The sequence below is a fragment of the Gracilinanus agilis genome, chromosome 2 (genome assembly GCF_016433145.1).
Source record: "Gracilinanus agilis isolate LMUSP501 chromosome 2, AgileGrace, whole genome shotgun sequence".
Lineage (NCBI taxonomy): Eukaryota > Metazoa > Chordata > Mammalia > Didelphimorphia > Didelphidae > Gracilinanus > Gracilinanus agilis.
In genome coordinates, this window is record NC_058131.1 from 431254894 (window position 1) to 431393984 (window position 139091).

At 35.4% G+C, this 139091-nt stretch overlaps 2 protein-coding genes and 1 pseudogene across 3 annotated transcripts; all 3 read left to right on the forward strand.

The window, feature by feature from the left end:
* The first annotated feature begins 38440 nt into the window (after positions 1-38440).
* Positions 38441-93449, forward strand: SEC24A (SEC24 homolog A, COPII coat complex component). The gene is made up of 23 exons (XM_044664691.1): positions 38441-38737; positions 44482-44985; positions 53776-53955; positions 56323-56397; positions 59395-59546; positions 59860-60032; positions 62284-62386; positions 63172-63298; positions 66444-66553; positions 67236-67348; positions 69065-69183; positions 70754-70809; positions 73178-73384; positions 76904-77024; positions 77337-77495; positions 77797-77970; positions 81760-81870; positions 82444-82619; positions 84290-84427; positions 86799-86903; positions 87044-87136; positions 89792-89895; positions 90554-93449. Exons 1-23 carry the CDS (start codon positions 38656-38658, stop codon positions 90666-90668), a joined length of 3297 nt encoding a protein of 1098 aa, XP_044520626.1. The 5' UTR covers positions 38441-38655; the 3' UTR covers positions 90669-93449.
* A 10858-nt stretch (positions 93450-104307) lies between these two features.
* On the forward strand, positions 104308-118992 carry CAMLG (calcium modulating ligand). Of its 2 annotated transcripts, none has more exons than XM_044661919.1 (4): positions 104308-104695; positions 106933-107393; positions 109426-109491; positions 117816-118992. In XM_044661919.1, exons 1-4 carry the CDS (start codon positions 104497-104499, stop codon positions 118005-118007), a joined length of 918 nt encoding a protein of 305 aa, XP_044517854.1. In that variant the 5' UTR covers positions 104308-104496; the 3' UTR covers positions 118008-118992. The 2 variants fall into 2 exon arrangements, with proteins under 2 accessions (XP_044517854.1, XP_044517855.1); XM_044661920.1 differs by having other exon boundaries at positions 104308-104674.
* A 1426-nt stretch (positions 118993-120418) lies between these two features.
* LOC123238410 lies at positions 120419-120519 on the forward strand (annotated as a pseudogene).
* Positions 120520-139091: the final 18572 nt, after the last annotated feature.

Genomic DNA, 139091 nt, shown 5'->3' on the forward strand with positions numbered 1-139091 from the left:
GCTTAAGATTGACGAAAATAAGGCAGTTACTTGGAATCAAGAGCTTGGAGTCCTGAGTCTTGGGCCTCAGTTTCTATAATTCATAAATGGGAGAATATTTGGAATAACCTTGGAACAGGAAAAAACTTTGTAAACTATAATGAACTGTCTATATAAAGTTGAGTTATTCCTCTCAAACATTACAAAATGTTATATTACTTTTGTATATTTCTGCCAGTACCTAGCACATGCCTTGAAGTTATTAACATTTTATGTTTGATGAGATGGCAAGGAAATTTTTTGTGTCATGGACCCTTTTGACTATCTGGGGAATATATAGATCTCCTTGTTAGAATGTTTTTAAATGCACAAAATAAAATTGTATTATAAATCAATTAAATTACATTGCAGTATAGTTATCGAAAATTTTTTATTTAAAATTAATGGGGGGCATCTGGGTGGCTCAGTGGATTGAGAGCCAGACCTAGAGATGGAAGTCCTAGGTTCAAATCTGACCGCATATACTTCCTAGCTGCATGACCCTGGGCAAGTCACTTAACCCTCATTGCCTAGCCCTTACCACTCTTCTGTCTTAGAACCAATACATAATATTGATTCTAAGGTGGAAGGTAAGAGTTTTAAATATTTATATATACATATATATTAATTAATGGATCTTAGGTTAGGAACCTTTGATCTCATCAGTTACCTATCAACCTCTGCAATTATTTTCCACATGCTACCATAAATTCACCATCATGGAATCTACCCAAAAGGTCTTCCTCCATGTCTTTTGCTATCTGAAGGATACTAATCATACATGCTGTCTGTTGGTTATCAGTCACTCCCAGGAAATGGTTATTCTCTGTCCTACCATCTTGGATTATGTTTCCATTCAAGTGTTTGTTAGCTAATATATAATATTTCACTTTCCTTCCAAATTCGTGTTTGTAATTTGTGGCAATCTGCTAATGTTTAAATGATATTCAATTTCATATCTTCTATGACTCAAAGTCAACGCTAATATAATATCGACATTAAAAATATGGGCAATTAGTTTCACAGAATAGTTAATGGTCCTTAAAACAATTTTGTAACTTTTCAAATTTAGTGCAGCTCACCTGCCTCTTCCCTCTTAAATCTTAGGTCCAACTCCTATATAGTTGCAGTGTCTAAACCATAATCTATTATGCTAACGGATGAACTACATCTGTTTAGGGCACATAAAACACTAAGAAAAAGAAGTAGAAGGAAAAGCCAGTCTAAAGGAAACAGTGAGAAACCCAACTCAGCAAAATCATTCCAAGGGCATTTAAGAATAAAACTAGAAGGAAAATAAACAAAAGATGGGAAAGATCTGCAAAGAGAGGCAAAAAAGTCTCTACTTTCAAGAGGCTTATAATCTAATGACAGAGATAATATGCAAACAGACATATACAAATAAAACATACTCAGGATAAATTGGAAATAATCAACAGAGAGAAGAAACTATAGTTAAAGGTTAATGGAAAAGACTTCTTATAAAAAGTAGGATTTTAGTTGAGACTTCAAAGAAGCCAAGAGGCACACACAGAAATAAGAAAATTTCAGGAATGGGGCATATTCAGTAAAAATGAAGTTGGAAATTAGAGTGTCTTGTTGGAGGAACAGGATTTTAGATTACATAAGGGAAAGTAAGTAAAAAGCCTGGAAAGGTAGGAAGAGACCAGATTATGAAGGACTTTAAAAGCCAAATAGGTTTTCATACTTGATACTGGAGTTAAGAGAGAGTCCATGAATTTGACTGAACAAGGATTGACATAGTCCAACCTGTGCTTTAAGAAGATCATTTTGACTCATGAATGGAGGACAGACTGGAGCAGAAAGAAACTTCAGATAGGAAGCTCAGTCATCAAGCTATTGCAGTACTCCAAATGTGAGATGATGAGGGCCTGCACTAGGGTGATGGCAGTGTTGGAAGAGAGAAGAGGGCTTACATGAAAGATGTTGCAAAGGTAGGAAAAAATGTACTTGACAACAGATTGGATATGAAGAGTGAAAGAGAGTAAGTAGTCAAGGAAATTACCTATATTGGGGGTTGGGGGCTGGGTATTGGAAGGATGATGATGCCCTCAAAAGGAAGAGAGAAGTTCAGAAGAGGAGCAAATTAGAGGGGAAAGTTAGTTTAGTTTTTGATATGTTGAGTTTGTAAGAAGTAAAATTAATATAAAAAGATAGCTTTAGAAATGTTATGGTTTTTGTAGATTTATTAGTAGCCAGTAGAAAATGAAGCCACGTGCCATTCTGGCTTAGTCAGTTTAAAAGGCCCGCCATTACCTGCCACCACCATGGTGGATCAGGAGCCAAGAGAAGAAGTGAAAAATGAGCCACTCAATTTTATCCTCCTGTCTACATCATCATATAATGACAGGGAGCCAATGGGCTCATGGGAAATGTAGTTTAAGGACCCCAAAATTTCCAATAACACAAGTTTAAGACTTCTTTGGGTTATCTAATTTGAGATGTCTAATAGGCAACTGGAGATATGAGTCTAGAAATGAGGAAAGAGGTTAGGGCTGAATAAATCCAAAGTGCATAGAGATATTAATAAAATCCATGGGAGCTGACAAGATCACCAAAAAAATTGTATAAATGGAGAAGAGAAGAAGATCCAGGACAAAACCCAGGAGCACCCCCATTATGAATGAAATGAACAAAGGCCAAGCAAAGGAGACTGAGAAGAAGTAGTCGGATTGATAAATAGGAGAACCAGAAAGAAGTAGTTTTATGAGAATGTGGAGAGAAGCAGTGAGATGGCTTTGCCAAGAAAGTAGTAATACAAAAGAACCCAGATTGAAACCCAGGTTCTCTAACCCTAACACACAATTCTTTATAAAATAACATGACTAGGTTTGTGTATTAGGAAACTTAACCAGACACCCATGTAAGATATGAAAAGGGAAGAATCTGGGGAAAAGGAGGTCATTTAGGAGATTTGCATTAATCCAGGTATAAGTGATAAGGGACTGTACTGGGTAGTAGATATGAAAAATGTTATGTCTTAACTTATGATTTCAGGGAGCCCTTGCCAGGTGGTGAGCTGGACTTCTTTGGACAGCAATTATAGGATATCTAACTAGGCAGTATTTTCTACTTCTTTCCTACACTTCTCTTCTTTTACTATATTTACATTATATTAAATTGTTAAAGGCTACTGAGAGTTATTTTGACTTAAGGGCTAATTATTTCATAAATTGTGACCATAATCTCATTTTTTAACTCATATTTGTCAAACCCATTTTTACCCTTACATCTATTGGCAAAACCAATTTTAATTTTTACAATACACACACACACACACACACACACACACACACACACACACATACATACACACATACAAAACCCTCTCCCTGCTTCTATTTGGCATCACTGCTCCAAATCACCAGTAAATGAGAAATAAAAATTGAAACAACTCTGAAGATCTAACTCATTCCTATCAAATTGGCAATGGTGACAAAAAGGAAAATAACAGTCAGTGGAAGGGCTACATGAAAACAATACTTACTGCACTCATCTTGGAACTGTGAATTAACACAGGCATTCAGGAAAGCAAATTGGAAATCGTGGCTAACTTTTGACCTAGCAATACCTCTACTAGACATATACCGCAAAAGAATAAATAAAAGAGTGGGAAAGACCTATAAGTACAAAAATATTCATCATAGAACTAAAATCTAAGAGGTTGCCTATCAATTAAGGAATGGCTAAAGATAAATTACAGTATATGACTATATAATATATGTGTGTAATAATAAAATATAATTGTACCATAATAAATAACAAAAAACACAAGATTCAGAGAAATCTGGGAACATTTGAATGAACTGATGCAGAATGAGGTGAATAGAATCAGAACAATATATATAATAATAACAACTTTAAAAGAATTCTGAGGGGCAGCTAAGTGACTCAAGTAGATAGATAGCAAGGTGTATAGTCAGGAGGTCCTGGGTTCAAATCTGGCCTCATACAATTACTAAATGTATGGCTCTTGGCAAGTCACTTAACCCCCAGGGGCTGATGATGGTGATACCAATAAAAGGAAGAAAGAAAAGTGCCAATGAAGCATTTTTTTAAATATATAGAAGAGAGGAGAAGGCATTTCACTAAAAAAGCAAGAAAATCTTGGAGCTCCCATGTTGAATTGAGTATATACTTTAAAAAAAACAAGTATCTTTTGATATAAGATTCATGATTTCATATACAATCCTCTTTTTCTGTTGTTTTTAACATAAAAATGTTTATGTTTGTTGCTGGTTGTCAAATTCAGAATAACAAAAAGCTAAACATTTAAAAAATAATATGTGGAAGTCTGATTAAGTCACCTCTGAAGTCCTTTGAAGTTTTAATGTTCTTTGAGCATAAATCCCCTTGGTTCTCAACAAAATATTATTTTCATTGCCTACAATAGCTAACCTTATCACTCTGTACTAGACGTAGAATAGTTTCTCCCTTATCTCCCTTCCCTTTTCCCTCACTTAATGTTTTTTCCCCTTCCCTGCCCCTTTTCTGAGAATGGATGCCCCTGATTCAATCACAATAAGGACAAATAAATCAGCTAGTAAACCGTAACAAAAGCATGGAGAGTCTGTAAGCTACATCCAAATTAACTAACCATACCAGCTTTATACCTAGCAATACTTTGGTGAAATAGTAAATTAAAATGAATAATGTAGAAAGAATGTGAGGATTTTCTATGGACACAAAGTTAAAAGGGAGCAGAGACTCTAACACAATGATGGCAAACCTTTTAGAAATTAAGTGCCAGGCCCTGCCCCCAATCCACATCCCCAGACCGAGCACCATGCCTGCCCCCACCAGAGACCAAGTGCTGTGCCCCTCCCCCTTACTAGTGCCAGGCATGCCCCCACCCCTTACCCCACACAGGGGAGGGAAAAAGTACCCCCAATGGGCTCCTAGGTGGAGGGGCAGGTGAAGTGAGGAATGTCCTCAGCAAATATAGAAAGGGAGAGAGGACTGGCCCAAGCATTTCACTCCCCTCCTGCTCTGCCACCTGTGAGCTGCCCACCTTAGCCCCCTGTGTGCTGCCATTGAGTTGCTGGGCAGAGGGATGAGTGATGTGAAAAAATGTCCTCAGGCCCAGTGGAGAGGGGGAAGGAAGCAGCTCTGCCCGAGTCTCTCTGCCTTCTTAGTAACAAACTTGTGAGGGGAGGGAAGGGAAATTGCCCACAGAGAGTGCTCTGCATGCTATCTGTGCCATAGGTTCGCCATCACTGCTCTAGCTCTGATACAGAAGAAACAATGAAAAACAATAGTACTGTTTTTCTATGAATGGAATAACTTTGAGGCTACTAGTAAGCAAGCTGTCAGGGAAGTGGTGAAGGGTCTGGTCAGAGGAGGAGCTCATCTGAGGTAGTGGCTATAGAAATAGAGGATGAAAAATGCCTTTTATGTTTTTTGAAATTTTATTTTTTAGAAAATTTTTCCATGGTTACATGATTCATGTTCTTACTCTCCCCTCCACCAACCCCCAACCCCACCATAGTTGACACACATTTCGACTGGACCTATTTCCATATTATTGATAGTTGCACTGAGGTAGTCTACATCCCAAATCATGTCCACATCAACCCATGTGTTCAAGCAGTTGTTTTCTTCTGTGTTTCTACTCCTGTAGTTCTTCCTCTGAATGTGGGTAGTGTTCTTTTCCATAAATCCCTCAGAATTCTCTGGGGTCATTGCATTGCTGCTAGTAGAGAAGTCTATTACATTCAATTTTACTACAGTGTATCATCTCTGTGTACAATGTTCTTCTGTTTCTGTTCCTTTTACTCTGCAACAATTCCTGGAGATCTTTCCAGTTCACATGGAATTCCTCCAGTTCATTATTCCTTTGAGCACAATAGTATTCTATCACCAGCATATACCATAATTTGTTCAGCCATTCCCCAATTGAAGGGCATACCCTCATTTTCCAGTATTTTGCCACCACAAATAACGTGGCTATAAATATTTTTGTACAAGACTTTTTCCCTATGATCTCTTTGGAGTACAAACCCAGCAATGGTATGGCTGGATCAAAGGGCAGGCAATCTTTTAGAGCTCTTTGGGCACAACTCCAAATTGCCATCCAAAATGGTTGGATCAGTTTGCAACTTCACCAGTAATGCATTAATGTACCAGTTTTGCCACATCCCCTCGAACATTCATTACCCTCCCCTGCTGTCATTTTAGCCCATCTCCTAGGTGTGAGGTGGTACCTCAGAGTTGTTTTGATTTGCATTTCTCTAATTATTAAAGATTTAGAACACTTTCTCATGTGCTTATTGATACTTTTGATCTCTTTATCTGAGAATTGCCTATTCATGTCCTTTGCCCACTTGTCAATTGGGGAATGGCTTGATTTTTTGCACAATTGATTTAGTTCCTTGTATATTTGAGTAATTAGACCTTTGTCAGAGTTTTTTGTTATAAAGACTTTTTCCCAGTTTGCTATTTCTCTTCTGATTTTGGTTGCATTGGTTTTGTTTGTACAAAACCTTTTTAATTTAATGTAATCAAAATTATTTACTTTACATTTTGTAATTTTTTTATAACTCTTGCTTGGTTTTAAAATCTTTCCTTTCCCAGAGATCTGACAAGTATACTATTCTGTGTTTGCCTAATTTACTTATGGTTTCCTTCTTTATATTCAAGTCATTTACCCATTCTGAATTTATCTTGGTGTAGGGTGAGAGATCTAAACCTAATCTCTCCCATATTGTTTTCCAACTTGGAAAGTGTCTTTTTGGCAAATTCCTGTTTTAACTATCCTTAGTAACTAGATGCTATGCAGATTTTCAGCTATTTCTGCCTGCAGAAGGAGTACAAGTGCTATCTATAACCTCTAAATTTCAATCTCTTGGGGCAATATCCCAAATTCCCATGATAATTGTAGCTCTGCATATTTTCTCTTATTCTCTCCTTTTCTCCTCTTCTCATCTCTTCCTTCACCATTTCAAAGAAAAACTCAGTCCTGAAATCCTTCTTTAAAAAAACAACAACAACCTTACCTTCTATTTTAGAAGCAATGCCAAGTTCCAAGGCAGAAGAGTAGTAAGGGCTAAGCAACTGGGGTTAAGTGACTTGCCCAGGTCACACAGTGAGGAAGTGTCTGAGGCCAAGTGAAATTCTTATTCTGGAAGGCAATATATAAGTAGAATGTCTCATTAGCCAGCCATTAGCCAATGAAGTAACCAAATGTTAATCTTCTAAAGTATGTGTGTGTACACAAGTGGGGAGGGGAGATTTCTATACATTCATTTCAAATATTCCAGCTTATCATTACTGAAAAACTATAAATTTCCCTCTATTTGGGAAAGGAAATCAAAATTTGTCCTATCATGAAGGTCTTATTAAATGTCATATCAATTCAACTCTTACAGTCATCGTTCAGCTAACCTGAAAAAGAAATAGGCAAAAAGAGCCCAAATGTCACTCTTGTTTTCTCTTGTCCATCATCAAATTTTGCTAGAAATTGTGATCTTCATTACAGTGTATATATTTTTTTATTATAAAGAAATTTTATTTTACCAATTACATGTAATAACACATTTCTACCTAAGTTTTCCAAAGTTGTATGATCCAAATTATCTCTCTCTGTCCCTTCCCTCCCCTCTCTCAGACCTGGCAAGCAATTCAACCTGGGTTATACATGTATTATGCAAAACATATTTCCATATTGTTTGTTTTTTTAGGAGAATAATCATATAAAATCAAAACCACAAATAAACAAGTAAAAAAATTACATGCTTTGATCTGCATTCCTACTGAACAGTTCTTTCTCTGGAGGTGGATAGCATCTTTTGTCATATGTCCTTCAGAATTGTCCTGGATCATAGTATTGCTGAGAGTAGCTAAATCTTTTACAATTGGTCATTCCACAATATTGTTACTATGTTCGATGTTCTCCTGGTTCTGCTCTGTATCAGTTTATATGGGTCTTTCCAGCTCTTTTCAAAATAATTATGTTCATCATTTGTTATAACACAATAGTATTCCATCACCATCATATACCACAATTTTCTTAGCCATTCCCCAATTGATGGACATTCCTTCAATTCCCAATTCTTTGCCACCATAAAAATAACAGCTATAATTATTTTAGAATAAGTAGGTCCTTTTGCCTTTCTTTCCCTTTAGGACACAGACCTAGTAGTATTCATTGTTTTATAGCCCTTTGGACTTAATTCCAACTTGCCCACCAGAATGGTTGGATCAATTCACAATTCCACGAGCAATGCATTAGTGTCCCAATGTTGTCACATTCCTTCCAATATTTATCATTTTCCTTTACTGTCATATTGGCCAATCTGATAGGTGTGAGGTGATACCTCAGAGTTTTTTTAATTTGCATTTCTTTAATTTTTTTCAAATAATTAACAATAGCTTTGATTTCTTTATCTGAAAACTGCCTATTCATATCCTTTGACTACCAACTGGGGAAAGATTTATATTCTTATAAGTTTTATTTAGTTCTCTTTATGTTTAAGAAATGAGACCTTATCAGAGAAATTTGTTATAAAAAAAATCCCCCAGTTTGTTGTTTCCCTTCTATTCTTGGTTACATTGGTTTTGTTTATACAAAACCTTTTTTAATTTAACAGTCAAAATTATTTATTTGACCTCTTATAATGTTCTTTATCTCATTTGGTCATAAATTCTTCTATTCTCCATAGATCTGACAGGTAAACTATTCTGTTACCCTAATTTACTTAATAATATCGCCCTTTATATCTAAATCATCTACCCATTTTGACCTTCTCTTGGTATAGGGCAGTGATGGCAAACCTTTTAAAGACCAAATGCCCAAACTGTAACCCTCACACCTCATGTGATCTGCCCCTTTACCCTAGAGAGGGGAGGGAGGAAGCAAGCTCATTGGACTGCTGGGCAGAGGGGCAGGTGAAAAATGTCTTCAGACACTGTGAAGATGGGATTAATCCTACCCTGCCTATTTCTAGATTTAATCACCAAAAGTATAAACACCACTATTTAATCTTCAAGTGGAAGAGGTCTGTGACACAGATGTGAGTAGGTGAAATCAGAATTTACTGACTGCTCCCTGGGCATCCTAAACAAAGCCTTTGTTGTAACTTGTACACGTGAAATGGGAGGAAGGCACAGGAAGTAATGAAAGAAATGGTCTTGATAAATTGCAAGGACTTCCAGAGAGCTGGGGCTCTTTGGCCTTGAAGCAGACCTGGAGGAGCTCTGGCTGAGACCTTGGACTTGGTGAGACTGTTCTTAAATCTCTCCCTTTGAACTACCACATGGTGAGTGAAAAAGACTGGCTCTTTCCTGGATTGTTTTGAAGGGGCTCTCCTTTTAAAAGAGGCTTCAGGTCTGAAGCCTTTGCTTTATTCATCCAGGGGCCTCAGCTCAAGGCTGAGGGGCCTCTCTGATTGAGAACTAATTAGCCCTGCCTGGTTTCAACCAGGGGCCAGAGCAAAATACTTAGCATGTTAGATTCGATATCTTGCCCTATCCTCTCTCTGATTTTCTTACTTTCACTCTCTCTTCCTATTTGTAAATAAACTACCATAAAAGTCATTCTGACTTGAGTCTTTCATTAGGAATTGAATCAATTCCTTGGTGACCATCCCTTTTAATATTCAGTCCAACCATAATTTTTCCCCTTTACAAGTGGAGAAGGGAAGGAGAGCAGCCTCATCTGGCACACATGCCATAGGTTCACCAACACAGGTATAGGGTGTGAGATATTGGTCTATTCTTAATTTTTGCCATACTATTTTCAAATTTTCTCAGAAATTTTTATCAAATAATGATTTCTTATTCCAAAAGCTGGGATCTTTGGTTTTGATAAACACTAGATTGCTAAGGTCATTTACCTCTAATCTATTCCATTGATCTACCATTCAATTTCTTAGCCAATACCAGATTGTTTTGATAATTACAATTTGAGTTCTGGTACTGCTAGGCCACTTTCCTTCACATTTTTTTCATTAATTCCCTTAATATTCTTGCTCTTTTGTTCTTCCAGATTAATTTTGTTATTATTTTTTCTAGTTCCACAAAATATTTTTTGGTGGTTTGATTGGTATGGCATTGAAGCAAATTAATTTAGGTAGGATTGTCTTTTTTTTTTATATTAGCTCAGCCTACCCAAGAACAATTAATGTTTTTCCATTTGTTTAGATCTAACTTTATTTGTGTAAAAAGCATTTTGCAATTGGGTTCATAAAATTCCTATGTTAGTCTTGACAAATAAATTCCCAAGTATTTTATATTGTCTAGAGCAGAAGTCGGCAACCTTTTTGGCCGTGAGAGCCATAAACTCCACATTTTTTAAAATGTAATTTCATGAGAGCCGTACAGTGCTCACAGTGCGTGCTCCTGTAACAGTGCCTGAAAAAAAATTGACTTTATGGCTCCTGCAGAAAGAGCCATATCTGACCCTCAAAAGAGCCAGATATGGCTCGAGAGCCATACATTGCCGACCTCTGGTCTAGAGTGATTTTAAATGAAATTTCTCTTTCTAACTCTTGCTGCTGGATTTTGGTGGAAATATATAGAAATGCTGATGATCATGTGAGTTTATTTTGTATCCGGCAAATCTGTGAAAGTTTCAATTGTAGATTTACAAAGAACACACCACTTCATTTAGCTGTGCATATAGTGCCGGTTATCTCACTGAACAAGTTTTTTCTGTTTATCTGTCCACTGAAAAAAATGCAGCAAATTAAAAGAGTCAGCTGTTTACATTGGAAAGTCCTGTTTGTTCAGAAGGATTTATGACAGAAAGGATGTGTACAAGAAAAATAAATGTTAATTGAAATTAATTTAATATTAGAGTAGATAACATTGATAAAATTGGGAAATTGGGGTACACTATTATTATGATAACACATAGTATATCTTTCGTGGTAACACTTCTGTAAGGTAGAAGTAATATTAATGCTTTCATTTTATGTATAAGAGAAAGATATAAATAAAAAAACTAAAGTAGAGGCTAAAACTTAATATATGCTAAATAATTTTCACAAACTGCCAGCTTAAGAAATTATAATACTTCTCAGACATTCCTACTTGTCTTAAAATTTGGTCCAAAACAAATTTTTTTCTCACCTATATTTCATGACAAATTCTTGAGAATATTCAAAAGACTGAACTTTAACTTTTGGAGAACAAAAGAGAAAAGCCTAGGGATTATATATAATAATGACACAACATACTATGTTCTATATATGTTATACAATACATGTTACATTAGTAATTATATTGGTTCAACTAGTGTTTACTGTTCAGGTTATTTATTTTTAAATATCTAGTCTTCCTCCATCAGTGACCTTTAAACACCCAGAGAAAATGATTAAACCAAAACAAAGTCGAAAGAGAACTTAAATGAATGAATCCCAGTTTCTAGAAAAAAAAAAAGACTGAGAATTATACTTTTTTCTATATCAAAGTCAATGTGCAAAACATAATTGGAATTCTGTTATATAAGGGAGAAAATTCTACCAAGAATAGACATCTGAGAACAAGACTAGAAATTGGACTGTTTGCAGTTGTTGACTGATTTGCTGATTGGCCTTTGATGACTCATATAACATGGTACAGTGGAAAAAGAGTGTTAGATTTGGAGTCAGATAAAATGTTAGATCTCTTATCTATTCCTTGCATGACTTTGGCCAAGTCAGTTAGACTTAGTTCTCTAATCCATAAAATGAAGAGATTGGATTAGATGAATTCTAAATCAACTTCTAGCTCTAAATGTATGATCCTATATAAGTCACAGTTTCTCTCATTTATATTTCCTATTTAACAAATTGAATTTCAATCAAAAACCATTTTGAAAAAACCCTTACTTTCTTGGTAACAATTCTAAGAAAGGCAAAGGTCACATAACCAGGAAGTGTCTAAGGCCACATTTGAATCCAGGTCCTCCCCAGCTCAAAGACTGGAGCTCCATGGAGCCACATAGCTGCCTCTCTCAAAAACCATTTATTAAATGCCTACTACATACAAGACACTGAGCTAGACCCTGGGCATACAAAAATGAAAAATGACACAATCTCTACCATCAAATTTATGGTATACTAGTAAGATTGTTCTTGAGATGGTTTCAGGAAAACCTCAGAAGACTTTTAAACTGATGCAAAGTGAAGTGAACAGAACCAGGAGTAACAGCAATATTGTACTATGATCAACTGTGAAAATCTAAGCTACTCTGATCAATATAATGATCCAAGAAAATTCCAAAGAGTTCATAATGAAAAATGCTATCCACCATAGAGAACTGATGAACACTCAGTACAAATTAAAGTACAATTTTTACCACTTTATTTTTCTCCTTTTTTCTTTTTTTTTGCAAAATGATTAATATTGAAATATGTACTACATGATTTCATAAGCATAATTGATATATTGCTTGCATTCTCAATGAATCAAGGAAAGGTTAGAAGAAGGGCAAGAATTAGGAAATTAAAATTTTTTAAATTAATATTTAAAATAAATAAATAATGTGTATGTGTGTGTTTAAAACATTGTCCTTGAAATCTATTCTTTGGAAGAACATTTGTAATGGAGGAATGATACCCACTTAAAATTATTCTGATACTTCAACAAAATAAATTCCCACATTGGCCACATCCAGAAATGTGTCTTATTTTGTAACCTGAGTGTATCACCTTTCTTTCAAGAGGTAAGTAGCATGATTCAATATCAGTCCTCTGCAATCATAGTTTATTAGGATTAATAACATAGTGAGTAGAGTTTGTAAGTCTTTTAAAACTGTTTTTTTGTTTTGTTTGTTTGTTTTCCTAATATTAAACCAGCCTTGCATTCCTGGTATAAATTCCACCTGGTCATAGAGAATAATTCTTGTGATATATTGCTGTAGTCTCTATGCTAGTATTTTATTTAAGATTTTTGCACCTATGTTCATTAAGGATGTAATATTCTTTCTCTGTTTTTTGTCTTCCTAGCTTAGGTATCAACACCATATTTGTATCATAAAAAGAATTTGGTAGGACTCTTTCTTTGCTTATTTTGCCAAATAGTTTGTATAGTATTGGGATTAATTGTTCTTTAAATATTTGATATAATTCACTTGTGAATCCATCTGGTCCTGGAGATTTTTTATTGGGGAGTTCATTGATGGCTTGTTCAATTTCTTTTTCTGAAATGCGATTATATAAGTATTCTATTTCCTCATTTGTTAATCTAGACGACTTATATTTTTTTAAATATTCATCCATCTCACCTAGATTATTAGATTTATTGTCATATAGTTGAGGGAAATAGCTCCTAATAATTGCTTTAATTTCCTCTTCATTGGAGGTGAAATCAACTTTTTATTTTTGATACTAGTAATTTTATCCTCTTCTCTCTTTTTTAATCAAATTAACAAATATTCTATTTTATTTGTCTTTTCATAGAACCAGATCCTAGTCTTATTTATTAGTTCAATCATTCTTTTATTTTCAACTTTATTAATTTCTCCTTTGATTTTTAAAATTTCCAATTTAGTCTTTAACTGAGGATTTTCAATTTATTCTTTTTCTGGTTTTTTTTAGTTGCATGACCAATTAAGCACTCAGGAATGTAAATTTTCCTGAGTATTGCTTTTAACTATATCCATAAATTTTGATATGTTGTCCCTTCATTGTCAATCTCTTCAATAAAATCAATAATTATTTCTATGATTTGTTCTTTAATCCACCAGTTTTGAAGAATTAGATTATTTAGTTTCTAGTTATTTTTTATTTTGCCTCTTCATGAACCCTTATTGATTATAATTTTTTATTGCATTATGATCTGAAAAAGTTGCATTTATTTTTTCTGCTTTCTACTTTTACATTACATGTGAAGTTTTCATGCCCTAGTATCTGGTCAGTCTCTGTACATGTACCATGTACTGCTGAAAAGAAGGTATATTCCTTTTTTATCCCTATTAAATTTTCTCCAAATCTAACTTTTATAAAATGTCATTCACTTCCCTTATTTCTTATTTATTTTTGGTGAAATTTATCTAGTTCTGATAGGGGAAGGCTGAGGTCCCCATTAGTATAGTTCTACTATCTGTGTCCTCCTTAAGCTCATTTAGTTTCCCATTTAAAGATCTGAATGCTATACAATTTGGTGCAAATATGTTAGATACTGATATTTCTATTTGTCTATACTGACTTTTATCAAGATGAAATTAAGTTCCTTATCTCTTTTAATCACATCTATTTTTGCTTTAGCTTGGTCTGAGATCATGATCACTACTCCTGCTTTTTTTTGTCTCAGTTGAAGCCCAATAGATTCTGCTCTAGCCTATTACCTTTATTCTGTATGTCTACCTGCCTCAAATGTGTTTCTTGTAAACAACATATGGTAGGATTCTAGTTTTTAATCCACTCTGTTATCCACTTCGGTTTTCTGGGTGAATTCAGCCCATTTATGTTCACAGTTATGATTACCATTTGTGTAGTATTTTGCTTTAAATCATTCCCCACCTTCCCCCTCCCTTATATTACTCCCTTCCATCCCCTTCCTTATTCCCCTTCCAGGTCTCTATAGGGTAAGATAGGATTCTATACCCCAATGAATCTGGCTGTTCTCCCCTTTCTGAACCAATTCCATTGAGAGTAAGGTTTAAGTATTACCAATCACATCCTTATCTTCCCTCCATTGGAGTAGTATTTCTCCTTCACTGCACCTCTTTATGTGGTGTAATTTACCCTATTTTACTTCTCTCTTCCCATTTCTCTTAATATAGTTCTCTTTTTCACCCCTAGTTTGTTTGGTTTTTTTACATTTCCTAAACACCTCACTACCATACCCACTTACTACATATACTTTTTCTAATTACTATGATAATGGTAACAATTTTCAAGAATTACAGATATCATCTTTTTAATATAAGAACCTAAAGAATCTGGCCTTATTGAAGTCCTTGAATTTTTTCTCTTTCTTATTTACCTTGTTATGTTTCTCTTGAATTTTGTATTTGGACATCAAATTTTCTGTGTGTCTGGTCTTTTCTTCAAGAATGATTGGAAATCTTCTGTTTCATTAAATGACCATACTTTTCCCTTAAGGAATTTAGTCAGTTTTGATGGGTAGGTGAAGCTTGGTTGTAAACTCAGTTCCTCTTCCAAAATATCATATTCCAAATCTTCCAGTCCTTCAATGTGGAAGTTGTCAGATTCTGTGAAATCCTGACTAGGACTTCATGATATTTGCATTGTTTCTTTCTGGCTGCTTGAAGTATTTTCTCCTTGGCCTTGGCTCTCTTGAACTTGGCTATAACATTCCTGGGAGTTGTCATTTGAGGATTTATTGCAAGAGGTGATCTGTGGATTCTTTCAATTTCCATTTTACCCTCTTGTTCAAGAATATCAGGGCAGTTTTCCTGGATAGTTTCTTGTAATATAAGGTCTAGGCTTCTTTTTTTATCATAATTTTCAAGTAGTCTAATAACTCATAAGTTGTCCCTCCTGGATTTAGTTTTTAAGTCAGTTACTTTTTCAATAATATATTTCATATTCTCATCTATATTTTTTCATTTTTAATTTTAAGTTATTATTTCTTTATGTCTCATGAAGTCATTAGCCTCTATTTACCTACTTCTAATTTTTAAAGAATGAATTGTTTCCATGGCCTTTCCATCCTCCTTTTTTATTTGATCCATTCTACTTTTCATGGAACTCTTTTCTTCATTGGATGATTTTTTGTCTCTTTTTCCAGTACATCAATTTTATTTTTTTAGGAAACATTTCTTTTCATTGAATTTTTGTGCCTCTTTTTCCAATTGACCAGTTTTGCTTTTTAAGCTGTTATTTTCTTTTTGTATTACTTTTATTTATTTTCCCCATTTTTCTTCAGCCTGTCTTATTTAATTTTTTCATTCCTTTTTGAGTTCTTCCAGAGTTTGAGACCAATTCCTATTTTTTTTGTCTTTTGCTTTTTGAAGTTTGCATGTGATTGTTTGGATCTCACCATCTCCTGCTGGTTCTGTTCTTTGCTCTTTGTCCCCATAGAAACTTTTGATGGTTAAATGTTTCTTTTGCTGTTTGTTCATTTTCCCAGTCCTTTTTTCCTATGGCCTGGGAATTATGAAAGCTGCTACCTGATTCTGTTTCCTCTGTTGTTGGCTTGCAGGGCTCAGCACCATGAGCTATTTTGCCCTGGGGCTAGGTTTTTACCATAGCAGGGCAGGCTTAAAAGGGCCCAGCCTATGGACTTCCAGGCCTCACTGTGGGCTGGTACTAGAGCCTGGGACTTTAAGGTGTTGGTCTCAGGTACTCTTGTTGGTGTACCCCGCATTGCAGAATCCCAAAGTTAGCCTTTTCCCAGTTGCACTACCTGATACAATAGGTGGAGGTGTGGGGGTGGCCAGCCAGTATTCCTCTGTGTGCAGTTTTTTTCCCACTTCCCCCCTTATCCTGTGAAAATCAACTTTCTCTATTTTTCAAGTTGTGTTCTGAGGGAGAGCCCCCTCACTCCGTCCTGCTATTGGTTCTTGACTCTTGTCATTTTGAGGTGCTTTTTTTTTTTTTAACCCTTGTACTTCGGTGTATTGTCTCATAAGTGGAAGAGTGGTAAGGGTAGGCAATGGGGGTCAAATGACTTGCCCAGGGTCACACAGCTGGGAAGTGGCTGAGGCCGGGTTTGAACCTAGGACCTCCTGTCTCTAGGCCTGACTCTCATTCCACTGAGCTACCCAGCTGCCTCATTTTGAGGTGCTTTTAAAAAATTGGTTTGGAAGGATAGTCAGAGTGGTTTTAGCTTTTGCTTCTTCCAAGTTGCCATATTGGCTCTTCTCCTCCCTCCACCCCCCATTTTTAAAAACATCTTTCCCCTATTACATGTAAAAACAAATTTTTAACATTCATTTTTTAAAAAGTTTTCATTTCTAAACTCTTTCCCTTTTCTGACTATCCCTCCTTTCCTTTCCCCCTCCCTGAGACAGTAAGCAATCTGATATAGATTTTATTTGTACAATCATCTAAAATAGTCATGGGAAAACTTTTTAAAGAGGGGGGCCAAAGGAAAAGAAATACTCATCTGTCAGTCTGTTTCTAAGTCAACTCTTTTGAAGTTTCATTGTATTGTATCCTACTCATTGTATTTATCAGATTGGGAATAATGTTACATATGGCCAGATAGAATGGGCAGTAGTTTGCCCATCACTGATCTAAAACATTTTTCCATATTAGTCATTTTGTGGAAAAGAATTGAAATTTTTAAAAAAGAAAAGAAAGAAAGTGAAATATAATATGTTTCAGGCCATATTCAAACTCTATCAGTTCTTTCTCAGAAGCCACATGACATTTTTTCATCATGTCTCTGAGATTGTCTTGATTCACTGCATTGTTGAGAATAACTAGATCATTCACAGTTGTTCATCAAGAGAAATTGCTGTCCTTGGTAGTTATAGGTTATAAAACTAGAGACCATTATTTCTAACAAACCAGGCAACTTTGGTATGTAAATACAACTTCAACAAACAGAACACTTTGTAGATGCTATTTTTAAATCTACCTGGCAGTCTTTATTTCAATGTTAATTCTAGGAATAGAGGGAAACTAGGGTAGCATTGTAAATGGCTTAATTTCGACATAATTATTGTACTGAATTTTTTTAAGGTGCTTAAGCTGAGCTAATTTCAGATCACAGCAGCCAATTATGCTTCAGGGTGCTTGAATTTAGCAAGCTTATAGCATTATTTATGAAGGACAGATATTTAAATAAGAAGTACCTCATGTTGAATGTTTATTGTACTATATCTTTAATGTAACAGTGCAGATCTTGCTAGACACATGAATGTGTATAATCATGTTAAATGCAAATAAACATAAAACTGGTTCATAAAAAAATTGCTGTCACAGTGTACAGTATTATTCTGGTTCTGTTTATATAAGTTCATGTAAGTCTTTACAAATTTTTCTGAAACCATTCTACTTGTTATTTCTTATAGCACAGTGATTCCCAAAGTGGGTGCCACTACCCCTTGGTGGGTGCTGCAGTGATCCAGGAGGGCAGTGATGGCCACAAGTGCATTTCCTATTAATTGCTATTAAAATTTTTTAAAAATTAATTTCCAGGGGGCTAAGTAATATTTTTTTGTGGAAAGGGGGAGGTAGGCCAAAAAAGTTTGGGAACCACTGTTATAGCACAATACTATTCCATCACTATCAAATACCATAGTTTGTGCAGTCATATTCCAATTCTTTGCTATCACAAAAAAGAGTTGGGACACTAAGATAGTGTTGGTACAGTTGCAATTCAACTATTCTGGAGAGCAATTTGGAACTATGCTTAAGAGTGTTTATTTTTACAATGTTATTGATATGGCACAAATTGTTCTGCTGGTTCTGCTCACTTCACTATGTGTCAGGTCATACAAGTACTCTCAGATTTCTCTGAAACTTTCTGTTTCAAAATTTCTTATAGCACAATAGTATTCCACTACATTTACATAGTATAATTTGTTCCATCATTACTCATTGATTGACGTACACTTTGTTTCTAGTTCTTTGCTACTACAAAAAACCACTGCTCTATTTTTCTATCTATGAGTCCAATTTTTTAAAAATCTCTTTGGGGTATAGTTTGAATAATAATATCATGGAGTCAAAGGCTATGCTAAATCTAGGGGTAAATTTATTTTTTTCCAAACTGTTTTTCATAGTGATTAAACCAATTCCCAGTTCCACAAGAGGACATTAATGTTCTTGATTTTTCTTATATTTTTAAGAGAAAGCAAAAATATAACACAATTTCCCAAAGCAATCAAGTTTGCTTTTCTCCATCTATGCAATTCTGGACTGCACTCGTTGTTCATCTATAATGTCTTTTTTTTTAATCAAATTTTATTTTACATTCAAACAGAGATCCTTTACACCTCCCTCCCTCCCCTATTAAGAAATCAAGAAAAGAAAGACCCTTGTTAAAAACATGTGTAGTGTAAGAATTAAATTTTAATGGTTGACTAAAATATATGAAAATTATAAATAATATTGTAGTTGCCAATTAAAAGTATTATTGCTCAAAGTCAAAATGACCTTTAATAGCTTTTATTTACAAAAGAGGTGAAATGAAAGTAGAGAAATACAAAAGAGTAGAGAAGACATTAGTCCATCTAACTAAATAAAAAGGCCTGGCTCCTCTGTCTTAGAAGTGATACTAAGAATTAAAAAAAAAAAAAAAGTAAAGGTTTTTTTAAGGAAAGAACAAAGGAAGAAGGAAAATTGACCTAGAAATAAAATGTAAATAAAAGGATTTGAACATGGTGATAAGGAAAAAGAATGAAGTTAGCCTCAGAGGAAGAAATATTGTTGAGTGGTATTAATAGGTATAGTTCAGGAAGTAGTCACCAGAAGCAAAGAAAATGTCGATTCATTCTCCTACCCCAATGGGTCAGGGAACATAAGAGAAAGTAATCAGTAATGAAGAGTGTGGTCAAAGATGTCATTTTCTGAAGAAAGCCAGGTTTCTGTGAACCTCCAAAAATGAAAAGAATGTGTAGCAATAATGGAAAGAAAAATAACATTCAAAGACTTTAGATTTCTTATCAGTTCATTCAGAGGACTTGAAGGTGAAGCATGTTTCCTGCCCCGTGGCAGAAACACAATGGGAAACAAGTGCAGAAAAGGGCATATAGTTTTAGAAATGTTGATTTGTTTAGCTTAACTGTACTTGTTTCAAGTACAAGAACAAGTCTGAAACCTCTAGAATGCTAGTGAGGTGGTCTTTGAGAAGTAACAGTAATATAAAAAATAGCAAAAGAAGTCCTCAAAATGGGGATAAAAAGAAAGAATGTGGGGGAAAAAAATCAAGAATGAAGGAATTTTGTTATTGATTGAGCAAGAGTTCCAGAGAACACAAAAGAAAGAAAAAAAGGACTTAGGACTGATAGTCATAAGCTGGATTGAAGAAACATGGGAAGAATTCACAATAAAATTAGGCTTCTTAGTCTGGGGAAATTTACTCTGAATTACTGAAATTTGAAGAATAAATGTAAAAATTTGATACCTATAGATATAAGTTGCTTGAGGTATCTACCTTACACGATCTTGCGGTATTATAGGGCAAAATTGATTCTGTGTTCCTTCTATAAACAAAGGATAGAACTGGAGATGGTATCTAGTGAAACATGGCAAGGAGTACAAAAAAGAACTAGAACAAATTTATACATGGCGCTACATCCAGTATGACAGGATATAAAATACACATAGGAGATATTTCATAATGGAGCACATAGCTCTGCATTAATGTCCAAAAATTTGGTCCTTTTAGTGTTCAGTCCAGTGAAAGAGATGTCAATAAAGAAAGCACTAGGTGTTTCCCTGATTTTCTAGTTTTTCTGCCTCCAAGAATAGTGTCAAAAACAGTAATATTGATTTGGTAAAGCAAAGCTAAAACCAACATAAAATATTTAATATAGGAAGAATAGCTTTGTTAAAAAGATAATCCTATAATTCTGGTTAAGATGATGGAGAGAACAGGAGAATCACCCAATTCTCACACTGGGCTCCAGAAATGATAAAAAGAGTTTCCAACTGAATGATTAAAAAAAAAATACAGTAAATACTTTCAACCAACTTAGGTTAGCAAGAGGAGACACTCAAAAACATTAAGGTACTAAAGAAGGGGCCCAAGAAGAGACAAATGAAGAGCTGCATTAATGTTCCAATTTTGCCACATCCCCTCCAACATTTATTAATTTCTTTTGCTGTCATATTAGCCAATCTGCTAGGTGTGAGGTGGTACCTCAGAGTTGTTTTGATTTGCATTTCTCTAATTATAAGAGATTTTAGAACACTTTTTCATGTGCTTTTTTTTTTTTAAACCCTTGTACTTCAGTGTATTGTCTCATAGGTGGAAGATTGGTAAGGGTGGGCAATGGAGGTCAAGTGACTTGCCCAAGGTCACACAGCTGGGAAGTGGCTGAGGCCGGGTTTGAACCTAGGACCTCCTGTCTCTAGGCCTGACTCTCACTCCACTGAGCTACCCAGCTGCCCCTCATGTGCTTATTGATAATTTTGATTTCTTTATCTGAAAATTGCCTATTCATGTCCTTTGCCCATTTATCTATTGGGGAATGGCTTGATTTTTTTTTTGTACAAATGATTTAGCTCCTTCTAAATTTGAGTAATTAAACTTTTGTCAGAGGTTTTTGTTAAAAAGGTTTTTTTCCTAATTTGTTGCTTCCCTTCTAATTCTGGTTGCATGGGGTTTGTTTGTACAAAAGCTTTTTAATTTGATGTAATCTAAATTATTCATTTTACATTTTGTAATATTCCCTATCTCTTGCTTGGTCTTAAAATCTTCCTTTCCTATAGATCTGACAGGTATACTATTGCATGTTCACCTAATTTATTTTAGTTTCCTTCTTTATATTTAAGCCATTCACCCATTCTGAATTTATCTTGGTGTCTAGATGATTTTAAAGCACAATAGCTACCACAGTCATAGCCAATGAGGTCAATTCTCTTTCCACCAATAAGGAATTGGTCAAATGAAGTTTTCTGTCAGCTCATTGCTATGAACAGCCCTAGCAGCTTTTGAGTATCCCTTCTGGGTCCTCAAATATCCTTCGGGTTCCTAAACCCAGTTCCTCAGTGTTTCAGTGGCTTAGATAAAAGGCTCCTGATTCACAGTGCCTCACTTTTCACTGAAAAAGTCACATTTTTGGGAGGGAAGAAGGGAAGGAGACAATATGGATGATATGGCTTTGGCAAACTTATGTGGAAATTTGTTATTAATTTTTAAAATTTTTTTAAAAAGTCACAATTCCCCCAAATTTCCCGTCAAATCAATAATCCTCCTTTAATTATATCAGCTTCTAAATGCTTGTATTATTTCCTCTTTTTTAACATTTTGCCCTCTTTAGTCCTAACAAAGGCAAAGTTACCTATGATGCTCATACCTTTGAACCTTTCAACGAGGTTCAACATTTCTGAGTTCTTGAAACTGCTTCTTTATATTCCTATATGTGAAGCATCATGCCATATTATTCAGAAAAAATGAATCTTTGTATTTCATAACAGTTCATTTTATATCCAAAATTGTCCAGATTTCATCTGAAAGCTATTTATTTCTACATATATTAGCTGCTTTTATTAAAACAAAGTTCCTTTTTTATTCCTTTTAGGCAATATCTCACATCATTTAACAATTGATATAAATCTTTTCCTTTATGTAAAATATTTCTTATGCCTTTTTCATCATTAAACTGCTCCTTATGAAAAGGGCCTTTAGAGGGTCAGTATGTCTTATATCAAGATCTCCAAATTGCATATAGGATTGCAAATCTCATTGAGAGTATATCTTCTACTGTCAGGTGCAATAGATTTCTTAGTGCAAAACTATTTCTAAGCCTTTCAGGCTAACTGTCACTATTAACATCCAGCACAAAGAGCTTGTTTGGCCAAATCCTAAAAACTTGTTTTTACTTCTTTTCTGAATGACTTACAAAGACATCTGATCTTTTTGCCTTTTTTACCCTTCTAGTTTCAGAGCTTCCCAACTATATATCTATAAGGGAGGGAGAGGGACTTTGTAATATAGCATAATTCTTCACAAGTTTCCAAGAATGGAAACCAAATCCTTAAAATATCTTTATTTCTCAAAGATTCCTGGGATGGTGCCAACTGTCAAGAATTTTTTTGTTTTTTTGGGTCAATTCTCCGTCTCTATTTCTGCCTACTATGTGACCAATCTCCTCAACAAATGCTCTCAAAGGCACTGGTTATTTGACAGCTTTAACTGTTGGGCTCTTCCAGTCAACCTAATACTTTCATCAGAGAATCATAAAATCACAGAATTTAAAGACTAAGTAAGGGAGCTCAGTGGCCACCTAGTCCAATCCATACATAAAAGGAATCTGCTTTAAGACTGCCAGGGAGGAGAACCTATCACCAAGGAGGCAGTCAAGTCTAGTATTTAACTTGGGACTGCTGTTATTGTTGAGAAGTTTTTCCTGACCTCAAGCCTGTTTGCTTCTTTGTAACTTCCACCCATTTTTCCTGTTTCTGCCATCTGGAGCCCAACAGAACAATTCTAATCCCTCCTCCTCATGACAGCCTTGAAGACAACTATTAAGTCCACCCCTTTCCCAAAGACTTCTTTTCTCCAAACTAGGTGTCTCCAGTTACTTCAACAGAGACAGTTACGTGGCTTAGTGGGTAGAGGGCTGGATGAGGCATCAGAAAGAATTAAATTCAAATCCTTCTTCAGACACTTACCAGCTATAGAACACTAAGTAAATCATTTAACCTCATTTAAACCTCAGTTTCCTCATCAATAGAAGGATAAAAATAGCATCTTCCTCAAGATTATTATTAGTATAAAATGAAATGATCTTTGTAAAGTGTTCTGCAAATCATATAGCAGTGTGTATATATATATATATATTTCTTTTAATTAACTGGTATATGGTTATTTTATTAATGTTAATGTTTAGTTAACTTTGATTTAATTAATGATTTAATTAGCATGATAAGTCATGGACTCAAGGTTCTTTGTCAGGTTAGTGACATTCTCTGCACACTCTCTATCTTGTCTCTATCACTGTCCTTAAACTCTACCTCCTAAAACACAACAATCTAGAGAAGGTATGACCAGGGCAAAGTATGGAGGAATTATCACTTCCCTCTTCCTTGAAGCTATTTCTCTCTTAATGTTGCCAAGATGTAAACTTTTCCTGTTGCTATATCACACTGCTGATTCACACTGACTTGCAAAATACTAAAACCTAGAAATCTTTTTTTTTTCAAACTACTCTCTAACCATACTTTATCCATACTTTACTTATGAAGTTGATTTTTTATCTGAGTATAAAACCTTATATTTATACCTACTGAATTTCATTCTCTTAAGAGTAGTTCTAATTTCTGATCTTTTGGAATTTTGCAGCATGTTAGCTATCCTTCTAAACTTTGTTTTTATCTGAAAATATAATGACCATGCCATCTATGTCTTTATCAAGGTCATTTATAAAAATACTGGCTATTTGTAATTACGGCTTCTGTTTCTAAATATTTACCAACCATCTCTTTAGTTTTATTCTTGAGCATTTTCCTTTCTCCTGGGTTCATTTTCCTTGTAGGAATGTAGTCATGGGGTCTTTCCTATCTTTCCACAGAAACATTTGAAAAATCTGTATTCCCCAAATCTAAGGTACATATCACATACTTTCAGAGGAAGAGGTCACTCCTAGTTCTTTCCTGATAATAAGAATCAGATCCAAAATAGGATTTTATTGGTTCCTCCATCTTTTTATGAGAGAGGAAATTATAGTTAAAATGAATCAAAAAGTTAGTTCTACTGGAATGACCTCCAGGAATTGATGCAGAGTGAAAAGAACAGAACCAGGAGAACATTGTACACAGAGGCTGATACACTGTGGTAAAATCAAAAGTAATGGACTTCTGTACTAGAAGCAATGCAATGATCTGGGACAATTCTTAGGGACTTATGGAAAAGAACACTATCCACATTCAGAGGAAGAAATACAGGAGTAGAAACACAGAAGAAAAACAACTGCTTGAACACATGGGTTGATGTGGACATGATTTGGGATGTAGACTCTAATGACCACCCCATTGCAACTATCAATAATATGGAAATAGTTCTTGATCGATGACACATGTAAAAACCAATGGAAATGTGTGTCAGCTATAGGGGAAGAAGTGAGGGGAGAGTAAGAACATGAATCATGGAACCATGGAAAATTTTTCTAAAAAATACAAATTTTAAAAAAAAAGTTAATTGTACTTTTGACAGAAAAAGCTCTTATAGGTGTCTAGATAATTGAAGCCCAGTATCACCTTTATATTAATACCTCTATAACAGTTTTTAAAAATGTTATCCAGGGGCAGCTGGGTAGCTCAGTGGAGTGAGAGTCAGGCCTAGAGACAGGAGGTCCTAGGTTCAAACCCGGCCTCAGCCACTTCCCAGCTGTGTGACCCTGGGCAAGTCACTTGAGCCCCATTGCCTACCCTTACCACTCTTCCACCTATGAGACAATACACCGAAGTTAAGGGTCTAAAAAAAAAATGTTATCCAACTTCTCTGTCAATTTTCTTTTTCTGTCCAGGTAATCTGTAGTATAATCAAGAAACAAAATTTGTTTTTCCATCCATTGACTTTCATCCAAATAATTCTCTACTATACTTCCCCTTTCTGGTTCCTAGATTTTTGTACATTAATAATATAGTTCAGGAGAGTTCAGGAGAAAAGTAGCAGCCTACAGAGAGATAACTTTAACAAATTTTATAGCTACTCACAAGGGGAGAAGAAATAGCTTCTAGAAGGGACAATCTTTCTGTGCAGAATCCTTGTCCCTATAGTTGGGGGACAGAGGAAGAATCCACAATCCAGTTTGAAAGTTCCAAGCCCTTCTTAACTCAAATTTACATATCATTTGAGACAAAGAGTCAAAATAATAGCAATGAAAGACTATCCTGTTATCTCTAGGATCAGTAGAGTGAAGATATATATATATATATATATATTTTTTTTTTTTTTTAAACCCTTAACTCTCGGTTGTCTCATAGGTGGAAGAGTGGTAAGGGTGGGCAATGGGGCTCAAGTGACTTGCCCAGGGTCACACAGCTGGGAAGTGGCTGAGGCCGGGTTTGAACCTAGGACCTCCTGTCTCTAGGCCTGACTCTCACTCCACTGAGCTACCCAGCTGCCCCGAGTGAAGATATTTTTTAAATTTCCTAATGAGGAGTGAAGAATGAGGAGCAGGAAAGTAGGAAACTCAACCTTAATTGTGCCAATCCAACAAGGAGCTGAAAAGGGATGAGAGATTAATGCTCAGGCTTTTGGTTTATTAATCTTGACATACTATCATTCTGGGTGTTGGAGCCATACCAGTCAAACTGGTTTTCACAGGCTGACAATTATGCCTTTTTAAGTAGGGTATGTGTTTCTTATGTAAGTTATGCGTGTATCCATATTGTTGTTGTTGTTCTTCAATCATATCTGACTCTTTATGACCTTGTGTACCATATTATCCATAGGGTTTTCTTAGCAAAGATACTAGAGTGGTTTGCCATTTCCTTCTCCAATGAATTAAGGCAAACATAGGTTAAATAACTTGCCCAGGATGGCACAGCAAGTAAGGGTGGATTTGAACTCAAGGTTTCCTGATTCCAGGCCTAATTCTCTATCCAATGAGTCACCTGGCTTTGTCTAAATCCACATGACTTTGTCTAAATGCCTCTGGCAGTGAAGTATGGACAGATATCTCTGGAAATATTGCCATTCCTTCCCAATGGAGGCTTTAATTCTTGAATTGAATGAAACAGGAAGGCTGACCTTTCCTGCTTTTTTCACAGAGGGAATATCAGATTAGAATATATCATACAAGTGCTGAGTAATCATTCTCTCCACCAGTAAAAAGAGTCTTACACAAATGCACTCAGCTTAAACCCTGAATTATATACATATACAATGCTCTACCATCTATCCCCCTTTTACTTACACTGTTTCTTTTGTTTAAGATATACCCATCCAGAGCCATAGACCATTCAAAGTTTTACTCCTTTCAAGTCTCAATGATTCATATGAGGTCAAATTTGCCTCTTTGCATTAGAACTTCTTGTTCCTTTTGCTTGTTGCCTAAACTTTGGGCATCTATATATAGACCTTTGAAGCTAAGAGTTTTACTGTTGTCTCCTTTTTGGAATTTTATTGCTTGTGAACTTTTTCCTCCCCCATCCCTTTTAGTTTAAAGCCTTTTTTTTTTAATTAGATGGATAAGTCACAAATACATGAATCCTAGTCTTTGCTTCAAAAACTTAAAAATTCAGCATCATGTATTTGAGGCACAAATCTTCCAGAGACAAATTTATTGATTAAGTAATTTCAAGAATCTCTGTTTAGAAAAAAAATCCAAAGGGATAGAAATTCATATTGTCTTTGAAAATCTCTCTAAACTAGCCATGTTTGACTTTGAATTTATAGGTTTCAAGTATAAAGACAACTGCCATAATAAAGATCACTGAGGAAGACAAAGTCTACTAAACTCTTTGACTTATCAGGCAGCAAAATCAGGAATTAACTATTTTTTTTTTAATCCTGAGGGATCCTTTTCCCAAAACTGCTCACTCCTTCTTTAACCATTCCCTCTAGGGATTCAGTTTTCCTGGGTAAAGTACAACTTAAGAGATACTTCTATTAACTGAAATTTTTAAATTAACTTTTTTTTAAAACTCTTGTTTTAGCCTGATTGATTACAGGGAGTAGTCCTTCCTGGGCTGCTCAGGCCTCTCCTTTTAGAAATTGTTCAAGGCCTTTGATAAAAAATAATTTTAAAAGATTTCAGTGTAGGTCATTATGTCTCAATTGATAATTAAAGACAGATAAGCTTTTTCACTTAGATTAGACTAAGGACTTTAGACTAAAGTACTGTCCTAATATTATTTTGCAATATGTAGCTTACAGAGGCCAAGGGTCATGATGGGTATGAGGAGTGAATAGAGTACTTCTACAGTTAAGTATAAATTAGGTATACTCCATTAGGTATGCTCTTGTGTCAAAAAAAATTTCTCCATTTAAATTAACGGGAATGCAATTAATCCATTCCAGCCCTCAAAAAACACATGAATGTTTTGTTTTATATGCTTTTAAATATGAAAATGTACTTTATAAATAACAAATAAATAAACTTGCTTATGAATTGTTATTTACCCTCAAGGTCAGGCGAAGATGCTGGTAGAGAAGATTTTCAATTCGTGTACTATCACTTAACATAACTTACTCCCTACACATGTAATGCTATATTTAAATGCAAAACTGACCTTACACATTTATGATATATAACTTTATTGTTAAACTTAATTGCTATTTTTTACTTTACTTAATTATCATCATTTTCTTCATTGAATTTTGCTTGTTTTGCCACACTTTCCTCGATTTCACTTAGAGGCCTTTTCAACAAAAACCTTTCCATGGAAGTTTGCTTCTTCTTCCTTTTCAGAATGTTTCAATAATGTGTTTAAAAAAGTGTCATTACACAGTTCCAATGCATGACCTATTGCAACTTTTCCTGGGTGTATCTTTTCTTTTCTTTTTTCTTTCTTTTTCCTTTTTAATTTAGAATATTTTTCCATGGTTACATGATTCATGATCCACCACCACCCCCATCCCCTGCTCTTTCCTCCCCACTCCCGAAGCCAACAAGCAGTTCCACTGGGTTATACATGTATCATTGTTCAAAGCCTATTTCCATGTTATTCATATTTGTAGCAGAGTGATCCTTTAATATCAAAACCCCAATCATATCCCTATCACACTATATGATCGATCACATATTTTTCTAATGCATTTCCATTTCCACAGTTCTTTCTCTGGATGTGGATAGCGTTCTTTCTCCTAAGCTCCTCTGGATTGTCTTGGATCATTATAATGCTGCTAGTAGAAAAATCCATTACATCCAATTTTGTCATAATGTATCAGTCTCTGTGTACAATGTTCTCCTGGTTCTGCTCCTTTTGCTCTGCATCAATTCCTGGAGGTCATTCCAGTTCATATGGAATTCCTCCAGTTCTTTATTCCTTTCAGCTGGGTGTGTCTTTTCAATAAACTGTTTGATTTTCCCCCAAATCCTCAACATTTCCTTAATCTCACTTGTACTGATTACCTCATCCACCTCAGTTTTCTCCCCACTAATTTCCTGCAAAACCTCCACATGCTCCTATTACTGTTAACTCCTTCAATTTCTCTATCTCCAGGACCCATGGCTAAAATTTAAGAAATTTACCCCAAAAACTGATAATAAAGACAAAATAAAGAAGAAAGCAAAAACAATTCAATGTATAACTTGTGAAACCAAATGTTCAGCAGGCTATCTAATGTTGAGGGTGGCGGTGGTGATTCAAATATCTGCTTGTGACTTAAAACAAAAAATCCTAGTCGTGACTGCTTGTATCTCAAATTGCTCATGACTTAAGGTACTTGTATATCAAGGTACCACTGTGTTGGACTTGAATAACATTGTGGCTTTGGTGACTGAATGAGGGACAGCTTAATAGTTGCCTCAAAATGGCAGGAGTCAAAAACTAAAAGCAAGAAGGAGTGAGGGGGCTCTCTTACTGAATACAACTTGAAAGGTAGACAGAGAGAGAGTCAATTTTCACAGGATAATGGGGAGCCAGAAGCAAAACTGCTGACCGACCACTACCCTCACCAACTGCACCAGGTTGCAAGCCTGGGCATAGGCCAACTTTGGGATCCCTGGACTGAAGATACACCAACAGAGCACCCCAGACTCACCCCTTGGAATCCCAGGCCCTGGCATCAGCCCACAGTGAGACCCAGAAGTCCAAGCCTGCACTACAGTGAAGAGCTAGCCCCAGGGCAAAATAGCTCATAGTGCTGAGCCCTGCAAGCCAACAGAGGAGGTGATGGAATTATCAGTTTTCAGAATTCCCAGTCCACAGGCAAAAAAAAGCTGGGAAAACAAGCAAACAGCAAAAGAAACACCTAACTCTAGAGAATTCTTTGATGACAAAGAACGAAACACAGAATCAAAAGGGGACTATGAGATCTAAGCAACCACATGCAAAACTTCAAAGAAAAATGGAAATTGGTTTCAAGAGCAGGAAGAACTCAAAAAGGAATTAAAAAATCAAATAAGACCAGTTGAAGAAAAATAAGAAGAAAAATGGGAAAAGGAAATGAAAGCAATGCAAAAAGGAAATAACATCTTAAAAAGCAAAATTAGTCAACTGGAAAAAGAGGCAAAAAAATCCAATGAAGAGTTCCATGAAAAATAGAATGGACCAAATGGAAAAGAAGGATCAAGGGGACAGCTGAGTGGCTCAGTGGATTGAGAGCCAGGCTCAGAGATGGGAGGTCCTGGTTTCAAATCTGGTCTCAGACACTTCCTAACTATTCAAGTCACTTGACCCCGTAATGCCTAGCCCTTACCACTCTTCTGCCTTAGAACCAATATACAGTATTGATTCTAAGATGGAAGGAAAGGGTTAAAAAAAGAAAGGAAGAAAAGGAGGATCAAAGGGTCATGGATGAAATTCATTCTTTAAGAATTAGAATTGGGCAAATAGAAGCTAATGACTTTGTGAGACATCAAGAAACAATAACAAAATCAAAAGAATGAAATGATAGAAGAAAGTATGAAATAATCTCATTGGAAAAAACTGATCTAGAAAAATAGATCCAGGAGAAAAATTTTGAGAATTATTGGACTACCTGAAAGTCATGACAAAAAAAAAAGCCTAGACATCATAGTATAAGAAATTATCAAAGAAAACTGCCCTGATATTCTTGAACAAGAGGGTAAAATGAAAATTCAAAGAATCTACAGATCATCTCCTGCAATAAACCCCCAAATGATGGATGAGAGAAAGAAGGACAATGTGAAAGACTAGGTGACTGGTTATGCAAATATAGCAGTATGGTAAGCTATGATCAGGGTCCTTCAGCCAGTAGATGATAGGTACTCTCACTGGGACAGAGAGAGGATCCCCATTGATCTGATGAGATTAGTTTGGTGTGTGCTAAAGGAGGTTGAAATTGAGGGTAAATAGAGCATCCTCTGGATATTCTTAATGTTATTGCACTGATTTACAACCCACTTTTGTGAACTTGCATTTATAGTTAACAGGTTCCCAGCTACAACCCTTCTAACCTTCTACAATCTTCTATCTACTTTGGGCTAGCTATTTATGCAGTTTTAGACAGGTTAGAGAAGATTACTTCTGTTTTTATTTGGTTTTCTTAATCATTAGGGTTCTTTTCTGATATTTTTGAGAATTTGTGTAGAAAGAACCATTGAAACATTCCCAGATTCTCTAATGTAGAAGCACCACATGAAAGGATTTGCCTCTGCATGCCCAGACCTTCTAGCGCTGAGATTAGTGGTGTCCTCTACCATGTAGGTAAGGGCCACTGCAAGAGGTGTTACTCTCTTTTCTGGCTCACTCTATTTCCTGAGAGCTCTTTCCTACTGCTTCAGGAGGGTGAAGATCTCTGTTTGCTCACAACAATACTGTGAACTGAACAGGAGAAAGGAGGAAGGACTTTCTTCCCCTATTCTCAGGAGAAATTGACCTGGAGGTATTGGTTTCCATTATGTTTCATTTGTCCATCTCAGTTTCAGGTGTAATGTTTCTCACTGTATATAGGAGTTAGAGCTATGAAGATCTTGGATCCAGTATTGCAAGTAAATTGTCACAGCCATCCAGCCTGGCAGGGAAGCCCAGAGAAGCCTTGGACTTGGAAGTTGGGACTGCGCTCCATAGAAACTGAGCTAAATTATGAGCCTAATGCTCTCACTAGAGGCTGAGGTAATAAAAAGAAGGAGGGGTAGCCCTCTCATTTGTTGGAGGACTAAGTTTGTGTATTTGTGTGTATTTATACCTTCGAAGTTAACATTTCTTTGTAAAAGCTGATACAATTGTTAATGGTTAAATCGAACTGGAGTGCAAGAGACCCATCTCCCCAAATGAGGGAACACCATCAGAACCATTTGCAGAGTCTAGACACTTCCCACCCCTGCCAAGGATACCAGAGAACCCTGGGGAAGAAATGAAACCTGCCCTTTAGGCAGTAGGAAAACATGTTTTGAGTTCCAAACACAATCTGTTTTTAAATAGGACACTGTGTAATAGGACACTTTTAGCTCTTATGGTCTCCCCACTGGTGCCTTTGGGTCACATGGTCTAGGTGTTAAATTCCTTAAGGCTGCAGAAAGGCAGAGGAAGACTATTAATTCTCCAACAAGTGAGTACAAATGCCTATCCATAAGATAATCTATTTGAGCCACCAGCCACAAGGTCCTATCAGTCTCTTTGGCATATATGTGGGCTACCCTTTCTAAAAGGCTGTAGTATCCCCATTCACCACCAGGAAAGTTTAGCCTGCAACCTAATCTGCTCCATCTACTGCTGAGCTCATGGCTTCAAGTGGCAGTGCTAGATAGACCTATAATTAATCTAGGGGATAACATGGAATATTACACAAAAATATTAAAATCTGAAATCTTCAATTTATACCAAGTTCATGAGCTCCCATTCTATTTGGGTTCTCCTTCTCTGGTCATGACTTTCTATACATCCATAGGATTCATACTCTGACTATGTATTTTACTAATTATTAGCAAAAATGAAAAGAAATCAGTCATGCTCACATATAGAACTATTTGCCTAAAGTCATAAATTTCCTCTATGCAGTTAGGTGGTACAGTGGGAGACTAGGTCCAAGTTCGAATCTAGCCTCAGATATCTACTAGCTGTGTGATTCTGGACAAGTTACTTAACCTCTGTTAGCTTTAGTTTCTTTATCTGTAAAATGAGAATGATAGTATCTATCTGGTTGAGCTGCTGTGAGGATCAATAAGATAATATTTCTAAAGCACTTAGTAGGCACTATATAAAATGTTTATTCCCTTCCTGATCATTGACAGGTAGCAGGGATTATTATGGAACCACTCAAACCTGTGGCTCAAGGAAAGGAATAAGGAAAATGTGGTATGTTTATTCAGGACCTCATGTCTGGGTTGTGAAGAGTTTATAAGTAGAAAGCATGAGAAAGTGCAATGATACAAACTGGGCTTTCTCCAGCTCACCAACTGAAGGATAGCAACAAGAGTTAATATCATCAGAATTAGGAATCCTCCCTCTATGTGGCCCCAGTCTCTTTCTGTTCCAGGACCTGGACCACTGCTGGTCCTCAGCAGTCTCAGCCTCTCTCCATTTTAGTGTCAGGTTGCATCTGCAATAGCACTGATAGCTACCACACTAATAGTGCTATCAATTCCTATTTGCCTCATGGAAACCAAGGAAACCCAAACCTGTTTATCCACCTATATGCAGCTGGGGAAAAACATTACTTCCTTATCTTTCTGTGTCCTAGAGAAGATGGAGGATCCTAATTTTGAAGTTCTTGTAGACTCTATTTTGTCTGTCATCCCCTATGGAAATCTGGTCCTCACATTGATAAACTAGACAGGATTCTGAAGTATCAGAATGTGGAGAATTTTTAATTCAATCCTACAAACTTAGTGCCTCATCTAGTGTTTATTAAGTACATACATAATGATAGTTACTTGGAGAACATCAGCTGTACCTTAAATATAATCCCCACTTCTCCACAAGCCTGGGGCAGTTTTTCTGATCTGACATGCAGAAGAATATGAAACTCCTGATGAGAGACTACAAAACTAACAATGCTTATGTTCCTGTGCAAGGGACAGATAATGAGGGAAGGCTTTAAAGAAAGGCAAGAGAGAACTTTTGAATGGAAGATGAGATATCCCAGAGGCCATAGAAGTGTGAGGAAGTCAGCCCATGCCATTGCTTGAGATCTCTAAGAGAACTCCCTCACCCTTTCTCAGATGTTTGAGCTGGAATTTTATTTCTCATTTACTTTTGTTCATTCTTTGGTCTATTCTAATCTAATCTATAGAAATTCCCCTATTTTGTTTACTACTTACTTTGATAAAAAGGTTTACTAGATATTCAAGATGAGTCTTTTGTGTAACTAGTCTTTTGATGGTGATTACAACCAAAGTATTAATCCCTTCCCTCAAGAGTGATCAGGAAAGTGCCTTTTATTTTTATATGATGATTCTTAGAGTAAAAATATTTGGTGTGTGATAGAAATAATTCTAACTGGAAACCAGAGATAAGTGGGTGAAGGGAACACTTCCCAGGCACAAGAGTAGTAGGTCCTGTCCGGCCTTCCCTTGCTTGGTAGCTGCAAAGATGGAAATTTCACCTTGGAGATCTCAGATCATATATCTATTTTACCACATACAAAGTATATCTTTATACTATACATCCACCATACATATATTACAAAAATAAAGTATTGCATTGCTTTATTTTCAAATTTATTTTTGTTTGAGGTTTTTAATAATGTCTCACAACAAAGCAAAATTAAAACCTAGGGGAAATCCACAACACAGGTTAAAAATCATGTTCTTGATCAGATGGAAGAATAGAATTAAGAAATAATAAGCAATATTTTCTAACTTTCAAAACAATTCCATGAGTCACACATCATCCTATGTAGCACCTCAGTAACAGAATAGTCTTTCATAATAAATATCAGTTTTGATTTCTTGTATAAGAACTTATTAAGGTAAGTTTGCAGAAGTTTTGAACTTCCTTTCTAAGTTGGCAAATCTTTTAGCAGGTCAAAGTGAAGCAGGTAAACTGATTTTAAAGTACTAGTTCTCTCATGTAAATAGAAATTTAGTTACTTAACATTGTTTTTTGGGATTCCTATATACAATTTCATCTAAGATTTTTTTCACCTTTGGCCTTAAACTATTATGTAAAAAATCTGATGTTTCACCCTCTGGATGGCTACAAAGAGTACAGGTATCCCTTCCTCATCACAGGGGTTAGGGCATGGCACCCCTGTGTTCAACAAAATCCTTGTAAAATTTTTTAGCCCTCCCTTCATATCAGACAAGAAATCTACTTTTTATTTTGTGGGGTGTTTACAGTACCTTATAAAATTTGGTTTAAGTATTTGGTTGTAGACTATGTAGTTTTTATTTTTTCCCCTCTATTATTTGCTGACTTCATGTATCACCTATGGCTTTCATAAAACTGCCCAAAAATTCCCACTTAATTTCTTATGCTGACCCAGGATATATTGAAATAATAATGGGGAAAATCACAATGTGGAAAGTATACTTGTACTTACAATTAAAGTTTAGAAATTATTATGTCAGTAGTATCAGGAATGAGCAAGATTAGAAGAAATATAGCAAAGCAAAAAGATACCAGGAATTAATAAATCAAGATAATAAATTCCTCCTATCCCTCACAAAAAGCAAACAAATCCCAAAACAACCTCCAAACAGATCTAGGAAATATATCAGACTGATTCCAGATTCAGAAATCCAAGAAAAAGTTACAGTAGGTCATTTTTCCACAACTGAGAATAAGAGGTCCATGGACCCTGGGAATGGGATAGTACCTTCTTTTTTTCTTTCTTTTTTTTTTTTTTAAACCCTTGCCTTCTGTCTTAATATCAGCTCTAAGACAGAACTGCAAGGGCTATGCAACTAAGGTTAAGTGACTTGCCCAGAGGCACACAGCTATGACTTATCTGAGGGAAGGCTTGAACCCAGGAACTTCTGATTCCAGACCTGGTGATCTATCCACTGTGCCACTTACCTGCCTCAGATTAATATTTTCTTTATCTTATTTTGTACCTATTACATTTTGAGGGGGTGCATTTTTACCACCAATTTTTTTCCTCCCAGGGTTGCAATTCAATTGTGGATTCTTTGAAGTCTGCTTCTAGTCATATGGTTAAGCTGTTTAAAATCCTAAAAGATGATGCTATTAAAGTACTGTGCTCAGTATGCCAGCAAATATGAAAAAGAACAGTAGCCATTGGATTTGAAAAGATCAGTTTATGTCCTAGTCCCAAAGAAGGGCAATACCAAAGATTATTCAAATTATTGAACATTTGTGCTCATTTCAAATGCCAGCAAGGTTAGACTTTAACAATATGTGAACTAAGAATTAAAAGAACAGCTGGTTTTAAAAAAGCAAAGGAACTAGAGACCAAACTGCTAACCGTCATTGGATTCTGGAAAGAGCAAAGGAATTCCAGAAAAACATTTGCTTCATTGACTACACTAAAGCTTTGTACTAGATCATCTTACTTGTCTCCTGAGGAACCTGTATTCTGGACAAGAAACAATAATTAGAAAGGAACATGGAACAACTGATTGGTTTAAGATTGGGAAAGGAGTATATGAGGCTATATATTGCCACCTTATTAATTTAGTTAACCAACATGCAAAGTATATCATGCAAAAGGCTGGATAAACCAAAAGCCAGAATGAAGGCTACTGGGAGAACTATCAACAATCTCAGATATTCAGATAATACCACTCTGATGGCAGAAAATAGAATAATTAAGAAGCCTCTTGAGAGTGAAAGGAGAGAATATAAATGCTGACTTGATGCTCAACATAAAAACAAACAAACAAACAAAAAAAAGCCCTAATATCTTGGTAACAGGTCTCATCATTTCCAGGAAAATAGAGGGAGAAGAAGTGGAAACTGTCGGATTTTATATTCTTGGACTTAAAGATCACAGCAAACAGCAAATTGACTGCAGCAATGAAAATAAAAGATACTTATTCCTTAAAAGGAAAGCTTTGGTAAATTTGGACAGCACACCAAAAAGCAGAGACATCATCTTGCCAACAAAGGTCCATATCCAGTAGCAATGTATGGCTGTGGAAGTTAGACTTTCAGGAGAGCCGAGCACTACAGAATCAATGCTTTTGAATTATGGTGTTGGAGAAGACTTTTGAGAGTCTTTTGGACAGCAAGGAGATCAAATCAGTCAATACTTAAAGGAATTAATTCAGACTATTTACTGGAATGTCAAATATGGAAATAAAGTTGAAATATTTTGGCCACAAAATGAGAAGACAGGATTCATTGGAAATTCCCCTGACACTGGGAAAGATTGAAGGCAAAAGGAAAAAGGGAAAGCAGAGAATGAGATGGATAGTGTCAAGTGTGAGTTTCAAAATTAACATCCAATATTCTGAGTATTATATTTAATAAGATTTATTAATAATAACTACCAAAAAGCTAGAGCAAAAAGCCACCTTCCTCAGCCCCCTATGGGGGGGGAGAGAAGAAGAGGAAGTGCTTACAGCAAACTATATACAAAATGTGACCATGTAATGTAGTGGAGAGATCAAAAGGAATTCTGGGAAATACTAAGGAATTCTGGGGTACGTAGATCAAAGGTACAAAATCCCCACTTATACACAAGGAAGCAATGAACATAAGTTTGGACAAACTCCAGGAGATAGAGGAAGACAGAAGAGTCTGGCCTGCAGTAGTCCATGGGGTGAGAACAAAACATCTGACCATGTAGTGGCCCAAACCTGAAAAGATATTTTAGTTTAGTGTGGGGTTGGGGCTGAGTTCAAAAGTCAAAAAGCTTTCTGCTTGGCATCTTGGTTACATGGCTTCCATATAGCAAGTACTGTGCTCTTTCCTACTCATTGGTGGGGTTTCCCCAATCCTACTGCAACCATTTAGGAAGAGCATGGACTTAGATATTAACTGGGGTTCCTGTTGGCTTTATCCTCCATTTCCTTTCCTAAGTGGATGACCAAATATTATTCTTCAGGTAAATGTTTTCAGACTTTGAGGCAATATTTTAATATTGTGAGTTCTAGAGGTTCCAGTGCCTTGAGTCCAATAAGAACTTGTGGTTGTGGCAGTAGGCTGGCATTAGGGAAATAGATAAGACAACCACTAGCAAGAGGATTGGCTCAAACCTAACCCTTTTACCCCCATAGTACTTCATACTGTTTTATGTTCTCATGGAGAAGTTTAAGTATTAGTTTCACAAAAGATTTTTAACAGTGGTTGTTTTTAAATCCTCTCTTAAATTTATTTTTGTCAAATCTGCCCTCCTGAGTATCCTGTGTTTAGAGTCACTTTTATGTGTAGAAATAAAGTAACTGTTCTATCTCTTATTCATAATGCATATTAGGTACTTTTTTTTTTGTCTCCTTTTAAGGGTTCTCCGGACGTATCAATAAGAAATTGTCTGGGGAAGTTAGGTTGGAGTTAAGAAGGCAATGAGTAAAAGAATAGAGTGATCTAGCCCTTTTATTAAAAGCAGGTTCCCTCAAGTCAAGCTATATGTTTGGCTCTGTAGCAGAGACAACCCAAACCCTGGGAATAAAAGGGAGTGGTCTTAGTTACACATAAGCTGTGTGGTAACCCAGCAGCAGTTCCTTGAAGATTAGACATTGTTATTACTGGCCTTGGAAAACAAAATATAAGCTCTATTTCTAGAATGCTCTTCATACAAAGATTTCAAAGTACTTTACAAACCCTTCTGTCTTACATGTTTGAAGACTCAAGGCGCACATTCAAAGTGAAAAGAACTCTGAAGTGGCGGGGAAGTGGTCAGACAATGCCTGTCCCTCGGAATGTCCAGAGCTGTTATGCATATTAAAGCTAGACTGTCTCCAGTCGCCGACTCTCCAAAGTGTCAGAAATGCAAGGAAGCCGGCATGGGTCCTCAGTTTCCCTCACTGTAAAATGGGGTTGGGCTGGATGCTTTGGGATGCTTCTTCCAACTCCAAATCTAAGAAGTTAAAACTGGGAGAAGTGACCCGCACAGAGAGCGGGTACCAGATAAATCCCCTCCCCAGAACTACTGGATGAGCTGGCAAAAGGCTCAGCTCCGTGACGTGAGGGGCAGAGTCCTTTCTCACTCCGCCTCTTGATTCACGCGTGACGTACAACGTATGGGGAGAAGCAGGCGAGGTAGGTAAAGGAAGACCCAGTGCAAAACCTTCGGGTTCCTGTACACTAAGAGGAAGTGCCACGTGTACGTCGTGCGCCTGCGCGGCCGAGCGGCTGACAGGCACTTCCGGTGAGGGCCTCCCTTCTCCCTGGTCCCCCTTCCCCTCCTTTTCCGTCCCTATCCCTCCCCTCTAGTCCTCCCCCAATCCCCTAACCCTGCTCCCTTTTCCTGCAGCGGCGGCTCCGGGGCTGAAAAGCTGTGAGTCTCATGACGAGAGACTGAAGGTGCCGCCGCCAGTCTGCCCGCGGACCTTCGCCTCCTGACCCTCAGTGACGGCTTGGACCGGCCCAACCCAGCCCAGCTGGAGCTGCTAGTGCGGCCGCCATGGCCCAGCCTGGGAGGCTTGGCGCCAGTTCTCCAGCGCAGAATGGGGCCATCTCCGCCGCAGGGCCGCCCTATAGCAACGGTGAGTGCCCGACTCCGGCCTCGACCCGGGGAGAACGGAGGACCGGGGCCTTCTGCAAGTGCCCGCAGCGGGACGCCCTGCGCGCCCACCTAAATGCGGTGTCGCGGACAGGTCTGGGATTAGAGCGACTGACACGTTAAAGTCCTGGACCGAGCAGAGATTTCAGAGCTTTAATTTCAAAACGAGGGAACTGAGATTCTGAGAACTTTACTCGGGGCCACACAGCTCCTAGTGGGAGATCCTGGGATTCGAACCCTGTGTCTCTGCTCTACGACCCCAAAAAGCTACTAGTTACACTCCCAGGCAGACATTCCATCTCCCTCCTCCTTCCATTCGCAGAACTCCCCAGCCCCCACTCCCTTGCCTAAGCCTGGAATGCGCCCAGTCCCGGTTAATTCTCGGAATCCTTATCTTCAAGCCCTAAGCTCTAGGAACATCAATTTGGGGAAGTCTTCTTTTATTCGGCCCCAACCCCTAGTCGTTAGCGCTCTCCTCAGATATACTTATATTGTGAGCACATGTGACATTCCCTCTCCCCCTCTTCTCTACCCCCCCTACCCCTGAGAAAGTAAGTTTACTTGGAGTGACAAATTTGCGTCAACACTTGCTCTGTTGCTTACTCTGAGGACTGTAGCTTTTCTTTAGGAAATGCATTGGATAATAAATAGTCCAGATATCCAAGGGCACACCTTGTTTGTACTACCTTTAAGGATCTGTTTTGAATTAATTTTGGATTTATTGGATTTACAATTGGAAGAAATTTTTGAGATCATTTTGGAAGAGGAAACAGGCCAAGAAAGATTTCAAGTTACTGGTTGAGTATACTTCTGTTGTGGGTTTTTTGTTTTCCAGATCAGACTAGGCTTTAGAGTTTTACTTTTGAGGTGACGGAGGAGACAACCTTAATACCAAGCACTTCATCTATGCGATGAACTCTGGGAAACTGCTCAAGAAGATGACCAGCTTCTTTGTAGTAGTTGCCTGGGGGCACTGAGAGATTAAAGGATTTAGGGGAAAGGCGAGCATCTCAATCCAAATCTTACTGACTTTGACTGGCTTTCTGGTCACTATGCCACGGGACACTGGAGGATACCGAGATAAAAATGAAAGTCGGGATTGTCCGGGAGTTTACCTTCTGAAACTGTCCTCTCTAAAGTATTTTCTTGACAGATCTGAAAGTCTTTTCTCTGTTTTAAAACTTCTGAACCTATTTGCTCTGACTCTCCTCCTGTTGTGGAATTAAGGAATGTGAAGACCCCAGGATAATGCCAAGGTTTTTGAACTTGAGTTCTGGAAGAAAGATAGTTTGGCACTAATAGTGCCAGAATTTTCCATTTTTAGCATCATAATATCTTTTATATCTGACTACTCTCCACTCACCACCATAGATCAAGCTCTCTTTGTATTACCCCTTGCTTAGATTATTGCAACAAATCTTGATTGGTCTACCTTCCTTAAGTCTCTCCTCACATTAGTCCATTCTACATACTGATATCAAAGTAATTTTTTCTTAAGTGCAGATCTGACCATGTGACTCCCATAATCAATCAATTCCATTGACTTCCTATTGCCCCTAAGATAAAATATAAAGCCCTCTGCTTATCTTTAAATCCTATTTAACTTATCTTTCCAGCCTCTTTGGACGTTATTCTCCCTCCTACTCTCCTAGATCTAGTCCCATTTGAACTTCTGTCTTCTTCCAGGAGGAAACTCCAACTCTGGCTTTTGGGGATTGGAGGAGCTATACCTATACCTGGAATGCACCAGTCTTCATCTTTTGCAGATCCTGAAAGTCACCTTATTGTTCAAAATCTTTCCTCATTCTGACCTCTCAATTGCTAGCGTCCTCCCTTCCAAATTACCTTGTATTTAACAACTTTATTTGCATTTGTCCACCTTATAGTTATGCTCTTTTTATATATACTTATTGCCTACTACACTGGGAAGTAAGCTCTCTTTCAGTAAGTGGTTGTTTTTATCCTTTGTACTTGAATACCCAAAGCATAGTGCCTGGATCAGAAGATAAGAATTATGAGAGGTAGAGAATTCTTTCTGGACATACTGCTTACCTTTTGAACAAGGCAGAGAGATTGAGAGGCATTTTAAAGGCATTTAAAAACCTTGTTAGGTTGGTAGAGTTTCTAGTAGCAGACTGGACAATAGTCAACTTCTTGGCCCTTCTGCCTAAAGTATATATGTGGCACTTTGATAGGTTTCTCATTTGAAATTAGAGTTTCTTGCCATTTTATAGCTTGTCTTTGACTTACTTGAGAGGAAGTAAATTTCTAGTTTCTAACTTTCTAGTTGATCATTCATTGGTATTTGAATTGCTAAACATGTTTGAAAAAAATTTAGTATATTTAGTATGCTTCTTCTGGACTTTGCATCACTATTTTGATTAAAAGGGAGTTTAGTATAAGGTGGCGTATAAAAAGGAATTCACTTTAAAATGTTGATAATTTAAATTATGACATGTATAATTTTAATATAATTTGTAATCATGTATAATTTGTTATACATAGTAAATGATATAGTGATATTTACCACAGAAACAATTTGGCCTTTAGTGTGTAGTGTGTGGGCAGAAGCAAGAATAAGTGGGAGAAAAGGCAACAGAATCTTGAACTAAACTAAGCAAATGTTTATTCCCTTAAACTAAGGGAAACCAAGATTATGTAAACTAAGTTTATCTTTAGGCTATTTAACAATTCGAATAAGAGAAGTTAAACTTAAGGCACTCACTTTATCTCAAATTTCAAGAATGATAAACTTCACAATTTATAGAAAAGCATGTTTTCTTATAGTCAGTAAATACAAACAAAATGATACAAGAAGCAATAATCTGTTGGCGCATTTATAAACTTTAAAAATACAAAACTATAATCATAATTATTTCAAAATAATGAAAAAAAATTTGTTAGTGACCATATTGGAGATATGCACATATATACATATATATAAAACCATAATAGATTAAATACCCTCTTTAGTTTTTTGGCTTTGATTTACATTTATTGTGAAAGATTTCTGTTGTGCCTAAGTCTCCAAAATATTACTTAAAAGTATGTACTTCAACGAGATTCAAATTTAAATATATTGGATCACTTTAGCATCTAATTCTCGTTGACAGTAAAGACAATTTCTTTTGGAGAGTGAAGAGGTTTCTATATATTATATGGAGGTGTTTCTTTAGATAAGGAAAAAGTGGGCTGGGTTAGTTCAGATTTGACTATTGATGATAATTATATTCCATTGCAAGTCCTAAGCTTTTGCTGGCCAAGAATTACAATGAAAATTCTATATTTCAAATAGAATGTAATTCAGTTGTGTCAAATATTACAGCATACAGTTTAAGATCTCGTTTCAGAAAGATGGATATCACTTCATATCTTTTTTCTTATTCCTCAAATTAAGAGGTTTTTTAAAAAATTCTTTTAATTTTTCCATGTTTACATGATTCATTTTCTTTCCCTCCTCTTTTCCTTCCCCCCTCCCAGAACCAACAAGCAATTCCATTGGGTTTTACAAATGCAATAATACCTATTTCCATATTATTCATTTTTGCAATAGAGCAATCTTTTAAAACCCAAACCCCAAATCATATGCCCATATAAACAAGTGGTAAGTCATTTGCTTGTCTTCTGTGTTTCTACTCTCACAGTTCTTCCTCTTTTTGAGGATAGCATTCTTTCTCATAAGCCCCTCAGGATTGTCTTGGATGATTGTATTGCTACAATTATTAAAGTCCATTACGTTGGATAGTTCCACAATGTTTCACTTTCTATGTACAATGTCTTCTTTCACTCTGCATCAGTTAGTTCATTGAGATTCTTCCAGTTCACATGGAAATCCTATAGTTCATCATTCCTTATAGCACAATAGCGTTCTGTCACCATCATATACCACAATTTATTCAGCCATTCCACAATCAAGGGATGCCCCTTCATTTTCCAGTTTTTTTGCCACCACAAAGAACATGGCCATGAATATTTTTGTACAACCCTTTTTTACTATCTCTTTGAGGTACAAACCTAGTAGTGGTATTGCTGGATCAAAGGGCATGCATTCTTTTAAAGCCCTTTGGGCATATCAAAGGGTTTTTTTTTAAAGATTTATTACACACCAGCAATAATTTTTGTATATGCATAGTGATTTATAATGAGGTAAAAAAATATAGGTACCTCGAAGGTGAAGAAAGATCAGGTGCCTAGTGACTTAATTAGGGCACACAACTAGTAAATAGCAGATTTGGGACAAAGGACTCCAATGCCATTGTCCATTTTACTATACTACCCTCTGTAACTCACTGAAAACCTGTATAATTTTGGAATCACAGAGATTACCCATAGCTTGTCTAGAATGGTTTTATTAGAGTAAATTGCTACATGCTTATATACCTTCCAAATTCCAACTATAAACCTTCTTAAATTCTCTTTGGCTGACTTATATTGAAGTTGGAGTCAAACACTACTGCATGCCATCAAATATCTACTATATTGAAATTTTTAAATAAATTGGTGAGAGCTGTTAGGACACATCTGTTCTTTATGTGATGATGAAGTGAGTTTTTTTTTTTTTAAATATCTCACTTCATCATCACATCAACACTGCAAGTAGGTGCTATGATTATTCCCATTTTACAGCTGAGAAAACCAAGCTACAACTAGTAAATGTCCAAAGCCAGATTTGAACTTTTTATCTTCCTGGTTCCAGGTCCAGTGTTAAATCTTTTTCATTGACCCACTTATTTGCCTCTTAACTATAGTATTTAATTTTGTAACCCACTGGAAAAATTCCTACCCCAATAAATGAAAAAATCCCATTCCTGTATGGAAAAAAATAAAGAGTGAAGGAAAATCATTTTTCCTAGCACTCCAGTTTTATAAGGAAAATTTAAGATGGGTTGTATTTTTGCAATTCTAGCTGATTAGGTTGAAGTCATTTTATAATTCATAGTTTTTCAGCCTTCAGTGCTACATAGATGCCCTTTTTCTCTTCCCTTACAATTTATTTCTAATCTACTGTGGATTTATAAGACAAATTTACAGTCTTGTTAGACTTGTATGTAAGATAAGTTACTCTTCCTTTCGAATCTTGATACTTTGTTGTGTTGTCGGGTGGATTTGGGATGTAAGAAAGATATGCATTAGAGGATGAATTTTTTTAATGGTAATTCAGAATCTCTTCAAAGGTGGGCAATCTAGAAATCATTTCTTTTTGGATAATGGACCCAAACCAAGAAAAAAAGACCTTTTGGCAGCCCAAATAACATTTCATAATCAAAATACCTCCTTGCCATTTAAACATCATATTTCTATAACTACGTAATCTAAGAGATAGTAACTTTTTGCCTTTTGGAATTTCTTTCCAATTGTAAGTTAAGAGTTCTGTCTGAGGTTATCTTTTCTTCAATTCTTAAACTGTAAAATTAGAGTTATAGATGAATGGATAAAAGAAATAGCTTAATTATAGGAAAGATACTTTGAGAGATGCCATTTCTAGGATAGTAAAGACACATGTAAGTTAATACCCACATCCAAACTGAAATAAATATATTTTTTAATGTAATTATTTCTAAGTTTAAAAAGCTTTAAAAAATCTTTATAAAATTTAATCTATAAATGCTTGGATTTTAGAGATAATTGAATGTATTTTATTCTGTGTAGCTTTATTAAAAATAACATGAAAACTTTCTTTTTGTAAAAATATGTAATGTTTGATTTTTCTTTTTTTCTTTTTCAAAGGTCCTTTGCAAAGCCCATCGATGCATTCACAAGTTTCAGTGAGCCAAGGATACAATTCTCCATTTCCAGGATCTTACCCCCATCAGATACCAGCAAAGACTCCTTTGAATCCAGCCTCTGGACTGTATAATTATGGTGGTTCTCAGACTGTTTCTTCATTAAATAGTTATCAGGGACCTGGCCAGACTCTCAATAGACTTCCCTTGGAACCTAATCCAGTGGCACCTTTGCAGCCTACTGTCCCTACATCTCGAATGCCACCACCGCCTTCATCTCAAACCCCAGCTGCTATACCAGCATCTTCTAATAGCTTTGTTTATGGACCTGACCCCTCACCATCTTCAAACTGGCAATATGGTCACCCACCAATGGGATCGAAAACAAATCATTTTGTTCCTGTATCCACCCAACCATCCTTATCAGGGAATACAGATATGTCAAGAAATAATCAGTATGTTTCTCTTGGAGCTCCTTCACTTCAGAACAGCTACATGAAAACAGGTAGTTCTTATAGGAGCATTTGGACTTGTAAATCTGAAAAAATTGTGTATAATCATCATTCATAATAATTAGTGTCAGTTAAAAACATTATCAAAAGCTCAGCAATTATAAACAAATATTCATAATAACATGCACACTAAAATATGTGAGATCTGGGGAAAGTGAAGTGAACAAAATAGCTCTTTAAATGATCTTGGAATTTAAGATACTATCATCTCCAAAGATATGATATTTTTTCTTCTCATGATATTTAATATCCACAAAGTGTTAAGTACAAATACTTGGACACCCATATTCTTGCCCTATGACTTCCTAAGCCAGTCAGTATTCATCCTGGATATTGGAGAAGGCACTTAGTGAAGACTTAAGTACAAGAAAAAGGCAGGCAGAACTAGAAGAGAGCAGATACAATCCTGCCTGGTTAATTTGAGGTTGAAGGGCACTTGTAGCTTCTGGCTGATGGCTGACATCTATTCAAGAAGTTATAGAAAAGTGTTGAAGGTAGAACCTGTTGTGCAGATTCTTTAAGGTAATGCTACTTTGAGCATTCCCCATCCTCATTTTTATCTTGGAATATTATGTCTAAAGAATACCTACGATCAAAACAGTATCGTATCCTCAACCTGTTTCAAATGTATCCCATCTCTTTGTGATATAGAGATATTAAATTTACTTGTACTATATAGTTTTTCTATTATATGAGGGAAAAGAATTATAATTAGTATTTTCTAACAAGATTAGTTTGGGGAGGTTAAGTTGAAAGGATTGATGATTCTTTATACTCCAATTCTGGCTCTTTTTCAGATGGAGATTCTTGTCTTTCTATTTCACCATTTTAAAAGACTTTATTAGAGCAGAGTCCTGGTGGAGTGCCATCATTGTTTTCTGCATTGAAGAACAATAGCTTTTTTCTTTTCTACTGTTATTAGTTTAGCTATTGTTTTATCCTCCGCTTCTTGGGAGTGATGAAAACAACAAAAGCATATGGTAGGCCAGATGTCTTGTCCAAAGTAAAAGTTGGAAGGAAAAAGAATTGTAGGTTTAATTATTGGTAAACCCAGAATTTTTCCCATGGAATAGCTGGTTTTCATTTTTAATCTTAATTTACTGAATTGTGTTATCTTTAATGATTTTTTGCTGTGGTGATCAGGAGAACCTGTATTCTTGAAGGCTATGCCATGCAGAAGAGATCTGACAGAGCTAGAAATGTTTTAAATATGGTCATAGTGACAGACTACACTATCGTTTCTCTGAGACTACATCTTTTCTCTGAGAATAAACCTCAGTAAGTTTGGAGAGGCTAACCACCAATGTGAGAAAAGGATGATGCAATTTTTTGGCTATAGCAACTCTTAGAGACTATTCAATCAAAAGTGGATTATGATCTTTGTTCGTGCAGGAACATTGGACTAGACCAGGGATTCTTAATCTTTTTTGTGGGTGATGGGACCCTTTAAAGTCTGGTGAAGTCTACAGACCCCTTCTTGGAATGTTGTTGCTTTTTAAAATTTCTTCTCAATATTTTATTTTTCTAATTATATGTAAAAACAATTTTTAACATTCATTTTCCAAATCTTTGAGTTGCAAATTCAGAATGTTTTTAAATGCATAAGAGAAAAACAAAAGATTATACAGGAAACCAATTATATCAAAATATAGTTAATCAATTTTTTAAAGGAAAAACAAAGTTCACAGACCCTAGATTGAGAACCCCAATATCCAAGTAATGGTTCCTGCTGTTTGTTTCACACTGCTAAATAACAATATGGCCATTTCTCTGAAACTATCACAAACAGTAAATTTGTAGTCTTTGGAAGTAACTATCATGGTATTTTAAAGTTTCTATTGTTACTTAAATGCATCAGAGATCCCTGACTTTACTATAATGGATACTTCTTTATTGTGATCCAGAAACATTCATTACATTGTATTCTTTGAATGAAGTTTGAACATACCACTTTGCCCTGTTATAGTTAGGTCACATCCATATTTCACAGTATATGGCATCTGAGTAGGAATTTAGTATGGGTTTTTGGTTTTTTTTAAAAACACAGAAATATAGATATCTTAATTTATTAGTTAGAAGTGTCATTGAGCAGAAATATTGAGCAGCCTATTAATGAACAAGTAGAATTTCCAAAATATTAATTGCCTTCTTGACAAACTTCCATTGATGATGATTTTAAGAATATTTGTGTTCTTTTGTTTATATACATTTTCAGAAATGACATCAGTCTTTTCTCAGGATACATGTTAGACAAGTCTTTAAAAAGTCAGGTACATTTGTTCTGGGATGAAATCAAATTCAAAAAGCCTTTATTAACAACTGACTTTGACAGTTTCTTTTTTAAAATGGCATATTGTAGTTCAAATAAGTAATGACAAATTTAGTAGTAACTATTCTGAAAAGCTTTTTAAGCTAAACTGATTTAATTATAATTACAAATTAAGTCAGTTGTAGTATAGGGACCTTTAAAAAGTACTAAAAATATTGTCTTAAATTTCATTTGGATTATCAATAATAACATAAAAGTGACATGCACCCATATATGTATTGTGTACAATTTGTAAATGGTCAAAAAATTGTGGGTTTTTTTAGGATTCTTAGTATTAAAGTAGACATTTAATAATATAGAATATATATATATATAAATAGTATAAAAAATAAATAAATAAAATAGTCTTTTTTTTAGCATAGGCTCTCTTTTGTGTTGGCCAAAATGAATCCCCAAAAGTGTATGTAGTTTTAGAATCCTAGATTCCCAGAGGACAGCTGCTGTCAAATATTATAACTCTTCATGGACTACTTTTGCCCTATGCCTTTTGTTCCTCCCTGATTTTTAATAATGAAAATACTGAATATTTTAATTAATTATGGACAAATGGAGAGAGGGAATGAGTATATAGCACCTGATCTATGCCAGGCACGGTGTTAAGTGCTTTTTAAAAATAACCCTGTAACAGTTTAACATGTCCATAGGACCATAGGACTGGTGTCCAGGAGGCAACTTGAGATGTAAAAGTGAAGATCAAGAAAGAGCTTAGGGCTCATCAAAACAGATCCAAGAATCATCTGCATACATATGATCGATGAATTCTAACACTAATGAGATCACTTAATGAAGTAGTAGTATAAAAGAGAAGGCCCAGGACAGAGCTCTTGAGAAACCTATGGTTAGCTGGCATGACCTGGATCTAGGGCCAGCAGAGGAGATTGAGAAGAAATAGTCATACAGGTAGGAGGAAAATCAGGAGAGAGCAGGGTCCCAAAACTGGAGAGGAGAGAGTATTAAGGAGAAAAGGGTGTCGACTTAGAAAAAAACAGAACTATTATATAGTCAGAAAAACCATGTCTTTAAGGAGAGGGATTTGACATAATTCCTCAAGGCCTCCCCACAGAGCTGCATGCTACAAACCAGCACAGAGCCCTGTGACTGGCTGCTCTGGCCACCAACCCCTGGGAATACCAACCATGTGAGATTGACAGCTCCAAAGGCTAAAAGAAATTTGGGGACTGAGGACTGGGGAATATAGTTGATTAGCTTACACTGGCAACAAAGAAAATGAGGAATCCAAGACAGGATGATCAGAGAGAAGCTGATGCTTTACAATGGATACAAAAGGGAAAGATCTAGCCAAGGGCTGGGCTACCTTGGTAAGACTTTGACTCAAAGGGAGAAACTACTGGGACAAAAAAGGTACTTAAAACTTGATGGAGTTTGCTAGCTCCATGGAATCTTGTAAAGTTTGGCTTTCCCTCAGGGAGAAACTCTCATGTGACAAGGTCAAGCATGAGTTCTCTATTACAAACTTGGGGTTCTCAAGATAGGGGTTTCTAGATTCCAAGTTGACCAGGGTGATCAAGGTGCTCAAGCCTGCATAGAGAAATGAAGCCTGAGAAAAAGATTTGGCAATTAAAAGATTATTGGTAACTTTGTAAAGAACAGTTTTAGTTGAACCATGAAGCTGGAAATCATTCTGCAGAGTTAAGCCTTCTCAGAGAATTTAGCAATGAAAGGGAAGAGAGCTATAAGACAATGGCTGACGAGGTTGAACAGATCAGCTCTGCTCAAAATTACTCAGTTTTTAATTCTATGACACCCCTTTTAGAATGTTTCATAAACTTTTTTTTTTGTTTGTTTGTTGTTTTTTGTTTTTTTTTTTTACCCCTGTACTTCGGTGTATTGTCTCAAAGGTGGAAGATTGGTAAGGGTGGGCAATGGGGGTCAAGTGACTTGCCCAGGGACACACAGCTGGGAAGTGGCTGAGGCCGGGTTTGAACCTAGGACCTCCTGTCTCTAGGCCTGGCTCTCACTCCACTGAGCTACCCAGCTGCCCCTGTTTCATAAACTTTTTAAAGTATCATGATCCCTTTTTTAGAAGTTCATCTTTTTCTCCATGTTGCTAATATTCCTGGACTCCTCTTGTTTTTATTGGAAAACCAATACCTTTCCCAGTCACATTCCTCTTTGAACATCCCTTTTTCCACTGAGCTCTGTGTATGCTTTCTCTGTTACTCTGTAAACTTTTTAAAGACCCCCTAGAAAACAGAATATTCTTTTTCCAGAATTTGGCTTTCCTTAAATACTCTCTGAATCTTTGATATAGTAACTGTGAGTATTCTCAGCTGAACAAAGAGGCACATGCAAATCCTTCTGTCACTTTTAGCTAGCCTTTGAGAGTTTCTTTGCCTAATAAAATTAACTCCCCTGTATTTTATCTGTTGATAAGCTTCTCAGAACTTAACTAGGCCATTCATTGATAGATATAAATTCCATCACCATGCCCATACTTGAAGTCTTTCCTTATTGGTATTATCTGTCAGAGTTTTTGTATATTCAAGGTCATTTCTACAACATAATGAATCCTCTTGCTGTAGTGGTCAGAATTTGCATTACAAATGTTCTAAATCTTGGTTTTTTAACTTGGAGTTTAAAAAACAATTTTCAGAATACATGCATTGAGAATATAACAGAACTCTGCCATTACTATGGATAAATAGATCATAGGAATTTATGGTTGGAAAGGATCTTAGAGGATTAACCCCTCACATTTTACAAATAAGGAAGGTTAAACAATTTACTCAGTGACAGCAATAGTAAGTGGCAGCATCAGGATTTGAACCTAGATCTTCGGAACAGAAATGAGTGCACTTTCCACTATGCCAAATATTAATTAGGATATGTTTATTAGTATATGCTCTATATTAAATGAAATTTGTTACATTTAAATTCTTGTTTAAGCAATCTTTGCTGAGTTAGTCATGGACCTTGCCCCTTTGTTCTTTTTATTTGTATTTCCAAAGATAATGTGTGGGTGCTGTCATAGATAAGAGAACTAAATGGGAATAAACCTTGTCTTAGCTTTTGTAAGTAAGACTGATTAACCTTGTTAAGTAGCAAGTTCAATAATGAAATAATGTTTTGTATTCATCTTTTGTAGTTTCTGAGCATTTGCCAGAGTTAGGTAGGCTGAAAGATTTTAAATATGGAGAGTTAGTCACTTTGTTCTAATAAATTAGTCTCATGCTTTTTTTACTTAGAATTGTTAAATTTAATTATACAGACTAGTAGTGAATATGAAAAGATGTATGATCCACATAGAATACATACTGGGTAAGCCATATTGGTAGTCAATGATAAGATGAAAAAAAAAAATCAAATCTACTTGAGCCACAAAGGTTGCCGAATAATGTGTTTTATGGTTTAACCTCCCCTTGACCTCTTTCTACACATCTTCTCATGTCTTGTAGGAGAAGGATGTGATTAAGTTACAAGGCTGAAGGGTTTTTCTTGGTTTTAATTTTAAGAAAATTCTTTGTGTTAAGAGTAACTAGTCATAATAACAATAGCATCTTAAAATCATAGATTATCTTATTTTCTACCCTCATTTTACAAAGGAGAAAAATGAAGCTTAGAAAAGGGAAATGATTTTCCCAATATCACACAGCTGCTATAGAGTATCAGACCTTGGACTAAAATCTTGGTTCTGAAGTCCCATATAAGCATGCTTTTTATTTTACCAGTTGCTGCTCATTCCTCTTCTTTTTAAAATACCCTTACCTTCTGTCTTAAAATCAGTGTTATATATTGCTTCCAAGGCAGAAGAGTGGTAAGGGCGAGGCAGTTGGGGTTAAATGACTTGCCAGGGTCATACAGCTAGGAAATATCTGCAGTTGGATTTGAACCCAGCATCTCCCGGCTCTAGGCCTGGCTATCCACTGAGTCACGTTGCTGCCCCTCTGCTTATTCTTCTAATGAAAGAAGAGTACAATTAGGATACACATAATAAGTTAGTGAGATTGGTACAGATTTCACAAAAACCATAAAATCTCAAAGTCAAAAGGAACTACAAAACTGTAACTGGCATGGAATACTTTTCTAGCATATTTGTCCTTCACAGCATTCACTTGAAGACCTCCACTACCTTCTGGGGAACCCCTTTAACTTTTGAACAATTCTAATTGTGTGCAGGTTTTGCTTACGATAAGCTGAAATATACCTCTCAGTAGCTTCCATCTTTTACTGCTTATTTTATATTCCAAGACCAAAGGAAAAAATCACACCCTTCTTCCATACAACAGCCATTCAAGTGTTTAAAGACAGCTATCTTTCTCCATTTCTGCAATTCTTCTCCAGATTAAATACTCTCAGCTTCTTAGACTACTCCCACCTTGGTAAGGTTTCAAGTTATCTTACTGTCTTGGTAACTCTAGTCTTGGTTCTCTAGACGTAATCTAGTTTATCAGTGTCCTTTTCTAAAATGGGGCACACAAACTTGATCAGACCACTCTAAATGTGGTCTGAACAGGCCAAATACAGTGTGACTCCTTGGGCTCTCATGTCATATTGTTGATTATTACAGCCCACTAAAAGTCCTGGGTCTTTTTCTTTTCCAATTTATTTTTTAAAATTTTATTAATTTTACAAACATGATCATCTCCATATAAAAGAAAAGATTATATATGAAATGATGAAATCTCCTACATATACAGCCTCATTTAAAAAAAACCAAACATTTATTCAATTTGACATTGTGGTTCCTAAACCATCCTGTTTGTCTTTCTGAATTTCTTTCTGCTTTCTTTTGTGTTTTAAAAATATTTCATTGACTCTTTCCTTTCTTTACCTAAGGTGGGAAAAGGAAGAGTAGTCACTATTGCTATTACTACTTCCTCACCCACCCACCTTCCTTCTTATAACTTTCTAAGTCTTTTTTATATGACACATTCTAGTCCCACTTCTCCAGTTTTGTACTTAATGTTGTTGTTGGGTTTTAATCCTGGCATAAGACTTTACATTTACCTCAATTTACTTTCATATATTTGGATTCAGCTCATTATTCTAACCTATAATCTTTTTGTATCTCAGTACTATTGTCCAAACTATTAGCTATCAGACTCTGCTTTATGTCCTCATATTTTATAAAGTATGCCTTTGCAAGTCATTTGTAAAAACATAAATAGAATCTGAACAAGGACAGGACCATGAAGGAGACAGTAATGAAAACTTCATTTAGGTATGTTCAAAATTGATATATTAATCTCTTTCAAGTTTATTCAAGCAACTTTAAATCCATGCAGCCTACATCTCTTCATCTTGTCCCCAATGACATGAGACCTTGTCAGATATTTTGCTAAAATTCCTGTTTCTTGTCTATATTCAGTCTTCCTTAAGATGTAGAAAGATTCTTTGTGTAAGTTTCAAATCATTTGAGAACTATAGTCTAGAACAGTGATGGGCAAACTATAGCCTGCAGGCCAGATGTGGTCCCCTGAAATGTTCTCTCCTACCTTGGGACATTATTCCTAATCTGATGTATACAATGAGTAGGATACAATACAATGCAACTTCAAAAGAGTTGCCTTAGAAACAGACTGACAGGTGAGCATTTCCTTTCCTTTGGCCCACCCCCTCTTTAAAAAGTTTGCCCATCCCTGCTCTAGAATAAAACTACTTAAATATATTCCATATTATAAATTAGCTTCCTTTAATGACTAAGGGAAAATGGCAAAATAAAATGCAGAAATTCACAAATTATTTTAGTTATAGGAAAAATGTGGGAAACTTTTTGAATAATAACTCCCGTCTTGAAAGTTTTACATAAAGTCTTGTTAACTCTTAAACAGCATTGAAATACTTTGGTAAGCTTTTTTTGACCATTAGCAAAATCAATCTGATGTTAACTTCTACCAAGATTTAACAAAATCTTGGTAAATTCAGAGGGGTGTTAATAAATTATAGTTAAAAATAGGTTGGGGGGGGCAGCTGGGTAGCTCAGTGGATTGAAAGCCAAGCCTAGAGATGGGAGGTCCTAGGTTTAAATGTGTCCTCAGACACTTCACAGCTTGTGTGACCCTGGACAAGTCACTTAACCCCCATTGCTTAGCCCTTACCACTCTTCTGCCTTGGAACCAATACACAGTATTGTAGGTTTGAAATCACAGTATTGATTCCAAGACAGAAGGTAAAGGTTTAAAAAAAAAATAGGTTAAAGTATATAGGTGCAAAGAACTGAACTCACTATTTAAATCTCATTCTGAATTGTTAGATGGGATATACTTTTAAGTGCTTAAATATAATTCAAATAGTTGGGCATAATTAAAAAAATTTCAAGATTCAGTTGTCAAATTGGCCTTTATTGTCTTTACAATTGTATTATATATAATCTTATATTGCAGTTAGTAAATACTTGAAATTTGGAGAGAAGGAATTTCAGATTTCATAAACAAAAGATAATCCTATTGATTTGAATTACTTTTGTAAGTGATGTGAAAAACCAATATTTCTTTAGGCTCTGTACCTCCACCAACAAATCAGACTTTACCTACAATTTATCAACCAACTCGAGCTCCACTTGGGCCACCACCATCTGGAGGCCCACCTCCAGCAAGATCATTGGATCCTCAGGGGAAAACTTCAAACAGTGTTCCGCCCCAACCACAACTTAACTCATCATCACTGAACCAAGAAGGTGAGCAAGTAAAAGAAATAACTTTTTTTAAGAAGTCCTAAAATAACTTTCCTATATTTTAGCATTATACTTAAGAAGTTTACAAAATTCATGACTTGACTATTTATGGAATAATAATAATAATAAATGAAATGTGTTTTATAGATCTTTATAGTTGATAAAATGTTTTGGCATATATTATCTCATTTAGAAGGATGAATTTATTCCATTCCTTTATTTCTTTAGTTGAGTTCTTTTATATATTTTCTGCCATTATACAATTTGTCTAGAAGTATCTTTTTTTTTTATAGGGGGAGGCCTTGACTTTTTAAAAATTTAGTTTTTAAAATTCTAACCCTAACAGATACCCAAACTATGAGCATTTCTATATGCAGAGTAGAGCATACAAAAAATTTTTATACAAGTCATGAATATTTCTACAGAACTATTTTGAGTTTTGTTTGGTTTTTTTAACTTATATGGTAAATTCAGCACATTGTTTTTAGAACTACCCTGCCTGTTTGTTTTTCCTTCTGTTCTTCACTTGACTCCTCTTTTTTTTTCCTCCCATAGTTTTTTTTAACATCATTGTTGTTAACCTCTTACGACCCTAAACTACTCCCCTCACTGACCCCACTATTAAAAAGAGAAAAAAATAAACCTTCGTAAAAAACATAATCAAACAAAATGACTATGACTATGTACATTTTGTGATCCCAGGGCCACTTCCCTCAGAGGAAGACTGTTAGGGTATTATTGTGTTGTTTTTAATTTTGAATTCTTTTAATGTTATTTTTATTGATGCAGTTTGTTTTTTATTCCACTTTCATTTCCAAAAGTAAAGAAGATTAGAAAAGGGAAAAAAATTCAATAAAATCCCCTCTGTGATTATATTTTTATGTCATTATTACTAGTAATTTGTAAATAATATATAACACTTTCAGATATAACTGGGTACCTAGCACCTTTGGATAGGGACTTAGTAAATACTTGTAGTTTGTAGATTACATTAGATATTTTCCAGTTTCCCTGAGGCAGCAGTTACTGCAGGTAAATCTTGTCATTTTTAAAGCATTTTGATTTAGGGAAGCAAAAGCTGCAAATAGTCATTTGCTATAATTTAAAACCAACAGAGGAAGCAATAATTGTCACAGTTGCTCTCTAGAACCAAATTTCTTAAGCTTTTTTGTGTCATAAACTCTGTTAGCAATTAAATTTAACTTGTGGACCACTTCAGCAATTAAATTAAACCTCTGCACCCCTTCTCAGAATGATGGTTTGCCTAAATTCAGAATTGAAGGAAATTCAGTTTGAGGTTAGGGAAAATAAAAAGATTCGTATCTGTCATGACCAAAGCCAAAGGAAATTTTACTGATTGGAAGGATCATACTGGAGCGTGTATAATTATATTTTCAGATATTAATGTGTTCATATGTTAGCTAGTTTAAGTGCTGAGGCTTGTAAATATTAATATTCTACTGAATTAGCACCTTAGAAACTTGAGTTCTATCAAGTAGAATATCAAGAAGCTTTACTTTTCAAAAATAGAAATCCTTGTTTATGACCAATGTAATACAGCTCAAGCTGCAAAATTTTGCTTGAGTTTAGTGCTGCCCTTTAAAAAAAAAGACGATCTCACAATTTTATCTCAGACTAACAAACTCTTTGGTCATAATCGTATAGTGTATTCTTCATAATGGTTCTATAAAATTTATAGTTACTTCACTTCTCTGTACCTCAGTTTCCTAATGATAAAATTCCTAAGAATTGGAACTCATGGACCTCTGGTTCCCTCTAGCTCTAAAATTTATGAACTCTCAGATCTTGAATTTCAATACCTTATTTAGGATCGTCTTTTTACCATTTCATTTTCTCCACCATTCAGATAGTATTTATTCATTTTTATGTAATTTCTCTTTAAACTATTAATCCTTGTTAATGCAGTTCCTTAAGTGCCTAGTTTTAATATTGCATTATCAGTATGTATTCTGAGCAGAGAGGATCCTTGCTTTCAGAGAGCTTACATTTTCTTCCACTGAGATATTATCTAAATAAATGATGTCAAAATATATAAGTAAACTACTAAGTTATTTAGGCATTTTATTTTATTCTAATTTAGATTATTCCAAACATGTAGATATTTGAAAAAAGCCATAATAATCATATCAGTTCTTAATATTTTTGGCATGTAGTCAGCATAACTGTTTTATCTGTAATGATGTTAGAATTATCTATTTTTTCAGTAGATGTTGAGGTACAGCCTATGATGAAGTTCTTTTAGAAAACTAATTCTAACATTTTAATTAATAGTTCAAGTCTTGGGGAAATTGTGAATAATTAATTTTGATACTCAGCTCTTAAAATAATTTTAGCAAATTCTTTTTCTAGGTGATTCATCAACTGCCAATAATGGTTCTGTGGTCGAGAACAGTTATGATACAATTGAAGGAGGTGGCTTCATGGGTAAGGTACTATTTAAGTTGCCTAATATGAAACATTTTCTTGAATTGAACTTAGTAGATGGTTTGAAAATAAATTGGATGTATAGGTTGTCTCAAACTTGTAATAAGTTTTTTTTCAGATGAGTATGTAGAAATGAAAGCCTGTGCCCATTCCTGATCAACCCTTTTTTCTATGTATGTGGTCTGCCCTCTGAGGGCAAGGATTGTCTTGTTTTTGTATCCCCAGTTCTTCACATTGTAAGTGCTTAATAAATGTTTTTTTTACTCAATCATTCAACCTCCCATAGAAATATTGTTGTGTCTCAGACTAATCTAAGAAAAGCCTATTTGATCAGTAATATACTTGAAAGTAAGTAACAAATTTTTTGATGTTTCTCCTGTAATTTAAGTTACAGGAGAAACATCAAAAAATTTTTAATTTAGGACACATTTTAGAAATATTCCATGGATTCCCAAGGAGTGGAAGGGGGTGTATGGTTGTGGATGTATGTGCCCTACAAGGTCAGGGAGAGCTCGTTTGTTTTCATTGCCCTTCTGGAAGTAAGAACGGAACTCCTCTTATTTCCAAGCTAGAGTTGGTGATTGTGTGGCCTATGGCTTGAACTCTTAATTGGTTGGGGACTCTGGGTATAGAGTAGGAAGTAAGCAGAGATAGAGGAGTGGGAGATAGTTCATAGTTTAGACTAGGTAGGGTGCCCCCCGCCCCCTTTTTTTTTTTTAACTTAATACTAAGCATTGGTTCCAAGGCAGAAGAGCAGTAAGGGCTTGGCAGTTGGGGTTAAGTGACTTGCCCAAGATGACATAGCCAAATTTCTAGCTTCATCTGAGGCCTCATTTGAACCCAAAGCCTCCCATCTCCAGGCCTATCTCACTATCTACTGAACTACCTCACTGCCCCTGGCCCTTTTTCTTTTTGACCATGAAATCTAGAAATTAACCCACCTTTATTTCTTTTCTCTTTCTTCTCTTCCCTTCCTTTAGACTCTATAATCAAAACTTCATTTAGAGAGTAAATGGAATCCTTGGGTACATCTACTTTTTAGAGGTGTTAAAGTTAAATTATAAACTCCTGATTCTTAGTTTCCATTGCATTTATTAATATTACTTGAATAAAGAAAGCAGATAGAGATTAAAGCCTATTTCTAATCTAACTGACCGCGTGACTCTCCACATAGCTATCTCTCAGCCACCATCCTTCACCACAGCCATCCGAGAAAATAGAGAGCACTTCCTGGCACCCCTCTTTTATTTGTTTCTTTTGGCCTGACCTCTAACCTTTAGTTCGGGGTCATGTCCCTAGGACTCTTCACCTGTGACCTCTCTTTAGAACATTCACGTGACATCCAGTCACACAGCATAGGGATGCAGGTTGGACAACCCCAGGAGGAGGGGCTTTCCTTTACACAATCTCCCCCCCTGTGATTCTATTGCAAGATGAGCATGTTGAAATCTCCCCAATTGAGATCTTTGAGAGATTAACATGCCTGGTCTTCCCAGTGAATCATTTCACATAACTAGCTTATATACCTCTAAAGATTCTCTTACTAGAGGTGTATGAAATATTGCAGTTTACAAAGGGGGAATTACAACAGTTTGGGGATAAGAGGGAAAGAAAAGAAAAAGAAAACAAAAATGATTGATAGACACATTGGCAAAACGCCAGTTAGGGAGCACTCTCCTTCGGCATAAGAGTTTACATTCAGAATAAATGATATGCTCAACCCCTTTCAGTTCAGTTCATTGTATCCCAAAGTTCACTCTGGATCTTTTGATGCAGTGCGTGGTTTCCACAGGCATCCTTATGGCACCTTCTCCCAAAGATCCGCTTTTTTGATTCGGGATTTTGGTTGATTTTTCTTTCCTTTTCTTTTCCTAAAATTTCTCCAAAAGATTTTAAACCTTGGATTTTAGGGTGTTGACCAACACCACCAGAATCACCCCAGGATACATGATTGAGTTATGAGGTATGTGAATCAATTGTCAAAAGAAAACAAAAAAAAATTATGTGTATAAAATTATGAGTTAAAAAGAGTAAAACCATAACAGTTCCTTGAATCACCAGCAAGGCCCAATTAAAGTGATTTATGTCCTACAACCCTGCAAAACAATTGCAGCAATATTGCATTTACCCATTGGCAACCAGGGCTACAGAAAATTGCCATACTTAAAAGAGAGGGGAGTAGATTCTGAGGTAAAATGGAAATATGATTCCCTGGTCTGATTTTACCTTCAATCTCAGGTATAGGGGAGCCAAAATGAAAGCCAAACTGAGGTACTTGTAGGAATCTGGCATGGGGAAGTCTGAAGTTGTCAAACAGCCACTTCCTTGAACCACAAAACAAATCCTCTGTCTTGACACAAATCCTCATCAATCCACAAGGATTGTTGGTCTCCTTGACTTTGTGCTTCTTGACACTGCACAGTGTTTTTTTTGTGATCCCTTCTGAGGAAAAGTAAATTCAATTTCTTCTGAGCATTTCATCACAAGAATAGTATCAGCCTTCTAGGACTATGAGAAGATAGGCCAGCAATAGGAGATGAGAATCTGAGAAAGTAGCAGTACTGAGTTTATCCTCAACTATTTCTTACTGCCACTGAATGACTTGAACTGCTTCCTTGAACCTAATCAGAGGAAAAATTAAATGGATAAGAGTAGCAATAGCAAACGGGTTAGGGAACAGGAGAGAAATCCATTTACCTTTGTTGCATGTATGGCAGTTGGAGATTGACTGTATGTTGCTGTATGTTGTTGGAGACAGCTAAAGTATGTAATAGGCTGAAGTTAATTTAGTCTAGTAAAAAGATAGTTGTCGTTTGAGATTTCACAAAATTAAATTCTTAAACTGGAAGAAGCACTCACTCATAAGTAAGTATATTTGGCGTTTTGGAATTTTGAGTCCCTGTTTTGGTTTTGATGGAAATAAAAATTCTTTGACTTATTTAGTAAAAGTATTTCTAAATCATATTTTTCAACTCAAAGTTATTTTTTTTCTTTTAGCAGCACCACAATTTACCAATCAGATGAGTCGAAATGTTGGCTATTCATATCCCTCTTTACCACCTGGTTACCAAAACACATCTGCCCCTAATATGTCAGGAAGACCTTCTACAACCTTGCAATACTCTAGTGGGCTACAGCCATTTTCTCAGGTAAATGTTTTTTTCCTCCTTTTTTCAATTCTCTCTTCTTTGTTTAAAGTATTTTGAACTTGGGCAAATTTCAGAATAACTTTCCACTTTTAACATTTGCTTAATCTGTGAGGATAATGTGAATTATTATATATAAAATTGTTCCTTTTTTGCATTTGTTTTCTTCAGAGCTAAAATATGATATGGAAAAACTCAATCACTTCTATTTGTCAGAGAAATTAAATAGCTTCGCCCCTCAACACTGCATTATATCTGCTTTTATCTTAAACTGAAGACATAATGAAAATTACTTATTCTGAAATTATATTTGTAGTCTCCCTTAGGTGCTAATCATTTAACCACAAGCATGAGTGGGTTAAGTCTACATCCAGAAGGAATACGAGTTATCAATCTTCTTCAAGAAAGAAATATGCTTCCAACAACTCCACTGAAGGCACCTGTCCCAAACTTGCATGAAGACATACAGAAACTTAACTGTAACCCAGAGTAAGACTTGCAACAATGTTTCTTATGAGATGTATTTTATAATGAGCCCCTAAGCTGTTTTTTTAGATGTTACACAAAGGCTAACTTTCTTAAAATTATTTCTATTTATTTAGAAAGATACATATTTTACAGGTTCCATTCAGTTATGAAACAAACCTAATAAAGATAGAAAACTAGTTGCTACTGTATATTAAAATCACTTCATCTACCAGATATGGTGATACATATCTGTGATCCCTGCTCCTAGAGAGGTGGGAAGCACTGAGGCTGGCAAATTTCTTGAGCTCAAGAATTCTGATTTGCAATGGTATATCATGATCAAGTGTCCACATGCATTTCAGAACCAGGTTGTCTAAAGAGGGTCAGAGCAGTCCAGGTCAGGAACAAAGCCTATCAACGATCACTGAACGATCCTAATCAATTTTGGGAGTGGATCTGTGAGGGGATTTCTACATTTTTAGCTTGAGTGCAATGGGGAAACTCTTTAAAAAAAAAATTATTTCACCTGAGAGAATATTAAACCATGCCTATGATGCCAACTAGGTTTATATTGACCTAAATGTCTTCTGAAGACCAAAAATATTGGGTTTTAATGTACCTTACTCTGGTTTTAAATCTAATTTCACAAAAAAAATTTATTTGAAATACTATTTAAGTTTTAAAGCTAAGAAGCACAGTGGATAGGGCACAAGGACTGGAGTCAGAAAGACCTGAATTCAAATTCAACCTCAGATACTAGCTGTACAGCTTAACCCTGGTTAAGTCACATAACTCAGTTTCCTCATATATAAAATGAGGATTATAATAGCACCTGCTTCCCAGGGTTGTTAGGAGGATTAAAAGAAATGATATTTGTAAGTACTGAGCATGGTGTCTGGCACTTGTAAGCACTACATAAAAATTAGTTATTAATAACTAATAATAATTTGTATCTTATAGAAATTAAATAAGTTAAATGTTTCAAATGTTCTTATAAAAAGTGCTAACAAAATTGGAGTATAATATACTTGTGTTTCAAAATATATTTTCATGCTAATTGATATCCATCCCCACACCTCTCTACATCTGTTTTCTCATTTGATCTTTGTAAAAACTCTGGATATTCTTATTATCTCCTTTTTAAAATGAGGAGATTGAAGCTGAGAGAAGTTAAGTAACTTGCCCAGGGTCAATCCACTTTATTTGTCTCAGCCAGGATTCAAACCTAGGTTGCCTGACCCCAATTCCAGTGTTTTATTTACCATGCCACCTAGAGGCCACCTTTTTGTTTTTTTGGAATATCTATTAAATAATATTAATAGTCATTAATACAATGCTTTATAATCCAAATGTTTTGTGGCATTATCTCATCTGATCTTCACAGTACCACTGCCCTGTAGATAATATATGTAGTATTATTCCCATTCTATAAATAGGACACTGGGACTTAAACAAGTTTATTGACCTACACAAGTTCCCATATGTAAATTACCGGTAGACTGGGGTTTGTATCCCTTATAATTCAAATATAATCTGTTAATTATGTAAATAAAGAATGAAAGCATGGCCTTAGAATATGAAAAACTAGCCTTAGTGTCAAGGACACATGTTTGGCATATACTAGCTTTTCTCATCCATTACGATTATGGGTAAATTAATTTCTTTATTGCCCCCTGGCAACTCGTCAGGACTATAAATTACCAGATGAATTGCTGATTATTAGAAAGTATCCACTCTGGGAATCCCCTGAACTAATGAAAAACACATCCTCCCTCTCCTTTCCCCTAACAGTGTAAACAGAGATAACAAATAACGCATAGAATTAGCTCAGCTGATTCTGAGTAAAATATGCAGTTATTTTCTTTTTTAATCAAGTAGAATCACGGCCATGTGAGTGAAAACCAGTGATGGGCAAACTACAGCTGGGGGGCAGATGCAGCCCCCTGAAATGTTCTATCCTTCCATGGAACATTATTCCTAATCTGACGAATACAATGAGTAGAATACAATACAATGAAACTTCGAAAGAGTTGCCTTAGAAACAGACTGACAGATGAGTATTTCCTTTCCTTTGGCCCCCTCTTTTAAAAGTTTGCCCATCACTGGTGTAAACTATCTGCCACCTTTTTAAGTGTTAGTGAATTTGGAGAGGACATGCTTGATATTATTCAGTTGTCATCTCAAGAAAAATGTTTTATTCTTGTTAATATTTAATTATATTTCCATAAAAATATTTAAAGCAACTATTTATGTGTTATATACTTTCATACAGGTTGTTTCGATGTACTTTGACTAATATTCCTCAGACTCAGGCCTTATTGAACAAAGCCAAACTTCCTTTAGGGCTACTGCTACATCCTTTCAAGGATTTATTGGTATGTTAAACTTTTTAAAGTGATTGATTGTATGTTGAGCAGAATTATATAGATGACGTGTTTATGTTTTTCTTAATAATATTCTAATATAAGTTTCATGAGTTGTGTTTATGATAACTTGGCTGATAACATTAATTTATTACTTTTTGCCATTCTTTCAAAATTTGATCACATTTAGAACAATTTTGGGAATATAAATGAAGTATACTAATGGAAAGTCTGAGGAGTATTGTGGCATGTGGTTTTACACTATGCCACATGGGAAGGTTAATCTTAAACCCTGATACATGTGTCGATTTTCTTTTTTGCTATTTCAGTGGGTTCTCTTGTCTTTACTTTTCTCAAAGTTATTGGAGCTTTTGATTCTATAATATGTAGAAAAGATATAAAATTAAAAAATGGTAGAATTAAATTGCATGCTAAGAGAAAATTTTTTTATTTCATAGAAATTCTTTCATAAGAATTTGTCACCCTATTCACAGAACTCATTTAGAAACTTGGTAGTAACTTTTAATTGGAGATAGTAACCTCACTTATTCTTGGAACAATTGTACTTAGAGCTCTTTGTATTTGAGATGTTTTAAATTTACTATGATGTGCTTTTCCTGCTTTATGGCATGTAAAATTTGGAAGATGCTTTTAATTTCTTATACTTTTTTATTTAAATTTCTTCAGTATTTAAAACTGTTAATTCTAGAGAGGGAGTTATTAACCCATGGCCTTTAAAAATTAAGAACTCTTATTTATTCTTTTGAAAAAAATTAGCTCTTTTTTTTTCCCCCCAGCAATTGCCTGTGGTTACTTCCAGTACAATTGTGAGATGCCGTTCATGCAGAACTTACATCAACCCTTTTGTCAGCTTTCTTGACCAAAGGAGATGGAAGTGCAACTTGTGTTATAGAGTCAATGATGGTATGTTTTTAACTTTTACCTTCTGTCTTAGAATTGATACTAAGTATTGATTCCAAGTCAGAAGAGTAGTAAGGGCTAGGCATTTGAGGTTAAGTGACTTATCCAGGGTCACACAGCTAGGAAGTTTCTGAGACTAGATTTGAACCCAGGTCTTCCTGACTCCAGGCCTGGCTCTGTTATCCACTGAGCCATCTAGCTATGCCTGATAATATGTCTTTTTAAATGGTTCTAAAATGTTTTTATCCAGGAACTGTCCCCATGCTTTTTCATGAAAGATAAAAAAGGCCTGAGTCTCTAAGTCAGAGGAAGAGGAGAGGTATGAGAAGAGTTTATTGAATACAGTCTTCTCAATAATTCAGAGAAGGCAAGAGATCTACTTCTGTAATGTTCTCACAATTTTGCTGCAATTTTCCTCAGAGTTTTGGTTTCCAGTTGATAAATTAGCCATTTTCAGTTGAATGTATGCCAAAAAAAGTTAACATTTTTGTTAAAATTCACTTTGGAAATTAATTCAGTTTTTAGAAGCAAAGCAGAAAATCAGAGATTAGGATAATAAAACTGCTTTCAAAGGTTTTTTTAAAAAATTATAAACTAGTCAAACATGTAAAATGTAAAAAATTGTATGCAAAATTCTTTGAAAATATGCTACCTATTTTAAATGTAGACTCAAACAAATAGATACTTTTGCAATGCATCCCTTTCCAGCTCTAGCTGATGTTCCCTTACCTTAGACTTTATTGGGTAGAAGGAAATGCTGAAGGTATAATAAAAACATTCTTTTACTCAGCAATAATATAAAGAATTTTTGGTTAGTGTTGAGTCAAGTTTTTTGTCTTAGTGTATTGAAATTATACATTGTAGTTTTCTTTGAATGTTAAATAATGACTGTGAGGAAAGAATCAGTGTTAGTACTCAGTAGTTAAGATCACTTTAGGAAAACTATAAAGGTTCAAGCAACTCCTGTGTTGTGGGTGATGATTTAGTTTTCATAGGATCGGAAATTTAGACCTAGGAAGAATGGTATGAATCTTCTAGTCCAGCTCTATTATTTCACCACTAAAATAACTAAAATATCAAATAAGTGATTTAGCTAAATTCACACTCAAAATAAGTGTCACAGTTGTGCTTCACATATTGGGCTTCCATCTTCCTCCCATTTATATTGTCTATCCCTACTAAAATAACACACATAAAGACAATGAAGGATTTTTTTTTTTAATTTTAAAAATTCATTATTGGGGTCTTACTACCAGTCTTTTGGTAGTCATGTTCATAGCCTTCATTAATTGATGCCATGCATCAGTTTTTTGACATCTCACAAGGACTTTCACATATAAATCTGACTCAACACAAAGACTCTTTTTGTTAATTCATCTAAATATAAACATTGACATCTCACACACACCCTTGTGAAATTTGAGACACATTGCTATTTTGAGGGGGAAATTTCTTCTGCTACTGATGTGTTGAACTAATTTTTTCTTTTTATGATGATAGTTTAGCAAGATGATTTTTAAAAATTTTACTTCAATCATTTTATTTTTAGCATTCTTTTTATTTTAAGTTTTGAGTTAAAATTTTTTCTCCTTCCTACTCTTCCTCCGCCCACTAAGAAGACAAACCAAACAATATCAGTTCTACACATGCAAAAAAATTTCATATTAGCCATATCTCAAAAAAAAAAGCAAAAACAATAAAGAAAACAAGAAAATTATTCTTCAATTTGCACCCAGAATTCATCAGTTCTCTCACTGGAAGTGGATGGCATTTTTTCATCTTGAGTCCCTTGGAATTGTCTTGGATCATTGTACTGAACAGAGTAGACAAATCTTTCACAATTATTCACCATTATAGCATTGCTTTTTCTGTGTACTCTGAGTTCTCCCCTCACTTTGCATCAGTAATATAGGTCTTTCCATGGATTTTTTTTCCCCAAAACCACCCCCCTTTTCATTTCTTAGAGCAATAATAGTACCCTGTCACACTCATATACCACAACTTGTTCAGCCATTCCCCAGTTGATGAATTTACTCTCAATTTCTAATTTTTTACCACCAAAAAAGAGCTACTATAAATATATTTGTTCATATTTTTCCCTTTTATTTTATCTCTTTTGGTACAAACCTAGTAGTGGTATTTATGGGGAAAGGGCCATGCACAATTTTATAGCCCTATCGTATCTACCTCACAATGTTGTTGTTAGGCTCTTTATGTATAAATGGGAAGCTCTTTGTAAATCTTAATGTACTACAAATATGTTAGCTCTTTCTTTAACATTTGGAAAATGTAAACTTGGACTTTGAGCCTTTATTCCTGCATTCCACAAGAGTTTATTTGGCATCTTTGATGTGCCAAGCACTGTACTTCACACTGAGGATACACTGACAAAAATGAAGCAATTAGCACATATAGAAAAATACAAAATATATACACAATAATTGGCATGGGAAGATGAACTGTAGGAAATGATAAGCACTTGCAATGTATCTTGAAGAAAGCTATAGATTCTAAATAAGAAGGGAGTGCATGAAGATGCACAATGAGCCTGGAAAGGTAAGTTAGAGTTAGACTCTTTAGAACTTTAAATACCAAGCATAGGAGTAGAATTTCTCTAGCAGAGAAGTGATATAATCAGATCTGTGCTTTGTCAGCTGTTTAGAAATTGAATTGGAAGGAGTACAAGAAACTGTTTGAGAGGCAGTTGAATTGATTTAGGTGAGAGATGATGAGGGCCTTTACAATGTTAGTGGCCACATTCATGTATAGAAAAGGTTAAATATAAGAGATTTCATGGAGGTAGACTCTATTAAACTTAGCAACTAATCTGATAGTAGGGAGTAAGGAAGAGAGAATAGTCAAGAATGACTGGAGTTTTGGACCTGGGTGATGAGAAAGATAGTAGCACCCTCAGCAGAAATAAGGAAGTTAGGGAGGAAGAATTTAGGAGAAAGATACCTGTAGGTTATTCATTTGGAAATATCCAGTAGACAATTGTTAATGTGAGACTAAAGCTTAGGAATGAGAATAGGCCTGGATATATAAATAGAAACCATCCCATGTAGATAATCATTATATCTATTAGAATTTTTTTTGTTCTAAATGACATATTAGGTATTGATGTATATAATGTTATCATTATATACAGTTCCTGAAGAATTTATGTACAATCCTATAACCAGAGTGTATGGAGATCCTCTTAGAAGACCTGAAGTTCAAAATGCTACTATTGAATTTATGGCTCCTTCAGAATATATGGTAAGTTTTAGTTTTTCCTAACATAATTATTATAGTTAGTCATTTGATTCTAAAAGATGTTGTATTGGGTTTTGAATAATGCTGTTAATTTATATTTATAATGATGCAACTTAGTTTATCCAGTCCCTATCTAATTAATCTGGATCATTTCACCATGTAGTCTTTAAAATTGACCTACAGTTTCTCCTGCTACTATTCTATGATTCTTTAGTAATGCCTGATAACATTTTCAGTTATTGCCTCATTGAACTGGAAGTGTGAAGGTTTTAGAATCCCTTTTATTCCCTCAGTTTTGATCTGGTTGCTTACCAGATAAATTATAGCCTCTCTGATTTTTCTAACTTAAGTTTTAAAAGGTATTGAATAATTTGAAAGTTTCTTGCCTAACATGTCTGCAGGAATATATAGAGCTACAGTGTAATTTAATTTGAATTTGGAAGTTCATGTAAGCTTAATGGACCTATAGGTGAAATATATGAGGCCAAGCGTGGGCATGTGAATTTTTACTTTAATTCACCATTAAATTATTTTTATTCAGATATTTTCATGTTTCTTTTTCATGTAAAAATGTTTCTGCATAAAGCTTTGTTATGTAGATATGTAATAAGTTATAATTGAAATAATTAAAAACTAATTTTCTTGAGGGTATGTTTTAATAAAGCTATCTTTTTCCTTTCCTTAGTTACGTCCTCCTCAACCTCCTGTGTACCTCTTTGTGTTTGATGTGTCTCACAATGCAATTGAAACTGGATATTTGAATTCAGTTTGCCAGAGTTTGCTGGACAATCTAGATTCGTAAGTTTTTAGTTTTACCAATAGGATTTTATCTCAAACCTGAGGCTAAATATTAAGGGTTAATCTCTTAGTTTATTGATCGGATTCCAAAAGTTCATTGATGTCACAGGATCATAGGACTTAGAGCTGGAAGGGACAGTAGAGACCATCTAGTCCAACTCCCTCATTTTACAGATGAGGAAACAGAGGCTCAAAGAAATTTTCTCACTCACCTATTTGTATAAAACTCAGTACTTTCTTCTCCATGGAAAGAATGTTTCAGATATTGGTTAGGTTCTTAAGTCAGATCTTAAAGCTTATTATATATATGTTATAATGTATTTGAGCTCCAGGAGTACTGCATAATAGAACAAGAGGGCATAATGATCCTGTACAGAAAAAGAAATAAGTGGGAACAGGAACCACTGTTGTCACCAGTCATGGGTAAGGAGCATTGGAAGTAGGGTATAGGTATCCTGTGGATTGTCTGCCTAGTCAGACATCCTGAGTAACTCCAAAGCAAAAACAAGAATAAAAACTTAATACATGAAGTTGATTTTTCAGTAGCACTTTTGTTTAATATTCAAGATATATGGCAACTGTTTCATAGGTATATGACATACATATGCAGTGTGTTACATATGAAATATGGGTATGTTTGCAAATGCATAACATGTATGATACATGTGTTTGTTCATGCGTGTGCCCATAATGCATACATATACACACAAACATCTATATTCTTCTATGACTTTTAATTTTGCGTGGTTTGTTTTCCTTCTAATTAGTACAGGAAATCTATATATAAAGGTCTTTTCTATGAATGAATCTTAAACATTAAGCTTTTTCAAGAAATCTTTAAAAAAAACAAGAAAACTGCAGTTTTTAAAAGAATCTAAAATTATAATATAGCATATAACCTTAAAAAGCATATGTGTATCTGAAATTTTCAAAATACTATAGTAGAATCGATGTTTTAAAACAATTTTTGGTGCAAAGGATTATTACTTGGTGTAGGTTTAAAATACTATCTTGAAAAAGATATGTTTTTAAGAGTTCTGGCCAAGAAGTTGAGTATAGGATTTGAATTATGTTCACTAATTACATTAGCAACTCCTATATAATTATGCTTTATCCTTATAATCATATCTGTTATGTATTTGTAATTCTTCAAATTTATAGTTTTTGTTGGGAGGAGGAGATTGTTTCAGCCTTGACGTGTGTGCAAGTAACTTCCAGTAAAACTTCCCTCCATCAATGCAGATTAATTTATCTGAAGTTTATAGTTTTAAATCATTGCTTTACTACATTCAGAGATTTTAATTGACTTGTCCATAGTAACAAACCTGTTATGTGTCAGGCACAGGCTTGAACTGAAGTATTCTGAGTACAAAACTGACCCTCTGTCTTTTGTGCTACATTGCCTCTCCATATTTATGTGGGACTTTATAATTTCTAAATCACTTTCCTCATAAAACTTAGTGGGGTAAATATTACAACCATTTTCATCCCCATTTTACAGATGAGGAAACAGACTTCTAAAAGGTTGTGATTAAACAAGGATTACAGAGCCAAGACTTAAATCATTATGTTCAGATTCCAGACCTAGTATTTTTCTAGTATACAAAATTGCCTTCCAAGGGTTTCTGAAATTCATAGCAAGTAGTCAATCTCCTATCATTGAACTATGTGGGTACAAAATTATAATAGAAATTAACTTTATGAACTTCTTTTTAGGCTTCCTGGTAACACTCGAACAAAAATTGGCTTTATAACATTTGACAGTACAATCCACTTCTACAATCTTCAAGAAGGTCTCTCTCAGCCTCAGATGCTAATAGTTTCAGATATTGAAGGTATATTTATGAATTTAAAGTTTAAAATGAATATTAAACTGATTTTTTTAAAATAGTGATCAATTACACTTAGATTATATTGAGCATTAAATGCTAAACCCTTGTATATCAGTCACATAATTTACCATGCTGGAATGGACCTTGGTGATCCTTAAATCCAGCCTCCTCTGTTTGACAGATGGTGAATGGGACTCAGCAGGTTACCCATGCCTCCTGTCCTAGGAGAGGCACACCTTGAGCTACTCAGTATAATATTCACAAAGTACACCTTGGCATCCCAGAGCTGTTATTTTTTCATTCTTGACTTGAATGTTATTTGTCTTTTTAAGAGTTTGAGATTGACAAGTGAGAATTTGTTTTACTAGAGAGCATTGTTACCTTGTTAGACCTGTGACTAGGACTTAGTTCTCATGATATGTCTTACATTTTGTATTATTCCATGCTAATCCTCTCTGATGAATTAACATAAATTAGCAGCGACATCTCAGTCCATTAGAATCATAATTAAAATATATCTATAATGAGACAATATCAAAGAGGTGAGAATTTAACAGAATACAACTTATAAGACCTTTTAAAATTAATATTCATTTTAATTTCTATACTGCTAATCTTTTCAAGATAATGTGTTCTATTTGGAATGAAAATTTAATGTTTCAATTTCCATATCTGTAAAATGAGAAAGTTTGCTTAGAAATTCTCTAAGGTCCCTTCAAGCTCTAAGAATACATGGACAGGGTTTAACTCTTGACAAAATAAAAATATAGAGAATTTATATTTTGACTTCTAGAAGCAAGAGATAAAGATCATAGCACTTAGGTCAAAAAGCATCTTAATGTGAGATGTTTTTTATGTCAATGCCTATTACACATTAAAGATAAAACTTTACCAAATATTTAATACTTTTAAATTAAAGTGTACAAAGCTAAAGTGCTACATTAAAAAAAAAAAACCTTTTCATTACAAAGCTTTAAAAGCTTTATTTTAGCTTAATCAAAAGTATCATATCTGAGGTGATGTACTTTTTTGTTCTTGGACTATGTCTTATAATTTGCTATGTTAAGCAATATAATTTTTAGAAACTGAGAAATAGCGATCTTATTGAGAAACATGATTGCCTTTTGAATTACACAGCTATAGGGAAACTATACCACTTCAGTGTGGTGATATAATATCTGTTTGTTTATGGCTATTTCACCTGTGCTTTTTGTATGTGCCAAGAACATGCCTCCAAGTAGCTTCTAGGAGCATGCAGAGCTGAAGCAGCATTCTATTCCAAATTACTTCCTTGGACCATAGAAATATAGTTCTGTGTGTGAATCAATAGTGAATTCTAGACAAATTGAAAATAAGTCACAGCCTAGCTTTTTGCTCTTTCAAAAGTGGTCCAGTTTCAGGGTTTTACTAACACAAAAATTAATAACTTAATCTTCATGTATACTCAGTGTTGTCATATTTTTGACAACTGTATAAATTCTGTACCTTTGGCATTTTAGGAGCAAGTCATTTAATCATTTTTATTTAGCTTAGAAATGATTAATTTTTAAAAAATAAACTTTTGTGTTTTCAGATGTGTTCATACCAATGCCAGAAAACTTGCTAGTAAATTTAAATGAAAATAAAGAGGTAAGAATCATTTTATATCAGCGTACAGTTTTATAATAACATTTTAAGGCATTAAGAAATTCGAAAAGGATGATAACATCACCTCTAACATTTCTGAAACACACGAACTGTTTTACATTAGAATGTTAGTATTTAAAATTTATCATATATTGAACTGTATGCAAATCTTTGGGTTGATATGTTAGAACTATTGTATAATAAATACAGGGTGGCAGACAGATATATTTCCTAATAAGTGAGTAGAATCTGCCTTCCTTCTTCGTCAGTCATTTGAGGACCAAAAGGTCTCTTGAGTTAAAGTGTTGGGTCATTTTTTTTTTTTTTACCCTTAACTTCTGTGTATTGACTTATAGGTGGAAGAGTGGTAAGGGTAGGCAATGGGGGTCAAGTGACTTGCCCAGGGTCACACAGCTAGGAAGTGTCTGAGGCCGGATTTGAACCTAGGACCTCCCATCTCTAGGCCTGGCTCTCAATCCACTGAGCTACCCAGCTGCCCCTCGTTGGGTCATTTTAAGAAGCACTCCAGCCATGCTATTTTCATTGCATTTTGCTTTTCTGATTTGTAGAATGACATGGGATTAGTTCAGAAGAAGCCATCTTATTGACTGGCTTGAAATTAACATGATATAATTCAGTGAAAAAAGAACAAAATAGGCTTCAATTTAAGGATTTTTCTTGACTTGCTTGAATGAGTACAAATATTGCTATAAGAATAGCATTTTAACTAGGAATTCCGTGCTCTCAAACAGTAGCAAAAATGAGTTTGTAATGAGAAGTGAACAGTAAGGTGGTACAGTGGATAGAACACTAGACCTGGAGTCAGGAAGACCTGAGTTCAGATCTAGACTCAGAACTTTCTAGATGTGTGACCCTGGGCAAGTTGCTTAACTCTCTTAGCATTGGTTTTCTCATCTATAAAATGAGGATACTAATAGCACCTACTATACAGTGATATCATGAGGATTGAATGAAATAACAATGTAAATCTCTTTGTAAAATTTAAAACACTATTGTGATTATCATTATTTCTCCATTTATACAGCTGAACTTGTGTTTAAAAAATCAAAATTGCTGACTTTCAGATTTACTGTCAAATACTGAAATAAGACATAGTGAAATCTATTATAGGAATGTATGTAGGGGAAGGATAAATGGCTATATTTCATGGTATTCCCTATAACATCTTATCTCTTAGTAAGCATTTAGTGCCTCCTGGGTTACCTAAGTGCTGGGAATACATACAAGAGGAAAAATACAGTTCTTTCCTTTAAGTACCTCACAGTTTAATGGGGGAGACAACCTAAACAAATATGTATAAATAAGCTATAAAAGAGAGTTTGGGAGAGATTTTCTATAGAAGATAGGATTTTTATAACTGATCTTAAAGGAAGCCAGGGAGAGCATTCTAGGTATGGGGGATAACCAGAGAAAATGCTCAGGGCCAAGAGATTTGAATATCTTCTTCAGTGAAGAAACAATAAGGTCTTTGTCACTTGAAGGAGTAATAAAGACTGGAAAGTAAGTAAGTGAGAAGACTGGAAAAGTAGGAGGGGCTAGGTTAATTAAAGGCTTCCAGCTCCAAACAAAGGATTTTGTATTTGATTCTGGAGGCAATAGGGAGCCACTGGAGTTTATTGAGAAGAAGGGGGAATGTAATGGTTGGACCTGTGCTTTAAGAAAATCACTGTAGTGGCTAAATAAAGGGTGGATTGGAATGGAATGAAGATAAAACTACCTGCAGGTTATTGTAATAGACCAGATATGAGATGATTGGAGCTACATGCATCAAAGTGATGACAGTTTCAAGAGAAGGCAGCTTATGCCAGGGATTTTGCAAAGGTGAAAATCCACAGACCTTGGCAACAGATTAAATATGGAGGGTGAAGGATAATTAAGAGCCATGTGAGCTTGAGGGACCGCGAGATGGTGATGCCCTTGACAGTATTTACATAGGACTTAAGGGTAAAGATTCCGTTTTGATCATGTGTTTAAGATGTGTACTGAACGTAAAGTTCAAGTTAGGAAAGGCAGCAAGAGAGGGCATTTGAGAAATTGGGACAGAAAAGTTAAATTTGAGAATCTATCCAAATAAAGAACTGGTAATTACATACATGGGATTTATCTATTATATATCTGTTGCTTTTTTTTTTTTTTTTTTTAGATTTAGAGCCTTAGCAGACTTTTTGCCTTTGCAAGAACTTTATGACATTAATTATAATTTGTACTGCTTAACAGTATGTATATTGACTGGTTTAAGATGGCTATTGTCTTAAGACAAGTTCATCATTTGATATTCCTTTTGTATATTCTCTTGCTATATGTAATGAAATCCCAGTGTGTTCTTCATTTCTGTTCTTCATTTCTCCAGCTTATTCAAGACTTACTGAAAACTTTGCCACAAATGTTTACCAAATCTTTGGAGACACAGAGTGCTCTGGGACCTGCACTTCAGAGTGCTTTCAAATTGATGTCTCCTACTGGTGGTCGAATCTCTATCTTCCAAACACAGCTTCCATCAATTGGAGTAGGAACATTAAAATCCCGAGAAGAGCCTAACCAAAGGTCATCTGCTAAGGTTAGAAAGTCACCAGTTCTTAGTTTCCCAAAAATGCCTTATTTGTGCTTACTCATGATACCTTTCCATATGGGACTCATTTTTCCCCCTATTCAGTTGTTGGACGGAATGTACAGTGTTTTTTTTTAATTTGGGTATACTTGTTTTCAAGCCTTTTCAGACCTAAGGATCTTATTCAACTATCAATCCCTAATCTTCCCTTCCTATTTCATTAAGCTTCTAGTAAACCTATAGAGCAGATTAGAAATCGGGCATGATTCAAGTCCTTGCTTGAGGAACAGGTAAGACCTGGTGAACTGCACAGAATGGTTAGGTTCTGCTGAATACTGCATTTGAATGCATTGTGAAAAGGTTGTTAAGCTTTTATGCTAAATCATTGAGAGGTAGCATGGCAAAAGAGTACTAAACTGAAAGTTAAAATTTTTTAAGACCTAGTAGTTTATTTTACTTTTAGTTCCAGATTCTCTCCTTTCTTCCTCTGTCTTGTGCTTCCCTATTCCTTGCAAAGGCAAGAAAAATAAAACCCATTGCAAATATGTATAGATAGACATGTAAAAGAGATGTCCATATTACTTATGTTCCTCTCCCTCCTCATGCCTCCCAAAAAGAAAAAAGGAAATAGAAGTAGAAGAAAATATGCTTCAATCTGCACTCTGAATTCATCAGTTCTGTTTCTAGAGGTGGATATCATGTTTCATCAGGACTCCTTTGGAATTGTTGTGGGTCATTGTATTGATTAGCATTACTAAGACATTCAAAGTTGTTTGTCTTTACAATATTGCTGTTATTTTATACATTTTTCTTGTTCTCCTTACTTCTCTCTGCATCACTTTATACAAGTCTGCCCAGGTTTTTCTGGATCCATTCTCTATCCTTTCTTATAGCACAATAGTATTCCATTGCATCCATATACTATAACTTGTTCAGCCATTCCCCAGTTAACTGGCATCCCCCCCATTTTTAATTCTTTGCCTGCCACCACAAAAAGAGGTGCAATTAATATTTTTGTGCATGTGGTTCCTTTTCCTTTTTTTTTTTTTTTTAATCTCTTTGGAGAATAGACTTAGTAGTGATATCTATGAGTCAAAAGAAATAGCTTTTGGGGCATAGTTTGAAATTGCTTTTCAGAATGGTTGGACTAGTTCACAGTTTCACCAGGGCATTAATGTACCTCTTTCCCCATAGTCTCTCCAGCTTTTGTCATTTTCTTTTTTTTGTCATAGTATCATATGGGCATAGAAGCAATACCTCAGATGTATCTCAATTTGCATTTCTCAAATTATTAGTGATTTAGAACATTTTTTTAATATGGCTTTCAAAGCTTGGATTTCTTCCTCTGAAAACTGTCCGTTCACATCCTTTGATCATTTGTCAATTGGAAAATAAATTTTATGGTAAAATTATTGCTTTTCCCAATATATTTTAGAAATGAGATCTTTATCAGAGAAACTTGCTGGAAATATTTTCCCCAAGGTTTCCCACCTTTCTTGGTTTTATTTGCGCAAAGCCTTTTTGATGTTATGTAGTCAAAGTTATCCATCTTACCTCCTTTGAGTCCTTTTATCTCTTTTAGTCAAGAATTCTTGTCCTATCCAGAGATCTAACAAGTAATTTCTTCCATGCTCCACTAATTAGCTTAAGATATCACCTCTTTTTGTCCAAATCATATACCCATTTTGAGCTTATCTTGGCACAGCTTTTCTCATTGTGAGATATTGGTTTATACCTAGTTTCTGCCAGACTACTCTCCAGTTTTCCCAACAGTTTTTGTCAAATAGTGAGTTCTTGCTCCAATAGCTGGGATCTTTGGGTTTATCAAAGAGTAGATTATTGTGCTCATTTGCTTCTATATATTATATTGTGTTCCTAAGCTATTCCCATTGTTCATTCTTTCTTTTTCTTACTCACTAGCAAGTTGTTTTGACAATTATAACTTTGTTCTGTAGTTTGAATTCTTCTATTGCTAGTCAGTCCTGAGTTTAAATCATTTCTCTTATGTACTAAGCTGTATAACTATGAACAAGTCATAATCTCAATTGCTTTGAGCCTCAGCTTCTTCCTCTGTAATATGAGAATAATACTAATAGTTGTTTAGAGATTCAAGTTATGTATTGCTGGGGGGGCGGGGAGGAGGGCATAACTGACTTTGCAGAATTCTTCTGTCAGTTAAGGAGTTTAGAATCTTGGGAAAAGGTCAGTTGGTCTTGGGAACTCATGGAGAGAACCAGGGACCATCTGAGCTCCTTCTTGAGATTGAAACCTGGCCTATATTTTGCAGCTTTTCTTTTGAGATTTGTTAATTTAGCTAATTCCTTTGAATCTTCTTACCCTATCTTATTCCCACCTTCATTTTCCCTGCCTAAATTCCTGTGAGGGTTTGAAAGGAGGATAGTTTCTGAGTGTTAGTTTAAACTTGATATTTAATAGGGCTTACCCTTGCAACAATTTACCTATTGAATCATTGTATCCAACTTTCCTAACCCCATTGATTACAAAACCACCTGAGAGCTGAGTTAAGGCAGGTCCTTTCTCAGTCTCACGTTCCTGCTTCCCTTCCCCCACCTGAAGTTTCTCTAAAGGACTGTTAGGGCTACCTTGTATCCTCTACCCTGCCAATCTATACTAGAAGACAATAAACCCTGTTTGTATTTAATCAAGACCTTTTGGCTACTTCATTAGTTGATTAATAAGAGAGGGAGGAAGAGAGAGAGAGGAATAACATAATCTTTGGAGTTTGAGGAAAGCTGAGGGTATCCATTTTGAAGGAAGTGTAACTTCAATACTTCCTTCTAGTCCCTTCCTGTGAAACTGGCTAAAGCCTCAAGTCAGTTTCAAGCTAGCCTTGGCTAGCTCTAACCTTGCTCTGTAAAAGTGTCCTTTTACTTGAAGGGCTCAGTCTGTTTCCCTTCAGTGTTTTGTCTCTAACTTGAGTATCCAGTCTGTGTTTCCCTGCTGCTGTTGCCTGCCTTAGATTAACTAATCCTCTCCCTTGCAACCCTTGGTACCTCAGTGTTCTATTCCTAAACTCAGACATTCCCTTATTTTCCTACCACCTCAATTACCAACCTTCATCATTGTACCTTCCTCATCCACCATATTGCCTTAATTTCCCACTACCTAGCCTATTCCCTTGATTATCTCCAGTCTTGGGTCCCTTGTCTTGCCTTACTCCCTATTCCTACCAGCTATTACCCCTAGGTTCAGTCTCATATTACACCCTGCAGATTCCCTTATTACATCCTAAAAATCCCCTTATTACAAGTAAGATACATATATCTTATTATATATACATATATTATATATATATATTTAAATATAAAGATGCAGACATTTTGCAAAACATAAAAGTGCTATGTTTACTATTATTTTTATAACCAATCTTTGAGTTTACTTTTATGGAAGTTTATTTGCCTTGTTTTAGAGTAACAACTAAAAATATTTGGGAGAGAATTATCTTGAACAATAATTGTGTTATTATTTGGAATAATATGATAATTATTGTATAATAACATTTGACAGGAAATACATCTTACACCATCTACTGACTTCTATAAAAAATTAGCCTTGGATTGTTCTGGTCAGCAAGTAGCAGTTGACTTGTTTCTTCTCAGTGGGCAGTATTCTGACTTGGCTTCATTAGGTAAGTTATTTCAAAGTATTTAAGTGATTGTAGATTTTTGTAATAGAGATTAAGTGTAATGGAAAATAACATAGACTTGGCATAAGAATTTATATTGCATCAGATTTCAATAGCCTATTTTCTTATTTTACTTGTATGGTTACTTAAGGGAAAGAAAATTATAATTTTACATCTTGGAAAATAATTCTTATTAAATGATTTTATAGGAAAGTGGGGCAGCCTTCGATTAAAAATTTTTTGTGACCCAGGTAATCACAGTAGCAGTAAGCTTATATTCATCAAATTTATGGAAATGTGTATTTTATTTTCCAGGCTGTATTTCAAGATATTCAGCAGGTAGTGTCTATTACTATCCATCTTATCATCATCAGCACAACCCAGTCCAAGTAGAGAAGTTACAGAAAGAGTTGAAACGATACCTAACCAGGAAGATTGGTTTTGAAGCTGTCATGAGGATAAGGTGTACCAAAGGTCAAGAAACATTTATTTTGCATATATGTGTGTATTTATAAATATGTATTGATCATGCTTAATCTTCCCTTAGTTGTTAATTTTAATGGCAAATTCTTATTACAGCCGATAATTTATGTCATTCTTTGCTTTTGCTATTAAATTCCTGAAATTTTACAGAAACAAACCTAATCTTTTTTTTAAAAGCTTACATCAGATTTTATTATGGAATAAGACTTAATAGACAAATAATAGTATAAAAAGGATTCTAATGATGATTCTACTAAATTAGAGACTTTCCCTCCCCCCCCCTTCCCCCCAGGTCTTTCCATTCATACCTTCCATGGAAATTTCTTTGTAAGATCAACAGACTTGCTGTCCTTGCCCAATGTAAACCCAGATGCTGGATATGCAGTACAGATGTCAGTGGAAGAAAATCTTACTGACATTCAAGTGGTTTCTTTTCAGTCAGCTCTCTTATATACTTCTAGCAAAGGTAAGCAACCTAACAGAGCCATGGAGTTCTGAAAATTACACCCAAAACTTCATTCACTGAATTCTAATTAACTCTACTTTTGCCACAGTTAACATTTTTAAAATTTATTTCCATTATACTTGAGGTTTATAACTTGAAATAGAGGTGGGGTAGGCTTTTAAAAAAAATTTAATAGCACTTTTCTGAATTAAATTTTTTTTTTTTTAATTTAAAACACTTACTTTTCTGTCTTAGTATCAAGTATCAGTTCCAAGACAGAAGAATAGTTAGGACTAAGCAATTGGGATTAAGTGACTTACCCAGGGAAACACACATAGGAAGTATTTTGAGGCTAGATTTAAACCCAGGACCTCCCTCTCTAAGCTTTATTCTCTAGCCACTAAGCCATTTAGCCCTAGGGGTAGGTGTTAACTAGAAATTGTAAAAACCTAGGAAAATATGGAAAGTATTCTCTATTCCTTTTCCTCCTTACCCACCCCCTCCCCAGTTTCTCCTCTGTGTGTGTCTTTGTCTCTGTCTCTGTCTCTGTCACACACACACACACACACACACACACACACACACACACACACACACACACCATTTTGGTATTCAACCAGAAGATGACAAAGAACCTGAAGAAAAATGCTTATAGTGGGAATATAAAGGAAAAGATGGATTCAAGGCATGTTATGATGGAAGAATTTATAAGATTTGGCAACTAACAAAATATGTAAACCAGAGAGACTCCAAAAAAGTTTTATTTTAGCCTTTTGTTTTTGAAACTCAATAACTTGACTATAACTTAAGTAGCAAAATACAAAAATAAACCAAAAAAATCAATATCATCTCTATAGTAATAACAAAATCTAGGAAGAAATAGTAGAAGGGGAAAGTTCTATTCACCATAACCATGAAATGCACAAATAATTGGGAGTCAGTCTACTGAGGCACACTCCAGGTTTGTATAGACACAATTACAAAACATTCTTTATTTTTTTATTTATTTAAGATGACCCTTACATTCTGTCTTGGAATCAATACACACTAAGGCAGAAGAGTGGTAAGGGCTAGGCAATGGTGGTCAGGTGACTTGTTCAGGGTCACACAGCTAGACTGTCTGAGGCCAGATTTGAACCCAGGACCTCCTGTCTCTGGGCCTCTCAATCCACTGAGCCACCCAGCTGCCCCCACAAAACTCTTTAAAGGAGGGCTTCTTAACCAAGGGTCTATTGATAGATTTCAGGGGAAAGTCTATAACCTTGAATGGGAAAAGGATTACATTTCTATTTTCATTAACCTTCAGTTTCCTTTGTAATCGTATATATTTTGTACATTAAATTAAATTGCCAAAGAAGTCCATGACACAGTGGTTATGAATTCATCTTGATATGGAGTCAGAAAATCTGCATTTAAATTCCAGCCTTCCTATATGACTTTGGGGGAGTCACTTAACCTCCATAGACCTTGGTTTCTTTATAAAATAAGGGGATTGATTGGATTAGCTAATATCTCTAATATCCCTTCTAGTTCCAAATCCTGTTAGAAGTTCTCAAACTTTTTGAACTCTAGGCCCCTTTTCAGTCTTTAAAATTACTGAGATCTCCAAAGAGCTTTTGTTTATGTGGATTATGAATAGTTTTACCAAACTGATAAATTCATTTTAAAATAATAAAGACTATTGGACTTGTTAACTTGGATGTAAAGGTGGCATTGTTTTGTAATATGCAAATCTCTTTAGTATTTGAGTTAATAGAAGACAACTAGATTCTCCTATCTGCTCCTGCATTCAATTTGTTGTGATGTTGGTGATGTTGTTTGGGATGAAATACTTGAAGAAAATCTGGCCCACAAAGATGCATTTGAAAAGGGAATATTTTAACAACCTTTTCAGCTATTTGTGCATATTCTTCTTTGATACAACATCTGAACTGAAGAAATGGTAGTTTCTTAAAACTTAGCTGCAATATGGAATCTGAAACTGTTTCACTGACCAATACTGACCATACTCTGTTACATTAAAATCTGTTGATTTATCTCATACATTTAAAGGATGTTTTTGTTAACAACATTCATTGGTCATTTGGAAAATATTGGCTCACTAAGTTATGTAGTTCTTCAAAATGTTGACACATTTCATTTTGCAATTTTTACTTGAAAGCTTGAATTTTACCATTGTTAACAAATACTGATTGATATTTTCCTCAAAGTGACAGGCTTGCTTCATTTTCAAGAAAATATCAGCCAGTTTTGTGTCTGAATTGCCATAGTTTATGAGTCTTTCAAGCAGAAATGGTATTTCTTGATAAAAGTGGCTTACAACTCAGTCATGTCAGAGCTTTTCCTCAAGGAAAAACTTATCATACCTTAATATGCAGAAGAGGTGCTTTATGCTTATTTTCCATTTTTTCACTCAAGATGTTAAAAAACATGTACTCAAGGATCAAGATTTTAGTAATTTTCATTGCTTCATCAAGGACATTCTTAAGTGAAATTGGTGAGGCTTTTTTTATTGTGATTGTGTAGTGGTGAAATACTCAGTGATTGTTAGTACAATTTGGTGTTACTGCCTTGATTCATGCTAAAGTACCAAGAGCTTTACCTACCTTTGCTTTTCTATATTAGTATAAAAATCAGTAGAATTGTTACCAGGATAAACCATAAGATTCAAAAAAGTTATTCAACACTTTGAGTATTTCCATACCACTTATATTTGTTGCCAGGCTTTCCTGTAAAAAAAAAAAATCTTCAGGGATTAGCTGGTGCTGATGCCAGATAAAAACAATATAGCAAGTCCAGCCAGGTCTGTTGCTATGACCATTTATAAAGCAAAAGCATGATCCTGTAGATTAAATATCAACTCTATTTATTAACACACACTAAATATTAACACACACACACACACACACACACACACACACACACACACACACACACACACACTAAGAAAATACTATTCCATATGCTTCCTTTTTCACCTTCAAAATTTTTATGAGAATAGCCTGTGCCCTGAGGAGGTCCTTAAAGAAAGCATGTGGAGGGGTTATCAGGCTTTTGCTTACAGTTTTCTGTACTAGACTGCTTTTTCACAGTCAAACAACTGCCCAAGAAATGCAAAGAATAATTGGTCCTGTTATTTCTTCTTAAGTTCAAAGACATCTGACTCAATAGAACAAAATGCAGCTTTAAAGCCATCCTCAGACTGAGTTTTTTTTTCCACATGTAACATTAAAATTATTTAAGGTTACATGACAGATGTGACTTTAGAGATAACTTTCTTCATTAAGCTATTGAGTCAATAGTAAGTAAAGAATGGAAAAAGGGAGATATATACTTGCTTAAAGATTAGGTTCATTGTTGTCTATGGGGGTAGGGGGGAAGGAGAGGAGGGAAAGAACATGAATCGTGTAACCGTGGGAAAATATTCTAAATCAATTAATTAAATAAAAATTTTCAATTAGAATAAAAAAAGATTAGGTTCACTAGGATCATGGAAAATACCCCAAATGATATCCAAAAAGAATTTTATTGGTGAGTTCCTCTAAATACCTTGTGTTGTGATTGGACTGAGCACTGGAACACTATCAAGGTTACTCAATAAAATCTGTAGAAGTTAAGCTCAACTATCCGCAGTGGATAAACAGCATGAGTTGTAATTAAGGGGGGCGGGGGAAGAATCTTGTCAAAGATTCAATAGTATCTCTACTTCAAGACTGACTTTAAATCTTAATCATGAGAATTAATTTCACTTCAAATATCTTTCTAAGTTACTAGTATGTCTCATACCTTTATTTGCATTTCTTTTCTAAGGTGAAAGGAGGATTCGTGTGCATACTATGTGTTTACCAGTAGTTTCAACACTGAATGAAGTTTATCTTGGAGCTGATGTTCAAGCAATTTCAGGATTATTGGCAAATATGGGTAAGAGTAATTGATAACCAACTATACTGATTTTCTAATGGTATTGTACAAACACTGAAATGGTTATTTTTAGGATAAAAAGCTTTTCTTTTGAATTATCATTTCACATTATCTTTTAAATTACTTATGGAGAAGTTTTGAATACTTTTAACAGCACCTCCATAGACTTTCTTGATAGAAAACACTGCTACAAAGATCCACGTCTTAGGCAGTGTCCAAGTATCTACCTATTCTGTTTTCCCCTTTCTCGATAATGTAATATGCAATTCTTCTTTTCTACCCTAGAAAAGACTGTATCTTCATAAGTAGTAAATGGTTACATTTTTCCCTATCTTTATTATTTTCAAAAGTGTTTTAAACTTATTTGAAACCAGTAAAAGAATTCTGCCCATCCACCTAACGCCATAAAGTGTTACAACATGCTAGGTGAAGTCTGTGTTTAAAAAAATAATTCCACTCTCCCTGCCCCACCCTCACTCTCCAAAGAGGTTCTTTAGGAAATTAAATTTTTGAATGATCATCCCTAACATTGATTGTGTGGTTGCTGTGATTTTCCTTTTTTTTTTTTTCCAGCTGTTGACAGGTCTATTACTGCCAGCCTAAGTGATGCTCGTGATGCCCTAGTGAATGCTGTAATAGATTCTCTGTCTGCTTACCGCACTTCAGTCCTAAGTAGTCAGCAACCTGGTCTCTTGGTTCCCTTTTCTTTGCGTCTCTTCCCACTTTTTGTGTTAGCTCTCCTTAAACAGGTAAGATTAAAATAGAAAAGTTTAAGGGGAACAAATACAAATATTTTCTTTATAGGAAATGTTCTTACTTTGCCACCGTGACTATATTTCCTGTTAACACTTTTTCTTTCATGTAGCTAAATTCCAAGTAACAGGAGCTTCAGTATTGACTATATAAATATAATTTATGTTATCAATGTGGCTGTCTTCCATCACTGAAAAACTGTTCTTATGGGTCCTTCACAGTTTGTATTTCTGATTAATTGGTCAATTCATGAATAACTCTAAAATAACACTTTTGTTTTATCTTCTTCGATATTGTAGTACTTATTACTCACGCCACAATTTGTCATTTCTACCTTTGCATTTAGCTTGCTTTTTTTTTTTTTTGTGACCTTTAGTCTACCAATTCCAACCAGTTAACTTAGCTCAGAGAATTTGGACTCTCTTCTCATCTTTCTTGATCTCAGTATTTTGCCACCTTTTCCCCACCTCCCATTTCCCCCATTCTAGTTCTTTGCATCTTTTATCTTCTATAATTCTGTGCAGGTCTAGCTCTCCTAACCTTATAGCAGTTCTCTGTGCCTCCTTTCTGCTACCCCCTCACCTATCAAACCATCATGTGTATACTTTTCCCAGTATTCATTTCTGGATCCTCCTTTATCTATGTATTTGTGCTAAAGTTGATCTATGCCTTTGAATTAAATTTTTATCTTTTATGTGAGATTCCATGTGCTCTGTCTTGATTTCTTACTATTTCCATTCCTTTACAGCCTAGAATTTGGATGTTTTGCTGTCACCTGGAGCTTAATTACTCCTTATCTTTACCTTGCCTCAAATCTTCTTTTCAGTTTCCCTATTATCAGCAGAAGAGTCATCTTCTTTCTTATACTCTACACCAGTGATTCCCAAAGTGGGTGCTACCGCCCCCTGGTGGGTGCTGCAGCCATCCAGGGGAGCGGTGATAGCCACAGGTGCTTTTATCTTTCCTATTAATTGCTATTAAAATTTTGTAAAAATTTAATTTCCAGGGGACTGAGTAATATTTTTTTCTGGAAGGGGAGCGGTAGGCCAAAAAAATTTTGGGAACCGCTGCTCTACACTTTAGATTCTTTTTATAAAATTCCCTGTACCTCTCCTCCCGTCTGCCCTAAAGGATCCCCATAATCCTATACTGAGATCTGCTAACATATTTGTAAATATGTTATTTATACTTTTTTTATCTGTATTATGTGTGCATTTTATGCCTGAACTGTTCTGTCTCTTATGCACTCCCTTAATTTAGGTTTACTACCTATAATTTTAATGGCCAAAACTAACCTTCATGTTTTCTCCTCAATTCTATCAAGAGCTATGAAAATTTTAATTTTCTTAGATTCTCATAATGAATTAGATAAAATGGTTTTTAGTAAATATCTTATAGATGAAGAAACAAGACAAGTCAAATTACTTACTTGTCTGGTGTTAACATACAAATTCAAATTCATTTTATAGGACTGTAACTCATTAAGGATGGTCAAATTTGATTTACTGATAAAACTTATGCAAATAAGTAAAAATAAATGGCCAGTATTTTCTGATGGTTTTTGTCATTGTTAAAGCTTGAAACTTATCTCTTCTATTTGAGTTTAACAAATTTAAGTAATTTTATATTTTTGGGGTGGGGGGGATTTGGTACATTCCGCTTACAGAAATCATTCCAAACTGGGACTGCCGCTCGTCTGGATGAACGTATTTTTGCTATGTGTCAAGTGAAAAATCAGCCCCTGGTTTACCTCATGCTCATGACCCATCCCAATCTGTATAGAGTTGACAATCTCTCAGATGAGGTAAGTTTGCCCTTACTTACTTTAGTCCATACAGTCATAAGTCTTAATAGTGAATCCAAAGAAGAAATTAAGAATTCATTCTATTCTAGTTTAAACTTAAAATGTTTCCTTTAAGAATTCTGCTTTCAGAATTAAGAAAAACTAGAGAAAAACAAATTTTATGGCATTAATTTACCATAAAGAAAATGAGGATATCTGTGATTAATCTTATTAGTGTTTATAAAGCTATCCCAAATCTGATATAAATATAAAACTATTTCTTTACATGTAATTAAATGAAGAAGGCTTAGTGGCATTGGAGGAAACATTCAGAATTTAAAGACACTAATGATAATCAATAGAATTGTAAAAATTTTGTTGAAATAGTAACCTTAAGTCAGTGCTATATAATTTATTAGATTTAATTAACTAGACTTAACTATATTTGTAGAGGGATATTAACATTTATAAACTTTTCATTTTTTTATAGTTAAGAAGTTTTTGCCCTTTTTTGTTGGCAATAGTCTTTAAGCTGTGTATACACAATTTTGTTCTTTTATTTAATAATTGAAAGACATATGAAAAACTACCACTTCTAGTTTTACTAAGTGAATATAAACATTTGTTTATAGTAGTTTCAGCTTCTTAGGACAGAGATAAATAGCACTGCTTGATTTCACCTTAGAAGAGACTTAAAATAACTTCAGCCAAGAAAATTTTTGCATGTGTGTCTGTCTGTCTTTAGGCAAGTTGTTTTGCCTTCCTGGATGTTAGTATCAAATTTTTAAAAGTAGGAGGTTGGATTACGTGATCTTTTTAAAGATTTTTTCCAAGTATTAATTTGATGAATAATTGCCTCTGAAACCATATTTGAATATTTGTAGTTTACTCATGAAGTGAATAAAGCTTTTTTTCTTAGTCCTGAAATTAGTAGATGAAAAGATCTAGGCATATCAGTAGTGGGTTTTGGTTTTCTTTTTTTAAGTTTTAAACTTTTATTGATGTTTTCATTTTCAACACAGTAATATTGCTTTATATTTATATACCCTAATATTTTTAGCCATTCCCTAATGATGGGTACTCCCTTTGTTTCTAATTCTTTACTTCCAACAAAGATCAGTTATTAATATTTTTGTATATTTGGGTCTTCTCCTACTTTCTTTGCTCTGTTGGGCATAAAAGACAAATAGTGTTAGCACTTGGTTAGAAGGATATACACAGTTTAGTAACTTGTTTAGCATAGTTACAAATTGATTTCCAGAATGATTGCACCAGTTCTTATACCAAGTTACCTGTTTTCTCACAGCCCTTCCAATAACTGTAATTTTCCTTTTTTTAATCATCTTTGCCAATTATCAGATTATGAAGTGGAACCTAAGAGTTGTTTTAATTTGTATTTCTCTATTAATAATTTGAAGATTGACTGTTGATTACTTATATTTCTTTCCTTAAGAACAGTTTGTTAATATCTGTTACTTATTTATTGGGGAATATTTGTCATTTTTATATAATTGAATTATCTCCTTATGGGTATCAAACCTGTATCAGAGAAACTTACTGCAAAGGTTTTTTTCCTCCCATTTAATTATTTGTTTTCTAATTTTATCCTGAATTGATTTTATTTTTATAGAAATTCCTCATTTTGTAAATGACATCTCTCCATTTTTTATTATCAATCCAAGATTAGATAGATATCCATCTATCTCTTCTTATGAATTGAAATTCTATGAATTCCAAAGGTAGAAAAGATACTCTCTTATTTCTGTGCTTATTTCTATGATCTTTTACATCCATTTGGAGCTTATTGCATCGTTGTCATTTCTCAATATATCATTCTTCTATATATATCCTCTCTTTGCCATAAGTTATCACTATAATGAAATAAACAATAAAAAAGATGAAAGGGACATTTCAGCAAACCTAAAACAGTAGCCAAATCTGATACTATATGTAGAGTTCATAGTCCTAACTCTGCAAATAAGAAAGTTAGAGGCATCTTTTGCTTACTGGTGTGTCCCCATTGCATGTATCTTCATCTTCTATCTCTAGGTAGTACCTGTCACTAATGCCTAAAATGCACTAGTTTCTTTTTTTACTCTTAGACTCTTAATGCAGCACTCTGCTAAAACACCACCTTCTACACAATTCCCATAGCCTTTCCTGATCCCTGCAGCTATCATTCTAGCCCAAAAATTTATTTTGTGTGTGTGTGTGTGTGTGTGTGTGTTTGTCTCCTGCTTCTTGAAATTAGGAACAATTTTATTTTTGTCATGATATCTTGAGGACCCATGGCACATAGTAGATATTTAACAAAATGCTTTTTTGATCAATTGATTCAGAACCTTTTCCTGCTGACAGTGTTGGGTGTGTTTGTTTGTATTTAATCCTTTAGGGATCCCTAAACATCAATGACAAAACTATACCTCAACCACCCATTCTGCAGCTATCTGTGGAGAAATTGAGCAGGGATGGAGCTTTCCTTATGGATGCAGGCACTGTGAGTAGTCTGATTTGTCAATTTTACTAGCTCTTACTGAATAGAATAGTCATTCATTTTAAAATAGTCATTTAAAATGTGTGAATGAGCAGATTTAGTATTCTATTATATGTCAAATGAAATTTCTTTCAAATTGCCAGGTAATGATGCTGTGGGTTGGAAAAAACTGTGGACAAAATTTTATCAGCCAAGTACTTGGAGTTCCAAACTATGCATCCCTACCACTTAATATGGTAAGAATATCTCAATATAATATTAAAAATCAAAAGAGCTGTTCCATAATCAAAAGTAACTGTGCCATATTTGACTATTTTAAAATCAGAATCATGCTTTTCTCCTAATATTAAATGTTTGTTCTATTAGAAATGGTTTCAGCAGTACAAGCTGATGAAAATTTAAATGTAAATTTGTGAGATCATTTTACTTAACTAAAATGTAACTCTTTCTCATATATTTAAAATAAAGGTACATGTGGAATATAGTATAAGATTTTGGGGAATGAGGCACATAGAAATGTATCTAATTATTATTTAAGCAAAACCTACTAACAGAATGCTAAATAAAATAATATTTTGAAATTCTATTTGTGTGTGAGGAGTTGCAGGAAGAAGCGGGGTTCTTTTACTATTATTACCTCTTTCAGTGGGTTATTTTTACTTGTTGTTTTAAGAAAAGAAGTTGCCTAATTGCCACAAACAAAGATTACCCAAAAGTTAATAACCAGATTTAAAGTACAACTAAAACTTCAGAGGGTAAATGGAGGAGAGGTAACAAAATAAAATTGTGTTTTAATTTAAATAGATGCTATAGAACAATGATGACAAACCTTTTAGAGATGGAATGTCAAACCTTCCTCCCCACTCCCCAGGCCAGTGCTGTGCCAGGCCCCTCCTGAGACCACATGCCAGGCCCCGTCCCTTACCCCACACAGGAGAGGGAGGAAGCATTCCTACTGAGCTCCTGGGTAGAGGACCAGGGGAAGAAAAAATGTTGTCAGGAATGCTGGAGGAGAGGGGAGCATCTCCACCCAAGTCCCTCTGCCTTTCTAGTAACAAATTCTGGGGGTGGGGGGCAGCTAGATACCCATAGAGAGCACTCTGTATGCCATCTTTGGCACCTGTGCCATAGGTTCACCATCACTGCTATAGAAGCTGTGAATCTCTCCAGTGTTTTCAAGTCAGTAGTATATAATTCCCATCCTTATAGAACTTGGATGATTTCACCACCACTGTTTTATTATTAAAACATATGTGTGGGACAGCTAGGTGAATAGAGCTCCAAGCCTGGGGATTTGAGGTCCTGGGTTCAATTTTGGCCTCAGACACTTCCTAGATGCATGAACCTGGAGCAAGTCACTTAACCCCACTGCCTAACCCTTATTGCTCTTCTGCCTTGGAACTGATACTTATTATCCTTTCTAAGACAGAATGTAAGTTATTCTTAAGAAAAAAATAACATAGTTATTAGATGACTTACTAAGTTATCCATAATGGTAGTAACTGCCAGCATTTTCAGTCTCTGGAAAAACAATTGATGGCATTGTGTATGCCGGCCTATCAGCTAGATGGCACAGTGGATATAGTGCCAGCTCTAGAGACAGGAAGGCTCATCTTCCTGAGTTAAAATCTGGCCTCAGATACTTACTAAGCTTTGTTGCCCTAGGCAAGTCTCTTAATTCTATTTGCTTCAGTTCTTCATCTATAAAATGTGCTGAAGAAGAAAGTGGCAAATCACTTTAGTATCTTTGCCAAAAAAAAAAAAAAAAAAGATGAGGTCATGAAGAGTCAGATACAGCTGAAAACAATTGAACAACAAAAATGCTGGAATAGCATTGAGCAATTGAGAATAGTACTCTTGTAATATATTATAAAGAAATTACTTCCTGAATGTATCACTTATTCTAGATTTCATCACTCAAAAATGAGTATTCTTTAAGGTCAATGTTATCTAAAATTAGAAAAAAGTGTATTGTATATGAATTACATGAAAAGTATATTCATGACCCATCCCTATTACTGTCAAGAGTACAACCAGGAATCCTCCGAGTCATCTAGGCTTAGAGCCTGGGTAACATCCTCAACAAATCACTCTCTCCCATTTCTCCATATCCAGTCAGTTGCCAAAGTCTTTCTTTTTTTACTTTAGTAAGATCTCACTTATAAGCTTCCTTCTTTCTTTAGACACTGCCAGCACTCTGGTGCAGGAGCTCATCACCTTAGACCTATCACAGTAGCCTTTTTTTTGGTCTTCCTACCTCAGGTCTTTCCTACTCCAATTCATCTTCTACACAAGTGTCAGATTGATCTTCCAGAGTGCAAATCTAACCATCTCACCCCCCTACTTAATAAAATCCAGTAGGTTCGTATCACCCCCAAGATCAAATATAAAATCCTCCCTTGGGTATTCAACACCCTTTATAATTTGCCACCTTCCTCCATATTTTTTTCACAACACACACACAAGTATACATGCACCTACATAATTTTTAGTCTAGTAACTCCTTGCTTTTCCTCAAACAAAATATTCCATCTCTTGACTCCATGCATTTTCACTGACTGTCCCCATGTCTAGAATTCTCTCCTTCCTCATCTTTAACCTTCTTGCTTCTTGGCTTCCTTCAAGTCTCATCTAAAATTCCACTTACAAGAAGCTTTTCCCAATGTTCTTTAATGTTAATACCTTTCTTCTATGTCTTCACTGTATCCTGTGTATGTCTTTTTTATTCATAGTCATTTGTATGTTATCTCCTGTTGACTATGAGCTCCTTGAGAATAGGAACTGTGTTTTTTCCTTTCTTTGTATGACTAGTGCTTATATAGTGCCAGGAACATAGAAGGAGCTTACTAAATACAAGTTTATCCATTGATCATTTGATCTTTGTTCAACAGACACACCTTCCAGACCTTGATACAGCAGAATCTGCCAGATTAGGAAGTTTTATCTCATGGCTTAGAGAACATAGGCCATTCTTTCCAATACTTTATATAATAAGGTAAGCTAGATTTCATTTATTTCTTTTTATTATTTGACTATGAAAATTGTACCTTGAAAACCTTGAATTTTAAGTCATGGATGCTATTATAATATATTGCTTTATAAATTGCTTTTAGAGTAATAAAGAAGAGAGTGAAAAAGGCAATCATTTATCCTATGGAAGATAAATATTTTCTTAGTTTTTATATCAGTCAGCCAATAAGTACTTATTAAAGGTTAAATATATGCTATACTCTGGAGATAGGATTACATTACAATGAATGAAACAATCTTTACTTGCAAGGAGCTTCCATTTCCAAAGGAAAGGCAACAGATACATGTTATATACAGAATAGATATGAAATATGAGTATTTAATGCTAATATTAGAACTCTTTAACATTTAAATAACTTACATTAAGATTTTTGCTAGCATATTAGACATGACAATTCTAATATATATTTCTTTAATTCATAGGGTTTTCATTATCATAGAATTGCTATTCAAGAAAAACACTTAAACAATTGTATACAAGATATAATAATGCTATACTTATTTGAATAATTTAAATGGCTTGTGTTGGATTTAGAACTTTAATTTATTACTGTTTATGTTATGCTTTGTTGTTATCATTTTTATTAAATGAAATCATAAACTTTTCTCATTTTATCCTTTAGAGATGAGAGTCCAATGAAATCAACCTTCCTTCAGTACATGGTAGAAGACAGAACAGAATCTGCCTTGTCATATTATGAGTTTCTCCTACATGTACAACAACAAGTGAATAAATGAACAAATGAAGGATGTGGATAATCTTTTCCCAAGGAACATCACCAGTTGAAAATACTTGAGCTTGTAATGCCCTCTTTTAAAAAAACTTTTTTATTAATTTTGTGGCCTAGTGTGATGGTTAAGATATTTTCACTGTGATTTCAACAACAGCAAATAATGGACCACAAAAGAAAATCAAACATGCAATTAAAGATACTGTATTTTTCAAATCAAAATATATCTAGATATGATTGGGTACCTTTGTGTTTGCTGCCAATTATGTTTGAATGATCATAGACTGAAATGAGTTAAAGATAACATTGAGGCAAAGTACATTTTGTAAAATAAAGACTTTTTTGTTGCTCAAAATGTATATTCTTATTTTTTATTTTTGCTGCTACAATAAAAACCTCACATGACTAAGTGTTGCAGGGAAGTTGTATCCACTAATAAGATCTTTTAGAAATAAATAGTTTAATTGACTTATAAATAAATGAATATTTGAAAACCTTCATTATTCCCTCCTATTTTAAGAAGAAAAAGGATTATCATGTTGAATAGAAGGAAAGTTAACTTTTTCTTAGCTTAAGAGGGAAATATGAAGTAGCACCTCCAATTTTTTAAATCCCTCAGTATTCTTTCTACTTAAAGGACAAAGCCCTGGTGCAGCAAAAACTATAATTGTTTATCTGATTTGGCTGCAGTGTGATTGAACTCTATTTGGCCTTATTCTGCATCGAAAATAATCTGAACTCATTTGGCATAAATACCCATGATTTTTTTTGTTTGTGTGTAATAAAGGGAAGGAATAATGCCTGTATATTAGAGAGACTTAAATGAAACTTTAATGTTCTTGATTCTTTGTGAGTTATTTTTTGATATGTTTCTGGTCTCTTGTGTTTCATCAACTTTCTGGCCTACAATGAACAATAAAAATATTCTTTTGATAAAATTTGGATGAATGAAAGAAGTCTAATGTTTAATACTGCCTCAGATGCACCAGAAACTTGAAGTGGCTTTTAGGGGTATGAATGTTAAAACTGGAAATAGTACATAAATAAAAATTTTATTCTAGAAAATGAAAATCTATTAAAAGCATGAATGGATGTATGGTTCAATAGATTTTTTTAAGGTTCTCATAAATCTGATTTAGTAAAATTAATTTTTTTTAAAGGCCTGGTTCCAAGACTTGCTCAGAAATAATGAGTTTCAGTTTAGCAAAAGAAATGTTAAAGCCAAAACTATTCAAGGCATTTTGTTTACTTATTTCATTAACATGCATCTGTATACTTAAAATGCCATTTTAAATATTGATTAAAAGAATTTGGCTCAAGAATTTTTCACAAATTCATAATTTGTTATAAGTAACAACTCATTAGTAAATAGTATTTCCTTTTATTAATACCCAGCAGAAACTTTTAATTTTAATGGAGTATAAATGTGTTTACAATATTGGCCTAGGTTGATCACCAAATGAATATTAATATTTAAGGTTTACATCAATATGAGCTGTACTTAAACTTAACTGAGTTGCCTTGGCACAAGGAAAAAGTAGATCTTAACTGGGAATAGAGCTGCTGTTTTCAGTTAAATCAGAAAAAGTAAACATTTGTATTATTTCTAAAGAGAATTATGCCATCCCCCTAAAGCAGTGTCTGGCTCTATTCTCAGTATTCAAGTCTGCTGAACTAGAAGCTTTGTAAAAGTTGTTACCAATCTATAATTTGTGATTTTATTCATTTGGTATATAGTAGCTTTCCAATTAAAAATAGAATATTTTCTCTGTAATAAAATTCATTTCAGCTTATCATGCTTTGAATTTCTCAGAAGAACTGAAATTCTTATGGATATAAGAATCGCACATTATTTTAATTTTTAGAATCTTTTGAGAAATTAAAGAAGAAACTTCTAGGGTGGGAGGTACATCCTTTTAGGGAGAGAAATACTCTTTGTGCCTCAAACATCCCTATAATGGGAATGGTTCTTATTTGCTCAACATGCTTTGTTAGCATATTTCACAAATCTAATTATTTTTTTAATTCCTATTTTAGATATTGTTTAATTTATGTGTGAACTATAATAATTACAACTATGAATCCATGGGTCATAATGAATGTTCCATTTAGGATTCTCCATGTTTGGTCTGTTTAGTTTCTACAGTGAATGAATGAACCCTCTTGGAGGAAGAATGCTTTGGAAATATTGATATTTAAGTAATTATTTTTTGCAATATCAAATTTTCCTTTTTAATTTTATTCCCAGTAGTGGGCACATGACCTGCTGTCTCATCTTTGATTACATTTTGATGTTGTAAAACAGACCAATATTTACACAATGCCATATTTTTCAGTGTAGCTGTAAACTATTAGAAATGTTTACATTTTCTATAGCTCTACAACTACTAAGGTAACAAACAAGAGCAAGTTTGTTACCTATACCTGAACAGTGACGGTCCTACCACAGCAAATGCACTCTATTTTTCTAGTTTCTGGGATTTTAAAAATAATATATATATATGTTTGACTTATTAGTATTCAGTCAAAAGCAGTAATCTTAATTTGCATAGATTTTCATTATTTTTAATTTAATATATTGAGTCTAATAGACTTCTGCAATAATTAGAATAAAATTTATTTTATTCATTTAACAATAATCAAAGATGCATAACAGCTATTATCTAGGGGACCATCAAATGTGATTTCATGTTTTTGTTCCATATTACAATGTATCCTTAGAGTAAATTTTAATTTTGTAAAGTAGTGTATAATATTGTAACATTAAATTCTTGTTCTCAAACTCAAATATGTATTGTTCTTCAGTGTGATGTGTTAAATCTTGACCCTTTGAAACATTAAGAGCCAAGATTTGGTTGTCCTCTTTTTTTTATAGTTTGTAATTTTCACTGTAAAAAAAAGTCATTTGTAAGACATATAAATTCTTATTTTATCTGTACTAATTTATCAATTTGGCTACTCAATAAAGTAAATTGAAAGAGCTTATAACAGATGACGAATCATTTGGACTGCAAAAATCACCATACTTCAAAACAAACCAATCTGAGTTCAGCTGCAGTATGTTCTATACTTTTATGTTCATGGGAAACAGTAAAACTGAAAGAATTTTGGATCCTACATCTAGGTTTAGGAGTCAGACTGTTACTTCCTGTTGACACTGAGTGGGTATAAGCTTTGTGTCTAGATTTCATTTGTAAAACAAGAACACTAAGCTACCTCAGGAATGTTAGGATTCAAATAAAAATTGTATACTAAAATGCATTGAAAATAGACTGTGAGTAGTGTGACAGCATAGCTTCCCCACCCCAAGGATTAATTTAGCTATCCATATATCTACTCTCAGCAAAGCAAGATCCCCTCAGAATTGAGAAGGCCTAGATTCAAATGTTCCCTACCCTCCAACTGGCATTGGACCAGGACAAGTCACTCAACCTCTCAGGACTCAGGCTAGTCTCTTAAGATATTGCTGAGGGGGCAGCTAAGTGGCTTAGTGGATTGAGAGCCAGGCTCAGAGACAGGAAGTCCTGGGTTCAAATCTGACCTCAGATACTTCCTAGCTGTGTGACCCTGGGCCAGTCACTTGACCCCCATTGCCTAGCCCTTACCACTCTTCTGCCTTAGAACCAATACACAGTAGTGATTCTGAGACAGAAGGTAAGGGTTTAAAAAAAAAAAAAGACATTGCTGAGTAGCCAACAACATTACAGTAATGAAATTGCAGATTGGACAAATAAAATTAAAATACAGAACTATTTTACTCTGGATCCTCGTGGAATTCCCAAAAAATTTGCATATTTTTAAGTCAGATTTGGGGTAAATAGCTTAGAACCTAAAGTCTCAACTCAAATAGTTAAAATCTTTCTTTTGGAGGCAATGTTTAATTATGAATAATTAATGGTTCTCAAGCATTTTAAATAGGGAAGACCCTTTTTGGCATCAAATTTAAAGGACCTCATGAAATCAGTCCCTTGATAGAGGAAATGATAAAAAAAAAAAAGCTGCTTATGGATCCCAATAATCTTTTTAAATGAATTTGTATTTTAATTACAGCATCTATATACATTTGAAAAATAGTAATTCATATATGTATGAATCTTCTACAATGTATACCCAAATGCTCATTTTGCTTGGTGTTTAAATTCAGAATAAAAGACTTAAAAAATGCTTATATGTGATATGGTCTGCGAAATCCTTGTTCTTATCTATTAAACTTAACCATGTTAATGGGGGGTGGGGGGGATTCAAGCCTATTATTGCATTGGAGTAGGAGGCTACAAGTATTCAGTGTGTAAGCTCTTTCTACTGATGCAGTTTTGAAATTAATTGGTAATATAGTTTTAGTTTCCTGAGCACTGAGATGTTCCAACTCCCTCAGGTCACATGGTACCACTAAGTAGATGTTAAGAGGCCTGACTTTCAGACACTTTCTAGCTTTGTGACCCTGAGCAAGTCACTTAATCCCAATTGCCTAGCCCTCACCACTCTTCTACCTTGGAACAGATACTTAGTATCAAGTCTAAGGCCAAAGGTAAGAGTTTTGCTCTTTAAAAAAAATTTTTAAGAGGCCTAACTCTTAAAAAGAGATATAAACAATTGAGAAAACATCAATTGTTAATGGGTAGGATGGGCTAATGTAATAAAAATGACAATCCCACCTAAATTAATTTACTTATTCAGTGCCATACCAATCAAACAACCAAAAAATTACTTTATAGAACTAGAAAAAAATAATAACAAAATTTGTCTGGAAGAACAAAAGATCAAGAATATCAAGGGAATTAATGAGAAAAAAAAATGTGAAGGATAGTGGCCCAGTAATACCAGATCTTAAACCATACCATAAATCAGTAATCATCAAAACAATCTGGTATTGGCTAAAAAAAAGGGTGAATCAATGGAATAGAGTAGGAATAGAATTAGGAATGACCATAGCAATCTAGCGTTTGATAAACCCAAAGATCCCAGCTTTGGAGATAAGAACTCATTATTTGACAAAAAACTGCTCAGAAAATTGGAAAATAGTATGGCATAAACTAAATATAGAGCAACATCTCACAATGTATATATACCAAGATAAGGTCAAGATAGGTATATGATTTAGACATAAAGGGTATAAGTAAATTATGGGAATAGTTTACTTGTCAGATCTATGGAGAAGGGAAGAATTTATGACTAAAAAGTCATAGAGAATATTATGATATAAAAAATGAATAATTTTAACTATATTAAATTTAAAAGATTTTGTACAAACAAAATCAAAGTAACCAAGATTAAAAGGAAAACAACAAACTGGGGAAAAATATTATAGCATATTTCTCTGAAAAAGGTCTCATTTCTCAAATATATAAAGAACTAAGTGAAATTTATAAGAATACAAGCCATTCCTCAAGTGACAAATGGTCAAAAGATATAAATAGTTTTCAGATGAAGAAATCAAAGCAATCAATAATCATGAAAAAATATTCTAAATCACTCCTGATTAGAAAAATGCAAATTAAAACAACTCTGAGGTACTACCTCATACCTATCAAATTGAATTATATGGCAGTAAAAGAAAATGATAAATATTGGAGGGGGTGTGGCAAAATTGGGACACTAATGAATTGGTGTGATGGAATTGTTAATCCAACCATTTTGGAGGGTAATTTAGAGTCAACCCAAAGGACTGTAAAACTGCACATACTCTTTGATCCAGTAATACCACTATAGATCTGTATCCCTAAAGAGATTTTTTTTTAAAGGGAAAGACCAAGTTGTGCAAAAATACTAAAAGCAGTCCTTTTTGTGATGGCAAAGGAAATGGAAATTGGGAATGTCCATCAATTGAGGAATAGCTGAACAAATTGTGCTATATGATGGTGATGGAATACTATTGTGCTTTAAGAAATGATGCACAAGACAATTTCAGAAAGAGCTAGAAAGACCTATGTGAACTGATAGCAGAACCAGGAAAACATAGTACACAGTAACAGCAATATTGTGGGATGATCAAATGTTATAGATATCAGCAGTACAATGAACCAGGACAATTCTGAGGGTCTTATGACAAAGAATGCTATCCACCTCCAGAGAAAGAACTATTGGAGTCTGAATACAGATCAAAGTATATGATTTCTCACTTTAGTTTACTTAGGTTTTTATTTTGGGTTTTTGGTTTTATATGGGAATTCACAGCAATATGGAGATAGGTTTTTTTTTGTTTGTTTGTTTTTTTGGAGATAGGTTTTGCATGATAATACATGTCTAAACCAAATCAAATCCATTACCATCTCTGAAGGGAAGGGAAGGGAAGGGAGGGAGGGAGACAATTTGGATCTTATGAATTCAGAAAAATTATGTGGAAAATTGTTATTAGATGTAATTGGTAAAATAAAATATCTTTTTTAAAAACGGTCCAATTTTAACCCAGGTCTTCCTAACTCTCTAAAGTGTCCACAACACCAAGCTTCTCATAATGTATGTTCTATTAATCTAAAAGATTTTAAATTATTTTTGGTGGAATACTTTGTAGGCATGCAGATTCCTGGATTCCCAGTCTTTGGCTCAAATAGTTTTAGAAAGCTACAGAAAGGGTGGATCAAGTGGATAGAGTCAGACCTAAAGAAAGGAGGTTTTGGGTTCCAATTTGACCTCTGATACTTCCTAGTTGAGTAACTCTGGGCAAATAACAACTCTTTTTTTTCCTTTTTCTTTTCTTTTTGTAATTTTGTTATTTTTATTTATTTAATTAATAATATTTTTCCATGGATACATGATTCATATTTTTTCCCTCCCTTCCTCCCACTCCCCTCCCATGGCTAATGAGTAATTCCACTGGGTTTTACAAGAACTATTTCCATATTATTTATCTTTACAACAGAGTGATCATTTAGAGTTTACATCCCCAATCATACCCCCATTGAATCATGTGATCAAGCATTTGTTTTTCTTCTGTATTTCTGCTCCCACAGTTCTTTCTCTGGATGTGGATAGCATTCTTTCTCACAAATCCCCCAGAATTGTCCTGGATCATTGAATTGCTGCTAGTAGAGGAGTCCATTACATTTGATTTGCCACAGTATATTAGTCTCTGTGTACAATGTTCTCCTGGTTCTGCTCCTTTTGCTCTGCATCAATTCCTGGAGGTAGTTCCAGTTCACATGGAATCAATTATTCCTTTTAGTACAACAGTATTCCATTACCAACAGATATCACAATTTGATCAGCCATTCCCCAATTGAAGGGCACACCTGCATTTTCCAATTTTTTGCCACCACAAAGAGCACAACTATAAATATTTTTGTACAAGTCTTTTTCCTTATTATCTCTTTGTGGTATAAACCCAGCAGTGGTATGGTTGGATCAATGGTCAGGCAGTCTTTTAAAGCCCTTTGGTAATAATTCCAAATTGCCTTCCAGAATGGCTGGATCAATTCACAACTCCACCAGCAATGCATTAGTGTCCCAATTTTGCCACATCTTCTCCAACATTTATTATTTTCCTTTGCTATCATATTAGCTAATCTGCTAGATGTGAGGTGCTACCTCAGAGTTGTTTTGCTTTGCATTTCTCTAATTATAAGAGATTTAGAACACTTTTTCATGTGCTTATTGATATTTTGATTTCTTTATCTGAAAACTGCCTATTCATATCCCTTACCCATTTATCAATTAGGGAATGGCTTGATTTTTTTGTACAATTGTTAGCTCCTTATAAATTTGAGAAATTAGACCTTTGTCTAGTTTTTGGTATAAAGATATTTTTCCCAATTTGTTTCTTCCCTTCTAATTTTGGTTGCATTTAGTTTTGTTTGTACAAAACCTTTTTAATTAAATGTAATAAAAATTATTCATCTTACATTTTATAATATTCTCTATCTCTTGCTTGGTCTTAAATTCTTTCCTTTCCCATAGATCTGACAGGCATATGTCAGGTATATGTGCTAATAACAACTCTAATTGCCTAGTCCAGTGATGGGCAAACTTTTTAAAGAGGGGGCCAAAGGAAAGGAAATGATCATCTGTCAGTCTCTTTCTAAGGCAACTCTTTCGAAGTTTCATTGTATTGTATCCTACTCATTGTATTCGTCAGATTAGGAATAATATCTCCTGGCTGGATAGAACACTTCAGGGGCCCTGCATCTGGCTCTGCAGGCCATAGTTTGCCCATCACTGGCTAGTCCTTCCCACTTTTCTGCCCCGGAATTGTTACTTAGTAACAATTCAAGACAGAATATGAGAGTTTTATTCCTTTTTTAAAAAAAGGCTGAAGAAGGGGCAGCTGGGTAGCTCAGTGGAGTGAGAGTCATGCCTAGAGACAGGAGGTCCTAGGTTCAAACCCGGCCTCAGCCACTTCCCAGCTGTGTGACCCTGGGCAAGTCACTTGACCCCCATTGCCCACCCTTACCAATCTTCCACCTATGAGACAATACACCGAAGTACAAGGGTTTAAAAAAAAAAAAGGCTAAAGAAATTCCAGATGTTTTATTTATATATGACAATTTCCACATGATATTTGGGAACTCTCCCTAGTTCTCAGAAAGTGCTTCTTTTCCTAAGAGGCATGAAACTGGATTATGGATTCAGATGGCCAGGTTCTTATATCATGGAGGAAGGAAGTATATAATAGGATAGTCAAATAGTAAGTTATGTAGCTACATGGGGAATAACTTTGGACTGCTTAACCTAAAAGAGTATGGTAGGAAGCACACACACTACACTTGGACCCAGGAAATCAGTTTGAATCCCATTTCTGATACTTGTTTTGTAACCATGCTTGTAACCATCTAACCTCTCTGCACCTCAGTTTCTTTATCTGTTGAAAACAATGAAAATGCTTGAAATACTTTACAAGATTAGTATAAAAAAAGCGTACTTTCAACCTTACCTTACAAATGCAAGTCATTGCATATTTAATTGGCTGTGGGCAGTATATGTGCAATTTACATAGACTGGAAGGGAGATCAAGGAACAAGAGATAGAAAGGTACCTATATCAAGGTCTTGGCCATGTCTGCCTCCAGAAGCACTGTGGTATGAAAGAAGGTAAGAAAGTTTTAAAATGGAGCTTAAACAGGAAAAGACTTAGAAGAGATTGCCATCTCTAATGCAAAATGCCTTTTTCCTACTAGGTTAGTTTAGCTAATGATGGAGGGTGGCTTTTGACAAATATGAGCAGCATTGCCTCAGGAAATGGAACATTCCCATCACCAAAACAACTTGATTTTTGCCTACATGTGAGCATCTGCTTTTGTAGTTCTGAAAATTGTATCTGTGCCTATTTGCTGAGAACTAGAATGTCAGATTAATTAAAGCAAAGGTAACACTATGTATATATGGATTAGTTTAAATCAGACTATCAGTTTTAGCTTTTTGATGATCTTAAAAAAAAACCAACCCAACAATACATTCTTCTTAAAATATGTCATTCAGGGGGTGTCACCCAAAACTGGGTGACATAGATGGTTATGCCACCCCACAGGAGTTGGGGGCAAGGCTTCCCAACAAAGAGGAGGTATGTGGTACCCCAATACTATCCTGAATAAAGATGGGGTTCACTCAAACCTTCCCCAGGTCGGCTAATTTCACAGCAGGTGGTCTGGCTTTAAAATGGAGGCAGCCAGACCAAGCTGTGGTTCCTTTTCCCTTATTATCTCTCAGGCACACTGGAATGCTATCTGACTGTTAAGTGACTTTTATTATTCACAAATCGGGGATTGAGGAAAGGGGTAGAGGGCCAAGGGATTTTGAGGGTGCTCTCTATGCTATTCCTATGGGATCCATCACTTAGGCAGGAACCCTAGTGGTTCCAACTCCTAAGCTTCTCCCCCCACCCCCCTTCTATTTCTCTTTCTCTTTTCTATTTCTATCCTTTCCTATAATTGTGAACTTTGACTGAAAAGGGTCTCTCAGCAAGGATAGGTAATGGGTGAGGGAGACTAAGAGATTACTCCCAATGGAATCCAAAATCTTAGCTGACTAGATGGTTGTAGTCTTGAAGGATGAGTTATGTTGAAATGGCTGTGATTAGGGAATCAGGGTTTCAATTTCCAAGAGAAAGATCCTCAGCAAGCCCTCCGGACAGATCAGAGCTGGGTTGTTTCCTCCTCACTCCTCCCAGCCCTCAGCCCAAAGACCTCTCTTCCCTCTCCTCCTGGGAGAAATTCCCTAGAATCCTCTGCTGGTTTCAATTGCCAGCAATTGCCATCAACTGCCTTCTCCTCCTTTGGTTCCATCTCCTCTGCACAAAATCCCATCCTTACATTACCCACCAATAAGCCAGGAGTAATTTGGTCAAAGCTGCATAATAGTTGGTATAATCTTTCCCTTTATTGAGGAACAATCCAAAAGGGCAAAAGTCCTTATGCTAGTATTAAAATTATGTGCCTTTAAAGCCAATTTAAAATCACCATTAACTAAAAGTAGTACCATATGAAAAAATGTTCCACATCCCTAATAATAACTCACTGATAAGAACAAAGTCCCCATATATAACAAAATGTAGCAGCATTATAATTGTGATAGCAAAGAACTGGAAACAAAGGAGATGCCTATCAATTGGGGAATAGCTAAACAAGTTCCAGTATGTGAAAGTAAAAGAATATCATTGTGAATAATCATGAGTGGGATGAATACAGAAAAGTGTATAATATCTATGCAGATATTATAGATATAAGTATATACATATATATATAAAGATCTATATAAATTGATGCAGAGTACAATAAACAAAGGCAAGGGAAAAAATACATTGACTACAATAATGTAAACAGAAACAACCCACAAAAAAAATCAAAAGGAAATGATAAAAATTTAAAGCGCAATCATGGCCTGAAAGAAGAGATATGAAAAGATACTTGACTTTTTCTGAGGTGGGAGATCCCCAAGTATACATTGCACATATTTTCAGACTTTTTCATGCTTAATTTTTTTCTTTTGTCTCTAGAAATATTGTGATCTTCTAGAACAGAAAGGAATTTTGGGGGAAAAACAATGACATAGAAAACAAAGTTCAGTTGTCTTTCAACATGTTTAACTTTGTGACCCTATTTGGGCTTTCTTTCTTTTTTTATTGCTTAATTAAGAAATTTTTTCTGTGGTTACATGATTCATGTTCTTTCCCTCCCTTCCTCCCACCCACCCCCCTCATAGCCAAACACAGTTCCACTGGGTTTTACATGTGTTATTGATCAAGACCTATTTCCATATTATTGATATATGCTCTAGGGTGATCCTTTAGAGTCTATATCCCCAATCATAGCCCCATCGACCCATGTGATCAAGCAGTTGTTTTTCTTATGTGTTTCTGCTCCCACAGTTCTTTCTTTGGCTGTGGATGGCATTCTTTCTCATAGGTCCCTCAGAAATGTCTTGAATCACTGCATTGCTGCTAGTAGAGAAGTCCATTACATTCTATTGTGCTAGGTCATTCCAATTCACATGGAATTCCTCCAGTTCATTATTCCTTTTAGCACAATAGTATTCTATTGCCAGCAGATACTTATTTAGATATTTGTTTAGCCATTCCCCAATCGAAGGGCATCCCCTCATTTTCCAATTTTTTGCCACCACAAAGATGCGGCTATAAATATTTTTCTACAAGTCTTTTTCCTTATTATCTCTTTGGGGTATAAACCCAGCAATAGTATGGCTGGATCATAGAGTGGGCAGTCTTTTAAAGCCCTTTGGGTATAGTTCCAAATTGCCATTCAGAATGGTTGGATCAATTCACAACTCTATCAGCAATGCATTAATGTCCCTATTTTGACACATCCTATTTGAGGTTTTCTTGGCAAAGATGCTGGTTTGCCATTCCTTCATCAGCTCATTTTACAGATGAGGAAACTGAAGCAAACTGTATTAAATCACTTGCTCAAGCTATTAATACCTAAGGTCAGATTTGAACGAAGGAAGATGTCTTCCTGACTCCAGGGCCAGCATTCTATCCAATTTGCCATCTAGTTGCTCTGTACAAAATGAAATCATCAATAAAACCTTTGTTAAAAAAATTGTAGTGTGGACTTGTGAAAAGGACACAAATGGACTTTGGGATCAGAGCACACATAGGTTTGAATCCTGATTCTGACATGTATTTAGCTATATGATCTGGGGCAAGTCACTTCATTTTATCTGGCTTCAATGATAACATATCCAAAATCTTTTGGCTCTAATGAAAATTAAATTTTGTAGTGTTTTTGCTTGTTTTTAATCTTTTGGTTGTCAATTTTGTATATGACTGAAAATCAATGAAGTCTAAGTTTTTATGTTTGATGCAGCTATTGGGAGAAATTTTTGGAGTTGTAAAGCAACTCATTTGTCTCTTTTAATTTGGAAAGTAGAGAATGTTGTTGCCTCACATCTATAAGCTGAGCCATTGAACTAATCACATGGAAATGAAATGGCCAATCCTAATAGTGTTAGAAGACCATTTATTTACTTCCCCCTGCATTTTGACAATTCATTTAAGTTTTCTGGAACCCAATCCCACAAATTCCATTAACAGAACTACTTTTCTTCCCTTTGTAACTTGGGATTTTATTTTTGATTCTGAAGGCAAAGTGCCACTGGAGTTCATGGAATCTAGGTGCATGAGACAGTCAGACTTGTGTTTTATTAAGCTCACTTTGAGTGGAATATGGACTGAAGTGGAGAAACTTTAGGCAGGGAGACCAACAATAAGGCTATTGTGCAGATGCAAGGGGACAGGACTTACAAAAGGGTAGTGGCAATTATTATGGGGAAAACCAGATAAGTTGACTTAAATATTAAATGTGGGCTCAGTGGGTGGAAAGGAGACAGGAAGGGACAATACCTTTACAAGCCAGGGAACCAGGTTTAACTATAAGGGAATGACCATTGACTGAAATGGCAGTTAAGCCTGACCAACTCCAAATTACCTTACCTAGAGAAACAGTTGAACAATCTTTAAAGACATGAAATGTCTTAGCCCTGGGCAGCTTTCATTGCTGCATAAAAGATTATTATAGTATCAATCTAACTTATGCCAGGGCTCACTTCTGCCATATTATGAGCAGATGCTTTAGGGTTTATATCATTTCTGAGTTCATGAAGGCAGAAATACTAGTGGATACAAGGGTAAATAATTTTATTTAAATTAGATTTTTTTAAAAACTGTGCCATGTAAATGTCGGCCACCTCATTTTTCCTCTTTTAGGCCAAGGTAGCAGAAAGTAATATGACCACAGTCGAAAGCAGCACAGGCTGGTCTTTCATTTCCCAAGGATTTCACTAAAGGGTCTGTGACCTTTCACTGCAGGGTCTGTGACCTCTCGAAGCGCTAGGCCAAGGTTCTTTCTGAGCACCTTATATTGCCCAGCACGGATTCCCGGGTCTTCCCTCAGCCCGCTGAGTCAGTGTCCCGTGTGCCCCTCCTGGAGCATCACAGACTCAGGTTGTTCAGCCCTGGGCACGTCCTTTCTGCTCCAGGCCCATTACTCCATATTATCCCTTGGTTCTAAACCATTAAAAAAAAAATCTGTCCTCTCTCCCCAACTAAACGTAGGGGTAGCTCTGACACATCCCCAATGTTCATGCTAAAACAGAGCCTGCACCAAACATATTGGCACGTCACGAGGTCCGAACACGGGGTAGGGGGAAGGGGCACGAAGCCGCGCCCCCTCGAACGAAAGGCGTTGGACGGATCTATAGTGCGCTTGCGCGCGGGGTTGGGGAGGGGAGGGAAGGGAAGGGGAGGGGCAGCGCCTTCCCTCGGTCCCCGGGTTTGCGCGAGGTTAGGGAAGAATGGGACATGCGCATTCCCGGGGGAGCGGGCCCATTGTGTGAGGGGCATCGGCGCCCAGCTGCCGCATCTCTTGTGTGGCTCGACCTCTGGCCGGGATGGAGCCGTTGACATTCGCTACCGGGGAGGACGGGCCTGGACCCCCTGGGCCTTCGGAGAGCGGGGGCCTGTCTGCCTCCCAACGTCGGGCGGAGTTGAGGCGAAGGAAGCTACTGATGAACTCGGAGCAGCGAATCAATCGGATCATGGGCTTTCACAGGAGCGGGACCTCTGCGGGTGAGAAGCTGGGGCCCCCTGGTAAGTCCAGGGCCCTCGGAAAAAGCCCATGGGGAGGGCCTCAACCTTCCTCGCTGTGGCACCTGGCTTCTTGCTGGACCCTGGGCGTCCTTCCTCCTGTTCCTCCTCTGCTCGGATCCGGCCCCGCCTCCTCTTGCGCCAGTCCCGGGAGGGGAAACACCGAGGGCCCAGCCTTACCCTGCCTTAGCCTTCGAGCGTGGGGACCCCCGGCCTTCTCCTCTTTCACGTCTGTGCTGGGCCTAGAGACTCAGCCTAAATGAAAGTTTTCTTCCCATATCTGCATACCTTTGAAAGATGAAATGCTCCCTTTAGTCTCCCCTAAAGAGGACAGACAGGTGCTTTGCCTATCCCAGCAAGACTGCTTTCCTGGTCACTCCTAAAGGCATTTTCCCTGTTGAGCCCCATCCCCTGGGCAGACTGCCCAACCATGGAGTCTCGTTCCCACTTAGCACTCAGATTTAATTGTATTAGTTCTGACCCGTTCCCCAATGGTCCTCCCCATCCAACCCTTCCTTCTTTCCTTTCTTCCTTCCTTTCCTATCCTCCTTTCTATTTCTTTCTCACCTGTTTTAAAAAAGGATTGTACTTTGCATTTTAAAATTAATAACCAGTGGGCCTGCTGATTGAGGGATAGGGAGGATGGTGCATGGTGGTGGGTTGGAGTAGGGAGGGCTGGTTCTTTGATTTAACTGTTCTCTTCTGCCTAAATAGCTGTCTTAGAGATGTATTACCATCGGTAGGGTCGATTATTTTTAGGTGGTATCTTTGCATTTATGAACTTCCCATTCCTTTTTTTTTTGACCCTATGAAGCAGTGGAGAACAAAGCCTGACATTTATTTTACTTGTTCAGCTCTAGATATTCCAATAAACCTCCTTTACTGCCATATATATACATATATATGATATATATATACACATATATGGTATAAATCTTGGAAGGCATGTTATAATGGCACTTAGCAAAAGAATTATTTTTAATTAAACAGATTACACTTAGAGAAACTATTCCATGTGTTATAACAATGAGTGGTAACTTCGATGTTGAATAAAAGTAAAATGCACACCACTATGTTTAGTGCATTATGCTAGGCCAATGACAAGGCACATATTTAAATAAGACATAGTCCTTGCCCTTTAGCAGCTTATAAGTTAGTAATTTGCAGACCAAATTTAAGGAAAACTACTTTTATTCTACATTTTCTTCTCCCAGGTTGTACTTCCAGTTGCATTGATAAGTGGCCTTTATTACCACTTAAGAAACTGATAACAGATCTGTGTGTATTTTTGTAAACAAGTTGCATTGCTCTGGGTAGATTCAGTTGTAGGAACATAGCCTTACAAATTTTGAGGTAATATGTTTGTAAAATCTATTTATGTGATTTGCATATGCATATATATATGTAGATATGTATGTGTATACACACACACATATTTAGATATTTCTCTGGGAACTGGAAAAATGTAGGAAAGTTGAGCTAATTTCAAATACCCAAAGGCAACAAGGTATAGTGGAAATAACTTTGGACTTAGAGATCTCTGTTAGAATCCCCCCTCCAACACTTACCAACTGTTTGACCATGAGTTAGAGTCTATTAACCTTTCTGAGCTTCAGCTGGATTATATCAAAAATAAAACTAATACTTAAAATACCTCTTGTGGAAATTAAATAAGATAGTTTATATAAAGAACTTTGTAAACTTTAAAGTGGTGTATTAACATCAAGAATAAAAATTTTTCTTGTCACATAATAAAAGCACCCTTTCACATGCATTTGCCCCCCATCTTGAATTACTACTGTTTTTATTTTGCCCATTTTTACTTAGCAAATCCTAAATATCTTTTCAGGTCTTTCTGGTAAAAACAGCATTTTCAAATCTTTTAAGAATGTTTTTAGAGCATATATTTCTGCAGTAGGAGAATTACCTATAAGCAAGTACTGTTTGATTTAGCCACACCCTGTGCAATTTGAAATCTACATTCAATAACCATTTTAAATTTTAGATTAAAAAGGACAGAAATCCCTATCCTACGAAATTCATTTCATCTTCTGGAGGAAAAGATCCTTTTCTGCCTGTTTAGTTTTAATCTTTCATATGGGGATTCATTTTATTGTTATTGTTTGTTTTTGCATTTTTAATATATTTATAGCTCCTTGTCTCAGTGACAAACTCTTTATACATTATTACACATCAGGTTTACCATCATATAACATATATGTTTTATTATTTTTCCCCAGAAGATGAAGTGAACACAGAAGCAAAGCAGCATGACACTGATAAACTGAACTCCCTTGCTGTTCCTTCAGTTTCAAAGCGAGTAGTGCTGGGTGATTCAACTAGCTCAGGAACACTGGAACACCAGGATGGCATTGCCGAGTTCAAGGGAACCCAACTGGTAGATAAAAAGGACCCTTTAATCAATCCACCTGAGAGCAATAATGATGGTAACCTTGAACTCCGTCATCGAAAAAGAGGGGATCTTACAACTGACACTGTCCAGAGAAGCTCCCAGCATGGCTTAGACCAGTATCTTTCCAGATTTGATGAAGCAATGAAATTAAGAAAACAATTGATTAGTGAGAAACCTAGTCAAGAGAATGGAAGTACAGGAGAAGAATTTGATACTTTTCGAATTTTCAGATTGGTGGGCTGTGCTCTTCTTGCCCTTGGAGTTCGGGCTTTTGTATGCAAATATTTGGTAAGAAAAATATACTTAATATAGTAACAATTGCCAGATATTTAAAATTTTTTTAAATAAGGAATATGTTATTTTCAGGGTCCTTTACTAGGTTAATATTACCAACCTTATAATTTTTATGATAAATAAATTAAATTCTCTGTTTGGTGCTCTGGTTAATTAAATATTCTTCCTAATAGTTCATGTGGACTATATAGTAAATCTATTTTTCAAATAATGCATACGTATTGAAACAATATTATACTGAGCACAATTTATTTCTTTTTGATTTATCAGTTATCTTTAGTGTGAAGTGACCAACTGCCTCCAAGAAATTAAATTGACATAATGCTGAATTAAAGTCTATTGTAGTAATTCTATTTTACAGTGAAGGGATATATGCAGAAAAGCTAAAAAATAATGCTGTTTCTTAATGCATTTTTTCTGTACTGGAGAGGATGTGTCTTCAGTGAGAAAGGTATATGATATTTATAAAAATCAAAGATGAAAGTGTATTGTCATAAATGGAAAAAAATTCATATTTTTATTCCCCATGTGACACCAAAACTTAACGAAAAGGAACAAAAAACATTTCCACAACCAGTATGACAACTATTTTCAAAACTTTAGGGTTTATGTAAGGTCATATCTTTTATATTGCTTTCTTAAGAAGTTACATCTGTAATAATTGGAGAACAAGGTTTTCCAAATAAGTGAATTTTCCAGATAACTAAATATACCTTTCAATCACTGTAACTTTTAAAAAACTTTTTTGGGGAACATTTTCTTTGCTTAAATAATTCAGTGTTTTAGTTAGGAACTGTACTGATGAACATAATTTCTGTATTTGGTCCATCTCTCTTTAAAAAAATGAACTTTCCATTTTAGATCCTATAGTTACAGCTGTCGGTTGTTTTGTAGCAAGGAATGACAGTGAGTCAAACTGTAAACAGCATCGAATTTACCTTCCCTCTCCATTATTGTATGTCTGTAATCAAATGGTATTACCTTCAGAAGCTTTTGCAGTACGTATAGCTTTTAGTCATTAAACTAAGTCTACCCAGATTCCTGTGTTTTTAAAGTTTTGACATCTTTTTTTTTTTTAAAGTATTTCTATAATATCCTAACCTCATCTCCTAGTAATCTGCTATGGGGACCTTACTAAAATTATGTCAGAAATAAGAACAGACAGGTACTAAGTGAAGACCTGAAGAACTATTTGTAGATTATGGGAATCTAGATTTTGTGAGGGTTTTTTTTGCATACTTATAAATTCTAATTGAGATTTGAAAAAGGGTTTCCAGGTAACTACATAAAATGTATTTACAACACTTGTCTTTCCTTTCCTCACATTTCACCCCATATAGACAAATAAATAAGTACACATGTGTATGTACACATTTATGTATATTTGAGAAGTATTTATGTATGTGTATGAACATATACACATACGTGTGTTAGGTATATATAAACACATGGACATCTGTATATGTATACATGTGGGAGCGTATGTATGCACATATTTCTATACATATACAAGTGTGTATATACCTCCACATAACTTTTAAGCTATTGTAAGGGAAAATTTCTTTAATTGGAAGTGACAGTCTGTTAAAAAGAAATTGGCTTTTGTCCATATGTTGACTTGAAAAATTTTGTAATGTTATCTGTGATTAAAATTCCTTTGTAATCCTCACCTTTTTTCTATAGTAACGGTATTCTTTAAAACAACCTAAAATTACAGGGTAGCTCATGAATTGAGAGTGAGACTTAGAGGTGAGAGGTCCTAGGCTCAAATCTGGCTTTAGACACTTCCTAGCTGTGTGACTCTGGGCATGTCACTTAACCCCCATTATCTAGCCCTTACTGCTCTTCTGCTTTGGAACCAATACACAGTATTGATTCTAAAATGAAAGATAAGGTTTTAAAAAAATTAAATTAAACATTTTACTCGTGATTTTAAGTTGTATTTTGTAGTTGGTATTAATTTGACTTAATGTGTTTTCTGAATAATTTGTATGCTACCAGCTAATTTTCTCTTTTGTCTTTTCAGTCCATATTTGCTCCATTTCTTACTTTGCAACTTGCATTCATGGGATTATCTAAGTACTTCCCAAAGGTAGGTTCATTCATATCTAAAATGTGGCAAGTCTTCTGATTTTGTTTCTATGAAGGTATATTCAGGTTTTGCTTAGGTTGATTTTAAAAAGCTAATGACACAATATTGTCTAAATCAGGATTTTTAACTTGGGGTCTGGAGAACTTTTAACAAAATATTTTTATAACTATTTCAGCTATTTCAATTGATTTCCTTTGTAATGCTAAGTATTTTATTTCATACATTTAAAAATATTATTCTGAAAGGGGGTCTATAGACTTCACCTGATAATGAAAGGAGTACAAATACAGAAATGTTTAAGAGCTCTGTGAAATGAATTGTGTTCTTCAGCATCAATAATTTAAATTCAGCAAGCATTTTTTAAACACATACAAAGACAAAAATGAAAATGATTCTTGTGTTCAAAGAAATAAAATTCTACTGCTAAGTAGATACTTAGTATCAGTGACTAAAATCATCTCAAAAATAGATTTTCATGCAAGCTTAGACCTAAAGGGGAGAGGAAAAGAATATTTTCTTGCATGAGATTTGGGTACTTTGACTATAGAACATTGAATTTATTGTAGGATATGATCAATATGTCGTTTGATTTTGCTGACTTATTTTTTTTCTCTTTCTTAAAAATAAAAGATAGCTATCTAAGGGGATATAAAACCAAAAGCTGTGAATTAAATTTTTAAATAGTTTTTTTAATCATATTGTGATGACAGTAATAATAAGGCATTGTCAAGGGTTTTCTTGACTCTGTGACTGCAATATATCACCCTTCCTTGAAAAGAAAAGGATGAGACTAATATCAGTTAGGAAAGAGAAGAAAATAAATAAAGTGTTGGAAAACATAATGGGATTGCTTTGTTTGAAAGATAGGATGAGCATGCTTATTTAATAGAACCTTTGTTTTGAACTCTTTGACATTTCATGATTGCTCCTCCTTAATGCAAAACTGCATTTCTGTTTTTCCAAAGGATTTGAAAGGGAGTGTTTATTTTGTAAAACAAAAGTTTGAGCTTTCAAATCAAGATGGCTAAATGAGAATTTAGAAAAGATTTAGACTTACAGTTCTTCCTTTCAAAAGAAAACCATAGAAACAAGAAGGAGAAGAATAACTTTAAACACAATAAAATAAATAGGATTATAAAAGAATTCAGTTCTAGTGAGATACAGTTATCAAAATATGTTTTTTGAAATGCAAATCTACAGATGCCAGGTTAAGAACCTTTAACCGGCTTTTGGTTTTCCCTGCTCTCACAATGTGACCTGCTTTTTTTTCTTTTACAAACATAGGCTTCCACCTACACACCAGATAACATCCTATACATGTCTGCAAAATTCTCCATTTGTAGTCTGTTGCAGGATGCTCTTGCCTACCCAGGTTCCTCTTGTGAAGATGAGATTATTTAGTCCAACCTTTTTATTTTTACCCCTTATATTCTGGCCTTTACACTCTCCCATTGCCTTTTTTTTTTTCTTTTAAATCCTTACCTTCCATCTTAGAATCAATACTGTGTAATGGTTCCAAGGCAGAAGAGCCTTCTCTAGGCCTAACTTTCAATCCACTGAGGCACCCAGCTGCCCCCTCCACCCCCATTGCTTTTTAGTTGATTCTTCCTTTTAGGAAACGTGTATCCCCATAACTCTTATCTTGAATGAAATAAAAACTTGCCAGAAGCATCATTGCTTTAAGAGATGTTGCATAATAATTAACAATATTTCTAAAATTAAAAGAAAACACATTTTTTAAGTTAGAAAAAACATACGGAAAAAAGGGACATCTGGAACCTTTGAGCAACTGACTGTTTTTAAGAATAAGATACATGAAGGGGTTGGCTGGCTCTTTGGATAGAGAGTCAGGAGGGCCTAGATTCAAATGTGTTCTCAAACATCTAGCTTGTGTGACCCTGGATGAGTCATTTAATTCCAGTTGCCTAGTCATTATCATTCTTCTGCCTTGGAAATGATACCTAGTGTTGATTCTAAGAGGGAAGTTAAGGGTTTAAAAAAAATGAGTTACAGGACCCCAGTAGAACAATGACCTGAAGGAGGAAAGATAAACTGTTCATGAAATTGTGATTTGATGTAATAATTATATATAAATAATCATATATATGAAAACAACTTAAATACCAATCAGAAAAGCAGAATAGCAAAAAGATCTAAGATTGACAGAGCTACAGAAGTAGTTTATGACATAGCTAAGATTTTATTCTAAAAATAAAGATTTAATTTCCTGAAAAATATTTGTACCTACCCAAAAACATTCATTTGCTATATTTGTTTATAATGGCAAAAAAAAAAAACACAAAATTAACAATTGAAGAATGACAAAGTAAATTTTCTTTTCTTTTCTTTTTTTTTTTTAAGCCCTTGCCTTCTGCCTTGGAACCAATGTTGGTTCCAAGGCAGAAGAGCCGTAAGGGCTAGGCATTGGGGGTTAAGTTACTTGCCCAGGATCACACAGTTAGGAACTGTCTGAGGCTAGATTTGAACTTAGGACCTCCCATCTCTAGGCCTGGCTCTCAATCCACTGAGCTATCCAGCTGCCCCCGGCAGAATAAATTTTGATCTCAGTTCTGCTAACTACCAGCACAAATCAGAGCCATATTTTCTTTCTCTAAAATGTGAAGATTGAACTAGATCCCATCCAGATTTAAATCTATGATCTTACGGTAAATTAATATGTTAGAATATTTTGGTGCCATAAAAACAATATTAAAAATAAATGCTTTTAAGAAGTGACATAAAGAAAAATTGGCAGAACCATAAATGAAAAAAGAAAACTAAGGTAAAAATAGCAGAACTTCAGGCACTGGAAGGGACTCTCAGCAAATGCATCTCTAAGTTTGTTGCCTGCTGATTTGTTCGGATCTAACCTGTTAAGTGCCAATGGTTTTATATGAAATTTTGTTTCATATTATGTAAATAGAGAAAGTAAAAAGAAAAGAGGTAAGTAGTTTCACTTAAACACTTTTTAAATTGAATTTTGAATGAATTATTAACAGACTAGTGCATTTTATACAATTATATATTCCTTGTTTGGAGTAGGCTACATAAATTGATTATATTTAGTCTTTTGCTTTCAATTTTTTTCTCATTTATGAATTCATTTTTCAGAATTTGGAAGATTTTTGTTTTGTTTATATTGTTAAAATGAATTATAGTGACAGTGCTCATATGAGCAGTATCTTTTTTTAAAAATAAAAAAATCAATATATTTTACTGCTTCCTATTTTCAGTTTTTTATTGAAGAATTGAACATTTGCTCATCTTTGAGCCATCTGCTTAAATCAGTTATAATTGTCATATATACAGAGAGAGAGAATCTTACCGTTAAGATTTTGTTTTGTTTTGTTTTGTTTTTACTAAAAGCTGAATCAAGCCCATCAAGACCCATAGTAATTCATGAGCATTAATTTTTTAAAATTATGATTTGGAGAACAGGAAAAAGAAGGGCAATATCTTTTTCTTTAATCATTATAAAATCACAGTATTACTCCTGGAATGACTTTTAATCAATTTTTCTTGAGTACTGAGTATGTGAAGGCATTGGTAGATAGATTTTTTCCCTATATCCAGCCACCTTGTAAATAATGAGTGGAAAGGTTTATGAAAATTAAATATATCAGTCATAAAGTAGAAAGCATGATGAATTTTCTACCAAGATAAAGATCATCTACTAATCATTGGTATCAGTTTTCTATTAGATCATTTTCTTTGGCAAAAAAAAAATTAGAAGCAATTAAGAGTTATATTGAAATAAAATTTTCCCGAAATAAAAAAGTAAATCATCTCTAAACGTTTAAAAAAAGTTATATTGTTCTTTCTTCCCTCTCTTTTCTGCTCTTATCATCCCTTCTACTCTGAGCAACAGTCCTGTTGTACCTTTGAAGCTTTCGTCTTTCCTATGTTTCTAATCATTCTTATACTGCCTTCTCTTTTAACTTTTGCAAATCTTCCCCAAAATTAAGTCCTTGATGCTTAGCTCTTTCTAAATTGCCCAGCTAGAAATCTCATCCACCACTTTCTCATGATCTGAACCTTTCTATATAGACTGGTCATATCTGTATCTTCAGTCCTGATATTCTCGGTTTTCGATCTATTTCTTGGATATTTCCACTCAGGTTAGTTTTCAGCTCACATTTGTCTTAAAACCTAACTTATAGTCAGATATTTAAATGTATTCATTATGTTGAATATTTCCTCTAATACAAGTTTGAATTTATCCATCCTTTTCTATCCTGTATGAATCTTATCCATATTCTCTTATAATATTGGAAGCCTTCCTTCCTTTCTCTAAACATCAAGAGTATACTAATAGAGCACTTGAACTATCTACCTATCATTTGTATACCCACAATTAGTCCATCTACTCTTCGTAGCATATATTTCTACTCTGATGACAAATTTTATGCCTGTTTTTCAGAGTTCATCAATGGTTGTATGTCGTAGCCTACTCATACATACTATATACTTCTCAATTGTCTTCTGAATGATGTACCTTTTCAGTACTTAGAAATCTTTGTTCTATGTCTGGCCTGGCAGTAAAACAAAACCAATAGAATAATGATGTTAAAAAGAATGGGCCTTCATTTCTGGGAAAATATTAGGGTCATTAAGGAAAGTTTGCAATTTGCTAAAGGCAATCCAGCAGCCTCTTCTCGTGTTTAATTCTGGACTTAATTCATTGTCTAGTTGTATTTTTTGCCCCATATATGATATACTGGTGGATGAGGTCTATAGATTCTCCATCTTCCAAACCAAACTTGGGAAAAACATTTTTCATCTATTTGATCTTTCTTATGTTGAAAAGTCATTATTTTGAGTTTGGATATCTTCTGTCATGTTCCAGAAAAAATCCATAACTACTCAAAAGTTTAGATGGGGCACTGGACTTGGGATCAGGGAGATTTAAGTTCAAATCCTGCCTTATTAGCTGTGGTGCTGAACAATCTCTTAGCCTCTTTCATCTTCAGTTTTCTCATATGTAAAATGGGGATAATAATAGCTCCTATCTCACAGGTTGTTAGGAAGATCAAATAATATTTTATACATTTTATTGACACACACATGTAATACAATGCTTTGTAAATCTTTAAGTGATATATTTATATGTGTTACATATATGTATATATAAATATTAGTTGATTCTATAAGGTTATAGGGCTTGATGCAATCACTACGGTGTTTTCTGCAGAAAGGAGTATCTGAAAGATGCTCACCATTCTTAAGGAGTTCCTCATTAATTTTGGTTCTGGACTGGATCACCTTTTTGGAAGAGCCTTTAAATTGGCATTTTGCTTTTTTTTTCCCATAATAAACAGTAAAGGTTTATCTCTAAATCTTTGTTGATTGAAAAGTGGAAAAAATATGGCCCAATGTAGAATTCTTTTTAAAACTTTCTGATTTCTACTCGCCCTTTTATCAAAGGTATCTCCTATGCATGAGAAAGTAGGCATATAAAGTCACTAGTAGTTCATGTTCTTTCTGTCACTTTTTAAAAATATTAATAAAGCCTAGGATTTTCCCCCTCATGCCTTTAGCATCTTTCCCTTCCTCAGATACCTGTGAATCAAACCCTCAAAATTTGTTATCTCTAAAAGGACTCTTATTTTAATATACATGATCCAATTTTGCTGCCTTTCCCATCTTTATTCTCAAATGCCTCCTCAGGAAGTAGATTTGGGACTATAATTCCAAGTGTGGTGATCTTGGTAGTGAAAAGTTTATTATATAAAAGTATTTATAGATATGTTCTGTTTTTCTTCAGTTTTTTTACCTTCCATATTCATCTTTAAATGTGTTCAGGATGACTTATTTACCATCTATTATTGTCATTTATTATTTATTTATCTTGCCAAACTTTCTCTAAATGGTTTTAACCTAAATTAAGCTTTACTAGTAATTATCATCATCATCTCTGGTAAGATTTTGCAAAAAAGTTTACATTTTAAACTTATGTTGCCTCCAGCTACCATCTTGCATTGCTTGTCAAGTAAGGAAAATGTTAGCTGCCTAACTTGGCTTCTTAATTTTTTTTTTATCTCCTTGTTATAAAAGCTGATTGATATCTGTTAAACTCCTATATGAAATTATAATTGTTATTAATCTATTTTTTGTTGTCCATTACCCATTTTCATTATCAGTTTCCTGTTTAAATGGTTCAGTTGAGTTCTTTAAATTTGCATTCCTATTTTCATCTCACTATGATTCTTCTAGTGTTTTGCTAATTCTGATCTTTGCTCTAAAATCAGGTTGGACAGCTGATTTATAGGTGATTCTCATACCAATATTGAGAATTTTCCTACTGGTTAAAATATCAATTTGACTTTTGCTAGCTGATGATCACTGGGTCCATAAACTTCTTTTCTTGGGGAAAGCAAAGTCTTTGGCTTTTCTCATTCCTTTTTTCTGATCCATGCTTTCCAGTATATTTCTCATTCTCATTTGCACCTTTTGAAGTCACAGAAGATATTCAGTTCAAAAGTACCAATTGATATAATACTTGGAGGGTCAAAGTCTTTCTAGAAATTCTATGTCTTCACCCTTTTCATAAATGTTGGTGAATAAGGTACAATTATTTCGATAGTTGTATTTTTTGCAAGTTCCTAAGCATTGCAATACAAGATAACCAAATGCAATAAAATCAACTCCAGCTAGTTTCTTTCTTCACTTCTCTATAGCGTGATCCTTGTGATCCACCTTTCATTTAGATTCAACTTCTTTCTAATGGTTTCATTTATATAGATTATCTTGGGTCAATATTGTAATGATTTGGATCTTTCAGCAGTATACTCACTTGTGAACAATTGAATAATGATCTTACAGTTGGAGGCCCAGCTGCCAAATTGAAGTCTGTGGATGATTCAAAATGATTCTTGTCACCTTTTCTTGCCATTCTGCCTTTATTACTGCAGAAGTAGATAGGTGATAAACAGAACTAAGGCACTTATATTCTTCCCAAAACTCCCCTGCCAGCATTCTTTTTCCCTATTCCCTATAACCATTTGCCTACTCAGGCAGATTTTTAAAAAACCATTACTTTCTGTCTTAGAATCAATACTAAGTATCAGTTCCAAGGCAAAAGAGTAGTAAGGAGTAGGCAATTGGAGTCAAGTTATTCACCAGGGTCACACAGTAAGAAAGTGTCTGCCACCAGTTTTGAAGCTAGGGCTTCCTATCTTCAGGCCTGGCTCTCTACCCACTGGGCCACCTAGCTGATTGTACTAAATCAGATTTGAAATTTCATTTGCCTTTGATTTTCCCTATAGTCCCTCATCACTATGGCAGTCACCAAAGTTCAGTTAATTTTCTCCTTTCCTAGTTGTGTGACTGGACAGTTCATCCATTTTAAGTTTATTCATCTGTAAATGCAGATAAATAAATTACCATTGCATTGTAATCCAATAATCATTTATTAAGCTCCTATTGTACTTAAAAGTTACCAAAGGTATAAATGCAATAGGAAAAAGTCTCTAATCTTGAGGAACTTAATTCAACTAGGAGGATATAAAATGTAATCAGAAAGCTTATACATAATCATTCAGGAGGAAGGGAGAGAACAGTAATATCAGCTAGAATACACAGGAAAGGCTTCTTTGGGGAAGTTCTATTTGAACTAAAACTTAAGGGAAGCTAGTGTTTTAAAGGGGGGGGAATAAGAGGATTCATTGTAGACAGAAGAGTATTACCTTTTCAAAGGCACAAAGGCAGAAAATAGAATACCAAATATAGGCAACAGTAATTAAGTCAATTTGTCTGGAATGTAGAATGTGTAGAGGGAAGTAATATACTTTAAAATATCATCATGAGGCTCAAATGGGAATGTTTATATATGTATATATGTGTATATTTATATATGAAGGACTATGTAAACATTCACAGTTGGGATTTTTTGGTATGTAAAACATATGGCACAGTGTCCACCTTACCCATAACAGGTGCTCAGTAAACATCTGTTGATTTGATTTTCTGTCTATTAATGCTACAAAACTAAAATAGCTGTTTGCTATAGACATCTTTAAAAAACAATACCACGGGGGGCAGCTGGGTAGCTCAGTGGAGTGAGAGTCAGGCCTAGAGACAGGAGGTCCTAGGTTCAAACCCGGCCTCAGCCACTTCCCAGCTTTGTGACCCTGGGCAAGTCACTTGACCCCTATTGCCCACCCTTACCACTCTTCCACCTATGAGACAATACACCAAAAATTAAGGGTTAAAAAAAAAACACACAAAAAAAAACAATACCACGACTGAACTGTTTTCACAGGACTTATATCATTTGCTGAAAATTGTGCTTACATGTATTTATCCCTGCTTTTCTTTTTGTTTAGAGTGAAAAGAAGGTGAAGACGACAGTACTAACTGCTGCTCTTTTATTATCTGGAATCCCAGCTGAAGTAATCAGTCGTTCCATGGATACCTATAGCAAAATGGGAGATGTTTTCACAGACCTTTGTGTCTACTTTTTCACTTTCATTTTCTGCCATGAACTGCTTGTTTTTTGGGGCTCTGAAGTTCCATGAAAGCTGTAGAACCCAAAAGAATATCTTATAAAAGCCAGTTTTCTGTTCTCTACTAGTCTAAGAGAAAGGAACCAGTTTATACTTTTATAGCACTCTTATTTGATAGGAGTTGTAAAACCACTGGATTATGAATGGAATGGCAAAGTCCCCAGTTTAAAAGTTTTGTGGTTGTACTAGTCCTGATGTGAAGAATAGAGCACAAGTGTCATTCATTGATTTCTTATTCAATTAGAAGGTGCATTTGTTGCCCTTGCCTACATTCCTTTTGGGTTGTATTCTTTCTTTTTTGGTCTGTGATAACATAACTAAGGTCTTTGTGCTCTTTGCAGAACTGTTAAATATTGTCTTAGCCCTTGCTAAGAACTACTTCTGGTATTTGTTTTTCCTTTCCTTCTCTTAAAATAAATGAGTCCATCTTCTACATAAAATTAAATTAACTGTGTTTTCTAACCTTCTTATATACAATGTAACATCTACAATGTAACATCTAATAATTGATAGAAGTAAATAGTAGCCAATTTCCTAATTTTCCTCTTTGAAAACACTTCCTTATTCTCAGTCTAGCTCCTAGTAGTTAATCAAATAAAGGACTCCATTTGTACAAATAAAACTGGAAGAGGCTTGGGAAATTATCTGTTCTGTTTCTGCTGTTTAATTGGAAAATGTTTTATTTTGAATTATCAAGAAATATGGCATTCTAAATCAACTTTCATTCTTGTTGGTTTAGTCTTAAACTATCATTTTCATTCAGTTGAGGTGAAAAATGATTTCTACTTGACAACTTATTGGCTCAGATCTGCAACCCAAAAGCAGAGAAAAGTATATACATTTTAACTGATTTGATAAATTTCCACATTTGGGGCAGATTGGCTTTCTTTAAAAGAGTCTGTAAAACATGAAAAAAAAACTACTAATAATATTTCCGTAGAGATTTTTGTGTGGTTTGTTCATTATAAATATTCATTAAATTCAATAGTTTTTATGTTTACTTAAATCCAAAACCTTTTTTTTCTTTTCCAATTTTTTTTGCCTCATAAACCCTAAATAAAGTTAATGGAAATAGTAGGACCATTTTTTTGCTTTCTGTCCTTTGCCACAACTTGGTTCCAGCTCCTGACTCTTCTTTCTAGGAACCTTGAGCATTGTCTCAAAACCCCAACCTCGATCACCTGAGGCTATCTTAAGTCCTTACAGCTACCAGCCTTGCCAGAAACTCCATGCCATTCTGCCAATTCTGCTCTATTCAGGGGTCACATGGGGCAAATATAAGGAGTTTCTTTTTCTTGGAACCCAGTTAAAATATTTGTAGTTCTCCTTGAAACTCTCAATTCTAGTTTTCTCTGTCATTCTGCCACACCATTCCTCCTTTATAAAGGAGCTCATAATAATGACTATCAATAAACTATCAATAATCAATGCACAAAATTTATATTCAAGAAATGAGCACTGAAAAGTAAGAATTTATTGGAAACTAAACATAATTCAATCCCAAAAGATTGGTGAGTCAACAAAATATAGAATCAGTAATTTCCTCAAAATGACTAGAATGAGAGAGCATATCAAAATTTGTGAGATGTAGCAGTCCTTAGGGATAAACATATATTTTTAAACACTTCATCAAAATAATTAAAGAAATGATCAGTGAATTGAATATGCAACTAAAATATGGAAGAAAACAAAACAACATCAAATACCAAAATAGAAATCCTAAAACTCAAAAAAGAAATAAAGTTAAAGGAGCACCACTAAATAAATAAAAGGCCTCTTTTTTGATGGAAGGAAACAATAAAATACACAAACCACTACCTAATTTTAAGAAATGAAGGAGGCAGCTGGGTGGATCAGTGGATTGAGAGCGAGGCCTAGAAGACAGGAGGTCTTAGGTTCAGATGTGGAATCAGATACTTCTTAACTGTGTGACCCTGGGCAAGTCACTTAACCCCCAATGTCTAGCCCTTACCACTCTTCTGCCTTAGAATCAATACACAATATTGATTCTAAGACAGAAGGTAAGAGTTTTAAAAAAATGAAAAAAGATTCATAAGGAAAATGATTAGAAACTTTTGCCCAACTATAGTAAAGTCAGTCTAATGGGAAATAAGTATTTACAAAAATATAAATGACTAGAGAACCTAATCTCTGAAAAAAAATTTTTTGAGCAAGTCATAAATGTACTCCAAAATAAAAAAAGACATGTTGGACCAAATTTCTTTGCAAGAAAATTCTATCAAATATTTAAAGAACAGTTCCAATAAATAAAATTTTGTAAAAACAGTGGATCCTACCAAGTTTCTTCTCTGATAGAAATGTGGCCTGGATACCTAAACCAGGAAGAAAAAAAAACAAAACCAAAGGCCAATATCCTTATTGAATATGGAGGCAAAAATTTGAAATAAAATAGCAAAGCATGCTTGCTTTGGCAGCACATATACTAAAATTTGAATGATAAAAAGAAGATTAGCATAGCCCTGATGCAGATGACTCACAAGTTCATGAAGCTCCATATTTTTATTTATGGCTAATGGGCTATAAAAAGAATTCATATCTTTTGATTCAGTAATACTGCTACTAGGTCTGTATCCCAAAGAGATTTTAAAAATGGGAAAGGACCAAAAATATTTATGGTTGCTCTTGTGTGGCAAAGAATTGGAAACTAAAGGGATATCCATAAATTGGGTAATGGCTGAACATGTTTTGGCATATGATGGCAATGGAATAGTGCTATAAGGAATGATTAAAAGGATGATTTCAGAAAGAGCTAGAAAGACCTACGTGAACTGATAGAGTGAAATAAGCAGAACAAGGAGACTATTGTGCACAGTAATTGAAATATTGTGGAACAATCAAATGTGATAGACTTTGCTACTAACAACAATACAATGATCCAGGCCAATTCTGAGGGATTTATGAAAGAGAATGCTATCCACCTCCAGAGAAAGAACTGTTGGAGTAAAACAGTCGATGAAAACTTTTGATTTATTCCTTTTTGGGTGGCAGTATATGTTTTGGGATTTTAGTTTTATAAGATTATTCACTTACAAAATGAATAATATAGAAATATGTTTTGTGTAGTAATAACCCAGATTGAATTGCTTGTCAGCTCCAGGAGGGAGAAGGGACTAAGGAAAGGAGACAATATGGATCATATAACTTTGGAAAGCTTATGTGGAAATTTATTTAAATACAAAATCCAAATAAAGAAATAGCAAAGAGGCCACAACATATTAAGAAAATTATGGACATAATAGACTATTAATAACAAAGAATAAAAAGGCACATGTTTATGTCAATAGATGCAAGAAAAAGTCTTTGATGAAATGAACACATTTATGTTAAAATAAATGGTTCTTGTTCTTTCCTTAAATGGTAAATAGTATATAAATAATGAGGGTGGTTTCAGGGAGACCTGGTAAGACTTGTATGGATTGTCACTGAGTAAAATGAGCAGAACTAGAATAACTTATACAATAACAAAAACGTTGAAGAGAGAAATTTTGAAATACTAATCATCAGCACAATAGCCCTAATTCTAGAAGACTTAAGAAGAAGGAATAAAGGAAATTATTATAACCTTTTGTCCAACTACATTCCAATAAAAAACAAGGACAAAGGAAATGGATGTTACCATCTGTTATTAAAAAAAATAGTAAATAATCTGAGTAGGTGGGTGTGAGGAAGGATAAAGGGGAATAGGGGATTATAAGGTGATTGGTTACCATCTGATAGAGTGGTGATGAATTTTAAGTGCAGATCGAAATGTGTTTTTGGAGGTTGTTTTTTGGACAAGTCCATTGCAGGAATTTGTTTAGCTTTATGTTTGTAATGGGTTTGTTTTTCTTGCCTCTTTGGTGTTGATTGAGGGGAGCATGGGAGGGAGAGAATGAATCTTTATGAAAATAAAATTGAGTTTTAAAAAATAATATATATCTAAACCCATATACAATGGGGTAAAACTGGAGACTTTAGGGGTAGCTAGGGGCTCTGACTAAAGAGCCAGGCCTGGAAATGGGAGGTCCTGGGTTCAAATATGACCTCAGATGCTTCTTAACTGTATGACTGTGAAAGTCACTTAACCCCCATTACCTATTCCTTACCACTCTTCTGCCTTAGAACCGATAACTAGTATTGATTCTAGATAGAAGGTAAGGATTTAAAAAAAAAAAAAAACTTTCCATTAAGATCTGTGTTAGGGGGCAACTGGGTAGCTCAGTAGATTGAGAGCCAGGGAGGTCCTAGGTTCAAATCTGTCCTCAGACACTTCCCAGCTGTGTGACCCTGGGCAAGTCACTTGACCCCCATTGCCCACCCTTTTACCACTCTTCCACCTATGAGCCAATACACAGAAGTTAAGGGTTTAAAAAAAAAATCTGTGTTAAAACAAGGATGTTCATTATCATAACTAATATTTGACATAGTACTAGAAATGCTACACATAGTAATAAGACAAAGATTGAAAGAATAGATATAGGCCAAGGAACCATCAATACTTTTTGCAGATGATATGATGGTATATGTAGAGAAACTTAGTCATCTAAAAAAATTAATGAAAAACAACTTGCAAAATTGTAGGACTTAGAGTAAATGCACATAAATCATAAGCATTTTGGATTACCAACAAAACTCAGCAAGAAGGGATAGAGAAATCAGTTTGCCTAATATGATAGAAAAGAAAAATAATAAATGCTGGAGGGAATATGGAAGATTTGAGACACTAATGCATTGTTGATGGACTTATGAACTGATCCAACCATTTTGTTTACTAATTTATAATATTTTTCCATGGTTACATGATTCTTGTTCCTTCTCTCCCCATCTCCCATCCCTGTCCCATAGCCAGCATGCAATTCCACTGGATTTTATATGTGTTACTGATCAAGACCTATTTCCATATTATTGATATTTGCACTAGGGTGCTCATTTTGAGTCAATATCCCCAATCATATCCCCATCAACCCATGTGTTCAAGCAGTTGTTTTTCTTCTGTGTTTCTCCTCCCACAGTTCTTCCTCTGAATGTGGCTAGTTTTCTTTCTTATAAATCCCTCAGCCTTGCTCTGGATTCTTGCATTGCTGCTAGTAGAGAAGTCCATTACATTCGATTTTACCACAGTGTACCAGTCTCTGTGTACAATGTTCTCCTGGTTCTGCTCCTTTCACTCTGCATCAATTCCTGGAGATCATTCCATGATCCAACCATTCTGAAGATCAATTTGCAACTGTGCCCAAAGGACTATAAAACTGTGCATACCCTTTGATGCAGTAGTACCACTATTAGGTCTGTACCTTGTCAACAGGCTTCCTTCTTACTCTTTACTTTGGCTCACGTTACCATGTAAGAAGGAAGCCTGTTGGATCATGGGAAATGTAGTTTTCAAGTCCCCTAAGCATCCACAGGAAGTTTATATCATATATCTAAATATTAAAGCTTAATGAACCCCAAAGAACCCCCAAATTCCAATAACAACCCCCAAAGAGATTTTTAAAAGGGGAAAGGATCTGTTTATTCAGAAATATTTCTAGCAGCTCTTTTTGTGTGGCAAAAAAATTAGAAACTGAGGTAATGTCCATCAATTGGGGAATATTTAAATAAGTTATGGCATATGATTGCAATGGAATACTACTTTAAGAAATGATGATAAGGGTGATTTCATAAAAAACTGGAAAGACCTATATGTAGTAATTTAAGATGAAGTGAGCCCAACCAAGAGATTATTGTAAACAGTTACAGCAATATTACATGATGAATATTTATGAATGACTTAGCTATTCCTAGCAATACAGTGATCCAAGGAAATCTTCAAAGACTCATGATGAAAAATTCCATTCACCTTCAGAGAAAGAACTGATGGAATCTGAATGCAGATGGAGATATATTATATTTCACTTTATTTCTTTGCTTTTGTCTTTTTAAGTCCTCTTTCACAAAATGACTAATGCAGAAAGATGTTTCACACTATTAATACATGTAAAACATATATCAGATTGCTTTTCATCTCCCAGGGAAGGGGTAGAGGAAGGAGAGGAGGATGAGAATTTGACTTGAACTTTTTTTTAAAAGGGTAAAAATTGTTTTTTCATGTACTTTAGAAATCGTTTAAATTTTTTTTTTAACTTTTTAAACCCTTAACTTCTGTGTATTGACTTAGAGGTGGAAGATTAGTAAGGGTAGGCAGTGGGGGTCAAGTGACTTGCCCAGGATCACACAGCTGGGAAGTGTCTGAGGCCGGATTTGAACCTAGGACCTCCCGTCTCTAGGCCTGGCTCTCAATCCACTGAGCTACCCAGCTGCCCCCGTTTAAATTTTTAAAAAGACTAGGGAACACACCAATGCAACTACCAACAATTTGGAAATAGGTCTTGATCAAGGACACATGACAAAACCAGTGCAAATGTGCATTGGCCATGGGTGGGGGGAGTGCGGGGGGTGAAGGGGAAAGTAGGAGCATGAATCATGTAAACATGTTAAAAATGAATATTAATAAATGTTTAAATTTTAAAAAAAAGTAGCCATGTCAGCCTTATCCAGAAAAAAAAAAGTTGAGAAGGTAGAGTTCCTTTTGTGACTTAATAAACGGTCTTTGATAGGTATTGGGGGCAATGTTATATATATATATATATTATAAGTTGGCCAGTCTTCAGAGAATGAGGATCTCTAAACTTAACTGGTCAAGTCCATGGACCACTGACTTAGACTCTATCTTTAGGATTATACTAAACGACTTTCCATGTCAGTAAGATCTTCTGGAGTATGAACTCTTCGCTTCTAGCCTTTCATTACCATAATGACTTATGGAATTGATGTACTGTATGATGTGATAAGTTGACAAAGTCATCTACACTGAGATATAATTAATCAAAGGCAAATTTGCAAAGATATAAACAGAGGTTTTGGATGAAGAAATCAAAACTTCATACAATTATATGAAAAAAATGCTTTAAATCATTCCTGATTAAGGAAATGTGCATCAAAACATTGATACGTTGTTGGTGGAACTGTGAATTGATCCAACCATTTTGGGGTGCAATCTGGAATTATACTCAAAAAAAAAAGACTAGAGAAACTAAAATAACTACAGAATATATAAAATATTTGGTAGTCTACCTACCTAGACATGGGAACTATATGAATATGAATATATAAAATGCAGAAATACAGTCTTAAATAAGTAAAAAAGTTAGTTATCCACAAAGACCAAGCCCACATTATGAAAATGATATTGCCAAAATCGACTTATTCTATGACATTTCCAAAATACCAAAGCATTCTTTCACTGAGTTCGAAACATTGGTACTCACCTAAAGGAACAAAAAGTAAAAAATCTCAAGGGAAATAATGAAAAAAGGGAGGAAAGAAGGGTCCCTGGTAATATCAGATATTAAACTACACAACAAAGCAATAATCATCAAAACTATTGTTTCTAGTTAAAAAATAGGTTTTGTGATTCATGGAACATGAATCTTTGATCCAGCCATACCACTGCTGGGTTTGTACCCCAAAGAGATAATAAGGGAAAAAACTTGTACAAAAATATTCATAGCTGCGCTCTTTGTGGTGGCAAAAATTGGGAAAATGAGGGGGTGTCCATCGATTGGGGAATGGCTGAATAAATTGTGGTATATGTTGGTGATGGAATATTTTTGTGCTGAAAGAAATAAAGAAATGGAGGAATTCCATGTGAACTGGAATGACCTCCAGGAATTGATGCAGAGCAGCAAAAGGAGCAGAACCAGGAGAACATTGTACACAAAGACTAAGATATTATGGCACAAACTAATGTAATAGACTTTTCTATCAGTAACAATGCAATGAACCAGGACAATCCAGAGGAACTTAGGAGAAAGAACACTATCCACATCCAGAAAAAGAACTGTGGAACCAGAAATGCATTAGAAAAATATATGTTTGACCAGGTAGTGCAAATGGGACGTGATTAGGTTTTTGATGTTAAAGAATCACTCTACTGCAGATATGAAAAACATGGAAATAGGTTTTGAACAATGATACATGTATAACCCAGTGGAATTGCTTGTCGACTTTGGGAGGTGGGAGGAGAAAGCAGGGGTGGTAGTGGACCATGAATCATGTATCCATGGAAAAATATTCTAAATTATAAATTAATTTAAAAATTTAAAAAAATTAGGCTTATGTCAACCCAATGTTCAATAAAAATAATAGTCAATGTATACATGGTGCTTTAAGGTTTGCAAAGCACTTTAATATTTTATCTTCATAACAATCCTGGCCGATACTTGTTACTGTTTTCCCTACTCTACAGATGAGGAAAACCTTAAACTTAAATGACTTGCTCAGGGTCACATTGCTAATATATGGTGCTGGATTTGAACTTAGATCTTGTAATTCCAGGTCCAACACTTTATCTGCTGTGCTACTTATCTGCCAAAACCCCAAGCTACTGAGCTTGGATTCACTATTCAACCAATACTGCTGGAAAAACTAGAAAACAATCTAGCAGAAATTACATATCAACACATTTGCCAAAACAAGGGCCAAGTGGATATAAGATTTAGATGTAAAAACTCATAAATTAGAGGAGCTAGGAAGAAATTACCTTTCAGATCTATGAGTTCATGAGGCTTACCAAAGACAATTTTGATTACATAAAAATAAAAAAAAATTTTGCATAAAGCCATTGAAGTTAAGATCAGAAGGGAAACTCAACTAGAAAAATAACTTGGTAGCAAGTTTTTCTGATTAAGTTCTCATTTCCAGGATATAAAAAAAAAATTTATGAGAACAAGAGCCATTCCTAAGTAATAAATGTTCGAAAAATATGAACAGGCACTTTTCTTCTTTCTTTTTGTTTTTTTGAGATTTAAATATTTTATTTTTTTAGAAAAATTTTCCATGATTACATGATTTGTGTTTTTACTTTCCCCTTCAACCCTCCCTTTACCACCACCCCCCATACCCAATGTACATTTCCACTGGTTTTAACATGTGTCATCAATCAAGACTTATTTATATATTATTGATAGTTGCATTGGTGTGGTTGTTTTGAGTCTACATCCCCAATCATGTCTGCATCAACCCATGTGTTCAAGCAGTTGTTTTTCTTCTGTATTTCCACTCCTGTAGTTCTTCCTCTGAATGTGGATAGCGTTCTTTTCCATAAATCCCTCAGAATTGTCCTGGGTCATTGCATTGCTGCTAGTACAGAAGTCCATTACATTCAATTTTACCACAATGTATTGGTGTCTGTGTACAATGTTCTTCTGGCTCTGCTCCTTTCACTCTGCATCAATTCCTGGAGGTCTTTCCAGTTCACATGGAATTCCTCCAGTTTATTATTCCTTTGAGCACAATAGTATTCCATCACCAGCATATACCACAATTTGTTCAGCCATTCCCCAATTGAAGGGCATATCCTCATTTTCCAGTTTTTTGCCACCACAAAAAGCGCGGCTACGAATATTTTTGTACAAGTCTTTTTATCTATGATCTCTTTGGGGGTACAAACCCAGCAATGGTATGGCTGGCTCAAAAGGCAGGCAGTCTTTTAGAGCTCTTTGGGCATAGTTCCAAATTGCCTTCCAGAATGGTTGGATCAGTTCACAACTCCACCAGCATTAATATCCCAATTTTGCCACATCTCCTCCAACATTCATTACTCTCCCCTGCTATCATTTTAGTCAATCTGCTAGGTGTGAGGTGATACCTCAGAGTTGTTTTGATTTGCATTTCTCTAATTATTAGCGATTTAGAACATTTTCTCATGTGCTTATTGATAATTTTGATTTCTTTATCTGAATATTGCCTATTCATGTCTCTTGCCCATTTATCAACTGGGGAATGGCTTGATTTTTTATACAATTGATTTAGCTCCTTGTATATTTGAGTAATTAGACCTCTATCAGAGTTTTTTGTTATAAAGATTTTTTCCCAGTTTTTTGTTTCTCTTCTGATTTTGGTTGCATTTTGTTTGTTTGTACAAAACCTTTTTAATTTAATATAATCAAAATTATTTATTTTACATTTTGTAACTCTTGCTTGGTTTTAAATTTTTCCCTTTCCCATAGATCTGACAAGTATACTATTCTGTGTTGACTTAATTTACTTATAATTTCCTTCTTTATATTCAGGTCATTCACCCATTCTGAATTTATCTTGGTGTAGGGTGTGAGATGTTGATCTAAACCTAATCTCTCCCATATTGTTTTCCAATTTTCCCAACAGTTTTTGTCAAATAGTGGATTTTTGTCCCCAAAATTGGGCTCTTTGGGTTTATCATACACTGTCTTGCTGATATCACTTACCCCAAGTCTATTCCACTGATTCTCCCTTCTGTCTCTTAGCCAGTACCATACGGTTTTGTTGACTGCTGCTTTATAGTACAGTTTAATATCTGGTACTGCTAAGCCACCTTCCTTCATGTTTTTTTTCATTATTTCCCTTGATGTTCTTGATCTTTTGTTCTTCCAAATGAACTTTGTTATAGTTTTTTTCTAATTCAGTAAAAAAGTTTTTTGGTAGTTTCAGGCACTTTTCAAAAGAAGAAATCTAAGCTACCAATAAATTTTCCAATGTTTCTAATCATTAATAATTAGAGAAATGCAAATTAAATCAACTGTCATGTTTCAACTCTTCAGATGGATAAAGCTGATATAAAAAGAAAACAATTGTGAAAAATGAGAGGCATTGGACATTGCTCAGCAATAGTCGTTGGGTTTTTTTTTAAGATTATAGGAAATGTTTACTACTCAGGAAAAAAATCTTCAAATGTCATCACATTCCTCATTTAATAGACAAACTCCTTCAAGTATGCAATCTATTTCTGGTTGTTATTTGCTAAAGCAAACCTCCTCTTAGCAGTACATTGTTATCTCAATGTTAAAAAACAAATAAATAAATTTTTAAAAAATGACAAAATTTGGAGGGGCTGGGGAATAACAGCAATATTGATGCACTTATTGTGGAATTGTGGATTACTACAGCCATTCTGAAAAAACAATTTGGAACAATTCCTCCCAAAGGGACTAAAGTCACACCTTTTGACCTAGCTGTACCACTAGTAGTAGTACCAAGTAGATGAAGGAAAAAGGAAAATATACAACATACTTCTTATAGAAATTAATATACAAAAATATAGTGCTTTTTATCTTAAAGTAGAATGGACATGACTTCTAATCAGTTTATGCCTCAAAATCACAGATTGTTAGAATTGGAAGGAACAGAGTACCATTTAGTCCAACCTATTAAAAAAGAATGCCTGTGTTCAAATCTGGCTTCAGACACTCCCTGTGTGACCCTGAACAAGTCATTTAACCCCCATTGCCTAGTCCTCACTATTCTTCTAACTTCAAGCCAATAAACAGTATTGATTCTAGGATGGAAGTTAAGGGTTATTTTTATTTTTTTAAACCCTTACCTTCCATCTTGGAGTCAATACTGTGTATTTGTTCCAAGGCAGAAGAATGGTAAGGGTAGGCAATGGGGGTCAAGTGACTTGTCCAGGGTCACACAGCTGGGAAGTGTAAGGCCATATTTGAACCTAAGACCTCCCATCTCTAGGCCTGGCTCTCAATCCACTGAGCTTCCCAGCTGCCCCCTTTAAGGGTTATTTTTAAAAATCCCTATGACAACATACCCAATACATGATCGTCTAGCATTCTGCCTTTGGGATAATTAAATTTGAGGAAGTATTCCTTTTTATCAATTCTAAATTTTTATTTTTGCAACTTCCCTCTGAGGCCAGAATCAAGTCTGTTTGGTCTTTCACATGACAGTCCTTCAGATACTTAAAAAGAGCTAGTATGTTCCCTCTTCCCCTGAATCTTTGATTCTTCACATTAAAGATCCCTAGGTTCAATTTCATTATATCTTGGTTTCAAGACCCTTAGTTCTGGTTTTCCTGTGCTCTGTAACTTACCAATGTTCCTCCTAAACTATGACACACAAATGTAAACACAGTCCAAATGTGGTCTGAACAGGATAGAGTACAATAGGACTACTGACACTTAATTCTGAACGGCTTTCATTGTAGTTCAAAATCATATTGGTTTTTGTAGGTGCCATATCATACTGTTGACTTATCTTGAGCTTGAAATCCATTTAAACATTTTTACTTCTTTTCACTTAAAAACGTTTTTCAATTTTAAAAAATCCCCTTCTATCTTAGAATCAATACCATGTATTGATTCCAAGGCAAAAAAGTATAAGAGCTAGGTTAAGTGACTTTCCCAGGATGACACAGTGTCTGAAGTCAGATTTCAACCTAGGACCTCCCATTTCCAGGCCTGGTTCTCTATTCACTGAACCACCTAGCTACCTCTTAAGCTGAGTTTTTAAGGAAATCAAGGATTCTAAGAAGTATTGTTATACTTGAATGGCATCACGATGTTAGGGTCAAGATGCAGTGTGTTCAGTTGTGGATGATCATTCTAGGAAATTAATATAAATAAAAATTAATACATTAATTACTTTGATTCATAAGTTAATTTAATAAATTAATAAACTGGGAAAGCTCTACCACAGGTTGACACAAATAGTCTCTAGATTTGTGCATCTCATGTTTCCTTTGTGCTACTGCTATTCTGCTTTGCTCATGGCACCTTCTTCGATAGGAGCACACCATGCTGGGCTGTCCTGTGTCAGCATCTCCCATGTCTCATGATGAGCATTAACGCTCTTGAGAGAGACCTTGAGAGAGTCCTTATAGAGCTCCTTCTGACCTCTAGTGAGTGCTTGCCTTGTGTGATGTCCTAAAGAATATTTATGGGCCAAAGACCTATTGTGCATCTCAGCTACTCAGCTCTGACAGAGCCTCACTGATCCTGGAGAAATGGGTTGAACACTTCCATAGAATTCTCCACTAGTGCTGAAGCCATTGACTTCAGTCCCTCTCTAGCCAAACTTCCAACCAAAGAAGAGGTATTAAATGCCATTAGGTTCCTTTTGTGTAGCAAAGTGCCTGGCACTCCATTGCTCACATAGAAGCTGACTGAAAATCTTCTGGGTTGACAAGAAGAGGCTATTCCCCAGGAGATGAAGGGTGCCTCCTCCATTGTCTATCTCTAAGAACTGTAGATAAGAAAGGAGTGCATTCCTGGCACAGAAATCTGAAATGAAGTATTCAATGTGAGAAACAGTAAGAAGGGAAGTTTGGCTGGACAATATATAATAGAGAAAGGGAATAATGTATAAGGCTGGAAAAGCAGGTGGGGATGAGGTTTTTAAATACCAGAGGAGTTCAAATCTGGCCTCAGACACTTCCTAGCTGTGTGACCCTGGGCTAGTCACTTGACCCCCATTACCTAACTCTTACCATTCTTCTGCCTTGGAGCCAATACTGTTGGCTCCAAGGCAGAAGATAAGGGTTTTAATAAATAAACAAATAAATGAATGAATGAATGAGTGCCAGAATAGTCTATACTGTATCCTAGAATAAATAGGAAGCCTTTGGTAAAGGATTCAAGGGAGTAACACGGATTGACATATGCTTTAGAAAAATCTCTTTGATAGCTATATGGAAGATAGACTAGGGAAGGTAAGAAACTTAAGGCAAGGAGACACTCTGGATATTATTGCAATAGTCCAGCCAAGAGGTGATAAGGGCATGAAGCAGGGTGGTGGTCTGTATGAACAGAGAGGTGGTGATGTATGCAAATGGATGTTTGGAGGTAGAAATAACCAGATTCAGCAACTGAGTAGATACATGGAATGAGGGAGAGGAAGGAGTTGAGAATGATATCAAGGTTTCAACCTGGGTTACTAGAAGCATTATAATACCCATGCCTGAAAAAGGGAAGTTTGTAAGAAAGAAATGCTTGGGATAAAAGATAAAGAGTTCTATTTTAGATATGCTGAGTTCAAAATGTTTATTAGACATCCATTCCAAAAAATCTGAATAGTGTGATTTGATGAAAATTTAGGAGCAAACCTAAGGCTAGGTCAATCAAATAATCAACAAGCATTTATTAAGCACTTTCTATGTGTCAAGCACTGTGGTATTATATATAGATCTTGGAGTCATCAGCATACAGATAATTATTGAAGCCATGGCAGCAGATAGAAGTGCTAAATGATAAAATATAAAGAGAACAGGGCACAAGAGAGAGCTTTGGTGTATATTTGTTTGTAGGTAAGGCATGATGAACCCCTATAGAAGACTAAGTCAGGGAGAAGAACCAAAAGTGAGTAATGCCATGAAAAATAAAATTGACAAGTCGACAAACATTAAATGCTTACTAAGTGCCAGGCACTGTGCTGACACTAAATCAAAAAGATATTCCCCATGCTCAAAAAGTTTACATTGAACTGGGGGGAGACAATACATCAAAGAGAAGTTGAAAAGCAGGAGGAAAGAGAGAAGCCATCCAGATGGGGTCATGATGGTTAAGTGAAAAAACAAGATAAGGTTTTGATGTGGGGCTCTTCCCCAAAATGGAGATTGAAGGAAGGATATGCCAATGGGCAAAAGGCCCACAGGAACAGTCAGGAGGTTGTTGAAATGTGGTGGCTAAGTTCAGAGAATGAGGGATGGCTGATCTGAAGCCTAACAAAGGAGAGAATCAAGAAGAATAAAAAGGTAAATAGCGCCACCAAAAGGTCAAGAAAGATAGACCGAGAAAAGACCATTGGGTCAGGCAAAGGATCCTGAATCTAAATGGTTGCCCGATCTTGCCCTTTCTCTCTCACAGATACCTCTTCTGTTCTCCACGCAGTTATCATTCTCATTAAAGCTGAAAAAAATCAAACATTGATTTGATATTTTTTATTTGTCTCCCCTCTGTAATTCTATTCTGAAACTTTGTTCTGAATATTATATAACAACCCAAGCCCTTTCTTTTCTCAGTCTCTGAGTTAAAAAACTCCTGAGTTCAAAGATTCAGGATTCTTCTCTCAAGTTAGATGCAAAATTTAGTTTTCTCTATTAGAGAATTTATTTAAAGAAAAACTCTGAGCTAAATTCAGAGGTTCAATACTTTCGTAAAACATTTTAATTCTAAGGGAATCATTATCTCAGCACCACTTGCAATTCAGTTTATGCCAAGGAAACTTGTTATCCCTCATAACATCAGCTCTGGAAAAACTCCATGATATCTGTGTGCTATCTTTTCTTCCTATTAAAATCCTTACTTCCCTTCTTAGAATCCATAAGTATTGTTTCCAAGGCAGAAGAACAGTAAGGGCTAGGCAATGGGGGTTAAATCACTTGCCCAGGGTAACACAGCTAGGAAGTGTCTGGGGCTAGATTTGAACCCAAGACCTCCCATCTCTAGGTCTGGCTCTCAATCCACTGAGCCATCTTGATGACCCTGTTTGCTATCTTTTAAGCCATACAAGCTGACCTGGTACATTCTCAGAAGATATATAGACCATTTTTGCTCTTCTTTGCCAATTAAAAAGAGGTCTTATCTCACTCCCAAGAGTCCTCTATCTCTGATCCGTTACCAATACCCTCATGACACAGATGGGTCCCATAAATCAATCTAGCATCGAGAAATTGGAAGAAAGAGTTTGCTAGCCCCATATGAGTCAGTCCACTTTTCTTAATGTAACCAATTAGATTGTCCTCACCTCCATGACACTGCCAACCCTATAACCTATTGTATTATTTCCTCACATGCTGTGTTCTGTTCTTTGTTCTGTACTTGTAAAAAGGAGATGTGCCTCCTCTTCAAAGTCTTTTGACCCAACTGAGCCAGCCATTTGACCTGATTTATTAACAGCTTCATGCTCTGCTAATAAATTATTATTTTGTTTGGAGTGCCTCTCATTGTTGAATTTATCTTGTGACATTTTGGTGGCAGCAGGAGAAAGAGCTTCTCCTCACTCCCTTATAGCTGAACCTCTTCCTTTTTTCAGATACTGGTGAAATTTTCCTCAAAGGGAGAGTTTTCTACTAAAGAATCTGTGGTTATTTACCCCTAGATGCTCTTAATAGTTAGATCTTCTCTTTCCCAGAAGGTAAGTGCCCTGTTGAGGATATTTTTGTCTATTCTGTTTTGTTCCATGTGTTATTAAAAGTTGCATTTTTTTATATGTTTGGAAATAATTGAGTTTATTTCCTGTGGCCTTTCCTTTGAAAGGTATTTCCTTTGAAAGGTAATAAGTTTGGGGGCAGCTGGGTAGCTCAGTGGCTTGAGAGCCAAGCCTAGAGATGGGAGGTCCTAAGTTCAAATCTGGCCTCAGACACTTCCCAGCCATGTGACCCTGGGCAAGTCACTTGACCTCCATTGCCTACCCTTACCACTCTTCTGCCTTGGAATCAATACATAGTATTGACTCTAAGACGGAAGGTAAAGGTTTTAAAAAAAATAATAATTAAAAAAAAAAAAAGAAAGAAAGGTAATAAGATCCCTCCAATTAGAATTGGGGAGATAATTTACAGACCCCTTTAAGGAATTTTATAATTGGCTCTTTGCCTTCAAGGAAGACCTGTAAAAGTCTAGGGTAATGTAAGCATGCACCATTTTTCAATGTTCTCAAAGCCTGAAAAATTGAAGAAGTCCTATATTTCTAATTGGGAAAAGTGGGTACTGTGGAGAATTGGGAAATTCTTATATTTCTAGCTGTAGGTTATGCCATAATTGGTGTTTTTCAAAACTTGGTCTTCATTTTCCTCTAGCTGGGTTGAGAATAACTAAATGTAGAGCAAACAAATCCATAATTAGAATAAAAGGGATTTGTCTGTGCATCTTAAGTGAATTTTCTTTCCTCCCCAGTTTGACCAGACTGGGGAGTGAGATAGCATGGTCTCTGGAGACATCTAGTGACTAACTTCAGAATAGCAACTCACATATGTGCTTTGCTTTTGTTCTGTCAGTGACCTTTAGTTATAAATCCCTTTAATTGGTTTCGGAAGAGAGAGAGACAGCCTTCAGGTTAACCCCAGGACTGCCCTCGACTAGCTAATAAACTGGGTCCCCAGACATAGGACTGAGTCCTTTTGAAGTCGCATCTAAGCAAGCATGTTATTGTAAACTCAGTCTAGGAAAGCAAGACTCAATGAAGGAATTCCTCGTCCTCCCAGGAGGTCTCATTTGTACCAAAAGCTCCAACATTTCCAAATAACTCAGGGGTTTCTCCCTAGCCATTAAACTGCCTGTTAGTTCTGGAGCTAAAAGCTGGCATCCAGTACAGGCAGAAGAGATTCCTACTAGGGACCCTCAGACCTTTATTAGATTCATAAACTGAGCCCTGGGCTTGTGGCAAGACTTTTTAACTTAGGATTTCCTGAAACAGTTAATATTTTAGCTGGGGCATTCTTGGAGGCCATCTTTTCACTGAGTCACCTACATATCTAAATTGGAAACTGAATCAGTGAACAAAAAAAATTAACTTCTCCAAGGAGAAGAGGTACTTTATCTAAAAAGAAGTAAATCCAGGAGGGTGTGTTTGTTTTTCTGTGTCTGTGTTATCTACCTTTAACTATGCTAAAAAACTAACAGAAATTAAGCAAAGTTAAAAGAATTTTGATTCAGAGAAGCTGGTAGGAAGTAAGTATAACTTAATTCTGGATGATTATTTTCTTCCTGCCTTTAAGTAGTGATATGTATGTGTGTGTATTCTTTATACAAATATATATTTATAAATATAATAAGAATTGATCTTGAATATTAGAAATTGTAAATAGAGGTTTAAGAGGGCACTAAATCTAAAGTCTATAGATTATATTCACTTGTATTGCCTACCCCAAAGAAATTTTGGGCTTTTATCTGCATCCAGAAGGACTTCCTAATCTCTTTTATGACTGATAATATAGAAATGCTGGGAGGGATTTGGGACTAAATCCACTCAAACAATGTGATGCAGAAATTATTGACTGTTTTTATTAATTAATTCCTTCCCTATATCTGTTTCCTGACCTAGTGGCAGGAGAAGGGTATAAATGAACTTAGGAACATCACCACAGATGTATATGAGAGAAATAAAGAAAGGGAAGTCACTTTAGGATAAATTTCAAAGCAATTTCCCTCTCTGTGTATCTCGTTCTCTCCTATTTCTATTTTTTTCTTCCTCCTTTCTTCTGTCTCTCTCTCTCACTCTCCCTAGCTTTTTGTTCATTCATGTTAGAAAGAGGAAAGCTTTTCTTTGGGGGATGAGTCCTCTATTACTTGCTGCCCATGACTACTATTTTGTACACCTCTGAAGCCATCCACTGACTTCACTAAAGTTCCTCATGGGTAGAAAACTAGAAAGGGAAACTAGAGACTGAATGAATATGGGTGAAAAGTTAAAATCTAAGAAAAGGAGAGCATAAGGGGAGAAGAAAGACACAGGGTTGCAGAGAGTATCAACATAAAGTAGGTCTGACAGCAAGTTAGCTCTGGTGGAAAAGAGAGCTTTGGTGGTATAGAGCTCCGGTGGTAAAGAGCTTCCTCTTAGCCCTACATATTGATTTTTTATTGGGGTGACAACAGGAAAGGGAGAAGGGAGAATGACAATCAAAAAGAGTGGTCCGACAGACAAATTAACATTATGAGGTAATCTTCATAAGAAACAACCACACTGATCCTAAAACTATAGGTGTAGCTAAGGGCCAGATCAAAAGTTCATTTGACCTAAAGCATAAAAGCTTGTCTGATACAAATGTTAAATGATTGTTATTGGCAAAACAAAGAGACAGAGAAAGTTGGTCCTTCTTCTGGAGTGTAGCCTCAGGGAAGGGTTTGAATATTACAAGGTCTTTATAGAATTCAAGGGCATAGCTGGTAAATGAGCACAATGCTCATAAGTGTGGTTTTTTGAGTACCTCTATAATATTTTCAAGGTCTATATATGCCTAGACTGCTACAACCTCTAACATGTCCTAAATTAAAGAGAACTACTAAAGTAGCAATAATGAAGGATCTTTAATCAAGATGAGGTTATTGAAATCTGGGGTTGCTACACAGTTCTGGGGTATAGAAGTACTCAAGTGTGGGGGGGGAGGATTTTAAGTAGTCTAAGGGGAGCCACAGCTTCAAAATGTTTCAAACTTCAAATTTCAAACAAAATGTAAGTTGTTTCATATGTGGAACCTAGAGTCAGAATTAAAAATCCAGACCCCTGTATGACACTATAGTGAAACAAGATTGTCTGTTTCCTACCTTCCAGATCTCTCCCCCTTATCTGAAGGAATTCCTACCTTCCAGACCTCTCCCCCTTATCGGCAGGAATTCCAACCTCGAAGATATCCTGTCCCCCAAGATCCTGCCCCCCTCCCCGCTGCCTGCTGATCCTTAAATATTTGGCTCTTGCACAGCTCAGGGTCCATGCCAACTTGCCGGTGTGAGACCCTTAGCTTAAGCTAAGATAATAAAGTCCCTTTGCATTTTGCATTGTTGGTTCAGATTCATTTATTGGGATAAGTCTCCGGGCACTTCATGTGGGCTCATCCAGGATCCCACAGGAATAATTGAGTTCTGACCAGCAGTGGGACCAATTGGGAATTCCCCTAGGATCCTTGCTGCTGAGGTTGCTTAGTCTAGTGGGCTCCAACCCATGGCTTGCACTGGGGAAGGCCTATTGCCAGACCAGAACCTTGACAGACCCTCTGAACACACTCCCAGTAAAGCCAAAGGGAGACAGGAGCTCTGCTGGGCACAGGCATCTTGACTGGGGGAGACCTACAACTTGACTGGCCAGAAATTTAGAGGTAACTTATATTCATAATCTGGGAAATGATGGATGCCACCTTGAATGACAGGGAAAGCAGATGGAAGACACGGAATGTTCCCAGGTGCCGTGAGCCAGGGGCAAACGTCAGTTAGCCTGACAATATAAATATCCCTGACAGCCACTTGGAGGGGGTCTCTCTAGGTCTCTCTGGGCTCTGGAGGTCTCTGGACAGGAGTCTCTGGACTGGGAAATCTCTGAGTGCATGGTGAAGGGAGGCAGGGAGGTCTGTGAAGAAGAGGGTAGGAAGAATCTGAATATCTCCTGAAGACTATGAGAGCTAGTGCATCACCAAACACTGGTAGTGAGAAAGCTGGGAGAATAAGATCACCAACACAGCTGCATCAATAGCATTCCCTATTATCTGGCTTGGCTGTGGCCAGGCTGGGTCAGAGGTAGTGGAGAGGATAAAGCTCCAGCTTCTACTAGATCAATAGCCTCCAGTCCTGATTGTCAACTAGGCATAGATAATAGATTGATAGGGTCTCCAATTCCCAATCCTTGTCCGGTTTACCCTTTCCCTGATTATAGATAAAGTGAGTTTAACAAGTACCTTCCTGAGTGGTCTTTATATATCATGACCCTTGGGGAAGGAGTCTATGCAGTCAGATACCAAAAGTAATCCAAGGTGAATCAAAGCCCTATATTAATCTATGCAACCCCAGGTTGGACCTGAAAAGGTTACCCATACATCTAACCTTTCGGGGGTCCTCCCTGGGCAACTGTTAGAGAAAAGGGGAAATTATAACGACTATCAAGGGTGATCTGAGTTGGTGTTCCTCCATCATCTGCAGCTAGGGAGAATACAGATAGATATATTCACATCACTGTATATCTATATCTCTTTAGGACCCCCTTTTTGTTTATAACATAACTTGTGGGATTGGAGTTCCCACTGCAAGAGTTTTGCCTGGGATTCGAGTCTCCGAGATTTAAGAGGCACTTTCAGGGGTTGGAAGTTCTCATCCAGGGTTCAATTCCAGGATCAGTGGGTTAGAGGTCCCTGGTAAGTTGAGATAGTACCAGTGGACACAATGGAAGAGAAGAGAGAAATCCAGGCAGGGACCCGTCCACGTCACTCTATTTCAGTGGCTTCTTTGGGTTCCAAGATGTATGAATGTGTGAGGGAGTATGTCCTATAGATTTCTGTTGAGTCTGTGTTGTTTTTGTGTGACTAGTTATATGATTAAACAAAGGAAAGGGAAAGTTTAAGATGCAGCTTCACAAAGGGGAATTTCTTTCATAGTGGCTGTTCTGTACTCCCTCCATCTACATTTCAAACCTCCCAAACTTTAGCACTGGAGAGACCCTGCCTGCTCTGGCAGCAGACTTAAAATCTAAATAGGAAAGGGGGAGGGGATTTAAAAGTTCTTTCCTTAAGAAACACAGTCAGCTTTATGATCAGCTCATGTCCCATCCCCATTGGGAACAGATAGCAGTTTTGTCTAGGTAATACAAGAGTAT

Coding starts and splice junctions, on each gene's coding strand:
- CAMLG (XM_044661919.1), top strand. CDS start 104,497: ATGGAGCCGTTGACATTCGCTACCGGGGAGGACGGGCCTGGACCCCCT. Junction 104,696..106,932: donor TGAGAAGCTGGGGCCCCCTG/GTAAGTCCAGGG, acceptor ATTTTTCCCCAG/AAGATGAAGTGAACACAGAA. Junction 109,492..117,815: donor TATCTAAGTACTTCCCAAAG/GTAGGTTCATTC, acceptor CTTTTTGTTTAG/AGTGAAAAGAAGGTGAAGAC.
- SEC24A (XM_044664691.1), top strand. CDS start 38,656: ATGGCCCAGCCTGGGAGGCTTGGCGCCAGTTCTCCAGCGCAGAATGGG. Junction 73,385..76,903: donor ACCAAAGGTCATCTGCTAAG/GTTAGAAAGTCA, acceptor AACATTTGACAG/GAAATACATCTTACACCATC. Junction 77,971..81,759: donor CTTATATACTTCTAGCAAAG/GTAAGCAACCTA, acceptor TTCTTTTCTAAG/GTGAAAGGAGGATTCGTGTG.